Source organism: Salarias fasciatus, chromosome 12 (assembly GCF_902148845.1).
Source record: "Salarias fasciatus chromosome 12, fSalaFa1.1, whole genome shotgun sequence".
NCBI classification, from domain to species: domain Eukaryota; kingdom Metazoa; phylum Chordata; class Actinopteri; order Blenniiformes; family Blenniidae; genus Salarias; species Salarias fasciatus.
Genome location: NC_043756.1, coordinates 7,782,631 through 7,885,915, shown reverse-complemented (window position 1 = coordinate 7,885,915; position 103,285 = coordinate 7,782,631). Strand labels below are relative to the sequence as shown.

Sequence of the window (103,285 nt, the reverse complement as noted above, 5' to 3'; positions counted from 1 at the left end):
GCCCTCCCTCCTGCCACCCATGTTTCTATCAGAGGAACAACACAACTGTAGATTTACAACCTGAGAAATACACAGCCTGTTTGTTAAGGGTGGGTTGTGGGTGACACTATGCCTCTCAGCACAGTAAACATGTTTTCCAGGGGATAACAACAAACAAAGGGCAAGGGTTCACAGTGGGGGATTGTCAGGGGTAACTAGTAACTAGTAACTAGGTAAAGGGTTATGCTGCTTGTTTGAGACACACAGGTAGATGCATACACTCAGGTAGACCCTCAACATTGTAAGACGTGCTTCCAAGCTTGGAATGATGTTCCTGTTTATACATGTTATCAATCTGGCCTTAGTGTATGTTCTTACAATTGAGTGTATTTTGGTTTAATTAAGATTTTTAAAGTTTACCATCATACGGATTTCATAATGCATTTTAATTGTAGCTGAAGTCACAAGGCAGTGGCTGGCAGCCTCGACTCACAGTGAGAATATCTTCAGTTTGAGTCTGATTAGGCTGATTGAATCAGTTAAAGTGTGTGCTGTGTAAAAACAGGGCTATGATTCTTGTTTGTTGTAATCAAGGTAGAATATAAACATTTATGCGGTTTTACATTGATATATGACAGCCACACAGAAGGGTTTGGGGTAATTTTTAATTATTCAATTGTTTGTTAGTGATTACATTTGTTGTGCAACATGTGTGAATGTGCACCGGGTGTTTGTCTAAAGTAATAATTTAATCAAAAAGATAATTAAGTTGATGAAAAAGTGTCATCTGAAGAGAACCTTTGGAAATTGCCCAGGACACAACTTTAGGGAAGCATGTGCAACATGGAGCCTTAGCAGACAACATAAAAATTTCAATTACAACCAGATGTTAACTCATTCCCAAACCACAGATCTTCCTATTTTTAGTTAGCATTTCCCATAGCTGCAACATTGTTGTACTCTTTTATTTTTTTTTAAACAACCACTAGAAACTGTAAGAAGTGAGAGTACGAATAGCAACTGAATTCTTGGACATACTTATAAAAACAATACAATGTTGTCTTACAGTTAACTCAATCAAATCTGCTTGTCCCAGAATTCATATGTGACTTTAGCTGTTTTCTTGTTTGATTTGTAGAGTGGTTATGTTATGTTTCCCTCTAGCAAGTGCCAACGCTAACTTTGTTTATTTTTATTTCATTTGTTTACTGTACCGTATTAGAAAATGAACTATGATTAGATTAAAAACAACAGACCTCTGGGTACATACATGATAAAGGTTTCTAATTATCCTCCAGAGACAAAGCTCATGTCTTTACATTCTTATTTCTTGTTTTGTAATCTTCTGTTATTTCATCAACAGACAGTTTGTTCCCTCCACACTCATTCATCGATCCTTCTCTGTTTTTACATGATAGTGCTGTTGATACTTGAAGCATGTTTACCCCCACAGGTGACGGTCAAATGATCGCATTGCCCCCAAACCTTAATCAGATCAGGACAAACGTCCCTCCATTATCTTCTTTACTGCTTCATCCTGTTCAGGGTCACACGCCCAGACGAAACCCTCCCCTAAAAACTGGACCTTTACTATCAATGTTATCTTAAATCTAAATCTTTACACCTTAAAAAGTTGAGAAATTCCTGATCAAAAGGCGCTTTATCTACCATTACAGTGATAGATTTACACAGAGGACTCTTGAAAAGATAGTGTTTCATAAAGAGGTCAGGTTACTTTGAAGTAAACATCTTTCAGAGAGAGGTTGTAAAATTATTTTACTTTTTGTTTCAGTTAGTTAACAGCAATACCGATAACTACCGAGGACAGTACTTTCCAGGATTGTTCCCTGCAACTTTGTAGAAAATTATTAACAAAAACAAATTGCAGTTGTTAAGTGCTTAGCGACTGTTGTGGTAAACACGATAAAACTAATTTGACTGGTCTACTTTAACCTTCTACATCTACAACAAAGCCTTAATAGGATCTGTTTTTGTTCTCCTTCCACTTGAACACTGTGCCATGTGTGCTTTATAGTTTGCTTTAGGGTCTAACAAGCCCGAACGTATCCCCCACTTTATCAGTATAACGTCACACACATCCCCAGGCACAACAGACCACACCAAGCATGAAAACAAACACTTGAAGCCGAGAGTCGAGGTGTCTCTTCTAGGGAACATACTATCATCTATCAGTGGGCGGATTCGTGGAAGCCTAGAATGAGATTCTGGAAGCCATCGGCTCATTTGCTCAATGTAGCTGATCCAGTTTGAACCAGAATCCCAAAACTGAAAAAAAATTGGTGTAGCAAAGTGAAAACAAAACTTGGGTGCTCGTGGAATTCACCAAACACTTCAAGGGGAATACATTCTATAGCCGTCTGCCTTCCTCTGAGACAGACAGGAGGTTTTCTTTTCATTATCAGTTAAACATCTACAGAAATAACACCTGAATAACACATTCACACACCACTCGGTTGTTTTCCAGCTCAACACTGTGATAATATGCTGATTTTCTCTCCTGCTTGTATATATACTGTGCATACATATGCATACTCACATTCAGGTTACTGTGAGCTTAACATGCAAATGTAGAACATCTAACTGGTAGGTAAACAGCCATAGTTTGCATTTTATTTTACAAGGACAAAGGTGAATAGTTGTCGTAGAAACTCATCGTGTTGCATTCTTATGCAAATTTTCTTTGGTGTATCCTACAGCTAAGATTGAGAGATTTTCACATCTGAGCAAGGGCAAGCAGGGGAAACGACATAGAAACCCTGTCAGTGTACCACACTGAGGTCTTTGTGTATGACTGTTGTCTTAGCACAGCCCTGCATAGAGCAGAAGAGAAGGAGCGTGTGTATGTGACATGTATATCTATTTAGTATGTGAAGGTTCATGGGTTTCAGTGAGAGGAGGGGGCAGCTGAGGAGAGAGACGAGAGAGAGAGAGAGAGAGAGAGAGAGAGAGAGAGAGAGAGAGAGAGAGAGAGAGAGAGAGAGAGAGAGAGAGAGAGAGAGAGAGAGAGAGAGAGTGGGTGGGTGGCGTTAAGTATTGAGTATCATTACCCTTCCCCCTCGCTGTCAGAGCTCTCCCCCTACATGCATGTGTCTTTCTAGATTGTATTTATTGGTTTCTTTTTAATAACCATGACAGATACACGTGAGAATCAGAATGCGTTAATGTCTCCATGACAACCTATGCATATGATTTACAGATTTTTTTCCCTACCCCCTTAATAAAATCCTCATTGTGTCCCCATGTGTGCATGTGTGTGGGTGAAAGAGACTGTGAGGATTACTTATGTGAATCTGGAGCAGCCCGTCTGTAGTTACTAGGCAGATATTGGCCCACCCAACACACTCACACACACACATACGCACACACGCACACACAGGGGCACAGCTTGCCTGTGTCTGGCGTCGGTGTGGTGAGACACTGTTGATAAAGGAGCTAGTGGTGAAAAAGGCAGCTTATCCATTTACATAAGCTGTGTGCAGGGCTTGATAAGCTCTACACTGTGGTTGACTAAAACCATTGCCTGAAAAGTTGAGCCCCCACCCTGCTCTCTGCAGAACCAGTTTGCGTGCTTCCTCCACACAGAGGGTGACAATGCATGCGTTTTAACCTGACCACGGAGACCCAGTTTGCACCCGATAGGCTAGCTGCTTACATTTCGTTGACGCAACAGCATTTGCAGGACTAAAAGAGCTCTCTGGGAAATTCGATAGATACCTAAACCATTTAAACAGAAACAAAAGAGACATGAAGCATTGAAAAGACAGGAAGCGACTGAATGAATGCACCTTCTGACCATTGAGTTTTTCACTTGTGCTGCCGCATAGCTGTGCTTCTCATGAATGTGTTTCTTGTTATATCTGACCAGGGAGGAGTCCCCCAAAACCTTCCCAGCACCCACTCTCTACCATAAATCTCTCTTCTGCTCTTTCCCCCACTTTTCTTCACACACACACACACACACAAGACTCCCCATACATGGATGTTTATTGGATTATCATGGTGTGGGAGTAAATGTGCGTGTCCACGTGGTTCAGCGAAAGCCAAGAGTAAATCAGTGTATATGTATATAACAATATGTTCATGGCGTTGTAAAAAAAAAAAAAACAGTCCTTTTACAAGCTGCTCAGTGTGCATTTGCTTCTTTTAGCTGATATACGAGCCTCTGTGTATGACTGCATGCCTGACAGTGGTAATCTAATCTGAACCTCTGCATGTGAGTGCAGGCGTGTGTGCGTACATGTGTGTGCAGCAGATGTCCTGTGTTCTCTTCTGTTCCTCAGACTGGTTGGTCTTTGTTGCTGCTCCCTCGTGCAGACGGGCCTAGCCACGTGCTTCTCTGACTGCGAGGATAAGCCACGCCTCCGCCGCTATAATCTGTCAATTGCAGCGGCCAAGCCAGGCCCCCTCGCAACACAAAGTCCACCTCCAGGATGATGACGCTGTTTTACTCACGCATACACACCATGCTCCCTATTTGTCTCTTGTTCCCACTCGCAGACCATCTGCAGCTGAGCCGTACACAGCGTGCACAGCGTTGAGCAACACACCTCCACTTCCATATATGTAAAGTGACTCTTTCTCTGGTTTTCCCTCTTTTCCTTTGACACTCCGAAAGATGGAATTTCCTTCCTTTCCCATGTTCTTTCACACTGGAGCTCGCAGGCAGTCCTCCTCATCAGAAACACCCAGAGACAGGAAGAGGGAGTTTAGTGAGGGGGGAAAACAAGGGACGGAGAAATTCAGATGTGCATGATTTAAAGTAGACACACGCTGGTATAAGATACGAGAAATTCCACAGACAACGTCTCGTCACTCATTCTCAAAGGCAGTCAATTATCACTGGGAATCTTGTAGGTAATCAACCTGTATGTAACTCAAATTATCCAAAGTGTCATGCACTTTAAACATATCTCGTGGAATGTGTGTGTCTTATTTTTCAATCCCTCTGGCAAAAACGTGTCTATAGTCTTGAGTCACACCTGGACTAACCTGCTGTCTCCTTTGAGATGTCTGACAAAAACAACCCGGGGCTCCCCTCAGGGCCAGAGCTCCCTGCTGCTTTACATTTAGTGTCAACATTCGTATAGCTGAGGAGACTTGAATGCTATACAAAGTTCACAGGCGGATTGTTGTTGGCAAAAGAAGGCAAGCTCTCTCGTCTACTGCTTGTCCATATGCGACTTGAACTATTATGACACAATAAAAAGTGCACAAATCTTACCTAGTAGTCTTTTAAATTATGATGGAAGTAATTTAATTCATGTTGCCAATTCTTCCACACGATAATCTTTCTGATAAAACTTCTCAGTCCTTATATTTACTTATAGCAAAGGACAGGACAGTGTCTTCAGGCCTCACTTGACACGCTGTTTGCTTCTTGTTCCTCTTTGGCTTGCATTAGTGGCGAGGAGTGGGGCGACAGACAGATTATCTGTTACCGAGCTGCTGTTCCAGTCATGTGGTATATGGAGCCCCTTTGCAGGGTTCAGTCGCCTTTTATGTCGCCAACAGAGGGATGAATCGCCGTGCAAAGCCTGCATGCGGACAGTTACAGATTAATTCAATGTTACAATCTCCTATGTTCATTAACTGCAGACTTACAAAGGTGTCTGCAGGCTTACACGGGCATCCTCTCTCATATTCTAGTGGTATACTGTCTCACAGTGAGTGCTGTGATCGGTAACGTAGATGTGGGATTGTCACTTGGAATCTCATCTTGATATCATCTTATACCATCACAGTGCCTTCACTAATCAGAACAGTTCTCTCTGCATCTTCTCCAGTTTGACCCGACGACCCGAGTGCCATAAACAGAATTTGGACTCTGGACATCCTGCTGAATCAGATATCTCATTGTCAGCACTTGCGGGTTCCAGACACTCGAAACAAGAGACAATAGCAACTGCAAAGAAAAGCTGTTTGGCTTTGGCAGAGAGAAGTTCACATTTTTTTCAAGGGGAAAAACCAACATGAGCGGCTCTTCTCCTGACCACACAAATGCAGATTCCTAATGAATCATCATCATCATTTTAAAAAGGAAATAATCAGGCTTTCAAATTTAAAAAAGATTTGTTGCAAAGACGTGTTGAAACAACAAAGAAATGCTCTTTCAAACACAAATGTCCTCACTTTTCATGCAAAGTTTAACTGGAGTTGAACACCAGTGTTGCATATGCAGAATTTTAACAATGTGTAAAATCCCAGCATGAATACTTCACCTTCACCCCTCTCTCTGTAAAATTAATTTACTGCAAGAGACTGTATATTTATTTTAAAAATATGCACACAAATGCATCTAGTATGTTGTTTGTCTTTTTGCAAATTGCACATTATCATAAGCATAAGTATTTTTAAAAAATGACATAGATAAAGGGAGAAATTAGGTGCTTAAAACTGTCAGTGACCTATGGAGCTGTTTCCAAAGTTTAGGTTTTATTTATTGCCAGAACACTTTCCTCAGCTGCACTTCAGAGAAGCATCGTTGTGCAGGGAGATAAATCTTGCAGTTTGTTTTCACGTCAGTCACTGATCGAGTGGCCTTGAAGACCCGACTCACTTGACTCTCATGTCGCTGCAGCTAACTTTAGCTCTGGAGAGCTGATCTCTTTCTTCCTCTCCCTATGTGCAAAAAGCACAGCCGACGCACACAGACACACAGACGCATGCCCACATGCCTGAGACACTCTGGGCTTCCTCAACATTGTTCTCAATAAACACACAGTGAGGCATGCATTGACACCCCTCCCACCCCACAAGAAAGAAAAAAACAACAAGAAGATAAAGGGATCTTGAAGAGAGCCATGTGGCCTCTTCTTGTTGCTGATCTAAACATGAGTTGAACTTAGAGCAACACCACCCTCTACAGGCTCGCCGGCTGTGAACTTGAGTCCCTGTGTACCTAATTCACCTCTGATCGAACCCCTTCTCATGTGCTTTATGCAACTGACCTTCCTACTTTTGAATTAATAAATTGTTTCTGAAGCCACCCACAATTTATCCCAAAACTCCAACCTTTTAATCTGTATTTTTTTCCAACCAAGAGGTTTTTTGTTTTTTTTCTTTTAATTGGAAATTTCTGCTTTACGTCTACATGTTTGGAGCACTTTTTAATTTATGCATTTCACTGATAGTTAACATCGATAAATGTGCTTGAAACAGATGCTTTGTCTACAATTTATAATTCAGTTCAATTCAAATAAAATCCAGATGAAAAATGAATTTTAATGGTGTGTTCCAGAACAGTCTTATTATTTGTAATTGATCATCCAAGCAATGTAACAGAAGGTATACGTCAGTATGATTTTCACTATGTTTTCCAAACAATGTCATTTGAAGTGAGAGAACATTTCCGAACAAGAGTGTATTCATATAAAATAAAAGTCAATGAAGGTTTCAGTGGTCAATTTAACTACTGAAACTGAACAAGTACACAGGAATGAGGTGTCTGAGACCCTTTCATTGTTCTTCATTATGTACTTCACTTCAGCATCTTTCACTTAAATAGTTCATACTTCATACATCGAACCAGACAGATCTCACATTTACCCTGTCATATATAAACTGTTATAATGAAAAAGCGCATTATCTCTTGATTAAGATGTGGAAATATAATTTGCACTCCTAAAAAGAAAACAAGTTTTCCTGGTTTAATGTTTTGATTTTTGATTTCTGACTTCTCAGACGAAACGCCTCAAAGTATCAAGTCTGTTTGTTTCAAATAAAAACACTGAACACTGTTTAAAAGAAGCCATTGAAAGATTACAAGACGATGAGTGATCTGTATTGAATGTGTTAAGCAGCGTGAGTGTGAAAGATTTACCTGGAGGTCACCAGACAGCAGAGACACTTCTGCTCCCCTCTCTTGGTCTGCCCACTGCGTGAGCTGTTGTGCAAAATGTACAAAAAAAAGTGTCAGTCATAAATCATACTGAAAATATTTTAATGATTTAAAATAAGTTGTCTCCATGATTCTCACCTCGTTAACCCTTCTCTAGATCTGCTGCAGAAGTTCGACACCTCACAATAAAGGAGTGCAGACACTGCAGTTGAAGCTGCCTGCTCTGTCAGATGCCTGTTAATGAAAAATTTGTTGCTGATGTCCCAGAGCAGCAATCCCACACCAGCTATATAAGCCTTTCTGGGAATCCCAGTTTTTTGCAGCACCTCTAAATCGAATTTCTAATTATACTTTGCAAATTCACCTTTCAGAATTCAGATTGAGTTTTAGGCAGATTCCTTCCATTGTACGAACCTTTTATCTGGTTTGAGGTTGTTCAGATTAAATTAGCACATGTTACCTGATGCCTCTGGAAGTCGCCTTTCACCTGGGAAGCTTGCCATTGCTATTAATTTGAAGCCTCCATGCTTTTGTATTTTCCTGAGAGTGAGTGTGACACTGTGGTGCTGTTCGTAAGTAAAGTAGGGGGGTTATCCAGGGTCCGCCGCTGTTTTTAGAAGCAAACTGAGAGACTTTAGCGGATGAAGGAATGAGGATGAAGATTTAGTAATGAATCATTTCACCCACAGAATTGTCTTGAAGAGTCTGGCCTGCAAACCTCAGATAAAAGATCACCAGACTGGAGTAAGGAAAGAAGGAATACAGTGATGAGAACACAGACAACGTCTACGTTCTAAAACATTTAAACTACATCCAAGGGGGAGGTTGAACAAGGACACTTCTCACACTGATGGTTGAGTAGGTGAGAGTCAACACACATAGAAACACACACACACACTCATAAACATTCACAAATGCACACGTAGCCACATAAAGGCAGTCATAACTGTTTTGAATAATTGATTGCCGGTGAAATTGCGCAGCTCTAGGGTTTCCATGCAATCATTGTTCCTGTTTCGGGTCGATGGGTGACGAGGAAAAGTAAACTTGTCGTGCAAGTTACTCATCATGTACCAACCCCTCAGTGCACTTGAACACACACACACGCACGCATGCACGTGCACGTACACACGCACACCTGCATCTCCATCTCAGATGCAGATGATGCCGGGGAGGCACCAGTGAAAGTCTGCAGCTCCATTCGCTTTCATCTCACATGACCTCTGGATGCTTCGCTGACTATTGGAGGAGACGCAGGACCATGAGACGACGATGCCTCGAGACACTCTGATCGTCTCTGATAATGACAGTAAGACCATGCTTATATTCTCATTTTCACACCAGAACATACAGGAGTGCCGACATAAAGCTAAATATTTACTGAGAACAATTTTTTTTTTTAATTTGTCAACATGTTCATCAAAAATATTGATACTGTTGCATACTGGTTATTAAAACATGGTTGAACTGGTTCGTCACTAGAATTTTTCCGTCTGTTCTTTTGGAATATCTTCAGATTTATTGAGTTCTAATATTAAGAACTACGAGCACGCATAAGCAATAAAGACAACTGACTAAACACATGATCGTAACAAAATCAAATCACAAAAGCTGTAACAGCTGACCATGATCAGGCACATTCTTGCCCCGTTCTCACTGGGCTGGATATTTGGGAGCTGGCTTCTGGCCTTTGGCTGTCTTCCCTGGACTCGTGGGCACAGCCACCCCGTCTCCCTTCATTAGGCCATTGTTGTTCTCCTTTGTGCCCCTCTGCTGCATGCGGCCATAATGACCCGTGTGCTGGCCACTCCGGTTACAGTAAGGACACATATCAAAAGGCCGACTACATAAATATCTGTTCATGCTGTCAGGGTCCCCTTTGTTTTCCTCTTTATCCCCCTTTATTGCAGTACAATAGTGCCAGGTACACAATACGATCGGCTCGGCCATGCCAGAGACAGGGGTCAGCAAGGCGGTGAAGATATATCAAAGCTGAGGGGATTTATAATGAAAAGGTTTGGATGTAAAGTAGATAAATGACTGCAAAAACTAAAGCATATATTCATGAATGGGATTGAAAATTACAGCCATGACTCAATTCATGGTAAGGGTTCACAACAGGAATTAAATAACATATGAAGTAACTCTAACTTGCTCAGTTGACAGTTGCTGTGGACGAATAATTCAATTTGTACTTAAAAATCAGACCAGCCTCTGAATTTAGGCACCTTTAAGTCTGAAACATAGTTTATATATCATAGCAAAGCCTCGTGCTGGACAGAATCAGTATAATGATACTAATTTGTCATTTTCATCTCATTTCTTTTCACACCAAACACCATTATATTGTTTTACATTTGGCCAATGTAAAACTTGCCTTTGCCTTTGCCTTTGTTCTCTAGACTGAACGCATGTCAATTGTCAAGCATAGGATTACTAGAAGATAAGAAAAACAAACAAGTTATCTTAATGTGGCAAAACTGAATAGAAAGAAAAAATAGTCAGCTGCAACAAAAGAACACAGTTTGCTTTTTCCGGCTTGAATGTTGACAGTAAAATATCTTCTCCTTCACAGTTGACATTGGACTGGATTTGGCAGGTGAGCCAAGATGCAGTAATGTGTGTTTGACAGAAAAAAAGGCATTTGAGAGTCAATAAATATGACAGGGATCGAGTGTGTATGAGTGTGTGAACTTTTCTTTTTAATTGCAGGTGACCAAGACGAAGAGTTGTCTTTCCAAGAAGGACATGGGAGAGAAAAACACAGAGGAAAAAGAAGGGAAAGTGAGAGAGAGAAAAAGAGTAAGGGAAATGGAAAGCGAAGACGGTCATCTAGAAGGAGGGATGAAGAAGAAAAGCTGCAACCCAGGGCAGAAAAAAGAGAGAGGAGCAAGCGAAAAAGAGCAAAGCACAAACACGAAACAAAAAGCGAAGACAGAGATGAGGAGGGCGAGTCTCAGAAAACAGGTGAAAAACTGACGAAAACAAAGAAAAGTGTAAAAAATGAAAAGCGAAGAAAAAAGGAAGAGGTGGGAGAAGGAGAGGCTAAAGAGAGAAATGAAAAGGAGAGAAAGAAACACGGAAGTGCCAAGAAGGGGGAGAAGAAAGATGAAAAAAGGAAACGGCCAGAGAAAGAGCAAGAGGTGAAGAAAAAAAAGAAAAAAGTGGTTGAAACAAGGTATAGTCATTTCTTTAACCTATTCTGTCAGGAAACATATTGATACATTTAATACAGGCCTCTCTCAATGCTTCAGTTCAGAGCAAGACACAAGCGAAGTCAATGATGATGAAGACGAGGGCAAAGAGGAAGAGGTGAGACCTGAATGTTTGTCGCCTGAAGAACTGGAGAAGCTGAAAGAGGCTGTGGACGAGAGGAAGAAACTCATCCAAAGTCTGAGGGGGAAACCCTGGCCGATGAAAAAGAAACTTGTCACTTTACGGTTTGTTCATTCCTTAATATTAGAAATACAAATCCGCTGAGTTTCAGTCGGAGTTGAAGCTGATAATTATTAAAATATTTGCATTCTAACAGGGAGTCTCAGGAGTTTGTGGAGAAGTATGAAGGAGCCTTGGGGAAAGGGAAAGGAAGGAAGCTCTACGCATACAAAGTCATGATGACAAAGGTGAGGAGTCGTTTATATAACCACCGGAAAAAAATGAATGAAAACATAACCGATCTTTGAATTCATGTCATCAGAAATGGATGAAGTTTCAACGAGACTTTGAAAACTTCAAAACTGCCTGCATCCCCTGGGAGATGAAAATAAAGGAGATTGAAAGTCGGTTTGTTTTGCTGCTCTTCGTCACAGGATGTAAACACAGATTTAAAATGTTCGCAGGTGCCACTCATAGTTTTGCTCCTGCTTCTCTTCACCCCTCAGGTCATTTCGGCTCGTCAGTCGCCTCCTACTTCATCTTCCTGAGGTGGATGTACGGCATCAATATGATTTTGTTTGGTTTGACCTTTGGCCTCGTTATGGTTCCAGAGGTAAGCTGATTTTTTTTTCTATCAAGTTGCATCAGTAGATGTATCTGTTCCACAGTTCTTTCCTGTCTATTTCTCACAGGCTTTAATGGGACGGCCTTATGGAAGCATCCCAAGAAAGACTGTTCCGCGAGCCGAGGAAGGGAGCGCCATGGACTTCGCTGTCCTGTGGGACTTTGGGGTCAGAATAATTATTGTGTACTCATTTTAAATGATGATAATACATCATGGATCTATAATCTGTGACAATATCACACTGAAAACACACCTTCACAGGGTTACGCTCAGTATTCAGTCCTCTTCTATGGTTTCTACAACAACCAGCGTGCCATTGGCTGGCTCAAGTTCCGCATGCCTCTGTCGTACTTTCTGGTCGGTGTGGGAACAGTGGCTTACAGCTATATGGTGGTCATAAGAACGTACGTTCATTAAATTCTGACACAAATAAGGAGAGTGTTTTATCTGGAAAGTAACCCTGACTGTGTATTTACTCTTAATTACAGCATGGCCCGCAATGCCAACGAGTCTGGGGTTGGAGATGACAACAGTTTTAATTTCAGCTGGAAAATGTTCACCAGCTGGGATTACCTGATCGGAAACCCGGAGACTGCAGATAACAAGTTTGCCTCCATCACCACCAGCTTCAAGGTCAGTGCAGACAAGGCTGCATGGTGAGCTGCTGCACTCCTATTGGCCATCCGTCCAAACACAGTAGTCTTGTATTATAATGTATGTGTTCTATGGAAATGATGAAAAATGATGCTGATGCAACTGAATCTTGAATTTTGACCTCTGCTGCAGGAGGCAATCCTGGAGGAGCAGGAGAGTCGGAAGGATGACAACATCCACCTGACTCGTTTCCTGCGAGTGTTGGCCAACTTTCTGGTTTTGTGCTGCCTGGCAGGAAGTGGGTACCTCATTTACTTTGTAGTGCGCCGCTCTCAGAAGTTTGCCCTCGATGGACTGGAGAACCACACCTGGTGGGAAAGAAACGAGGTGAATATTAAAGACAGACATGAGACGGAATGTGTGAGGAGGAAAGTACGTGACTCATTTTGATCACCTGAGGAAAATGCAAGGAGCAATGAGCAACAAATTGGGATTTGGGGCCCCCTTGTGGGGGAGACAGAGATCACAAGAGGTTGTCAAAAATCTGATTTGATAAAAGAAAAACACATTACCTAACTTTCAAGAATCTGCAACAGGAAACAGCCTAATAATTCAGAATGTTCCTATTATTGCATATCTTTTGACAAATTTCAGTTTTTATAAGCCGTTAGAAACTCATCTGGTGAAAAATTAGTATAACTTCAACTTGGAAAAACTCAATTATCTCTTTTAGAGATTATGATTGCAAAGCCTGGTTGTCCAACAGTAACATAAGCAAGCCCTTGATCCATTAAGTTATTTTTTTAAATCTACATGTGTTCTACAGGTGAATATGGTCATGTCGTTACTGGGGATGTTCTGCCCCATGCTGTTCGACGTCATCAGCGCCCTGGAGAACTACCACCCTCGAGTCGCCCTGCAGTGGCAGCTTGGGCGCATCTTTGCTCTCTTCTTGGGAAACCTCTACACCTTCATCATTGCCCTCATGGATGAGATCAATCTTAAAGTGAGAAACCGTATGTGAATGTACTTACAGTAATGAAGCAAGATTAACCTGAAGTGTGTCTCTTTTAGAGAGAAGAGGAGAAGATCATAAAGTTTAACATAACTACGTGGGAATCCAGTCTGTTCAATGGCTCTGTGTCAGAAAACAGCACTGCTCCACCCGTCACTATTCACCCTGCTGATGTGCCCAGAGGGCCCTGCTGGGAGACCATGGTGGGGCAGGTCAGTGTGTGTGTGTGTCTTACATCATGAAATACTCAGTGGAATCACTTTGGTGACCAAATTACATAAAATAGGAGTGCTTTAATCAAAGATCTTATTTAATTTTAGCATAGTCATACTTAATGTCATACTCTACACTTTATTTAATTCTACATTGGCTTCTGGGTATGTGTGAAATGCATAATTCAAACTGCCAATATAATAACTATAAATAACTATGAATGTGGTTTATTGTGGCATCTGGGATTTTAAGTCAGTGGCTTTGAATTTCAGTGTGCCCGTGTTGTGCTGTATTCACTGTGAACTAAGTTACAGACTCTATTGCCATTTCTAAGGGACTATGCAGTTTTTCTTTTGTCATAGCTTAACTCCTCAGTTTTAAAGATGGATTAAATTCATGTGGCGAATCAGGACTTTTGTATACTTAACAATAAACTCCATGAATATAACTCATAACTTAGGACTTGGGACATACGGAGTGTCCTCGGCTCAAGGTTGAGAGGTGGACTTTGTTGCCAGCATCTTGGTGCCAGACCCCCCTGCAGATCTTCACAGAGTCACTGCACAATATTAGGCAGGTGGTTATAATCATGTGGCTGATTGTTTATTATGTGATTTTTCGATCACATGTGACATCTCACCTTACACAGAGCATTAGTAAATAGGAACCAGACATTAGAATGCTCCTTCTGGGTTTGCAACGGTCTCGGTTCATTGAGGTAACAAGTTGAAGGAGGTCCATGACAGTCATTAGCAGGCCTCTGCTGATCCCACATGCAGATACTCTTTTATGTTACTTACATAATTCATATTTTTTTGCAGGAGTTTGTACGGCTGATAATATCTGACACCATGACAACATACATCACGCTGCTCATCGGCGATTTCTTGAGAGCCGTACTTGTTCGTTTTCTTAACTACTGCTGGTGCTGGGACCTTGAGGCTGGATTTGTGAGTCATGTTTTTCTCAAAAATGCATCTGCTACAATTTGTAGACTTTTATATTCAGGAGTTGAAATTTAAGATCAGCTTCAGTAGGAAGAGTCACTGCCATTATTTCTGTATCTTTTATAAAAGCCTTCCTACTCTGAGTTTGATGTAAGCGGGAACGTCTTGGGCCTGATCTTCAATCAAGGAATGATATGGTAAGAAAACGTCAGTACTTGAATGAATTTAAGCATTGGCGTCGGCTAATGAGAACTTTGTTATTCTGAAAGTACTGATGTGTTTTGTCTGATCTCTTACAGGATGGGGGCTTTCTACGCTCCCTGCCTGCCTGCTCTGAATGTCCTCCGCCTGCACGTCTCCATGTACCTGCAGTGTTGGGCAGTGATGTGCTGCAACGTGCCACAAGAAAGGGTCTTCAAAGCCTCGGGCTCCAACAACTTTTACATGGCCATGCTGCTCGTCATTCTGTTCCTGTCGACTCTTCCTGCTATCTACACCATCGTCACCATCCCCCCTTCCTTTGACTGCGGGCCCTTCAGGTGAGCGTGATGATCACTGCTTTTATAAATCCAAATACTTGAGTGTCTGTCACAAGCATCCACCCTTCAACAGTGGCAAGAACCGCATGTTCGATGTGATCCACGAGACGCTGGAGTCGGACTTCCCTGCCTGGTTTAGTAAAGTCTTCAGCTATGCTTCAAACCCCGGGCTGGTGCTGCCGTTCATCCTGCTCATGGTGTGAGTCAACAGCAGATGAGATGTTTTACACAAAGAAATATGCTTTATATTTTGACTATATTGCGGTTATTACTTCTACAGTCACAAACTTGTATTTTCTTTTGTTGTAAACATCTCTTATATTTGCTCTGACAGACTGGCCATTTATTATTTGCAATCCACCTCTAAAAGCTATAAAGAAGCCAATGTGGAACTGAAGAAAAAACTGCAAACAGTAAGTTTTCACATTAATATTTCTGGACCAATAACATATTTGAATATGCACATTTATTTTGCAAATTTCACAGATAGAAAGTACTCTTATTTCATTGGGAGATCAGGAGCACTGAAGCTGTGTCATAATTTATAGATGCTCCAGAAAGACCACCTGAGGCCACAGTAAAGCTGCCACAGTAGTTGTAATAGCAGCATCAATCCTGCAGACAGCAGCGGTGAACCACTTATGCTGTGTAGACTAGCTGGTACCACCTCAGTTAAAACAACAAGCACTTCCGTTTGCATTCAGTAAATATGTTATGATTGCAACTGTTTTAAGCAAAACGAGGAAAACAAGAAGAAGAACAAACGAGCTGCCCTGAAGGCGCAGATGGATCTAGAGGAGGCCCGAAAAGCAGCATCAGGTTCAGCAGAAAAAAAGAACAAAGGTTCTTCAGGAGATCAAGAGGGTGAGACAAAATACACCTGAACACTGGACCGAAACCAAATAAACCAATAGAATAATACACAGGTTTGGAAAAATTGATTGGAAGGTCTTTCCAAAAAAAGTAAAAGAAATGACAATTTCTGAGCACTTGATAAAGTTTCAACTTGCTCACATGATGTATTAATATTCACAGCTGAGTTTATTTAGCTATTTCTTTATTTTTGCTCCGGCAGATGGAGAAGAAAAGCACGGCAGCAGTCAGAGACTGCATCACAGTAAAAATGGACGAAACCCTCCTGATGGCGGAGGCAGGGAGCGCCACCACCTGGAAGCCACCAGGACCCACTTCAACAGCACCAATCACCATCCTGGTTACTTGCCTGGTTTCCCCTGTCAAAATGAGCCCAGGATGTACAGGGTGCCGAGCCTGCAGAGACACTGAGGAAATACATGCAATCTTCTAAAAAGGGTGGCACCCGGTGGTCTTCCGCTACTGTGGATCATAAGTTTCAAGGTTCAGTGTGTCAGAGAGAGAAAATTAGACTGTTAAAAGCTGGAATCAATTCCAGGCATGCATAGGTACCTAATCAGTATCTTACCTTACTTGCAACGATCTGCACTTGCTTCTGATACTTTTATTTCACAGCCACTTCTGAATGTTTCCTTTGACACATTTGGGATTGTTTACAGCAAAATTGCACTGATCCCTGAGGACAAGATGACAAAAATATAGTGACTGTATTTTAACTTAACTTGAAAGAACCTCTTTCTGTACAGAATAGTTTAGTCATGTTGTGAGTTAAAATAAATAAAGCTCCATTGTTTACTCTGTTGACTCTGAAAACCTTAAGCACTGCTGTCGCTTGACCTGTGGCTGGGCCAACGAGTTTTAAACTATTCATTAGACATGGAGGCCATTTAACGAAGCCAGGTTCAGATGAGTCCCTCCTTCATCACTGGATTGGGTTACATGCTGAAATTGAATCTGTTCTGCAGCTTTTTAATACAATGTAAGTTTTAAATAATAAAAGGATGAACTATGTGATTTTTTTCTGGTGATATTAAAATAATTCATTCGAGGTCAAACATTCAGATTTGACTTTCATCATGCCACAGGTGTCTGACTCGGACCATCTGATAAGTACATGATGATATTGTGTGTCACAGAGGCCGATTGTTGTTTGAACCGCTGAACTCTGAACAGCTGCCTGTCATTTGACTCAGCTGTGGGTCAGATATGAGTCCGTCTGTCTGAATCACATAAGACAACATGTCAGGATCTCATAATGCTATATCAGTGGTGGCTGCTGGTCTTCTAAAGAGGGGAAGCTCATTTTTAGCATACATTGTAATATGTGTCTGTTTTTGTATGTAAATTCTATTAGCTTTCTCATGCCTTTTGTACGCCATGTCAAAGTTAGACAGATCCCCAAAGCCCACTTGTGATCAGACAACACATCCCTGAGATGGTTTCAAGGTCACCTTATTCAGGCCCGCCCACTTTCCTAGGGGCGGGACTTCCACTTTGATCGGGTACTGACATAGACAAATGAGAAAATGGTGTGGGGAAAAAACAAAACTCTCTCTTAAAAGCTCTAATGGAACAACTCCGCCTCATCCGAGGCTTTTAACAGAGTGGGAGGATGACATGAGGAAGTGGTCTCAAGTCATGTATGGTGATATTTGTAATGACTTTGTGCTATCGCTGGGTGTGGATGGTTCAGCCATGAGGAACTACAAGAGCACAGAAGCTTACAAATATCTTCACAGTGGGAAAGTCAGCTGTTTTTTTTTTTAAATCAGCAGCAGGGCTATACTTTTTTTTAAGCCAGTGTTAGCCCAAGCCAGGCCAGTACCTCTTCACATTCAGCACGGATGTTGGTGACAGCTGACAGTGACAGACAGCCGTGGAGACCATGAGATGCTCTTCCATCGTGGGGTTCGGACGATCCTGAAAATCTACTGAAGTAAAATCTAGCTCAAAAAAGTACAGTAAAAGTAAAATTACTTTGTTATGACCACCTTTAGCCAGAATTGTTGATGGTTGAGTGACCCATCCAAGTCTGCTTACATGGATTTAGTTAAGTCCCATTGGGACTGTCCCAATTTAGTCCTCGTCTAGTCTTAATTTAGTCCTGGTTTTAGTTAGGGCTGTCACTTTAGTGCACTTTAGTGCATTAATTAGATTAATTAATTACAGTGCAAATTAGTGCACAAAAAAATTAATCTAAGATTAATCATAGCACACTTGAGTGGCAATTCAGTGTGAATGGAACTGTTGTCTTATTTAGAGGCATGTTATACTTGTAGTATTCATTTTAAATTGCTGTATTAAGTTAGTTTTAGTATTCATTTTGAATTTAGTTTGCTTAACTGGCTATTTGAGACTCAGCCTTATTTTATTTCAGAATTTCTTTTATCAATATTTGTACTGCTTTTTTTTAATAGTGCACCAGGCTGAATTGGTTTGCTGGGATGTACTTAAACTTTTTCTTCTTATGAATTTCTTTAATGAAACACACTGAAAGCGTTATGTAAGTAGCCTGATTGGGCTTAGAATTTATTTTGGACAAGATGTCCTGACTTAGCTTTCATTCATCATCAGTAAAAATGTGGATTTCAAATCTTCCATTCTCAGTGTATTCATTTGCTGAGTCATGCACTACAATTCTGTAACGTCCCTGAATTTGAATTCTTCACTTGGGGACCTAAAGCAGATATGCGATTAAAATGTGATTAATTAGATTAATTAATTACAAATCCTGTAGTTAATTAGATTCATTTTTTTGATTGCATGACAGCACTAGTTGCACTACAGTCGGTCGTCGCAAACAGAGCTCCTAATCCAACACCTCAGGGCAACGACTATGACAGGAGCCTCCCCATTTCAACATTAGAGGAACTAGACAACTTCGATGACAGACTTTGTCAGGAAAGCAATTTTCAGAAACATATGATATGTCCTTTAAAACCCTTCAATATATTTACACTGGATTATCCTCATCGTGAGAAGTAACCGGAAAATGTGAAAAAAGTGAGACTTGGTTTTTCTGTAATAAACATTGCTTTTATGTTCTATTTCATGACAGATCACAAAGCTGTCCATGACAGGGGGAAACACTGTTAAAAAAAACTGTGTGGCGGGTTTGCAGTAGGTGTTTGCACCGGAATTGGCCACCCAGCTAAATTGGTGTGGAAGAGGGCAGAAGACTGGGATACAATCACGACCAGTGCGTGAAATTATTTTGTGTAAGTCCTACATGAGGCGCTACATTGGCTACAAATGCATACTCTTTCACCGCCTCCCCACTTATTGTTGCTGATGTTTTTTTGTGTTTTGTCTTGCAGTGTCAGTTCTCAACAACGGGCTTCAGATCAAGACCACTGAGGCCGAGGTGGAGGCTGCCATACAAAATTGGCTCAGGCTGAGCCAAGACAGAGTCGGAGGACGCCGGAGGGAGAGACCAGCTACAACTACAGAGCACTAGAAAGTATGCAGACTTGGACTAGTTTTGACTGCTGCCCAGTAGCGTGCACTAATGTTAATCTTACATAAAAGCTGCATTAATCCAATGAAACTCTAGTGTATGTATACAGTAACTTTTAAAGTACCTTCTATTATAGAAGATATGAATACAGATATGAATAACGGTAAAAGCAACAACAGGACAATAACACATGTCAGGTATGTTTTGACAGCTTATGTGTCTGATAATAGAAGAAACTGAAAAAGCTAAAGCTGCATAGTTTTTCAACTGTCAGATTACAGTCTTGTATACCGAGCAGCACTGTATTCTGACCAAGAAAAAATGATGATGATCACGATGACGTGAATTAAAATTATGTTAATAGTCTTTGTTTCCCTTTTGCAGGTTCTCAGGAGGAACTGCGTCCTATTGTTTTGTTTTTATTTTTGGTTTTGTTTTGTTTTTTGAGGTTCTGCGCTGCCCTTCAGAAACGTTCCCATCCAGGACAGCGTCTTCCCTACTGCACAACAAGCGGATAGCCTGCTATGCTACTCTTTTTTTTTTTTTTTTTTTTTTTTCTGAAGTTTGTTGTGTTTTTTTGGCTGCCTTTACAGCACCTTTTAACTATATTTCATGATTTCTGTTACTGTGCTGTTTGGGCCATCGATGATGTTCAGGTACATTATTTACAGCCAAGAATATTTTACAACTGATGCTGTAAACACATAGTTTTCCTCCATCCAGTGTTTGTTCAGCTTGTTCAAACACATGTGCTGAAATTTCTTTGTTTACTTCATTTTCTCTCGGTTTGAGTTAAACTGTGCTGCATTTTCACAATCAGCGTTATTTACTGGAATCTCACTGGGTGGCCTAAAGGTTTCCTCAAGTTATTCTCATTTGTCATTCTCTCCTCACTTCTCTGTATGTTGTTCATCTTGTACATTTGCCTTGTGCAATTATTAAAATGGTAATGGCAAAAAAAAAGTGTCTCATCTTCAATTGTGGCTTTTCATTACTCGCACACGAAATTGATCAGCGATTTGTTTTTTAAAATTTTTTTTTAAATGTTAGTATTGCATTTCACATTTGACAGTGTAATTTTAAAGGTCCGACCTAAATTAATAAAGGTCACATATGTGATTTTGTAGAAGCTATGAGCACCCTGGCGCGGCAGCGTTTGAACGTCGGCCGGTGGTAATTTCCGATCAAATGCCGACGTCTTGCCAATTAGCAAACGCTGTCCATGCGACGTCTTGGCGATGAAACGAGAAACGTCGGATACAAAGTGCGTGTGCTGTCTGGGGATGTTGTCGTTTGCTATTTAAGTTTTAAATTGTATACATATCTCTATAAAACATGAAACGTAAAGCCCACAGCACCAAATAAGACAGCTTTGTAGAGGCTCTGAGAAAAGTCTCTCATTTTCCCTCATCCCTATTCTTTCCTTCTCTAAGGAGAGGAAAAAAACTTTGAGGCTGGTTGGATTCTGTTTTGTAGCCATTTAATTTTAATATAATATACAGTGTTTCCTTCAAACCTGAAGCCTGAAAATATTAATGTTGAGTGATCATAATGAAATATTTTAATTTGCATCAAATATTGAGAATCGACTTCTCATGTTACAGATGTGTTTAGGTTGGCCTTGCTACGGGGTAGGCAACACTGGCCTGGCACACCAGACTGTTTCTCCATGCTCAGGGGTACATTTCTTTATGTGTGTGTAACACAAAGTCAGTCTGGCATGCCAGGCTAAGGCAACACAGGCATTTGCCCCAAGCTGAAGGGGGCCCTGAGGGACGGCTGACATCAGTCAATTTCAATGACAAATTAAAGGTGCTACACTAGACGCTGCAACGACAGCTTGTCAAAAGTCCAGCGCATGGGGCCCTTTTCCGCGTACTCACCGGTTAGTTGCTAGTAGGGGCCCCGACAGACGGCTGATATCAGCGACGCAACTTGAAACCCCCCGAATACATTACAATGAGACGTCAGGAGCTACCTAATGGGGCACCACTACTACCCGGCTTGCATCGGGCTACAGTCGGCCCTAACGTACTCCGCCCCAAGCTAAGTCGGCGTATTGCCAAGTCGGCCCCATGCCTCAAGTCTCATGCATTGAGCGTGACAGTCACACATTTCGGTCTTTTGCCGCACTTACGCCACACATTGTATTTCTCACGCTGAAAAAAAAAATACTGGTAAATTTGTCCGGTGCGCCGCTGCTAAGGAACTGTCACTCACTGCTTTCAGCCTGGTTTTTCCTCCTGCGAAGTCCACCTGAGCTGACATGAAGTTTGTGCAAAGAAAGAAGGAACCTTATTGGTGCTGAATTGAATTGAATGGTGGGTTGTGTTATATGTATTACAGTGTCAAAATGATTTAAATGAAAGTGCATAATGTGAAATAATGTTAATATTTACATTAAATGCTAAATGATTAAATTAAATATGATGCACTTTATTATGTTTTGCAAAAAACAAAAGACCTTTAAAACTTTAAAACACATTGCTGCCAACTCCTCACTTAGGAACGTTCTAAATGATGTCATCTTCTAATTTGTATAGAGACTCATTTGCATATCTAGGTCAAATTAGATGATGACGTCATTCAAAACGATACATTGTTGCAAACTCCTCAGTCAGGAAGGTTCTAAATGACATCTTCATACAGAAAGAAGGAACCATATTAGTGCAAAGTGAGTCACGTGAAGTGACAGAGCTACAGCCATAGAGTCCTGATCATTCAAAGGCAGCTTTTAAATGGAAGAACAGATATCTATTGTCATACATCTGTTGTGTTTTATTATTCTTTTGCAAATGCAGAAAAGCTAGCTACGGTTACAAATCAAATTTGATTGGTGCCTTGTCTCATGTCATCACACAGCAACATTTGAATAATTTAGATTGATTTGAATTTATTGAAAGTCCTTTATTTGTCCCACAGGGGGGAAATGCAGTGTTCCACCAGCACAGAGAAAATAACTATAAATGGAATAGAAATGTGAAATTTACAAAGCCCAATCATAGAAAAATTTAATATAATTCCAATATATTTATTGATTGATTGATTGATTGATTGATTGAAAAGATGATTGTGCCAAACATCCCTCAACTCTGCTCACTCCTGTCAGTCATCCTGTTTATTGAGCTCCACAACAGGTCACATCTAATATTAACAGCCCTGTGCAATTAGCTGAGCTTCATCTGCTCCATTATAATGTTTTTTTTCTTCTTTTTATTCAGTACAGACATACCTGAAAAGCAGGATCTGTGCTGTGTGAGGGCCATAACTCCACTGACATTAGATTGCAGTGTCAGTCAAACTCACTTCCACTGATGCTGGTGATTAATACATGGAAAGTAAGCATTAAGAATTAATTACTTAGTTATCTGAGATGCAGAGGACACAGTCAGACCTTTTGCTATTATCTTTTACCAAGAGCCAAAAGCTGTCAAACCGTCACCTTAATTAGTGAAGACTGACGAGACCCTACAAAGTAAAAATCCGTGCTGTCTTTCCTCTACTTTGCAAACTGCTCTTCTGTTATCTGCCTCACTCTTTATTTATCAAGGAAATATCAACCCCCTGCTTTTCCCTCTCACTGGAGTTGTGCCATGCTTCATCTCAGTCTCTCTCCATGCTCGTGCCATGGCAGAAAACTGAGCCGTGACAGGACGTCCATTACTGGATATCTCAATGTCTGCTCTGCAGTGATGAACGTCTCGTATTCACTGATGGTAATGATGAGAGGAGTGATCTACTGCAGTGGTACAGGCACTGATTTGACTGCTGGGACTGTTTCCAGTTTTGCTTCAGAGAGCTAAGATTGGTTCGGAGCCCTGGCATTCAAAGTTCAACCCTTCATCACGAATAGTGAGAGAGGAGAGTGAGACTACGGAGTAAGTGTAATAGGCAGTTTGGTGATCAGCTATGATTAAAGGCTGCGCTGGTTTTTCCACATTCAGCCCTTCAAGATGTCGTTCACGTAACCTTCAGGGGTGGGTTTCTCCCTGTTCGCCGCGCAGAGGCGCATCGGCTCCTGTTTCCTCCTGCATTTTTCAAAAGGTCAGATCTAACATTTGACCATAACCACAATGTAGTCCATGAAGCACACTGAACACAGTTCATGCACCAGGATTCACTTTCACCTTTTTCATCATGTCATTATTGTTCTAATCCCAACCGCCTTTTTTTTTAATTATTCAAAGAGTAATGGTTTTAAAATGGCAAAGCTGATTTCTTCTTTTTAGCTAAGCCTTCAGTAGTTGTCAGCTGCTTTGAAGAAAAAAGCACCTCTTTTATTTTTCTTGGCAGTGTTCTGTCTTTGGAGCAAGCCAGAGTTCAATGAGACGATAAAGGCAGAAGGTCATTCTCAAAGGACATATAACACGACTGATAAAGGATTGCTGGATTTTTCTTCACAGAATTTTTTTTCCATGTCTTTAAAAACCTTTATTAAAGTATATTCGTGGTGATAAATTACTTGACATTTGTCATTTTGTTTTTAAGTGAGTCCCTGGATGATACAATTAAATGAATTGCCCTTTTTGGCCATCGTGAGATGTCAGTAGGAATTTTTCTCTACTTTGGTAAGTATGTACAGTAAGGCTGTCAGTATTGTTTTACATCACAATCGGCTTGTCCCACAAAAAGAGACTGTATAGTGTTTAAATATAGTGACGTGTTTCACTTTTCACTCAGGATTACTTAAGCTTTCATCCAATATTAATGTGACCTGCCCTTTATTTCAGCACTTGCTCAGGTGACACCTCATTGCTCTACGAGTAAATAACGTTATCTCTCAGTTTATGGTTTCCCCTTCTAGTTTTAATCTATATATAACTCTAATACATTTTGTTAATCATAATCTATTTAAGGTTAACTCAAAGAATGAAGTGTATAATTGTATTTGTTCTGTTATTTCCTCCAATCAGTGAAAAAATGATAAACATTTTGATTGATGAATCTATTGTGGGAGAGATTCTGTTTTCTCCTCGAGCTCCTGCTTATCATCGAATGGACTGAGTGTCTGTGACGGTCGTCAAGGAGCCCGGTCACTGAACGGCTCAAACAGAGGCACACCTGTTCCTACCTGTGTGTGTGTGTGTGTGTGTGTGTGTGTGTGTGTGTGTGTGTGTGTGTGTGTGTGTGTGTGTGTGTGTGTGTGTGTGTGTGAGAGTGAGGGTTATGTATCCTGGCTTTTTGACGCTGCAGCTTCACCGTGTAACAGCTGCCAGCACGGAGCAACACAATGATGGAGACGAGACAGAAAGTAAACTGAACTACCTGCAGAAAGGGAGTGTACAGTCATCTCACAGGAGCTGGGAAGAATGCCTCCAAAGAGGAAAAAAGATGTTGCCGTAAAGATTGAAGATGGTGAGAAACCTTTTTTATGCAAATATACTACTTACCTGACATTTTAAGATTTTTTTTTTTTAAGGTGTTTGGCAGTGATGGAAATGTTCAGTGTTCTAAATGTGAATGTATATGTTTCTACATTGTTTTAGTTGGGATGGAAGTTGATGCTCAGGTAGACAGTGGAAGTGAAGGTAAGTCGTCTCAAACAACTTCACAAATGCAACATTAGAAGTTTGAAACGTCTGTCTGCATGTTTAAACCCATTTTCTGACAGATTCCTTCTTTTATTCCATGACAGTTTGACTGAATAAATGTCCTTTGGCTGTTTGTGTCACTCCATGACAATAACTTTGTTATCCCTGTGAAGGTTTCAGCTATTTTTCTAAACATCTATATCTGTTTGTCTCAGATGAGGCCAGAAGACGAATGAAAAACAGAAAAGCCAAACCACAGCGCAAAGCCAAAAGGGTCAGTGATGACGAAGAAGATGAAGAAGACGAGGACGAGGCACCGAGGAGAAAAGGACGAAAGAAGAAAGCCAAACCACAAGACAGCGATGAAGACGATGAGGAAGATAAGCGTAGTGTGAAAAGCAAAGGGTCCAAAGCTTCCAGGAGGAAAGCTGCCAAGGAGGAGAGTAGCGAGGAGAGTGATGAAGACCAAGGGAAGAAGAGAAAAGGAGGAAAAAATGTTTCCAAAAAGGAAAAAGAGGAACACAGCAAGGAAAAAGGCAACGGGAAAGGGAAAGGTGGTCAGAATAAAGCAGGGGAGAAGGACAAGAAAAAGAAGAATGGGAAGTTCAGCAGGTGCAGTATTCTCTGAGAGCCGTCTCTCGTCTACCTGCTCGCTCTGGGGATTCTGCTCATGAGGCATATATTCAGGAGGTGAAAGAGGAGACAGGCGGATATACCATAATGGCCTTATCACAGCAGAGAATACACACCACCTTGAATATATGACATTCTTATGTGTGTGTGTGAGACCAGGGTATGTCGGCCTGTCAGATACTCTGTAAACAACACTGCACAGTTTTTGGCTGTTCTGATCAGTTGCGTAATCTGTATTTGTTGATCCATTATTAATGCTGCAAATTTCTCTTGGATGTCTTCCTACTCTGGGACAGCTGGCCGCACTTTAACTTTTGGCCAGTCGGTTTTGGTGATCTTATGACACGACGGACAACTTTTAACTCTGGGACAAAAATTAAGCCCTCAGAACAAACTTCCAAAGATAAAATCTCTCCTTTCTGAGATGGAACTACAATATCCACATGTGCTTACAGGCCTTTGATATGACTCTAGCACTTTTAAATTCAGGCGAACTGAAAAGATTTGCTAAAAATGGTCTTAAGCATTCCAAAGTTAAAAGTTAAAAGCTGTCTGGCATTCCACACAGGTTTCAGTCTTTAAATGCTGCTCTGTCCCAAAGTGTGCGTTTGCATCATTGCACTAACATGTGTACAGGCGCATCTTCAATAATGGTAAAACTATTGAAGAATTGCTTTTTTTTCAGTGCTTAAATCAGTAAGACAGTCTGATTTTAAGAATCATTTAAACATTTGAGACTGATTTTTATCTTATTTATTTATCAACTAAAGTTAAGGTCAAAACAGAAAAAACTGACACATCTGAAATAATAGAAGTGTCAGTGTGAATTAAAGCATCACTAAATTTACCTTTTCCCTTTCACACCATGATAATATTTCGAACTTCTGCTAAATATCTGTCTAAAATGTAAAACTGATTAAACAAAGCTGTTCAGTTTTTATTTTTGTGATGAACCTTAATCTATCAGTGAGACGTTGTCAAAGTCTATACTAGTGATTGTCATTTCCTTTTAGCAGCTCCTCTTCTTCGTCTGACTCTGACGAAGATTCCCTGTCGGAGGGAGAGATCGCTGCTTTGAAAGAGCAGGTAGAGGAGAAGAAGAAACTGATGGCTACGCTGAGGAACAAACCCTGGCGAATGAAGAGGAGACTTGTGCTTCTCAAGTAAAAAAAAAAACATCAATGGCCACTTTTAATCACACCCTTTGCCTTTTTTATCCTTGTGATTTCTGTAACGTTTTGAAGATGCTGCTATTCTGTGTTCTTCATGTAGCTTTAGTTTGACTTTTTTTGTGCATTTCTTTCATTCATCTAATTTTTCTTTCGTCTTCTACCATCACTTATGTTATGTACATGTGATGTTGCCTATTAAAGCTTGTCCAGCTTTGCTTTAGCTGCTTCATGCTGTCATTTTGTATTCAGTCAAACTGACTTTGTAGGAACACAAAGTACTTTTTTAAACAAGAATATTTGTTGAAATCGTCCAAATATCATTATAGTGTTTATGCTGCTGTGATAGAGCTCGAGGTTACATGAAACAAAATTAAATGAATGAATTTTTAGAGCTATATCCAGAAAGGTGATTGACTTGATTCACCAGGTTTGAATTTTGTTATCCCCCTAGCCAGCGATCTAGATTTTTCTTGTGACATACACAATGACAAATGGCCTTAAATCCCTGTAAAACCCACATACAAACACTTGAGTCTGGCTGCAGTTCAGTCCGTTAACCATCTTCCTTAACCCAGCAAACAGTTCTGGCTCCTGTGCTTGGATCCAAGCAGCTAGTTCGTGTGTGTGTGTGTATGTATGTGTGTGTGTGTGTGTTCCTCTACCTACAGCTCAGCATTAATACACTTCAGGAAAGGAAGGGAACACGATCGCTGAGCTGCTCTAAGTTTTTAATGAGCCTGACACTGTTTGATGCATTCTTCTTCTGACCTCTCTCTCGCCAAGTCCTCCTGCCGGTCATTCGAACATCTTTACATATGCAGCGTATCATCAATCAGGAAATCATCCCATACCGGTCGCTTCAACATCCTGTCCACTAATTAATTAATTTGCTGGGTACATTGTGAACGGTGTTGACCTGGACGTTGGACTGGATTTCCTTTCACTGCTTCATTTTTGTGCTTTCTCAAACAGGGAGTCCCAGGAGTTTGTTGAAAAGTTTGAAGGGGCTCTTGGGAAAGGAAAAGGCAAAAAACTGTATGCATTCAAGGTCATGATGACCAAGGTAATTGAATATATCAGTGATGATGCTTAACTCATAGAAACTTCACTGATTTGTGATGTGGAATATACTGTTGAACTAAACTTTTGAAATATTTTAGAAACTGATCAAGTTTAAACGTGACTTTGAGAACTTCAAAACAGCGTGCATACCCTGGGAGAGGAAGATCAAGGAAGTGGAAAGTTGGTACCACCACAAAATCTCCTCAAACAAATTCCGAGCTTTAAATATCTGATATGCACTGCCCCATATTTCTTCATTTCTAGGTCACTTTGGATCGTCTGTGGCGTCCTACTTCATTTTTCTGCGGTGGATGTACGGTCTGAATCTGGTTCTGTTTGGGTTCATGTTTGGCCTGGTGGTGCTTCCAGAGGTATGTCCGTCCTCCAACAGGAAGCAACTGTAGACGAAAACAGGATGATTTTTAAAACGTTTTCCTCTTTTATGTGTAGGCTCTCATGGGTCTTCCTTATGGGTCAATCCCCAGGAAAACTGTTCCCCGACCTGAACAGGACACAGCCATGGACTTCTCAGTGCTATTTGACTTTAATGTGAGGATCTGCACTTCGATGTTTGTTGATGTTTTTTTGATTGCACAATATTTCTAATCTAGCTGCAGTTTGGTTCCATTAAAAATAATAATATGCTATCACGCTATTCTTATCTTGGTACATATTTACAGCTTTTTTTGATAATTTCATAAACTTCCCATTCCATTTCCATTTCGATGTGTCTGTACATTTGCAGCATAAATGTCTCTGAACACATTTCTTTTTGTATCTCCTGAACAGGGATACTGCAAGTACTCCTTTCTGTTCTACGGTTACTACGACAGCGAGCGGCAGATCGGCCTGCTGAAGTTCAGACTCCCTCTGTCATACCTGCTTGTGGGCGTCGGGATTTTTGGATACAGCCTGATGGTTGTCATCCGAACGTAGGAAAGACACACAAACGTGTGTCCATTTTGAAAATTTGATCAGGGCTCTTCACATCTCTCTGCTTGCGCTCTCAGGATGGCTCGTAACTCGAACGAAGGGGGGGACGGGGCGGAGGAGGGGGAGTTCACCTTCAGCTGGAAGATGTTCACCAGCTGGGACTACCTGATAGGAAACCCAGAGACTGCAGACAATAAGTATGCCTCCATTACAACCAGCTTCAAGGTTAGCAGGTGTAAATTAGTGGTTGAAGGGTGAGCCTTGAATGTTGTGTGAAATGTGAAATATATTATTCAACAGGATGCTACTTTCAACAAAAGAAGATATGAAGACATGAATCAGTGTTATTCCTTTACAGGAATCTATTGTGGATGAGCAGGAGAACCAGAAAGATGAGAACATCCATCTTCGACGTTTCCTCAGGGTCCTGGCCAACTTCATGATCCTGTGCTGCCTGGGCGGCAGCGGGTATCTCATCTACTACGTGGTGAAACGCTCTCAGGAGTTTGCTGAGATGGAGAATGATGAGCTCTCATGGTTTGAAAAGAATGAGGCAGGTTCACGCCGTACTCTCTAATGAAAGCGTGATTGTCATAAGAATGATACAGACCAAAAACGAGTTAAATGTGACATTTCTTTTTTGTATTCTGTTACGTATCAGGTGGAGTTTGTGATGTCTTTGCTGGGACTGGTGTGTCCTCCTCTGTTTGAAACCATTGCAGAGTTAGAAGATTATCATCCTCGTATTGCCCTCAAGTGGCAGCTGGGCCGCATCTTCGCCCTCTTCCTTGGAAACCTTTACACCTTCCTTTTCGCTCTGTTTGATGAAGTGACTGCTAAGGTACATTTCTTGGTTGTGGATCATTAAATCTTTATTGACTTTGTATAATTTATTCTTATTGCTAACTGATGAATTTACTCGAAAAATTTGCTTTCTGAGGGAATTTATCATAAAATGTGAATTTATCTGTAAATCAAACTAACATCCACAATTCTGTTGAAGAACTGAGAACTTGTGAATTGTGACTCACAGTTTTGTCTGATCTGATCCAAAATCTTCTGCTCTTTAGCTCGAGAGAGAGAAGTCCATCAAGAATGCCACTGAGTGGGCTTTGAGTCAGTACTATTCCAACTACAGCTCCTTCTACAACACTACAGACGTGCCTCCTCCCAATGTGCACCCAGCTGATGTTGTAAGAGGACCGTGCTGGGAAACTGGAGTGGGAATAGTAAGCAATGACATCTTAAACTGTGGGTACATATATAGTACTGTACCCTACTCTGTTATCAAATGCCTGAATATATTGTTCTGTAATCCTGGTCTTTGATATGTTTTTTTATTGTTTTGTTTTGCTCTCTGCAGGAGTTTGTGAAGTTGATTGTATCTGATGTGCAGGTGTCCTATCTGACCATCCTCATAGGGGACTTTGTGCGAGCTGTGGTCGTCCGCTTCCTCAACTACTGCTGGTGCTGGGACCTGGAGGCTGGATTTGTTAGTATTTGTAGTTGTTTCAGTTGGTCACAGTGACTCCACGTCCAGTGCAGGTGTCTGGCTGAAATAATACACGTCACGACTTTTTATATTGAATATGATTTCATGTAGCTAAAAGCCATTTTCATGTTGAAGCATCGGTTTGACAATTGTTTATGTAGCCACTTTGTCATGCCAGCAGTATGGAGCAGTGTGTGAGTGCAGCACAGTTTGCAATTAATTCATGTCAACCTGATACCACACAATGACATCGAACAAGACAACCGATCCCAAACGGTGGAAGAAACCATACACGGCATTGAGAACTTAATTACAGAGAGAGAGAGGGGGGGGGGGGGGGGGGGGGGGGGGGGGGGCACAGAGAGATGACCAAATGCAGAGTGTATTGACCGGCTGTTGATTAATTCAGGTGAACATGCTAATCATGTTGATATGTTTCTTCTAGCCGTCTTATGGAGAGTTTGACATCAGTGGAAACGTGCTTGGGCTGGTCTTCAATCAAGGAATGATATGGTTAATCACACACGTGCACATACTATTTAGCTTTGAGTTAAACTTCACGGAAAACATTTGTTTGATTTCTTTATATGCAAATGCAACAAATGTGTATAATTAAAAAAGACTGTCAAGCTCTCTTTGTTAAATTAGATCTTTTAATATTTCTCCGCAGGATGGGAGCATTTTACGCTCCAGGGCTCGTGGGTCTGAACGTGCTGCGTCTCCTGACCTCCATGTACTACCAGTGCTGGGCCGTGATGGCCTGCAACGTTCCTCATGAGCGGGTTTTCAAGGCCTCGCGCTCCAACAACTTCTACATGGGCCTGCTGCTGCTTGTGCTCTTCCTGAGCTTGCTTCCCGTCGTCTACACCATCATGACCCTGCCCCCGTCCTTTGACTGCGGACCATTCAGGTCAGTAGAGCATCAAGCTGGACGAGCTGCGAGGTCTGTGATGTTAAATAGTATAATTAGACTTTGACTGTCATGATCGTTTAGTGTTTCAACATAGTGTGGTCGGGCATAATTGACAGTTTATATTCAATTTTTGTATTTAATTACTCTCTTATCAGACTTTAAGGTGTTTTTTTCTTAATGTTTGCTAAATATTTAATGTCTATAGCTTTGTGTGGTATTTACGAAGAATTGTTAAAAATACACAGTTGTGTTGGCAGAGTTATCTCATTTCAGTGTGTTTCTTTCAGTGGTCAGGAGAAAATGTATGACGTGGTTATGGAGACGATTGAACAGGATCTACCAGCTTTCATAGGAAATATTTTCACTTATGCCACCAACCCCGGACTCATCATGCCCGCTGTCCTCCTCATGGTGTGAGTTTGATTTTCATGCCAGGACAAACACTGGATTGTCTCTCCTTAAAAATGGTTTCTGGTTTGATTCTTTCACATTTAGCAAGCGTGGATGCATCCGAGCATTAAAGAACCTGAAAAAGGAGCATAGTTTCTGATCATTGATAACATTTTAAAATTCAAAAATATTAGTTTCCAATGAAGAAAATATCACACATATATTTAATAACTGTGTAACAGTTGCGTTGCTGTCACATTGTGCTTTTTTTGCATGCTGCCACAGAGGGGCACTAATGTCACTCTTTTCTCATCTCTTGCTGGCGACTGTAGCTACACATCAATCAGTAAACTCACAAAGCTGGACCTTAGTTCCTTTTGTTTGGCATTGTTTATTGTACAGCTACCTGCAGTGATGTTTTCTACTGTATAACAGGTTGGCACTGTACTACTTGAACGCAGTATCAAAGGGATACCAGCAGGCAAACACGGATCTTAAAAAGAAGATGCAAATGGTTAGTATATGCCCCACCGGCCCACTATCCCCATCCCACCCCACTGTACCCCCCTTCAAGGTTCAGTCAAGCAAAGTGACCGTCTGGTTTTGTGTCCGGTCACTTCAGGCTCGAGACGAGGAGAAGAACCGCAGGAACAACAAAGACAGCACTAATCAAGTGATGAAAGACTTGGAGGACTTGTTGCCAAACAAGTCTTTGATACCGCCTCCCGCCGAGGAGGAGCCGCCCCCACCTGGTGCGCTCACATTTCCCGTTATTGTTCCGGCGATCGGCCAATTTGCCGTCTAATTGTTCCCCGCCGCCGCATTTCTCCGTTTGTCTCCTCAGATGTCATAGTGGAGAAGTCCAGCAAGTCCACCAAAGCCAAGCCGGGGTCAGCAGGGAGAGGGGTCAATCTGCAGAAGGAGGTGTCACTGGCTGCTCCTAATCCCAGAGGGCCAGTGACCCGTGCGCCGGGGCCGAGAGGGGGGCCTCCGGGGAACACAAGGGGGCCGCCCCCAGGGCCTGGCCGTGGCAGGGGTCGAGGTGCATCTCCAAGAAGATAAAGATGATTGATTGATTCAAGCATCCAGACTTGTCCAATCAAAGAGTTTGCCTCAAACAGCCGGTGTTTTTTAGTACTTTAACATATTTATCATGCAATGCTAATTATAGACTGCTAAATGTGTTGCAGTCTTAACGATACTCAGGCATTTCCATGCAATAGTATTTGCTATTTTGTCACATAAGTTAATTGCAGATTTAAAAAGTATTCAAAATAGCTTTTCAAGAGGGGAACGATTAAGTTATGAACAGCTGCTGCCAGTGAATGTTTGTATTTCAAGGAGTCACGTGCTTAAAAACAGAATTAAGTGTTTTATCTTTCCTGCTGATAAGTAAACTATTAAAATGGACCTGGAATTCAGATACGCAGAAAGGAATTAGCTCGATGAAACTCCTGTGTGTGTAGTATTCTGTTTATTGATATAAGTCAAGAATGAATGATTTCATTTGGAATTCATGTACATAAACTGTCTTTTTATTTTTCTATGACGCCTATTAAAAGGTTTCATTTCCAGCAACGTGTTATTCAAGCTATAAATGGAAAATAAAAGCAGACTTTCTACTCTACAAAACACATAAAATCTCCTGATGTGAATATAATAGTCAAAGACAAATGGAAAGCATCATTATCATTTTAACATCACTGTATAGAGGGTGTTATATTGACATAATACAACTTTAAATGGTGTTTCTTTGAGAGGGAGAGAACATTGGATGATTTTACAGAATTTATGAAAACATCGATGCAACATGATACAACAGGATTGCTCCTAAGTATCTGTGAGCGCTACAACACGACAGAAACAACAATACTATGAGTTTTTCTGTGAGATTTTGATGGTGACTGCCTTGATCTCTGTGTATTCCTGCAGAGCATATTCCCCCCTAAGAAAGAAGAAAAAAAATACAGTTAATTGTTTTGCTGTTTTCTGCCAACACAGGTCAACAACATTAAGAACATTAAGAACTTTAAAGGCATAAAGAGGAGAAGAAAAGGTCGAAATTGTGTGTTGCTCACAGCTCTCTACCATTCCCGGACATCTTGAAGCCACCAAATGGACACTGAGCGCTCATGGCATTGTAGCAGTTCACCCTGTAAAAACAGCAACATTTGATCAAATGAGTTATTAGTTTTTTTTATCAATGACATCTAATAATCGAAGATTTATTAAAACTGAAGAATGCAATCTGTAATAATTCATTGTGCGGAATCTCCAAGAGGATTAATTGCATACCAGACCATGCCAGCCTGCAGAGCGGAGGAGACTGTGAGGGCTTTGTTGATGTCGCTGGTAAACACTCCTGCTGCCAGGCCGTAGTGTGTGGCGTTGGCTCGCTGAATGACTTCGCCGATGCTACGGAAACTCATTATCTGCTGCACTGGACCAAAGATCTGAGAAGAGCACAGGAGGGAAACGTCTATGGCAAGAGTCAATACATCACATGAAGACATCGGACAGATCCAGCGATTCATCTCCAGCAGCTGTGAGTACCTCTTCTTTGGCGATGCGCATGTCGTCAGTGACATTTGAGAAGACAGTCGGCTGGATGAAAAGTCCGTGCTGACCCCATGGTGCCCCTCCACACTCCAGCGTAGCTCCCTCTCTCTTCCCGCTCTCTATCAACTCCATTATCTTGTCAAACTGCTTCTGGTCAATCTGCAGAAAGCGGCATAATCACACAGTCCTCCTTGTCTTTCAGTTTCAGTGAACAAACAAGGAAATCTCACCTGAGGTCCCTGATCCACGCCTGGGAGCAGTGGATTCCCCAGCACTCTGGACTTGGCTTTCTGGACACTGCGGCGAACAAACTCTTCGTAGATTGGTTCCTCCACAAACACTCTGGATCCAGCCAGACAGCACTGGCCCTGGTTGAAGAACAGGCCACTGTGGGCCTGCTCCACCGCATGCTCCACTGCAAAACACACACATGTTACTCCTTTAAACCTATCTCTAATCTTTGATTTGCCAGAGAAATACAGTGAAGTCAAATATTTGCCGACACATCCACTTTTCTCATCAAACTCTTGTAAGGCTTTTGATCTGGCATGACCTCTAAGAAAGAGGAGGATCACAAGTTGGGAGCCACAATGTTGTTTTTGATTTATTAGTTCATTTAATACAATATTTGCGGCATAAATCTATTGTTATTCCATTTCATCCACCATCTTTACTCACATCCATCCTGTTTAGATGAAAGTTGGTGACGAGTGGATACATAGTTTTAACACACATTGTTTCCTTTTTTTAAAACTTTTATTAGTTACTTGAAAGTGTACAAAGTCCGTATGGACAGTACGGTAACACTTTACCTGAAACACCCCTGTATAACACATTATAAGTACATTATAGCACTGTATAGCTATAGTTATAAACACTCATAAATGATCACAATGCTTTATAACATCACGACCTAACCCTAAACCTAACACTAACCCTAACCCTAACCCTATGCTGTATAGTGGGTTATAAAGCATTATGATCATTTATGAGTGTTTATAACTACTTATCATGTGTTATATCGGGTAGCGGAGCCAGAGTGGGGGCAAGGGGGCGGTCGCCCCAGGGCCCACAGGGTCATAGGGCTCTGTTTCATGTGATGTGTTCACATTTACTCGTAAATAAATTCTTATAATAAAATGTGCAGTGTTTGCGAGAAGGTATACACATATGAGTGTGGGCTCCGATTTGCCAATTCTTACATTACGACTGTCCATGAATGCATCAGAGCTGTAAGCCAGCGCTGATTGGCTGTGCGGCATGAACCAGTTTTCTCTTTTGCGCTTGATCTGAACTCTTTGGAGGAAGTTAAACAGTATGCTAAACACTATGCTAGCCGCTAGCGGTACTACCCAAAACCTAACATCGGAGCCACTGGTGAGTCTGAAACCTTCAAAAATATTATCTTCATCAGAATGCTGTGGTCTTAAACACCTGGTTATTTGAATGTGCCTTGTGTTGCTCTCTACTACAACAGAGCGCGGAGTCTATTTTTTTTCTAATACACGTGAATTCCAAAAGATATAGATAGCTGTGTCTATATCTATCTGAATAGATTGTGTAATTTTTGACCAGCTGTGTTCATTTTACATTTAAGTTGTATCAAAGATGGTACAGATTTAGCCCGTGACTTTTTATCTGAATTTTCAGCACCATGGACAGCGAACGCTCTGAGTGACACCTGTCAGGCTGCAATTGTGTGTGTGTGTGCGTGTGTGTGCCTATGTGTATTTGTTCTTCAGAACACGTTTGTGAACTGGTTTGTGACTTTATTCTGCTTTCTGAGGCATATAGGTTTGCTTGACTCAATAAAAGTGAGCATCAGTGTGTTGTTAGATGGTAGCATGAGGTTTGAATGGTAAAATTACTATCGTAAGGGCCCGTCGACAATGCTCCGCCCCCTCTGTACTGAGACCCACGCTCTGCCTCTGGTTATACCGGGTGCTTCAAGTAAAGTGTTACCAAAAGTACATAAGATAATAAAATGCCAGTAATCACACATTTGTTGTAAACAAGGTGAACATGGATAGAAATATCTGTCTTGCGATATTGTTGATACTCACAGTCACAGTCTGCAAAGACGATATTTGGGTTTTTTCCACCAAGTTCCAGAGTAACTCTCTTCAGGTTGCTTTCACCTGCTGCTTTCTGGATGAGTTTCCCCACCTGGTATAAAGTGAAACATTTAACAATAACGTAAAAGCAAAAGACAGTGAAACAAAAGAGATGAGATAGTATATTATAAAGTACTAACAGCTGTAGATCCAGTAAAGGCCACTTTGTCAATGTCCATATGGTGGGAAATGGCACAGGCTGCGGTTTGACCATAACCTGGCACCACGTTCACCACTCCTGGAGGAAAGCCAGCCTGAAGCACAGGCAGATGGAGAGATAACCACAACGCATCATTATTCGACTAACATTTTCTGCAACCACTACAAATTGATCACTTTTCTCCCACGTCCTGTTGGTAAACAAAGAAACTCCATATGACCTCTTTGATGAGTGCAGCCATGTGCAGAGCTGTTATTGGGGTCTGCTCTGCAGGTTTGATGACGACGGTGTTCCCGCAGCACAGAGCCGGAGCGATCTTCCACACAAACATCATCAGTGGGAAGTTCCACTGCAGGACAGAAAGCACAAACTCCAGATGCAAAAACACGGAAATGTTTCCCCAATAAATGGGAAATTGTCTGTGGAGTGGTACATTAATTTTTTCCCACTTTTAGAGATAAAAAAAAAAAAGAATTTTATCAAATAAATAACAAAAAATAAGCAAACCATAAAAATTAATGGGTAAACTTAATCCTGCTCCAGAGGTTATAACATTAGATAAATTATTTAGACAATTCCCCACGTTGTCTTTTTAGTTTCTTTTTTTTTACTCACAGGGATGATCTGGCCACAAACTCCGATGGCTTCATGTCTTGTATAAGTGAAGTACTCTCCATCTAAATGAAAATACAAATAGTTTATCCACTGAAGCCTCTTTACCTTTTCTTCTGCTGATATAATTTATTTTTTTGCTCGATTACTTCCAGTTGAAGCGTAGACACGTTGGTGTGAAGCATTTCCCGCTCACCTACGGGAATAGTTTTTCCATGAATCTTGTCCGCCCAGCCACCGTAGTACCTCAACGTCTTGATTGTGGCCATCAGATCTACAAAATATGCCATGAGAAAGACTTTCCCAGCATCCAGAGCCTCTAGTGTCTAGAAAACAAGAAGACAGTAATTAGTGTAAAAGCATCATCATCTATCATAGACTCATATTGAAATTGTGGATTTCTTTTTTTGCATATTCAGGTGTTTCTCACTGCCAGTAAGAGCTGATCTCTTTCCACTAAGTCAGCAAGTCGGTTTAGGAGGCGACCTCTGTCCGAGGCGTCCATGGAGCGCCATGGTGACCCCATCTGGAAGGCGGCTCTGGCGCACTTTACAGCTTTGTCTATATCTTCCTTTGAGAGGAAAAACAAGAGCAGATAAAAACTCCCAAGACTGTAATATAGATTTCTGACAACACTAAAAGGATCAAATGCTCACTTAAATAGAATTCCAAAGCTCACTTCTATCAGATTTTTAGTGACAGGGTGATATATATACTCACTGAATCAGCCTCCTCCACTTCACACAGCAGCTCCCCTGTGGTGGGATTAAACACAGGAATCTTCCTGCCGCTGCATGACTTGTGCCAATCGTTATCGATGAACAGCTGACCAGAGGAGCATTAAAGATCAATATTACAGAGAAATATTGTCCTGAATTTTATTTTACATCAAGTGGTATCTTCAATGTTGTGTTTAACAAGACAATCTAAAATTGTGTTGCAGATTATTGTCAATACTGCACCTTAAATCAGAAGCATTATGCTTCACTTTTCATGTCATGATAACAAAAATGACCATTGGCAGATGATGCCACATAAAAGACCCACTAACATTGCTATAACGGGTTGATTTGATCACAAACAGACCATATTCTGCCTACTAAGAGTGTATCTGACCATTAGCATGTGATTGAGTGATAACAGGAGTAAAAATCTGTATTTTGTCAGTATCCGATGTTCTCCTGTTAAAAACCAATGAAGTACAATTTTCTCAGAAAGCCAAGTCCATCATACACCAGCAATTAATTTCAATTATAAACATTCACTACTAATTTTGACACCTGATGAACTTACCTTTGTATAAAGAATTGGGGGGTCTTGGACTGGAGTGGGGAAGGGCTTCATCTTCGCTTCATCTCCATGCTGTGATTTGTGATCTCTGTTGGGACCCTGGTGGTCACATTTGTTGTCAGGTTCAGAGTTTGCTTTTTCACATTTTCCGTCTGAAAAAATAATCAAACCAATTCCATGTTAGTCAGTCCAGGACTTTTTGTGCAGAAGCATGTTTATACTTTCTTAAAAGTTGGTTCATGAAACAGAGTGTGGCCTCTTTTCCTTTTTAAGAGTGCATAAGATGCTACTCCAAGTACTGCTCATTGGAATAAACAAACTGTGCCAAATGGGGTACTGGCATAAAGGGTCCTGACTGGCACCCCTAACTTCTGCAGGCTCTGAACAGAATATTGAACGACATATGAGAATAAAGTACAATAACATAATTAAAAAACAAAACAAAACAAAACAAAACAACAACAACAACAACAACAAACAAACAAGTAAAATACTACAAGGCACTAAGCTGGAAAAAGTCAAAGAACTGAATATGCACGAGAAAGAACAATTATTCATATCAGGATGTGTTAACAAAGGTGAAAGATGTAAACATCACCAGGAGCTGACCTGATCCAAAAAAATTAGAAGAAGGCAGAACTGGGGAGCACTAGACGCGCTATTTAGCACTAGATAGGCATAAAAGCTAAAACAAATTTTGATATTTTTGTTTCTGAAGTGACCAGTTATACTTTTTGGAGTACATTAGTGACTCTTACCACTTACATTTCAACTTTTATTTCACTCAAAATAAGAAAAAAAAAAAACCCAGTAAATAAAATTAACCCTTTAATTGTCAGAATAAAGCCTGTATTGCGCGGCTGCGGGGCTGGAACCCGTGCAGGTGTGAAGATGCGTGCTACCTGTGGGTGGCGCTGCGGCTCCCCCGCTGTGCTGTATTTCCACTCCGCTCACCGGCATGTCGCAGCTGCTCTCCTCCTCCTCTGGTCACAGACTCACCGCAGCTGCTTTATATACCTGCAGCTCAGCGCGCGACAGCCGAGAGCGGCATCGTCACGTCACGTCGCGTCGCGAGTCCCCCTCGTTTAGGTTCTCCCAGCACGCGCTCATTTCCCATCCAAACGGAACCAATCCCACTTCACCCCACGTGCCCCCGCCAAGAGAGAGACTGGAGGGAGAATGGTATGAAACATTTGACTTGAGTTTATGTGAAATACATTTAAATACAACCACTTACCTCTGTACAACAACACATCTACGAAGAAGTAAAAGCATTTTAGGTACTCTGAAATTTGGCATAATGAGTTAAAATGCAACACCATTATCGTTTTCCCATTACAATTGGCTTTTTGGCCGAGGTTTTAGGATAAACACATTCTTTGAGAATTGAATGTAATTGATATTTATCTGTCTGTCTGTCTGTCTCAGAGGAGATACAACAAGTATTCCAAAAGAACAAGCAGAAATAAAACACTGTATAGGCAACATGAAACATTTGGTATAAAAAATATAAATTACGCTCTACAGTGAAGCACTACAAATGAGTTCTATGTTCACTTGGAGAGAAAAGCTGCTGAAGTTGTGGTGATTTTATGGAGTTTTTTTCCCCCATCACTGCTGTGCAGCATAGGAAGATGTGCATTTTCAAAGTTCTGAGTAGATTTTAGAACTGCTGTGATATATGGGTGTTGTACCCCTCTCTGGATCAGAGGTTAGAAGTGCTGAAGAGAACCAGAACGAGTGAAGTGTCACTCAGCTTGTTAAGCAGTTCTGGAGCTGCTGCCTCTGACTGCTCCATCTGCTTTTGCCTCAAGGATTGCTATTACACCAAACGCCTGCTTGCTAGCAAAAAGTCCCAGATATGTTTGTCAAACTCAGTTTTCTTGAGTAACATGCAAGTTTTCTGACTATAATTAAGAGTAGTTTGTATCCATCGTAGCTGTGATGCATTTGCTGCCCAATCTATTCAAAAAAACTATAATGCTCCATCAGCACTGGTGGGGGAGCAAGGTGCCGATTCCATTGTAGGAAGTGTGAAAAAAAGGACCAAGTGGAAAAAAAAGTAGTGTATATTAACTTTTTCCCTTTCTCTGTCAGCCTGCAGATCTTATGCATTTGACATGTGTTGAAATGGCAACCAGTTAGTATGAGTTAAAAAAAAAGCATTATGTGGTTGGATTCACTAATAGATCGATCCCACACACCTCTAGTTAAACTGCTATATCATAATAGTATTGGTTGCTACCACACATTGACTTCCATTTACAATAATGCAACTTAAGATTCACTTGCATGTTTTGGGTTGTGGAAGGAAACTGAAATTTCACACAGAAAAACAATGCACACAAGGGTAAAATGTGCAAACTTCACTCAGAAAGACCCCCAACTCAACTCAAACTAAAGGTGCACTTGCTGTAACAACTATATCCAATTGCTGCACCCGTCAAATACCTACAGTGGCTATCATACCCTGCACGGTTGGTAAAGTTTTGTTTTAGAAACAGCAATGCTGAAACAAAGAAGCCTGAAACAAGCTTCTTTTTTAATGTGATAAATTCAACAACAAGCCATTTTGGGATGCTTTCAGTCAAGCACCAGCATCCAGTCAGGTTTTGAAGTGGCTGCGTGTATTACTTCCCTCTTCTGTTTCACCCAAATGCCCAATAGGCAATTCTGTGAGGCGGCAAACATAATTGGGAAGATGTTTGCTTTGATAAGGGGCCTCCTGCTGCTTCACTGTCTCCCTGGAACAATGTGATCACATAACTTTGTCTGGTGTGCCTATTTTAATCTGTCTGGAAATATACACGTCCTTTTGAGAGGAATCCCCAGGGACAACACAACCTCTGTAATTAACCCCGGTTAAATCATGAAAAGATCAGAGGCACTGCATTCGGGGAGTGTTGCAAAACATTGTGAAAACTATCTTCCCATACTAATGCATCCAGCTTTTGTTTATCATGCAGCTGACCTGAAGCGTTTTCAGTGAAGACAAAAAGAGCTTGGGCTAAATTAATAAGTGACATGATCATTTCTAACATTGCATATGGTTAATTAAACTTGTGTTTTTCAAATTTATTGTAAGAAGACACATGCAGCATGTACCTCATGTCCCAGCTCTGAGATTTTTTTTTAAAATTTATGCTCAACCTTTAGCCCTAAACTCGCAAAAATGATTAAATATAAGGAGCACATTCTTCTTGTAGACTCTTCATTGTGTGCTCTGGCTCCACAGAGGCAGTGTGTCTCAGCCAGAGCTAATGACAAGACCGGGCTGCCTCGGTCCGGAGGGGACATGGACCACCAGGTCAAAGGAGCTGTCGCTGGGCCTGACAGCACCGAGTGTCCCGCAGTTTGAGGCTGAGCCGAGTCGACAGTTCGATGGTGAGTGAAAAAGACAGAAGAATGAGGGAAGTGAAAGATGGAGAGATGGGGAGAGGATCAGGGAGAAGACTGTGAGGCTGTCATGAATGGAAAAAAAAGAAAGATGGAGGATAAAGGCCTGAGAGAAAAGGTGGAAAGAGGATAGAGAAGAAAAAATTGAGATTAAAGAAAAGACAAAATACAGTTAATATCAATGACACTAAAGGCGTGACACTTTTAAAAGTGAAAGAAAAGGAAGTTATATCACATTGGACACTTTTCTAAGGTAACTTCCTTACAAGGTCTGATATTAGTGAAACACAAGTTCAGACTTTTTCTTTTCTGTTGGAAAAAGTAATTACAGAATAGAGTACGCAGTGATTATTAATATTTGTGTTTTTATCAAGCCTCAAAACAAACTCACTGCCAAACCTGGAGAAACACACACTCAGCCTAAAACAGATGGACAGCGCCCCCTTGTGGCTGCTTGAATTAACAATCTTTTATAAAGCCACAGCAGGAGACAAAGTTACAGCAAACAGGCTCAAGCTTTTTTGTAACATCAAAACACTTCAGTTTAAAGTTGTTCTGATATAGTTGTACTTACAGTGAAATGAAATTTACACAGTGATTATTTTAGTTTCCACCTGGGAGTGCAGTGTTCAACACTTTCGCTTCACAGCTACAAAGCAAGAGTTTGATGTACTTCTATGAGGCATTTGCTTGTTTACCCTGCGTAATCTTAGATTTTCTGAAAATGTTTTTCATCACAATGCAAAGACTGACTTTTTATGTTAACTGGTGCAATAGTTTGAGTGTGAGTGTAAGTATGAGTGGCTGCCAGCCTCTCTGTTTTTGCCTAGTGATGGACTGATGACCTGCAGGACGGACATGACGCCAGCTGTTCCTGAACCTAGAGTTACAGTTGGGCAGATGTTAAAATTTGCCTTAAATGTGAATGATAACAGATATCTGATGTCCTTTGCTTCTTCGCTGGTGAACAAAGATAAAACCCATTTTTAATTATTTGTATTTTATTGGACAACTTAAAGTTTGCTACTGGATTTTTTTAATTGCTTATTTATTGCCTGGTGTTATTCTGTCATACTTTTAGTATATATACTATGTTAATTTAACTAATGGGTTCCATTTTGGTACCCATTAGTGAGGTTCTTTCTATTTTGGTTCCAAACTGGAAAAGTATAAAAAGAAAAGAAATTCACTGAAATGTAAAATAAAACTGTGAAAAATGGTTTGAGCGAGCCGGTCAGAAAGAAAGAAAGAATTTTTTTCCTAACTTTTAAAAGTAAAACTGTCAGCAAAGAGCCATTTAAAATAAAAGTTTGATCAATTACGAAAATAAACAACGTGCAGCTTTCTTTGTTAGCCCTAACAGAAGCTGGAGAGGAGTGACTAATGTTGTGTGCTGTTCCGGTCTGCGGTCAAATGGGCCGATGCGGTCACTGGCCGGCCTGGCTGGAGTCGTCATGAACCCTGAGCCAAGTTTCTCGCCATGTGCGCCTCTCTATTGTGAGAGGGCAGCAGCTCCCTCTGTAGGGGGCCCCGCTCCCGGACTGGAAGTTACTCTCGTCCACAAGTTCACCAGGATCACAGCTCAGATTTCTGACTGCCGGGTGCTTTGGTCTTTGCTCAGACAGGGCTCTCGACTTTCATACACTTGAATTGCAGAGGACATTATATGGTGAGTTTTTCCATAAAAATCATCATTTATCTTATTAAACCTTTAGCATTCATTCAAAAGACAGTGTGACTGAATATTTTTTCTCTCTCTCAGTATTTGCACTTCCAACATGAGGCTGATCTTGTTTGGGACTCTGCACGCCAAGGACAACCCCTGTGCCTCTCTGTCCAGTGTCACTGTTGCTCTTTGCGTCATCACCGTCCTCCTGATGGCCATCAGGGGCCGAAAAAGCCACAAATCCTTCTTCCACCTCCACCAGGACGCCCAGCTGGATTACACAAACTGCCCCCCTCCTCCTGGCCCCACGCCGTGGCCTCTGGTTGGAAACCTGCTCCAGATGGGAAATCAGATCCATCTTTCTTTGACCCACCTGAGCCTCCAGTATGGTGATGTTTTCAAGGTATTTTTTTTTTTTTTTTTAATATACCATTTTGTTTATTTCGAAAGAACAAACATTTCTATTCTCATTCATGTATCTCCGCATCCCAGGTGCAGTTGGGCTCACTCACTGTTGTGGTTCTGAGTGGATACACCACCATCAAGCAGGCGCTGGTCCGACAGGGCGACGCCTTCGCCGGGCGACCCGACCTTTTCACCTTCTCTGCCGTGGCCAATGGGACCAGCATGACTTTCAGTGAGAAGTACGGGCCGGCGTGGCTGCTCCATAAGAAACTGTGTAAGAACGCCCTCAGGTCGTTTTCCCAGGCTGAACCCCGGGGGTCTGGTGCCAGCTGCCTGCTGGAGGAGCACGTTTCTGCTGAGGCTGCAGAGTTGGTGAGGGTGATCGAGGAACTGGCCGCCAAAGGGGAAAAGGACTGTGATTTGAAGGGCGTAGATCCAGTGATGCCTCTGGTAACCTCGGTGGCAAATGTTGTCTGCGCACTCTGTTTTGGTAAAAGATACAACTACAACGATAAAGAGTTTCTCACCATTGTGCACATCAACAATGAGGTCCTGCGGATCTTTGCAGCAGGCAACCTGGCAGATTTCTTCCCTGTTTTTCGCTATTTTCCAAGTCCTTCTCTGAGGAAGATGGTCCAACACATTCGCCGAATGAATGGATTCATGGAACGCAGCATTGAGGAGCACATTAATACCTTTGATAAGGTAAATGCACCTGGAGAACGAAACTTGATTGAAAGGGAAAGAAAATACAGGCAATGTCGTCAAACCAATACCAGATAAATAAAGATGAATGCTTTTTTTTTTTTCGTTTAAGACATAAAAAGTATGGATCACACATTTGAGTGTTCACTTAATACTAAGTACAGAAGCAATTCCTGATTTAGAAAAATTTTCAGTGCAGAAAAGTAAATGAAATTTAAAATGTTCTCCTGAAAGTAAAAAAGAAAGGATTTGTTCATTACTGTGATTGTTACCAAGCAATCAGTGGTTTTGTGGAATATCAACTCAACCTCCAGTCATCAGCTATGCAGAGATTGAAATATGTAAACAAAATATTTTTAGGCTAGAATACATTGAGAATGTCATTTGTGTGTGTGGTTTTTTTCCTGCAGTGTTTATTCAACTCTTTCACTTCCCACAATTTCCCAAACATTGCAGTGCTGCAGAAATTGCTGTGAGTGTAACAGTTGCCAAAAAATAACAAACAAGCTCCCTCGGTGGGACTTTTGTTCTTGTGCAGAGTGGCTAAACAGTTCGCACGCACTCTAATTAGGAATTAGCATTCCCATGGAAGACACGCGTCGTACCAAAACTGGGTTCCGTCCCTTGTTTTCTTTTTCTACACGTTGTTATATATGCATACTCTATAGGTAACTATTACATCTGTATGTGTGAGGAGTGATGGAGGCTTTGACTTTAGAAGGATGTGGACACTGATGAATTTGTGTGTGTGTGTGTGTGTGTGTGTGTGTGTGTGTGTGTGTGTGTGTGTGTGTGTGTGTGTGTGTGTGTGTGTGTGTGTGTGTGACTGATTGCAGAACTGCATCAGGGACATCACTGACGCTCTGATCGCACTTTGTCAAGACAGAGAAGAAAGTGAAGACACCTCTTCGCTCTCTAACTCACAGATCATCCACACTGTCCTCGACATCTTCGGAGCAGGTTAGATGAAGAGGCCGTTTTACGACACCCATAACTCCTGTGAAGATACCGATTGATCTGTTTTTATTGAGGCTGTCCTTCTGTTCATCTTCTGCAGGATTTGACACCATCATTGCTGGGTTACAGTGGAGCCTGTTGTACCTTATCAAGTTTCCTGACATCCAGGACAGAATACACCAGGAGATAGGTAAACACTTTGCTTCATTGTGGCAAATGATGCTCTGTTAAGCTTTCTGTTTTTATGTATAGGATGTATTATGAAGGTAAATTTGTGTCAAAAGTGGGTTAAAGCACACTAACTGGGACATTTATTGCTAAAGAAGTATGAGTACGCATATTTTTGTTGAAAAAACATTTGCTCTTCTTGACTAATGTATACTAGACATACCCCAGAAACTATGCATGTGCAGGGTTATAGTTGAATGCATAACATGATTAAAACCCGACAACCCGAGTGGTTTTCCTGGACAGACAGACTCCGACAGCCATCAGAGGAAACTCACAAAAGATCAGCCCAATTTGCTGACGGCAGAGGTACTTTTGAAGGGGGCTGACAGAACTGGTGCTGTCTGTTCACGGAGTGAGATCGGATGAGAGGCAGAGAGAGAGAGAGAGAGAGAGAGAGAGGGAGACGACGAGGAAACAGAATGAATCAGAAAGAGGTTAGAGAGTTCCTGAGAAACACAAAGGCAGCGACACGCAAAGCATTGAACACGCGTAGTTTAAGACCCTTCCCTGACCGCGTGCAGAGGGTCACGACCACAGTGATGCAACGTTTGTTGATGAAGATGTCATTGCAATTATCTTTAAAGGACATGATAAACAAAGGCAGTGTGTCTCAGCACTTTAATTTCAGCGTTATACTAGAATCAGAAATGCTTGAATAGTGGAAATCCAATTTCGATGTATTTCTCAGAAGGTTGAAAATTAAAGAAACAATCAAAAAGCAAACGTGATGAATGGGAGGAAGTCAAGTCTGTGTTTTACAAATGAATTCTGTCCATCCATCCATTCATCCATTTATCCATCAATGGAAATATCATGCTTTAGTGGGCAGATATATGACCATTTCTTCTGATGCAGCAGGCTGACACAATCACATCTTAATGAAATCGCCTGTCAGGATTATTTCTGAAACGTTGCATGCAAAGTCCATCCAAGTTGGAAAAATCTTGCTGTTTTATTTAAAAATTTCATCTAATAAGGAATTTGGTGCACTTTGCATCATGTAAGTTGAATGGGTAGAGTTGGTTTATCTGGAGATTGAAGTAGGGGAGACTCTCGGCGAGCGTGAGTGTGCGTCTGAAAAAAGAAACATGTCGCTTTAATTGTTTAATTTCTGCCATGTTCACCAGAAAGTTGGAGTTGTTAACTTATTTGTCTGCTTTGGTATTTATTCCTGCACTTGTCGTTGTGTTTGGTAAACACTGTTGTTGCTGATTTGTTTATATCACTGACGTTGGGATTTGATTTATGTCTGACTATGTAACTATAACAGAAACCTTCAGCGAGGTTACTGTCCGCATTCCCTCCACCCCACTCCTCCCTTTATTTCCTTTGTCTTTCTTCCTGTCTGAGTGTAACCCAAAAAAAAAAAACCCAAAAGCAAACAGTATTCTGCATTCTTTGCGTATTACTCTGAATCTATAAACATGGAACATGTTGCACTTCATTCCAGCCCATACTCACCACAGTTTCAGTCCATTTCAGAAACATTTTGGTGGTAAAAAAAAAAAAAAAAAGTAGTTTCTGTCTTTGTGGTGTTTCAGTTTTATTTTGAAATGATTTTTTTGTTTGTTTTTATTTGCACCAAACCATCTTTGTGTTTTCTTTATTTTATTTTAAAGATGACCACATTGGCGCGGCTAGACTGCCCGGGTTTTCCGATAAGCCCAAGATGCCTTTCACAGAGGCTTTTTTATACGAGGTGTTTCGTCATGCGTCTTATGTCCCTTTCACCATACCTCACTGGTGAGCAGACAAACCTTCACATCCCTGAATTTGTTTTAATAGTGAGTGTAAATAAGTAAAACCCTCCTGTGGTTTTCCCCTCTTCAGCACCACAAGGAACATCAGCCTGAATGGATATTTCATTCCTAAAGACACCTGCATCTTTATCAACCAATACCAAGTCAATCATGACAGGTGAGTGTCCGCGTCATATCAGATTGTTTCCCTGTGATCTCTGAGTCTTGTTTTGTTCTTCATGTTGTTTTTTTTACTTCATCTCAGGGATATCTGGGGCGACCCTGACACATTTCGTCCTGATCGTTTCCTGGGTCACTCTGGACTCCTCAACAAGGAGCTGATTGACAAGGTTCTCATCTTCGGCATGGGAAAGAGACGCTGCCTCGGTGATGAATTTGCTCGCTTGGAGATGTTTGTCTTTCTCACTACGCTGCTTCACGGGCTGCGTATTGGGAATGTTCCAGGCCAGGAGTTGGATCTCAGTGCTGACTTTGGTCTGACCATGAAACCGCATCCATACAGGATCACTGTCTCCTCGAGGTTTTAGAAGCCCTGTAAAACTAAATGTTGCTTGACGTCTCAAAATGAATCTTTGTCACCATATTTGCCTAACCGTTCGAATCTCACAGATATGAAGCACCTATATCCTTCACTTTCACCGATTAGAATTTCTGTTTTAACATTTGATCATAAACTCAAATATACAAATTAATCACAAAAGAAAAAAAGAACAATAACCAGCTTTTCTGTTTCGTAGTGTTCAGAAAGCCAGGGTCATACAAAGTGGCTCTGTGTACGTAAAGAAAAGTACCGTCTGCCTGTCAGTCCCACCGCATTACAGCTGAAAGTGGCTTGAAAACAGTCCCTCATTAAAAGCCTTTATCTGAAGTTATTAGTTACAGTGAAACGCTGAGGGAGGGAGAGCGAGGGTGTTTCAGATTGCCCGTCATCGCTTCAGGCCTCAATCTGTGTTCATGCAGGGTTCATCCCCATTCTCGTCGGCTCTCGTTTTCCCCTTCCCGCTTCAACTTTCGCTCCTGATTCTCATCAGCTATATTACTTTCGCCTTCCTAACCCAATCATGTCTTCGTCCTGGCCTTATCCCTCCATGCTGGCTCCTCCTGGTCTTAATGCTGCTCCAGGGCGAACTCGTCAAATTAACTCATCTGCTCTCAATCCTTTTCACGCTCTCTGACGACTGATGCAAAATATATATTAAGATAGGGAGGCTTATCTTTCTGAGCATCCCCCTCCTCGCCTGTCAGTACTGTGACCTCTCAAACTCCCATTAGAAACAGTCCAAGACATCTTTCACCGAAGTAAAGTGTCAAATCAGGCATTTCTATTTTCATGAGCTAAATGTAAAGAAGCATGTTTGGGCTAAAAAGGAGTTTGAGACAATCACTCAAGGGAACTTTCTACTTCCATGTTTATGACTCTTTTGTCTTTTGCTAAAAATTTTTATCTTCTTTGGGAAATCTACTCTGTACTTGTGTTGCATTCAAGAAAAGTAGGTAATCTCAGTCTTCAGTGGACTGAAACAACTGGAAACCCTCCAGTAAAAACAGTCCGGAATCCCCACAGAGGTTTCCTGAAACAATGGGTCATTTGAGGTTCTCTCCACCCAAAAAAATAGTTTTCATGACTGATCCGGTGTTTTTCCCTTCACTGTGCAGTGAGATGGATCAGCATGTTTAAGGCTTTGCAGAAAGGAAAAGATTCACAGTAACAGTTTATTTCACATTTGCATTAAGTAGTTTGTTGGTGAATCACTGCAGTGTTGTGGAAACCTGAGGCCATGTGGTGTGAACTGAATACACTATGAAAAAACTATTCAGTAAAGTCTGAGAAAAACCTTCAAATGAACTTCATTCATTAATTCTGTTCTTCAAGTGAGTGAAAGTTGTTGAAAGAATTCATATAATTTCAGTCTGACAATCAAACTATTTGTGCACAAACTCACAAACAAATGATTAGCAAATTAAAATGTACTTTTCAGTATTCTCCCCATGAGTTGAGGGATTTGTAAGTTTGTGTGTGCTTGTGTGTCGGCGTTTATCCTCAGTAGCTATGTATTTACACTGCAACAGAAGATATTCGTTTGGTTGAGTTCGTTGGTGTCATCATATCTTTAGTGAGCACAGATGCATGGAAGTGATCATGGGCATGAATTTGTTTTGTGCTGTAGTAACTGTAACATGTATTCAGGCTTACTCTGTCTTATTTATGAGGACAAAGATGTTGATCACCTCTTTGAGGGATTATCTCATTGTCATGTTAGCGTCCATGTTATCCTCTTCTGTTGAAGTGCTTGTGACTGTTTATGATAAAAGTTTGGTTCAATAAGTTGAAGGTTTAGCTATATATCTAAAAAAAAAAGGAGCTTCAGTTTATATGTTTGTGTTTTAAAACAGTGCTTATAACAATGTATTTGCTAGAGCTTGTAATGTAATATGATATTAAATAATAAACAATGCTAACTTCTTATGTGGTCATGGGGGATCTTTATTAAATGTACATCTTGCTGATGTGCTCTCTGGTGACGTGATACTTGTGTTTATGTGATCACATTGCCTTAGTTTGCAAGGTGAGAGGGATTGGCATTAAAATCAGCATAGTTTTGATTGACATGATCATTATACATATCTTAAAATTATACACTGGATTTTAATTCTCTTGCTATGAATGCATTGCAGATGTCATGTATTCACTTTTACCAGTATCTCTACAAACCATTTTTCTATGAATTGTTACAGGGAAGAAAAAAAAACACACAAGACACAAGACGAGATAAAACTAGTCTGGTCCAAGTGAATAAGATCTGTTAGAATATTCTCGATTCTTCCTGATATTATAGATATAAACAACTCATAATCTATACAGTATTTAGTACAGTAATTGGGCAATAATCACAGTCTAGTAGGTATTTTCCTTCTTTTGGTATAACAGAAATGATTCTTCCACAAAATCAGAATTTTTTTTTTCCATAGTGGCCAGTAAAAAGATTTTAAAAATGTTGGGGTTAGCTACTTTCACATGGTTTTCTATCATTCTGACGGGAACTTGTCTGTGGCTGGGAACACTCTTCCCTTCAGTTTATTTATTGCTGAGTATGCTTCTTAGGTTTCATTAATTTTATGCTGTGATGGCGGGCAGATACAGTGATGCCAAAAACTATTCAATCTGAGAATTATTGTTCTCGTCCTGCAAATTGTAAATTCCAATCTAACTTTTCAATTTGTATTTTTCCATTGTGGAAATACCTGACTCCCAGGCTGGAGTCTAAATCCTGACAGAAGTAACACGCTGACCTGCGACCATGTGGCCATCTACTGTAAGTAAAGGCATCATCCCAGTGTGCCGCTGTGAAGTCATGTATACAACCCGTTTACTGCAGCAAATTGGTTTGCGGTGGTTAATTAACAAAACACACCCGGAGGATGAGACCTCAGGCCCCTCATCAACCCTGTTCCCTCTCTGGAGCTCACTGTGTTTTTGTCCCTGGCTTTGTTCTCGTCCGCGGGGCTCACAGTGTGACTTTAAACCACGGCCATCATTAAGAATAACAAATCAGAGTCAACATGTGCCGAGGGGCCTCTGATCTGAAGCAGCCAATAAAAGGTAGCACGCAACGCCGAGGATCATGGCTATGGCATGCGAGAGGACCACTTGCGGAGCTCACACATGCTGAACAATTAAGACTGGGCCAACTGCTGACATACGGCGGTCTACTTTTAGAAACTGTTAAACCGCATCAGCAGTAAAATGCCACCCAGATTCAAAATTTGATGGTGTGACAATTTTACTAAGAGGCAAAAACAGATTAAAACAAGACAGAAACAGTCCAAATTCAGTCTGTATGTTCATTTATGTCATGAATTTATAAAACATGAACATTTAAATATAAATGAACAGAGTTTTACAGGAAATTTAATCAGGTGGATTTCTGTCTTCAAATTCATTAGTTTCACCCGGCAAACGTTAGTACATTCAAAGCTCACCACATCTTTGCTTTTTATCGGAAATAAATGATTTTATGCAACACATCTCTCTACTCACAAAACTGAACAAGACAATCTAAACCAGCATTGCGTGCTAATGCGTGTCCACTCCCAGCCAATTGGACGTGACCCCTCCAGAGCGTAGCAGCAGATCATGCGCCATGGACACGTCATTTCTCAGGCACTAATGGGCCACAGACATGTTGCTTTTTCACTGCAAACAATAGAAGTGCAAACCGAATGACCGACTGACTTCCTATTTTCCTTTTCAGCCGGGGCCTCATATCGTGGGGCCCTCGTTCTACAGATCCGAGCAGGCAGTGCCCATTGAGACGCTGCACGCAATCGACTGACGGCGAGCCGTCAGTGTCCCCATTGTGGTGTCTCCAGGCCTCTCATGTGTCACAACATTTGAATGACTTCATACATGCGCGTTAAACTTGATCAATGCATACAGGAGATCAGAAGTGGTCCAAGTATAGTGTAGTTCAGATGTCTTCCTCCTCCACCGTCTGTCCCAACCTTAGCTTCATGATCACCTTTAAGAAAAAAGCAAATAGAGTTCATTGGATCTGTTTCCTGTGGAGATATGGATGCGTATTAACGATTTGGCATGATCGCACCTCTTTGAGCTGGGCAACCTCTTTGCTGTCCACATTTCTCTGAGCGCTGTTGGTTATGGATTTCACTCTGGTTGCATAACTGGAAGGTTTAAGAAGTATTTTTCAGGAGAGTTTAAATAAAATAAAAGACTATTTTTTTTTCTAGTTTCTCTGTCTGTGATTACATGAGAGATGTTAGAGTCTCATCAAGATTGCACTCTGAAGGTGAGATATTCACGATCATGAGGGTTTTGGCATTTCCTCCTAAAGAGTCCTGCATCACCTGAGAGAAATTAGAAGAACAGTTTACCTGACAAAATATAACCAGGAAGACTTGAGTAACTTGAGAAACAATTTCTCAGAATTAAGTTTTTCGCCCAAAAAAACAATGACCTGTGTGAGCTTGCTGTTCCTATAAGGCACATGGGGAAGTTCAGCAGACAGAGCTGAGATCACGTCTCCCAATGCAGAGAGAGACTTATTGATAGAGTTTGCCTCCTGTTGAGAGGAGGGTGAAAGAATTTCAAGAGAAAATGAGAAAAATCATACTTATAATTCCTTCGCAACAAAAGAGGGTAGAAATTACATCTGTGCTGCGTTCCCACAGAATGACCCATGAGTAAACCTTGAGCTGGTGGTCCTTGGCGCCAGTCTTGGCTGCTCTCTCACTGCCTGCCAGATCCACAAGGCTCAGCTTCCCGGTGCTCACACTCCCATTAGTCAGGTTCCTGCTCTCCACCATGATGCCAACAATGAGATGGGAGCGGGAACTCTCCACATTCATCTCTGCACCAAACGAGAAACAGCAAAACAGCAACATGAGTCGCAACTGTGGTTCATCAAATACAATTAATTCGTTTTTTTGTAGTCATAAAGATGATAAATGTAGAGATTTATTTGGTAAAGTGAGGCCATGACGCTCCGTTTCTTACTGTACGCTGATTCACAGAGTTCACACAATGACGTCCCATTACTGTAACTAACACGATTAATCCAAACCATTTAGCAGGACTCTGTTTGAACTGAGTGACACTGCACGGCACAGAGGACTCACTGGTGGCAGAGATGTGTCGGTTGGCGCAGGCCTGCTGGAACAGGGCGAAGAGCTCCTGAGCGCTGGAGGCCTCCTTTGTCTCTGCTCCTTGGGCGAACACAACGCCCTTTCTGTTCCTCTTGATCTCCACCCGCCTGGCCGGGCTGTGCGTTTGAGTTTGTGCGTGGGCTTCACCGGCCTGGCTCACAAAGAGGTCCTGCAGCCTGTCGTTGTACAGCTCCAGCATATAGGCTGAAACCTAAAGCGGACCGGTGATGAAGACCCAGAGGAGGAAGAGTGAACAGCTGCAGATCAAAGATTTCTAGGAGAAGTGAAGTGTTTCCTTTCCAACATCAGGTTTCATTGACTGCTACCTTGAAGTCAAATTTACAGCTGTTCTCCCTCATCATGTCGAATATAGCGGTGAAAGACCTTGGCATTAGTCCGGGGTTCTTCTGCTCCTTGTCTCCCACCATGGTGAAGGTCTTCCCTGAGCCCGTTTGGCCGTAAGCAAAGATACAGACATTGTAACCATCGATAGCGGACTGGATCAGTCTGATGGAGAAAAAAAAATAACAACTTCCTGAGCTGATGAGATGACAGGATTAAAAAATCCTGAGCTTTAGTCACACGAGAAGCTGCCATCAGGAGTATCGATTCACTCAGAAATAAGCCTCAGTCCTAAATTATCAGAAACAACTTGAAAGATTAACATTTGACACACTTTTACGCATAATGCAACATCTGTGGACATAGACAACCGTCCAGAAAAAGTAAAACAATTCAGACACTGGTTTGGTGGAAATTGCTGTACCCCAGTATTTGGAAAATACCAATTCACTGGTGTAAATGAAAGAACAAAATCTAATTCACTGAGCAGTCTTACATGATGTGTCTGTTGTTCCTGTTATATATTATGACATATTATTTATGTACGCTATGAATACTTATATACAGGTATGTGTCAAGTTCATGTTCTTTTCTCTTTCTCTTCAAACTGGAGTGTGTGTAAGTATAATACTCCTCTCCTGAGACCTGGGCCTGGTGAAACTGAACCCCGCAGTCCTGTTGCAATAAACTTTGTTTTACAAGCACTAATCTGTGTGTGCTCGTGCATATGTGAGTACAGTCATGTCAGTTGTTGCTCATTTAGAAACGGACCTGTTTGTGTCATGGAACAAATCTTCCTGGGAGGCCTCGGCTCCAAACACCTTATCAAACAGGAACTCTCTTGGCCCACGAGGCGTTTCCACTGTGATGGAGAAATCGTCTACTTTGTCCACGACGGACGCGCCTCCCTGTGCAGCTTCAGTCCGGTTCATCGGCCGAATCCGACAAAATACTCTGATCTTACCTGATTAAAGAAAAAGATCATAAATAAAAACACCAGAAACTATTAAAAAGGTTACATTATTCATGAAAACGAACCAATACTTGTGATATGGAGGTATCCTTTATACCTTTCATGTCTTCAACCATATTGTAATATTTTTTCCGCATTGTCCTTTCAGAAGTGTAGTTCTCAATGATTTTCTTTTTGTCTTCTTTTTCTTGTTTTATCTTGAGAAAAGAAAAACATGAATACACGTGTGACAGTGTAGCGCTACAGATGTATGCATGCAGTCATGGTAAGTTTGGAGCTCTCTCAGAATAAAATAGCTCATAAGTACATAATAGACACATAATCTGATGTGTGAAATGGACTTGTGGGATAAAAATTTCACCTGATCCTGCAGGAAGAGCAGCTGCTGACCGACAGTCTTCACACCATCAGCGGTTTGGATGGTCTCTTGTCCCAGGACGTCCTCAAAATCTGAGGATGGACGAGATGAGACATTCCTTTAGGAATGATGCAGTTAAACGGTGGACAGACAGAAGCTGTTGCAGCAAAGCAGCTTGATGGAGCCCTCCTGTAACAAAACACCAGGGTGATCAGATATTGTACCTGTTGGCTGAAACTGACTAAACACTGGATCCAGTCTGGCTCACGGTTTCACAAAGACTTGAAATTACAAATAAGACATTCATTTTTCAGTGAAGGGAACTCCTATTCCTCACTTTCAACTGTAGAGAGCCCTGTTTTCGGAATATTGGCAGCGGTAATAATACTTGGAGACCAAGAACAAAGCACCTATTTACAGCAAGATGCTCCAGAGAAAGCTTGCATTCTTTTTCTTTTGGAATTGCATTTGCATCAAATGCAAACTACGGATGAGTTTGATAAAGCACCCCACTAGTTGACGAACACAAAATTCAATTATTAGTTGATAAAAGTCTTCTAAAACATACAATATCAAGACAGTCATCTTGCCTCAAGAAATCCATGGTTCAGAGTGTGCAGCATGCAGAATTTGCATGCTCTGCCTATCTGTGTGTTTTTCAAGTTAGTACATTTTCTTCCCGTAGTCTAAAAATAAGTTCAGAAACACATATTTGCCTATTATGAAGTCAGGTGACAGAGTGCAGCATGGACACAGAGACAAAGTGTGTAGAGCCTGGCTGCCAATCAGGTACATATATGAGAACAATATGATTTTTAGCTTAGTCAGTTATTTGCAAAATGTATATTGTGCATTTTGATATCCTGATGGTGATATATTGTACAACCCAAGTGAAGACTGATAGCTTCAGACACAAAGTGGTTTTACTATTTCTTAATGGGTAATCTCCAGTTCTGATGTAGTCCAACGCGATCTGAGAGACTTCACACTCCCTCACGGTCTCTGCCAGTAAAGAGAGCCTCGACTCGAGTCCATCAGACCTGTGAAGTGAAAGAAAACATTCACACAAAATTAGAAACAAAGCACTGCTGAAGACAACTCAGTTTTTTAACAGGAAACCAGGCACTGTCTCTGACCCCTCCGGATCAGCTTCTTTCTCTCCACTTTCTTCTTTGGACATTTGCAGATGGTCCAAGTTGTTTCTGGCTTCGGCGAGAGTTACCCGATTATCCTCAATCATCTGCTCCAGAAGAGCTCTTGTCTCTGCCACTGCACAGCAGATTGCATGGGCCTGAAAAACACAAATGCAAATGTGTGGTATACAACAGGGAAAAATGTGTATTTACATACACAGGTGAGGGAAAAAAAGAAGAAGTAATTGGCTTGTTTTCTCAGCAGCACCTTGTGTATGACAGCAGGGAGCAGGACGCTGCATGGAGGCTGGGGGATGGGAGGGATGGGAGTCTTCTCTGCCTCCAGCAGCTCAGTGATCTCCCTCTCCCTCTGGTACAGGCTCTCCTTCAGCTCCTCCAGACGGGCTTTAGCCCCCTGTAGTGGCTGTTCTGAATCACTGCAGGACTGTGGGGGGAAAAGGAGCAGCAGCTAACATCCATCCAAAGCCTTCAGTTATGTATAAATATATAAAAATGAATACCAATCAACCAACCAATCAGATGATCAGGTCTCTGCCAACTATTTACAAATAATCAGTGAAATGAAATGAAATTTTATTAAGTCAAATTAAATCGAAAAAATAAAAATAAGCTATTTAAGAATGCACATAGCTTTGTACTTAATAATGTCTTTGTATTCATGCGTTAGAGGAGACATCAGTCTTTTTAATCTAAACTTTTATAGCAATAAAATCATTTTGAAAATGTCCCTTATTATCAAAATAGTGCAAATTACAAAATTATACAAATGCATGAATCATTAAATCTTTATCTGATTGATGGATAGGATGGATGGATGGATGGATGGATAAAAACACTGAATTAACTGCATGCATGTTCAGGTTAGTAATTGTTGTGGTACTTGAAGGTCTCAACACTTTTTCAGTTGACATCTCACTTTAAAAATTATTTATACCACTGCAATAGACTCATTCTGATTCGTCTAGACATCATGGTTTCGCTTGTTTGTGATGAGTCTGTGACGGCAGCTGTCATGGAACATAACTCCAACCCACCACAGTTAGTTGAGGTGCCGAGGACCCGTGATTTCCTCCTTCCTCTGCGGCTTCTTGCTGCTCCTGGGCCGATACCATCAACATCTCCTGGACTTTTCCTATTTCTTGCCTTGCCATCTGAAGTTCTTGCAAAGCTGTTCAGCGGAACAAAGCATTCAAAGAGTGTCGTGTGAAAATATTTCTGCAACCTTCAGAGTGAAAAACATGCAGCTGAACTCACTGGAGGCCTGGTGGCTGTGCACAGCATCCAGTCTGCTGGAAAACAGCTCCAGCATTTTGCTCTAACAAAAAGACACAGTTGATATGTTGATTACGCAGGACGAACAGAAAGTGTTGCCTTCTCTTCAAATGCTGCATGCCCACAACAGTGTGCTCCAGTTCATGAGACAGCTGCCATGCCAGTGAGAGCTTTGATTTGATGGTAACCTTTTCTCTGTGCCACTGCATGGCCTCCTCTTTACTTCTCCTCCTCTCAGCTCTCTGCTCTTCCAGCAGTTGCTCATTTCGCGATGCAAGCTCCTTTCATGAAGCAGGTGAGGAGAGAAAAGAATCGAACTTTATGGTATGTGGCTAGTGCCGGGTCGATTTGCAGCATGCTTCAGCTGTCTGCTGTAAATAAACACTGAAAATGAGTGACTGACCGTGACTTTCCTCTCCCAGTCACACCTCTTCCTCTCCACCGTGTCCTGGTAGACGCCCAGGATTTTCCGCAGAGTGTTCAATTTGTTTTGGTAATGAGATCTGATTTTATGCACAGTGCATTCCTGACAACCAAGTTTGCATCAGATTTAATGCTTTAGTGCATCAGTTCGTCGGCGGACATGCTGAAAGGCCTCCTCACCTGGTTCACCTGCGCCGTGACCTTAAAGTTCTCCTCCATCTGCTGCACCGTCTCCAGGTGTCTCCTCCTCATTGATTCCATGTCTTCAGTTATCTGAAAAACGCACATTCAGACGAACCGAATGACTTTTATCGCCGAAACGATCAAATGACTTTGAGGAGCACAGCAAAAGCATCAGAGCAGCCATGTGAGAATGAGGCTCAGCACAGTCCAGCGTGTGACAGGGGCCTCATTGTGTGTTTTCATGGTCTCACTCGGAATAACTGAATCACATGTCTGAAGAAACAAACTGCCGACGAAGATTTCAGAAAGATTATCTGATCAACTCTGATCGTGTTATTTTATGGAATCTGTGATTAATCCGGAGCTATAAGATGGCATGATTGGTGGAATTGATTAGTCCCGTCTTCTCACAGTGTAAAAGTTCCAGCTTTCTGAATCAACTGTTTATTTATGTGGCTTTTCTTTCCATGTTTCAGTCTCACTGTAATATTATTTATGGGGTATTTAATAGCCATTCTGTGCTGTTTCACCTGCTCTCCTCGTTTTACCTGAGCGATGCAGAGCTCAGCAGACGCATAGGGGATGTAGATCTTCACATCTGACGACTTCTCAGCTCCTGTTGCTTCTGTTTCATGTTTGCTATGTGACGAGCCTGCAGAAAAAGCCACAAATTACCACTTACCCCAGAGAAACCATTCAGTCAAACCCATAGTTAAGGTAAAAACCACTCCTCCCTGTCTTCACCATCAGAGCTTCTACTTACCTGCAGTGTTGGAGTCACATCACACCAAAACTCCATTATCAGTTTGGCAAACCTTGAATTTTTTATTCTATTATTTACAGTATTTTTCCAAGCATGATTTATACTTGAAAAAATCCCTTTGATTTTACATGTTTTGGACCCACATGCACCTGGTGGCTGTATAATTCCTCATTTTTCAAGTAGCCATTACTTGTAACTTGAGACTTTTATAGGTAATTCTTGATGTGGGTAACACTGAATATGTCTTTACTTATTGCTATTAAAAAACTGATAACTTCCAAAATTCAGCATCCCACTGTTTTTCACTGTTGAACTGATTCTGCTGTGACAGTTACAAGTAAATAAATATGAATACTTCCGCCGCACATGATTCTCACACACCCACACTGACATTCCTCCTCTCTGTTCCATATCTCTTCGTGTTTTTACCACACCTTGGTTGACCTCTTGCACCTCGTGTTTTCCTCTGTCGACACCGATCCAGCGTCTGAACGCGGCCCACCTCTTTGCCCACAGAGGTTTGTGATGAACAACAGCTTGAACAGTGAAGAAATGAAGGTGAACAGTTAAATAAAAAGAGTCTGGTGTGGAAAAGAAGGACGTAGAGATTGTACCGGAGCTGCATATCACAGAGAGATGAATGCGATAGATGATACTGCTTTTTAAAAATTTCATAACCCTCATCAATTAACCAGAGGCTGTAACCTAAATCATTACTACTAAAGATATAACCATAGGACGCTCAGTTCAGATTAATGATATGATTTCTTAAAATTTCTCTTTATTGTCGTTTTCAGAATGAAAAATTCACTTCGATGAAAATTAAAGCAGTCTGCCAGTCGTTTAAAAAAGGGGGAAAAAAAACCAAAAAATATACATCATCACAATACTGTACAGACAGAAAGCTTGGTCATTAGTTCCTGAGTTCAGATGTGGATCCATTAAGTTTGAATTTAAACAAATTATTCAACAAACAAACAGAGAAACGACACAATAAATTCTTCCTAAAAATGAAGACTTGAACTGTTGTTTGTTTAAAATGTTTTTATGGACATTTTTTTCTTTTCATAGACATTTAAAAAAAATAAACAAAACACATTAATGTCATTTAAACCATTTAAAAGTTTATTTGGAAGATTTAAAACATATTTTACATCTTTGTGTTGAGTGAGTGGCATTCAGTTTAATCTTTATTTACATGCTGAATATTACACTCAAACTGTGGCATACTTTTCCTGGTTTATTCTAATTTTTAACGGCAATGCAGTTTATATCCAGTCTGATGTGAGAAATCTGAAATCTTTCAGCGGTCTGCCTCTTGTGCGCTCCCCTCCCACCCCCTCCCCTCCTTGTCTGGCTGTACAGGAATGTGGGCGTGTCGTCATGCTGCGACTTTCCTCCTAGAAACACCTTTCAGCAGAGAAACAGAAATAATGTCAGGAATGACAGGGGAGATAAGACAACATGCAGGTCGTCCACTGCCTGAACTTGAAACCAGGCAGGAGGAAAGCGGCACGACGAGATGTCGGGTTGTCTAACCTGCTGCGTTGTCCTCGTAGGGGTCAAACTGCGAGTTGTGAATTATCGGCCGAGGCCTCTCATCTCTGATCTCCGGTACGCTGCCGGGTAGATCCTCCAGCATCTGTGATGCCACCGGTTTCTCAGTGGCAGGCGGCAACACTGAAGAGTCATGAGGGCAACTGGACGCGATGGTATTCTCCCAGGCAACTGAAATTAAAAAAGAAAAGGAATGAGAGATGCTGTTTAGGTATAAATACAAAAAGGTTCATATGTTTTTACTCTTTCTCTCTTTTTAAAGACTTTTCACATTTGTCAAAATCATCTCAATGCAAAAGTGAGTAACATCACATGAATGAGTGAAACAAATGACAGAAATGCAATAGGAATGGAGAACAGGCTGCATGTGTAGAGCAGCGGTCTCACATTCGTTTTTATTCCAGGGGCTACATACACCCAAATCTGATCTCTGATGGGGTGAACTGGTAACACATGAAAATACTAATAAAAACAAACGATCCACAATGTTTTCCCTTAGTTTCAGTGTAGAAAAAAACCCATCACATACAGTATATTTCAAGATGACAAAACCCTGTTGCTTCTCAGGACTCAGGATGTCTACCTTTAATATCAGTGTTTCACAAAGAGACTCATAAAGTAATGTCTCCATGCTGATGGTGTTTTGCAATTTTCCACCTTTCACTGATTTCTCTGTTTGGAACAGTGTCTCTGACTGTTATTTGGTTCTAGGCTTGAATCCAACCTTTATTCTTTGCTAAGTGTTTCTTCATAAAGTGCGAATAAGTTTAAAAAAAAAACATAAAGAAATGTTCATGTTGTTCATGTTGTTCCTGATCTTGTATAAACCCAGAAACCTCAACACCTTCAAATCGGCACGTCTGAAAAGCTCTGAAGAAAACAAATCAGCACCTATTCCTGCAACAGAAGGTCACATAACAGCAGAGTCAGCTGATGAACTGTCTGCATATGTGCATGTGTAAGTCTGGTTCGGCTGGACTTCACTGGCATTCGAATAGAAATCTCCTCCGAATCCAGCCAAGAACAGTGTGCTGTGTTTGTTCTGAAGCAATGCTGCACAATGGAGGCAGCCAAGCAGCTGAAATATTTAAAACCTCGTCTCACTTCGTCTGCCTGCTTGTACAGAAATCAGCCTCCTCTGTAACAGATCATGTGATATCACACACAAGAGAAGAGAACACACACAGCAAACAATGACGTCTTTCTCACCAGGTAGACAAACATCAATCAGCGTTATAAGTGTGTGTGTGTGTTCGGCGTTTCATACTCACGTTGCTTGCCTGCAGGGGTCACCGTGTGATGCCTCCCTACTTTCTTCCCCAGGAAGGTCAGAGCATAAGACCCATTCTCTGCTCCAGAGGAATTCACATACATTGCGCCGTTAACCGTCTGCTGGTTGTCACCGCTGGTTCTGGTCTTTGTAAATCAACATGTGCAGCTGGTCCCCCCTGAACATGCAGAGAAACCGGGATCAACAACAATGCAATTGAGATTTTTGACATGAATAATTCAAAATATTTTAATCTAACTTATGAACCCTCGTTCAGCCCCTTCAAACTATTTGCAGATGTCAAAGAGCTTACGCAGCAGATTCACTCAGGGAGTGTAATCCCTCTGTCAGCCCGTCCAAACTACTGTAAGCTGCAAGCTTCTCAAGAGGAAAATCTGAAAATCCCAACTTTAAACCTTTTTTCTCCTCATTGCTTGGTGCTGTATCAGAACAAATCCTTCCCCCTCTTTCTCCCAGAATGTCAGTCATTTTACTGAAATGCCACTTTTACAATGAGGCACTGTACCACTGGAATAAAATACATCTATAAATCAGAAAACATATTTGTTTTGAACAGTGTATATAAAATGACAAGCACTGAAATGAAATAAAGATGAATAAAAATTGGATTTGTACCTGATTCCCTGAGTAGATCTGGCCCCTCCAGTGAGCTTCGGAGCAGTTTGTGTGCTGCTATGTGGACCGGGACGGGGACGAGTCGGTCCTGATCTCTAAGGGGAACCAAACTCTCAACAGTCTTTAAATATTAAACCAGCAGCGATGGAGTTTCACCCGGGACTGGCTCAAACGCCTCGTCGCCTGCTTGCAAAGGGTCCTCAGGTTCCCTTTGTGTAAAGTAGAGATTGTAACGAGATGCTGTTTCACATTCACACGCACTTCAGTAGGTCAGCCGTATTTGCTTTGTTTACGCTGGTGATCCTTCAGTTTGCTGAATTGTTGGGGTCAGAGGAATAATATGGATGTGATGGATGCATGAAGAAACAGGATATTTTATTTTTATGCAAGTTTGTAGTAATGAAGATAACATCAAACTCACTGCAGTATTTCTCCTAAAGCTCTGCTCATGGAATAGAATCAACATCATTTTCATTGTGCTTTTATTGCTACTGAATAGAGGTGATGAACTTTGCCTCTTTGTTTTTGGGGAAGAATAGCACAGTGGATTTCCCTTCATATTTAGACCAAGTAGTGACATTTGGATGACATTATGAGCATTTTGTTTAACACTCCTCAATGAAAAATAAATCCACCCATGATGCTAGTTTGATGAAACCACAGTGCAACTCCTTCCTGTCAGTTTCCTTCTCTCTTTTTTGTAACTTTTTTTAAATAAAATTTTTAGGGCACAGAAAAGAAACATGAACAGAATGTAAGAACGAAACAAGGTCACATATACTTTCTCCCTTGTGCCGCTGTAGGGGGAGACTAAACGTCATGATTTCCATTATTCTCATGTGCTTGATTATTTGTATCAGAAGAACATTGAGGAAGCATCTTTTTTGAGCCAACTTTTTGTAATTGCCTTTTTCCCTCCAGCGAGAGTAATTCTAAACTGATACGCATCACATTCACTCAAACCTTCTGGGGCCATGCTGAGAAATAAAGTGGGGAATCATAAACCAGGTACTTATCGTCCAGTTTACCTGTGCTTGACCTCCAGACGTGTTGATTTGTCAACATATATCTCTGTTAAAAAAGGAGGCGTGTGCATGAGTCACTTCAGGGAAACAAGGACTCACAAGACAAAAAGACATTGTGGAAATTCACGCATTTGTCAAACGTTGCACTCTGAAGGTCATGAAGGGAGATGATGAAGTCTGACTGGCTGAGAGTAATGTCGTCATCCGTGAATTGTGTCATTCTTTTGGCCATAAATCTCAGCTGCATGAAGGCATTTACACAATGTGGAGGTGTGTAGCCTGCAGGTAGAGTCAAGCCCTCGATGTGCCGTCATGACAACACGCCACACCTTAGAGTAACTCCTGAGCTCATTGATGGAAAAAAAACAAAAACAAAAAAAAAACTGGATTTTTTTTTTTTTATTCACTCAATGGTGGTCTTTGCTTAGTTTGCAGTATCGGGTCTGTCGCTTGACCTGTGGGGGTAAAGTTACTTCCTGATAGCAAGAGAGACAAGAAAGAGTAAACAGCAGCTGACATGGAAAAAAAAAAAACAGCTCAAGACAAAACACCTCATTGACTAAGCTAGGTGCTGTGAGACACACTCATTGTGGAAAACTCAAAGCTCCAACATGCCTGATTGAAATTAATGGTTCATCATCAACCTCTGAGCCAGTCAGCTAATGACCCATTTATTTGAATAAGGCGTGCTGGAACAGAGTTTAATTGTTCCCCTGAATTGAAAAACATTGCCAAATTAAACAAGTACTCTCTGTGTTGTCCCACAAAGAGCTGTTGCAACAAATGCATGTTTCCATGCGGAGTGATATTCATGTAAAAATAAAACAAATGTCATGCACAGCAAAGAAAACAATATAGATGAATGAGTGAATTAAAATTTTTCTTCTAAATGAATGGGCAGGTTGCCATTTAAATAAAGAACAAAAACATGCAAATACAGAAAATGAAGTTGTATTACATGTAATTTAATGAAACTTCACAAAAACTACAGCTCCCTTTGGTCCTGTAGTTTTCCTGCTGCTCCTTCAAGATGTCTTCTGAGTGGTTTTCCATCAGACTTTTTCTTCTCTTTTGGTACTTAAAGAAAAAAAAAAAGGTTGGCACTTTGTCAACATATGCTTTCAGTACGTAGCGTTTCCTCTCTCAAGCTGCATCCCGGACAAAGTGTTCCTGATCTTTACGCACTCTACGCTTTACGCACGGCGCGCGCTCCGTGCGCTCCGCTGTGCACGCAGAGGTTCAGCCCAGTGACGGCAGAGGGAGGAGGAGTAGGTGGGCTGGACCCGTTACTAGGTGGGGTTTGTGTCTGAGCATAAATACGCTTTCTCTGCCTCTGGAACTCCCCTGAAACTTTACTAAGACAAACCTCCTGCTTCCCAAAAGCCGCTCAGTAAGTACTCTTTATCTTTCTTTCTAAAAAAAAAAAAAAAAAAAAAAGTCTGAGCTCAGTTTTTCAGCTGTGAGTGTGAAGTCTGGGTGGCTGAGTTAAGTCTCCCTCAAGGTGTTGATGCAACTCTATAAAGGTGTGGCTGGAGAAAAGAGTAAATGCAGGTTTTGTCTGTGCGCATTTGCCAAGCGGTCACTGGCTTCGGCTTTATTTACGCAGCCAAGTTGTCACTCATTGTTAAACACATGAATGGAGACCGAACTGATCGTCCGCCTTAAAATAAACTGCACATCCGTGTGTGAGTTGAGTGAGTGTGGGTGTGGTCAGACAGTCTTACACATGCTTGCTATTACAGAAAACCACAGCCTCAGATAAACCCTTTGTAAATATGCCCGGGTTTGTTCGTGCTCTGCTGGAATGGTTGCATAAAAAATAATGCGTTTTTTTTACTGCTGAAATGTTCAATGAAACTTTATTCAGATCACTCACTGAAAGTAAAAACTTTCCTAAAACAATAAACTTAAGTTTTATTTTTGGATATTTTCTGTGTCGCAGCAGACTACTTGAGCTGATAGTGATTAAATATCTTGTCTTCTTCTGCTTCTTCCTACAGACAGACTCTTCAGTCCCATCATGTCTTTCATCAACGCCTTCCTGCAGCAGACCGTCTATCTGGGCATGCCCGATGAGTCAGTATGTAACTGTGGTTGTGTTCCAGTTGCTAAGGCCAACAACCTTGCTTTTCCTTTTTTTCGCTCTTCCTGTGGTATGCTGGGGTGGAAAAACTGATCTGCCCATGTTTGGAGAGCATAACAGAAATTTAGTCTTTCTAATCGAAACAAATGAATGAGCCGGGAAGGAAAGGGACTGAGAGCAGAGCACCACGATAAGATGTTGTAATTTAAGTGAAAGGGAGGCTCTTCTGTAAAGATTATTTGGAAAAAGATAGATGATCACACGTAGTCTTGTGAGCAAATGACTCACAGAAGCAGGAATTTGTGCCCCTCCCTTCACAAACTGTGCTATCTGAACAAAATGCTACTTCTCCTTTCCCAGGTTTCTTAAAGTGAACTAGGGGAACCCTGCATTTTCTCACGTCATTTCAGTTTTGCTCGTCTACTTTCCTGTTATTGCTGCGTTCAAGCCAACAGGGGCGTGTATGGGCAGTTTAAAGAGCGCTGCAGAGAGTTTTTATTAAAGTGCATAGAGCCACATGACAGACTTCCAGGCAGCACACAAAGTGAATACAAAACCTGTGGATTCAGGCAAACTGAGGAGAAAAAAGTGAACGTTTTAGAGCTCTTGCAAGTACGACATTTGCTAAATGCCCATTTTCAACTCCTCTAAAACAATCCTCTGAGCTTGAGTCTGTTATTTACCAAACATGTAGTAATCTGTGATGTCTTTCAGGTCTTGAAGAATGAGGGAACGGTGACTGCAGCCCCCAACTTCAGTGCCAGTGGAGATGCTGGAGTCTTGGATAAGGCCATCAAGACCAAAGGTGAAGTTAAGATGCACATCCGGAGGCACTGAAGCATGCGGAAACTTGTTTCACTTTTGAAGCATGTCTCTCATTTCAATGTGAAACACTGGGTTTTTCCATAAGGGGCTGCCTCACTACCCTCTGCTGGCTGCTGTGTATTATTACTGCCTGCATTCTTGTACTCCACTCAATGGCCCATCACACATACACAATGACGATAATCATACGTATAACTGATTTATTCTGCAGGTGTGGATGAGAACACGATTATTGAAATCCTGGTCAAAAGGAGCAATGAGCAAAGACAACAAATCAAAGAAGCTTACCAGCAGGCCAGTGGCAAGGTAATGAGAATTACTTGAAAGTTAAGAGCATACCAGATACACTTGACATTTAAAAAAAGTTCTGTCACACATTAAAACCGTGCGTTTTCCCCTCTGTAGTCTCTGGAATCAGCTCTGAAAAGTGCTCTGAAGGGAGATCTGGAGGATGTGGTGTTGGCTCTGCTGAAAACACCAAGTCAGTATGATGCCCAGCTCTTGAAATTGGCCATGAAGGTACACACACTACACTTTATTTGAAATGAATGCCAAGAACAGTCTGATTCCTCAGCTGTCTGTGAGCAGAATGCTGAGACACGTCTGTGGTGAATGCGCTTGCCACGCCATCATCTGTTATCTTTGGCATACAATGACACACGCCCACTTCCACATATTCATCCATTGTTTTGGTTTTTGGGAAGGCTGAAGTGTGTGTTTTATTCGATCTGCATTCGTGAAGTGGTGAAATGAATATTTTCTGTGGCGTCCGTGTCTCAGGGTTTGGGAACTGACGAGGAAACCCTGGTGGAGATTCTAGCCTCCAGAAACAACCGGCAGATCGTTGACATAAAGAAGGCTTACAAAGAAGGTGTGTGCCAAAAACGGTTAAGATCTTTATTTTCTAGCTTGTGAGAGCGGGAAATTACCATTTCTGGAACTAAATTAGAAATGAACTCAGATGTTGACGTCTTTCTCCTCTCGGCTAAGAATACAAGAAGGATCTGGAGGAAGACATCCGGGGCGACACCAGCGGAGAATTCAGGACTGCTCTCCTTGAACTCTGCAAGGTAAATGTGTGCGTGCACTGGCTGTTTGTCTTGCATTTAGCGTTTCACTTAGTACTTTGTCGTTGGATTTGGAAAGCACATTTACCAGAATAAATTATTCAGTCACACCTTTAAGTTCTGACACAACATTACTCTCCCTACTGTGACTTTGCTTGTCCGAATCGAACAGTGATTTATAAAAAATAAACAGGCTCACTCCCTCTGTGCACACATGGACATGCATGCTTTGCTGCAGCAAACAGAACTTCACAGGTTGAATATAGTGTCAGGTTTAAAACGTGGGAGTCAACAGAGGGGTTAAGGGAGAGAACATCAGCAGGAAACACCTGGAGGTCCAGAAATGCCTTTTCATATCAGACTTTTTCTTTTCATGAATTTATTTTATGAGAAAGGGAGATATATACAAATGATTAAATACATTTTACTGCAGAATCTTAAATGTAACGGTTACAACTGGCGCTGAATGTGTCTGAGGACTTACTTGATATTTTGAATAAAAATCATCAATGAAGCAAAAGGAGTGTTTTTTTTTTTTCATTAAAAACCTCGATAGATCCCAACAGTTGCTGAAAAAAGATTCAAACAAATTTCTACATGTTGTGATATAAAATAGGTGTGAAATGAGAGGAGACGCTATCCTCCCAAACTTTGGAAAATTCTCTGATTGCTTTAATTGGGTTAATACTAAATTTTGATAAACTGTTGAATAATTTAACATTTGAGTTCATTAAAACTCATCTGTTCTTACTTTGCTTTTTGAGGTTTGATGGCTTTTATCTGTGGAGTCATTCAGCTCAGTTTGCTTTCAGTGCCATGAAGCTGCTGTTTTTCGGTCGCAGGCCAGCAGGACTGAAGGAGTCTCCGAGCAGCTGGTCGACAGCGATGCCAGGGCTCTGTATGAGGCTGGAGAGGGCAGGAAGGGCAAAGACTGCTCTGTCTTCATTGACATCCTGACGTCCAGGAGTGCCCCTCATCTCCGTAAAGGTTGGCTAACTCTCTGTCCCAGAGAGTAAGAATAAACTGAAACAGGTCCTTCCTCTCAGATCTGACTTTTTCCCCCCTCTTATTCCTCATATTTGCTCCTGTAGTGTTTGAAAGGTATTCAAAGTACAGCAAGGTGGATGTGGCCAAAGCTATCGACCTGGAGATGAAGGGGGATATTGAACGTTGTCTCACAGCTATCGGTGAATTCACAAGCCCACACTTTACCTTTACTCCCTGAGTATCAAATCAGTCAGTAATCCTTTTTTTTTTTTTTTTTTTATCATAATTTCAGTGAAGTGTGCTGGAAGCAGGGCTGCCTACTTTGCTGAGAGGCTGCACTTGTCAATGAAGGTACGCAAGCTTTTCAAACAGATGCTGCATTTTGTGGTCTAAAAACTTTACTCTAGCTTCACCGTCTTTCTGCCTGCAGGGTAAAGGTACCCGCAAACCTATCCTGACTCGCATCATGGTGAGCCGCTCTGAAATCGACATGAAGCGCATCAAAGAAGAGTATAAGAAAAACTACGGCAAGACACTCTACCAGGAAATTCTGGTGAGGAATCATGCTTCTAACACAGTGGGTATGCAAGTGACAAAGGCTGAAGAAGGCCACTAAAAGAATTTCTATTTTTCCCTTTAGGATGACACGAAAGGAGACTATGAGAAGATTCTGCTCGCTCTCTGCGGGGAAAATTAGAGAAAACTAGAAGCCGATTACTGAGATCAAAGCTCAAACAGCTGCGATGTCCAGTCACCTGTTGTCTCATGACGCTTGTTGTGCCTTATCTGCTTGTCGAGACCTGACGAGGCTTTTTGTGACTGTCATGACATTTAGAAGAGAACAGCAAACAAGCAAAGATTAGCATGGAGTTGAGCACGGCTTAAGCAGACATTTTCTTCTAAAGTTATTCCTTATTTCTTCCAACATTCCTGCACAGATCTGACAGCAATATGCCCACTGACTTATGCTCTACACAGATTTTGCTTTGCACTCATTAGATTATTTTTTTTGGTGCCAAAGAAGCCGGAACCATCCATCACAGTGCAGCTGCTATGCGGATCACCAAGTACCAGCCATGGAATGGTACCATTACACCTTGAAGGAGCTTTGATATCGTGCAAATAAAAGCCTTTTTTAATGAAGACCAACCTGAGCTGTGTTGCTTTTTCTCTAGTTCGCATCCTGTTAGAAACTAGTACTTCACATGTCAGAGGCCAGATTTACTTTCAAAAATATTTTTAAAAAGCCTGGGTCATAGATCATGCGTCCACATGTAGACGCGAACTTGGCAAAGACCAGGTTAAACAGCAATAAGCAAGAAAGGATGTGAGGAACATGAGAATAAAACAACAATCATTTAGAAACAATGTCAGTTATAAAGGTAAGTAATGACTTCTTAATACAAGTGATTAGATATGGAAACTCAAAGGAGAAGGAAAATAAGACTTCCGAAATGAGAAGAGAAGCAAGTCAATGAATTCAGTCAGCAGGAAAAATAAAAATGAAGTTTTCTGAATGTTGGAATGCATACAAGTTAGGTCCATTTATTCATTTGCACTTCATGAAAACAAAGCTGATGGAAGTAAGAGATCTGATTTAAAAGAACACCAAGGAGGTAAAACTTTTGCAAAGCTTTCACAAAAAAAGTGATATTTACATTAGAGGTCAATTTAAGAGCACATAAAAATGAAATGAATTATATAAAAAAAAAAAAACATTATTTTATGACAAAACATTTTTTTCAACCACAAATTATTTTTGTGTTCAAACAGATGTGAATTATATTATATTACAATGCATTTGGCATAGCATTGTGTTACAGTTTGGGGGTGGGTTTAAGTATTCTTCTTTTGCTTTATTGTTTACTGCTCTCATAGATTGAAATTGTATTTAAAATAGGAATATTGAACAAAATAATACTCTTGCTTGTATGCATTGTGTAGTATTTGTGTTGTTAGCCTGGAAAACTGATAGATTATATTTTATATGTCCATCTGAGACATCTGCCTCTATCACTCCATCTGAAGAGAAACACTGATCAGGCTTGAAACGCTCCTGGGTTGCCATCTGCTGAAGGGGATTTCTGTCACGGGACCTGGCAACCTCCTAGCTCATCCAGCCCACAACTATAAACAAGCGGAGCACCGTGCCTGGTTAGCTAGCGCCGCGCTAATCAACTTTACACTCAGTATGTGCAAAGTTTTCTCTCACAGCAGATACCGAACTGTTGCTTTTTACCATGTGCCTGCAGAAATAGCCCCAGATTACACTGACATGATGCACAAATATGTTTTAGATGTCTTCGTAAACCGCGTTTAGCATGACAGCATGCTAGTCTGCTAACGCTAGCTAGACACTCAGCTGGCAACAAACTTAAAGTGTGAAACCAAAATAATAACGGAGCAAAGTCGCGTTTCTCCTTGATAAGACGTAAAGTGTGAAAACACAGGTGGAACTTTGAGAACTGGACATGTTGAAGATGAGAAGTGGTTTGACTTTGAGGGGGGGCCTCCGTTAGCCGGGTTACCGATCCTGGTAACTGAGCTGAGCACAGAAGCAATAAAACAGAGGACTCAGCCTTTTAAGGCCACTTGCATGAACTGTGGTCGTGTTCACCCTCAGACAGCCCGAAGTTACCAATAAATAACCCTGAATCTCACTCTCTGTCCTTCCCCAGTTCATCTGCAGCACTCATTCATTTGACCATGACCTGACCAATGGACCACTGCAGTGTCTCTTCATCCAGAGGGTCCCATTTGGAGCTGGATCATGAATGACAAACTGGTCTTCTTGGGCCTGCTGTACTTTGTCCAGGGCATCCCCTACGGCCTCCAGTCGTCCCTGCTTCCTGTCTACCTGCGTGGAGCCGGCCACTCTCTCACCCGCATTGGCTTCACCAAGATCCTCTACTTCCCCTGGGTGCTCAAGGTCCTCTGGGCACCTTTGGTGGACCGAGTTGGTACCAAACGTCGCTGGCTGGTGGGCACGGTTTCCGGCCTGGCTCTGACATGCCTCTCCAGCGCTGCCCTGGCTCCAGATGCTCACATCTGGGGGGTAGCCAGCACCCTGTTGGCCATGAACACTCTGGCCTCTGTTCAGGATATTGCTGTGGACGGGGCTGCTGTGGGTCTGTTGAAAGGACGTGGGGAGTTGGGCCTGGGCAACACGGCCCAGGTTGTGGGCTACAAAGCCGGGTCGGTGTTTGCCGGAGGCGGCCTGCTGGCTGTGATCGACGTGGCCGGATGGAGCTGGATGTTCATGTTGCTGACCTTTGTGTATGCAGGCGTAGCACTGTTTGTGTGGGGGGCCCCTGTGCTGGATGATGAGACCGTGAGGGGCCAGCAGGCAGATGGCAGCAGGAGGGGAGGCCCCGGGTCGGATGCGATGAGGCCGTGGAGGATATGGAGAAAGCTCCTCTCGGTGCCTGGCACCCCTTGGACAGTCCTGTATGTGCTCACATACAAACTAGGTAAGTCTGGTCCATTTTCAGGGAATTGAAGTCATGAATTAAACTAATACTAAAGACTAATGTTATGTACCTTTTGTAAAATCTCAGCCACTTAGGTCTGAAATTCAAGCTTATGTTTTGGGATCAGTTTTGATCATGAGACTTTGTGGATGGTTCCAGTAATTTATGTTTCTCTATGATCAGCAGTGACTTTCTCTGCTGAATGTTTGAGCCACAACCAACTTAAAGCTTTTGACTTTTAAAGGATTTAACAAATAATCTGAAAAGTGTCTCTTGATCAGGTTGATGTTTGCTTATTGACAGCATCAACCAATCTACAATGTCTACAGTTTCTGACTCTTCTGCTTTGAAAATGTTGAATTTTTCTCTTATTTTGGGAAGTCTGACTCTTCAAGTGTCAGACTCTTTGCTGCTCACAACTGTCCTTGACAAAGCACTTATAATATTCTACACATAAGACTTATTGTTGAGTCATTTTATCATACTTTAATATTACTTATTTATTTACAAAGTACACCTTTGACCTTCAACACAAAGCAGCAAAGAGGTTTCATTAATAGCGGTTTGACAGTGATAAACACCATGAAAGGACAGAAAAACCCACATTAAGATCAGGAACCGCCAGCTGATTCTTTGTTTAAAAATTTTTTCCACAAACTAATACAAAAAGAGAAATTCTCACAAGCAATGAAAAGTTATTTCTTCTGAATGAATGACTTTTGTCCCACTTAAAACTTCTTCGGTTGTCTCTGTTTTTAAGACAAGTCCCACAGATCACCACTAGATGTCTCTGTTGGTGTTTCCAGGAGCTCCCAACAGGAACGAGTGTGTGTTGCAGAAGTTTAGGAAGCAATTGTTGCAAACCAATTCATAGCAGATCCTTTGCCCACTTCAGGAAATATGGACTCCTGAGCAAAAAGAAAAGTTGTCTTTAATGTCACAGTTTCACAAGTACAAACTCAGAGCACTTGAACCAGAATGTGATCGTTTGAATGCACAGTGAGTTTATGCACGCGTCTTTTTGTCTGTGAATGAGTTTGTTCCAATAAGAGGCGAACATTTTAAAGTAGTTTTGGAAGAGTTGAGCCTGTGTGTGTGGGAGAGAGAGTTGATATGACCAGAGTTTGGTGTTTGGTAGCAGAAGGGGATTATGTAAGGATTAGAGTGTCTTTGTGTCTGTAGCGTTCAGAAACTGAAATGGAAGACGGTGCATCCTGCTGATGTGCGCTTATGTGTATGTGTGTATGTGGGTGGTGGGAATATAATTGTCTTCTCAGATTTGCATAGCTTTTTACTTGTGTACGTGCACGAATGTATATGCCTTTGTTTTTGAATTGTGTGTATCCATATATGTGTGTTTTGGAGAGTGTTAAGGGTGGCTCAGTAATCGGATAAGCCCCAGCAGACAACACTACTAGACAAAATATGAAGGTTGGCTGGACCCCCCCTAATCTGTCTAGGGAGCAGCCCCCCCCCAGCCCATCACTCTCTCTGTCACACGAGCACAGACACACACACACACACACACACTCACGATTGGCTGATGTCCATGATTGCAACAGTAATCACTCTTAGTGTGTTTAGTGCCATATTACTGCTGTGCAGATACATTAACAGCTTTGTCGATTTGCTAAAATCATTCTGTATTAGCAATTTCAGCGTTTCCCACTTTGGTAACGGGGGAAAAAAAAGGTTGTGTAATATTTTAGATTAGGCCTGGATGTGAAAGCATAATTGCCAATGTGAGACAGTATTGTTTTTGTTCAAGGGGTATGTGGGTATGTTTGTGTGAGACCGGTAATCTGGCTGTCTGAACCCCCCACTTCTCACACTCGCACTCAGACCCCCTCTCCCTCGTCTATCCCTAATGAACTCGGGAGTTTGCGCTGCGTCCAACGCTGTGGCCAATCACCGAGAGCCTCGTGTCTGAACTGTGACCCCTGTGCCATCTGAGGCCACAGGCATGATGGGAGAACTGTCTGGGTAGACTCGGAGGGACGGACAGAGGGCGCGAGGGGGAGGGAAGCCGCTCGGAGAAAAGAGAAAGGCCAGATAAGAGGAAAACAATAGAAGCTTCCAGTTGAAAATAAGCATACACTTTGAATACAGACCTTTTACTTCTTTTTTTTTCATACAGTATTCTGTATCAAACTCACCCTGGACTTCAACAAAACTTCTTTTCTGATTTCATAAAAATCTAACAGGTATGTTTTCTATGAATGATGCATATAACAGCACCCTAGAGCGAATGCTTCTGAAAACAAACAAATCAGGTTATAACTTGATAGAAAGCAGTAAAAAAAAACTGGACAAAGTCTGCCAAACTTAGTGGAACATGTCCATCACTGTGATGAACTGCATGGTTACTCTGCTTGGGGCACCTTTGGTAAATTAAGGCTAATTGACTTAATACATCCATGAATTCCCTTGGAACTGGTTACTTCAAATTAAAAATAGCAAAGACAAGTGAAGTAAGGTCAGAGAAAACATTAAAGTGCTAAAAAAGTTAATTTTTCATCTTCCACATTTGTCACAAAACTTATGACTGAGTATAGAAGCTCTCAGACTTAAGAAGACCAGCAGCAGGCTGGATGTCTTAACTGTTAGTAAATGAAAGAATATGGAGAAACACAGCTCACCGATCAGCTGGGATCATTGATTATAGATCCAGATTGATGAGAATCACTCTGTTGAATGACTATTTTCCTTGCAGAGTAGGTGAAATTGTATTTATTGACTGAACAGTAACATCATGCTATATCTTTGGATGCAAGCTTAAACATTAAGACAAAACAAGGATTGAGTTATCAGGATAAAGATTCAACTCACATCAGCTGCCTGTTGTTGTAACTGTTGGAAATGGCTCTCACAAAGCTGTGACCTACATCCCATAGATCACCTATGGGATTCCACTCAGAGAAAAAATACCAGCTCACTGATACTGTCGGGTGGATGAATTTAAGCTCTGCTGGCTCAATCATGGAGGAACCCCTCAATTCCCAGTTCTGCAAGATAAATAATATTAAGGGAACTCCAGAGAATTGTTTCCTTTATATGACTCGGATGCCTGGATTTATTTTTGTTTTATAGCTGTGCTTTTGCACTAATTGTACAAATTATGTGCTTCTGATCATTTTTTTCCAACATAGCTTCAACTTTTAATTTCTGGTTGTATTACTGAGAAGCTTGTGTGTGATTACTGTGTTTATTCCAGAAGTCCTGCACACCACCACAGTGGACAGAAAGCTCCACTGCTCTGCTTTTTGAAATCCTAAATGGTTTTCAAGTTATGGTTATAAGAATTGTTAATTAAATTTAAATAGCAAAACAACTTCTGCAGGACCTACTCTTACACATACACTGATTCATCACAGAGCGCAAACATCAACAAATGAACAATCTCACCTTCGCACAAGCAGTTTACAGTTTACAGTCACTAATCAGCCTGAAATGCATATTTTCGGACTGTGGGAGGAAATCAGAAGTGCAGACTACACACAGAAAGGCCCTCAAGACTGGACTTGAACCAGTGACCTTCTCTTTGTAAGGTGAAAGTCCTCACTAATTGTGTAACAGAGGTGTGATGATTGGATCGGTAGTATTGGATCGGGCCGATGGTAGCACTTTTTCAATTGATCTTCAACCAGCAAGTTCAGCCTTTTTATTTTTAAACACCTGCAGGTGATTTGATTTTTTTTTTATCCTTGAAATTTATTTAATTTTTCACACCTTTTATCGTAACATCAATTTTGTAAGTATTTTTTTCCTATTTGTTAGATGTAGCTCAACCAATTTTATTATGGAGGAGTCTGCACAATGACAGTAAAGCCTTTCTTCAATATTACTCCCACACTTCAGCAAAATTCTTAAAGCATTTTTAGAGAATTTGGCTTGCTACTGAGTCAGTAAGTTTTGTACGTTTGACAAGAAAAGTGAGTTTGATGGTGAGAAGTGGTCAAGCCCGATGGTGACGGTCTCTGAGGAACAAACCAGGTGTACGAAAGGACGGATGGATGAACAGGAAAAGTGAAGCTTTGTTCCAACAACCCCCCGTCAACCTTTCCCTCTGAAGAGGCACGAAAAAGGGTTAATTTTTAGAAGAGAAATGTGATGAAGCTAAATGTTCTAAACGACCCTGTGAGGGGAAAGAAACAGACATAACCAATGACTCTTCAACAGTTTCAACAAAGCTTGAACACTGTAATGTTTGCCGGGGGAGAGTTTATTACGGGACGGTTGTGTTAGACCGCTTTAATTTTAGTTAACAGTATTGGAGATGAACGAGGGGTGAGAATGGGGGGTATTTTCCTGAGGGAGAAAGCGGAGCTGCAGGGAGGGAGGCTGAAGAAGGGGATGAATTAATGAACAAACACCACATGGTGCCCTGAGAGAGACAGAGAGCAAAATAAAAATGGGAATAAACACATTTATCCACACACATACATGGAGGTGCAGTATTTTTAGATGTTTTTTTTAAAGGTGCAATTATGTGTTTTTACCTCATAAATCTCATTAATGAGCAAAATCTAAATGTAAACCTTCGTCTGCTCTATTGACAAAATAATTCAGTGTCATTTTGCTCTCATTGGAGGAAAATAGCGGATAAAACTGGCCTGATTTGTTTGGAGAACTTGTATAATGAAAATGAAGGGAACTGTGAATTTGCTAAATATTAAATACATAGTAGAATTGTCAGAAAATACGCAGTGAACCCAGTAACCGAGCAGATTCGTGTTGAGTGGAGAGGTGTTCCTTGTTGTTCAGGATACGTTGCTCATGACCAAGGATGGCGGCGTAGAACTCATTGACTTCCTCGTCGATCAGCAGGGGCTCCTCCTGTGTTTATGAGTGTGTGCAAGTAGACTAATATGCATGGTATATTGTGAAATTGTGTTAACTCCGGGTCCTGTTTACCCCCTGGTCCTGAACCGAAGGAGCTGAGAGGTGTGTGTGTGTGTGCGTTCACATGCTGTGCCTACACATGTCATATGCATGAAGCAGTCTCTGTTTACTGCGCTGTCGGTAGGCAGCGGTCGCGGTAATGCCGTCGGAGTGGCTGACTGCGTGTCCTCGGTGATCTCTCTGGCTCTGCCAGCTCTTTTGTCTAAGCTGCTGCACGGACATCAGGATTTCACCCCACTGTCCTCGTCGACCTCTCACCCTCGTCTCAACCTTATCCTACTGTGATCCCACTCAATGCCAGCACCCAACCCCCTCCGACTGCACACCACCTCTAATCACCGTGGATGGAGGATGTTATATGTGTTCAGAGCTACCGGACTGAAAGCCATATCTGGCTGCTGAAACAGCGTGAAACTGAGCAGGCTGACATTAAAATCAACAGTTAAAATCAAGATTAAGGCCAGCTTCCTCAAGACTGTGCAGGCTTTACTCCTCTGGGTCTTTTGCTTTGTGGATAATGGCTGTTAAAATGTGTGTTTCTGCAGCGTTAGATGTTTGCACCATTCAAATATTGACCCTTTCCAATAACTCCTGATCCCATAAAATCCACTGAGTAAAAGTGATGTGAAAGCCCTTCTGGTTCTTATCAATCAAAAATTAACTTCTGTTACTTCTGTTACTTCACTACTTAATGAACATATGTTATCAGAATTTTTCTGTTTTAGATCGATTACACACTGATGACTGCAGAAAAAATAATTTAAGCTTCCACTTTTTTTGTGTCACAGATGTATAATCCAGTTATGTTGTAAATTACTGGGTCAAAACTTTGTTGTTATGTTTAGTTGAACGTAGAAATTGTTCATTTTTGACATCTCCGTTTAACGTGTTATTGTTCTGGACTGCTATTATACTGCATCAGCTCAGCAGGACGATGCTCGTTTGTCTTATTTCTCCACCTGACAACATGTCTGGGGTGCTATTTGTTGTTGTGAGTGTTGCGATTGATCGAGTTTGCCATCAAGCATCTTTTTCAATGAGGACGGATAAAAACAACCCCGTCTGTCTCCTTTCTGTCACTTTTCGTCTTCACTGTTAAGCCACTTCGTCTTCCTTCGCTCTCTGTAAAAACAATGTTCTTTGAGTCTGCCAGTCCTTCTCTGTTTCCTCTTCACTGACCTCTAACGAAGAGTCTCTGTTCATCTGCTCCTCCTCCTCTCTTCCTCCTCCTCCTCCTCCTCCTCTTCATCCCCCCTACTACTGCTTCTTCTTCTCTGTCGCTTGCTGTTTTCCTCTGTGGCTGCTGTCCTCTCTCTACAGTCATGTTTAACTCACATAGTCTTATTTATGACTTTATCATTGTTCATTTGCCTGTCCTCATCTCCTTTTATTTTCATCCCTTTTCACTTACTGCGCTGTCTCTTTTTTCTTCTTAACACTTCCTCTTAGTCCTTCCCTTCTCCTTCTATCTTCCCACCACATGTCTTTTCTCTTACGCTCCCCCTCCTTAACTATTTTTTTCTTTCCCACCCTTTTCTCTTTGCCTCCACTCCGTTTAATCTTTGCGGATGTCTAATGAAATCCCTGCTGAAATGGACAATTGTTGCTTTGAGAATATTTATAGAAGGGAATAATCAGCCTGGTTGTGTTAGTCTGCGTGCTCGCCCCCCCACTCTTTAAAGAAATAATTAGTTGAAGGACTGAAAGCTCTGAGCTTTGAGCTAAACAACAGACAGACAGGCACGGGAGTGCAGAACCATGGGTAAACAACCCTGGCATCATGGGTACTGCTGCTGCCAATGTTTACTTTATAATGACTAATATGGTTACTGCGCAGTTGATGCAACTCAAAACAGTTGAGCGCAGAGGATGACAGATTAAAATGTGAATAATGCAGAGATCAGTGGAGCACCCACTGAGCTCGTGGAGGGAAGCCATTGTAATGTTAAACATAATAACAATATATTATGAATTTGCTGTGGAGGGCCTGACCACTGAAAAAAAAAATTGAGGCTACGTTGTATTCACATCTAAATCCTGTTTTACTGTTCGTTCCTATAACCTCTCAGCCAGATACTGAGAATCAATACAAACCGTTTCTTATTTGCTCTCATGGCTGCTTCAAGGATATGCCGCTGCTCGATTTTCACGTGTCTATAGATGGAAAATAAAACCAAAGCATTATCGCCATTTTTATTCATTCATGGTGTGAAATATTTCAAGGATCAACGATTGGATCCAAAATCTATTGTGTTAAAACACTTCAGCTATAGCAATTATTTTCAACTTTGACTGGAAAATGTGAGAAAATATTGAAGAATGTCCCTTATGATTTTCCTCTGGCAGATTCAGTGTATTCATGTAGCTTTTTTTTTTCCTAAGAGAAGGAGTTCGTAAGATTTCCATTTCTGTCTCACATTTGACAGAGTAAAGAATCAAATCCTCACATTTGTGATGTTTATTTTTTTTAAATAAAAAAAAAATCAATCTTACTAAGTTTAAATTATAAGCAATTCAGTCTATTCAGATTTGTAATAAATGCATTGTGTATCTGCATGTAGCCTCCTCCATCGTATCTCAATGAGATTGAATTCATACATGGCAGATAGATTACACTTAATAACGCTTTTCCACTGCTTGAGCAGTCCCTAAAGTGCCATTGACACACACATTCACACTCCAGTGCAGGCATCTGCCCTGCAGGGCGCTCGGTCCATCCACTGGGACCAGTTTGAGGTTCAGTGTCTTGCTCAAGGACACTCCGACATGTGGACAGGGCGATGACGTGGGAAGTTCAGTTCAATTTTATTCATATAGTCCCAAAACCGTCTCATCTTTCCCATCTTTACAAAGCAAATCCCAACTATTCCACATGAACAAAAAATAATGATTAGACTGCACATTTTATCTTTGCGAAAAGAAACAAGATGATTGGCAAAATTAATTTCCATAACAAGCTTAACCGTATTTGTTCCTGTCTGTTTAAACCACGTGCGAACTGCCAACGTTGAAACGCGACTGACAGATGAGAGACGAGTGTTTCCTACGCAGAGAATCCACTTTTCCCACCCCATGTTCCTGCTCGCTCGTCACACCACCGGTACCGCCGTGACACTCTAATTCTGCCGCTCGCTTTGCCTATCACTGGGAGCTTCTCGGCTTTCTCTTATTATTTTTTTTTTCTTATTTCAGTCTGTTTCATCTGTCTTTTTTTCCTTCCCTCTCTATTTTTGTTTGTCTCCTGGCTGACTGAGTGAGTGAGTCGTCGGTTGTGTTGCGTCGTCTTTGACAGCAGTCTGGGAGCCAAGCTGTCACTCACACGGCTCCTTGGTCCCACTGTCTTTCTGAAGTCAGTCTCCATTAATATAATAATGGCGTATAGTCGGCGCCACTGAATATTTTACTGTAATGTTCAGCAGAACATTACCCCCACACTCAACACCACACAGAGAAAGTCTTACTGTCTGACAGAAACTTTTCATTTTGACTGAAAGGTCTTTGTGAGGTCTGTTTCATCTGCAGAAGTTTTTGTGTTTTTGTTGTGTTTTCCTTTTTGTGCTTTAGGAAAAGTGCTAGGCCCCCGTTTGATAAAGTGACTGAGGGTATTCTTTTTCTTGTCAGGCATCTATTATTGACACTTTCCAGGAATAGGCCTAGGTGTGCTGCGTGTCGGCGTGCTGCATTTGATTCTGCAGTCGTCATCTCCCGGAAAACGGCGCCGTTCACTCTCGCAGGCTAAACAGTTTGAAGCGGCGCCCTGATCGGAGTCGACTGTGATTGCGTTAGGCGTGTGTGTTCAGTTGCACATGTTTACTGAGGGTGAAAAGTAGCAGTGCTTAGTCAGAAACAACCTGCACGTAATACACCTTGTGGTCATTGTTGTTACTCTGTAGAGCCTAATTCAGTCATTTATGGAAGCCATTCCTCTCCGTAGATTCTTTCCTCTTTGGTCATGCCTGTTTCCTGTCTCTGTGTCTACAGGTGAGCAGGGTGCAGTGACCATGTTTCCTCTTTTCCTGCTGGATCATCACATGACCGCCAGGGAGCTCGGATTCTGGAACGGAGTCATCGCCATGGGCTTCTCCATCTGCGGGTCATCTCTCGGAGGCCTGCTGCTCGCTCAGTTCAGGTACCAGTCATCCTCACAATCATTCGGCCGGCTGTGTCTGCGTGACACCGCCCCAAAATGCATTTCAGGGCTGAACTTCTCCAGGCTTGTAGAGGCCAAGTTGAAACGGAAGAAAAAAAAAAAAAAAACCCTTGAAAATATGTAAAATACCTTTAAAAATCATATTAAATTTATTATAAAAATTTTAAACAGTTATTCAATACCCATGAAGGCTGGATGTGATTTATTTTACTGATTATCTTTTCATCTACATTCATGATCAGAAAATAATCACAAAAAGATGCAAATTGCATCATTGTGTACCAGCTAAACTCTGGAGAGAAACTGTGAGGTATGGCTGACGATGTGCAGTCCACTGCACCACTGGACCACATGGATCCTCCTGCCCGACACACTGCTCACCCATCATCATCCTCACAATGTTTGTTTTTCTCCCTCGAAGCCTTTTTTGTTGGGATGTACACAGACTCGTGTTTTCATGCAGATTTCTCCTTTATCTCCTCCTTGACATTTTGTGCCATTGTTCAAGTTTTGTTGTTATTGCTCTTCGTAATCTTATGTGTGTGTATGTGTGTGTGTGTTTGACAGTGTGTGTATAGTAATTTAAGTAAACATAGCCTTGTTTGAGAGTTGAGGGACCCCCTGTGCAGTGTGTGGTGTGGGAACAGCATGAGCAACAAATTACACACACACACACACACACACACACACACACACACACACACACACATGCACAATATAAATACTCAAACACAGTCCCAGTCGCACACACCCCTTAGGGTTTGATCGCAGCCATAACCTGCACCGAGTTGAACTTAATTGTCAGATTTACTCAGATATGGAGATGCAAGACTTCTGATCACACTTTTGCATTGGACCAGCAGTGGTTATTTTCTTTTTTCAGATATCATGAAGCTTTGAAATAAAATGATTCAGTTTAATCCCATTTTATAAACCTGTGAGTCAGGAAGATTGTTTTAACTTGTAGTAAAACTATGCATCGTTATGTTTTGTTCTATATTTAACAGTCTCTTGGTAATATTTTAGAAATGCTTGTGAGCATTGATGCATGTAAATGCCATAATTTTGTTGTGTTTGAAAAGAAATCTATACTTTAATTTAAATTAATCTATAGCTCTTTTGAAATGATGGACAGCATTTTCAGGGGAACAAAAAGGGAATTCATGTAAATCAAAGGAAGGGTTCCCCGTTGGTCATTTTCTCTATCTTATTCCAGTTGTGGTGAGATTGTTTAATAATCCGACTGTATGTAGCAGTTCAATGTTTATCCCTTTAGCACACTGACAATATGCCATGCGGATCCTGACTGTCATTGCGTAAGGCTTCCTGTTTCCCTTTACTGGGCTCACGTTATAACGCCGCCTTGCCTATGGCCAGTGTGATGTAATGGCAACTATTTATAACAACAATGCCTTTACAGTTTTCCCCAAGCTGTTTGTGGTGTTGACCCCAAGTTCAGTTTTCAAGACGACCATGTGCCTCTGTATTTTGTGACCACAAATAGTGTTGATGTCTTTACAGAGTAAACATTGTTTAACGATTTCATCAGTCGTCTGCACGTTTAAAACTAATGCTTTTCTTGCAACTTACCTCTTTTTAAAGTAGTGGTATAAAGTTAGGAATCCAGAGGTTTAAGGACAGTGGAAAACAGCTCAGTGGAAATAAGATAACAGATTTTGATACTTAATCCAAAGTGTTAGGATCAATATTTTTCATTGAATTGTGGTTGACTGATTTTTTTTGAGTTAACGAACCTCAATATAGCGTTGATCACGTGACTGAAGAAGCACTGTAGAACTGTGAAAAGTGATACAGAAAACAATGGAAGTGTGACAATTTCATATTTCTGTGTCCCTGTTCACAACTGAGATTGTAAATGACTCATTACAACAACAATAATATTAAATAGGTGCAACATCAAAGTCTGTCATTTACCTGAATAGCAAAAATTCCTTATTTATTTTGCTCATGTCTTCAGCTTTGTGAATTAGGCTTAAACACAATAGAGATTTTTCACAGGATATTCAGAATGAAACAGCTTTGTGTGCCTGTCTTTGGTGATAATTTGGTGTTTTTAACAGTTTATTTCTTCTCCCCTGAAACAATCTGAAACTAAGTAAACATCATCTGCCGTATCAATGACAGTAATTTTCAACAATTTGTGCGACTTTGTGTGAAGCAGCTTTGTTGAGCCAGTGTGGGTGAAAGTGCGTCTGAAGGATCAGTTCGGTGAAGATACTCCACAATAATTTTCACAGCCTTTGTTGAAATCTAATTTGCAGCGTCTGGGACATTTGTGATAGGTACAAATTTTCTTTCATCACTAAAAATATGAATGATTTCTCACACTGTGTATTACTTTTTTTTTTTTTTAAATTACTTTGAAAACCTGATGATTGATTTCATTGTGAGGAATAAGCCAAATGATGTGATGATCAGGGCTCAAACTCCATGACAGCAGCAGCGTCTTAAAAGGTTATGGCTGCTTTATTTCGTTGTCTCTACCTTTTGGTGCCAAATTAACACTTCTCATTCTGTGCCACTTTGAAGCACGCACGCACACACGCACACACACGCAGGACGGATTGTCCTTTCGGCTGTTGTCCCACCTCTAAAAGCTCAGTTGGAAGGTTTATCCTCCCTCCCATCAGAAACGGCTGAGTGGGCAGTGAGTGACCCCCCTATACAACCACTCCTGGCAACCTGAGAGCACAGCTATTCTTATCTGGGCCTGGCCCGTGTGAGGTGGCAGCCAGGCAGGTTCGTTTTCTCACACGCACACACACACACATACACACACACACACACACACACACACGCATCTCTTGAGAGTGCGTGATATGAAAGGCCGTCATTGAGTCGGGGAGGTAAAGGACCGGCAGAGAGCCGAATGTCTTTAGCATGTGAATGATACAGGATTGGTTTTCCAGCGGAGAGGTAAAGAAAGCCTGGGTGGAGAGAGGAGACGGGGGGGAAGTAAAGATGCAGGAAAGATTGGAGGAAGGAGAAGAAAGAGTAGGATGCCACGCAGAAATAAAACTGTATAGTCAGAACATCTGGTATCAGGTCAGGTGAAGCAAGAACTAAGTCCATCATCGACCTGAGATCTAAAGAGCTCCGCTAACAAATATACTTATGAGGATTCTTATGAACATGGCGTTATTGGGACTTTTCATTCCTGATCGCATAGTTCTGATGATCATCAGACCCTGAATTGTATGTGATCGATTGGAGAACTATCCAAGGTACCCTTAGTTAGTTGGAATCAGTTCCAGCACCCTAAAACACTGAACCCTTATCGAATATTATAAAATAAAATAAAAAGAGGGTTGATATGATAAAAGAAAATATGAAAATTAGGATCTAAAATCAATTCTGAAGCACACTGAGACAGTGCAGGCACTTTTAAAATGCTGTACTGTATGTAACCTTTCTGGTCACCTAGTCTGCTATAAATAGACTTTCCAGATATCAGAATTAATGGCAGCAAAAAAAAAAAAATCAGCCAATGAATAATCTGTTAAAAAATGTATTAGGTGTGTATTTCTACAAAATGTTTTGTGATTTACTGTTAATTCAGCTGTATTCAGAAACAAATACACAACATAATCAGAAATCCTGATAGACTGGAAAAGATTCAGATGAACCGAGATGAAATATAAATCTTAAAAGTAACGTTTCCTGTTCAGATACATCTGTTTCTTACCGTAGCAAACCATGATCAATAACTGTAAACTTCTTCACTTATGTGAATACATATTGTTATTATTAGGGTGGAATGTGCAGCTCTAATCATGATGAAGGTTTGTATTACAGGCAGCTCTTTGTGAAAGTCTCTACCCTCGAAGTAACTCTTAGTTTCAAACGGCTCCCTCACTCCTGGTATATGAAGTAAAGTCATAAAATTGTTTAGGTGTTGGATTTTTCTGAAATATTGCAATAGTGGCATACTGTAGTGGGGTCAAACTGACCTCAGCTTTACTCCTACAGCCACAGAAATTTAACCAAAAAAAACCTGTTTATGAGTGTGGACCTCAGCAGGGTTTGGTGACGCCACGTTAACGAACTGACGGACGTCCTGAAAACCCCTCCGACCTCAGGCACCGACTCTCACAGGCGCATCAGAATACTTATAATAAGTTGGTTTTACTCAGCGCACTTAGCCAAGTAAATCAGATATCCTGCTTTGTGTGACAGGCCTCTTCTACCTCTCAACCTTTTTTACACATTAATAATTACATGCAAAAAAAAAAAAAAAAAAAAACCATAAACAAACACACAGAGTCCTTTGAGTGGCAGGCGTCCTCTGAGTGATTGGCATTGTTAATCCCTGATGTCACACAACAGTGTGAGTGCATGTGTGTATATGTGCGGGTGTGTTTGTATGTATGGTAACAGTGATTAATTATCCTCTTCATGCTGGGGATCTCCTTAGGTTATTGATTACGTCATGAACCAAACCCACAGGGGGATGATTTTCATGCACTAACAGGGAATCAATTAGTGTCTGGAGACTTGTTTACTTATTGCCCGTGCACGCATGTAGCTGTCTGAGCGCATGCTTGTGTGTGTGTGTGTGTACGTGCAATTATGTGTTTCATGAAAAGAAACACAGAATGTCTCTCATATTTAATGACAATAGCCTGGAGTCACTGTCATCAAGAATAACACCGACTCCGGAACTCAGAAGTTTTGCAAACCTCTCTCTCTAACCTGTGTTGGATGGCCTTTCCACAGCATCGGCGCCTTGATGCGGCGCGTGTTTGTCATGCGAACCGTCAGTATGGTTTTCCAGAGTTCTCTGCTCACCGTGCTGGAACCATCGCCGCTCATGAAAGGTGAGAATCCTCCTGAAACGGAGTCACACGACGAGGTGGCAGCCACTGATTTAACTGGAAAACATATCAGATTGTTATCAGTTTATGTATGGGGAAACAAGAAGCAGACAAAAATAGAACTTCCACCGAAAAAAAGCACTCGAAGGCTCAGTGACCCTGTTCATCTTCCAGGTTGAATGAGTGTGCAGATCTGTAGCTTTACATAGTTAAATGATCCTGATCCCCCTACATGTACAGTCCTCATGTGACCTTCCAGCTCTTTGAATAAACACACAGAACACACACGCGTTAACAAGCAGGTACACAGAAATACACAGCTTCGGGTCAGGGGATTAGAGAGCGCGCAGATAACGATATCGTTTTGGAAGAAGACCAGAGAAATAATACTGGCGGAACCTTTGGTGCAATTGGCTGCATTTGCAATTAACATTATTTAAAATATAATGTGACTTGGTGACTTAAGTCTACAGTAATCACAAATCCTCTGTGATTGTCAGCAGCACTTTAGCCCGGAGGCATTTGTGTGTTTATTCATTTGATGAATGTTATATAATGTGTTGGTCTTTAATTCAGGATAAAACGATATATTTATTCAGTCTGTGAACATGAAATAGTACTGTTGAGTAATATTCAGTGATCCATGATATGATTGGCCGTGTCCTGACGGGCAAAATTGATCGAAAAATAAAATATAAATGTGCTAAAAATGTGAAATTCCGTTGATATACCGGATCAAAAAAACAAAACATCAAATGCTCAATGCTTCTCTACAAAAAGTAGGCCAGCTAACTTAATATGACAAGTTTTACATAAAGTTGAAGTTATTTTTCTTATTATTCCCAGTGAATGCTTTAAGAAGAGTTTTATGTGTGCGTCTGCTCGTGGGACATCGTGACGAGTCGACATAAAAATATGTTAATTTAGGAGTCGGAGGGACTGAATGTTTTCTGTCATTAGGTGTAAAACATGCAAACCTTGGTGTCGGCGTCAGCAATCCGAAAAGATTGTCTTATTTGCAAAAATGGCCACGTTATGCATCCGTAGCAATATTTGTGCAGCTTAATTAACATAATATAACAATTAACATAATTAACAAGGTCACTGCATCCTACTAGGGATACTCCGACATGATATCAGTTATATCGGACCAATACTTTATCAGTGTAATATTGGTGCATCTTTACGATCTGCAAGCTATAAAAGTTCTGAACCGGTGGTCTTGGTTTAAATGTTTGAGCCAGACGTTCAGTATTTATACAGCATCCTCTCAGCGCGTGAAGCCGAGGACATTGACAGACAGGAGAGATCTCTCTCCAGAGAGCCATTCAGTAGTTAATGTCTGAATGACACATCCGATTGTGTTGCACAGCCTGTCTCAAAGCTTTCGGGATTCACATCCACGCCATTCATCTCCGCCGGAGTCCTCTGTTTCTCTATCAAACATCTCCGACTGGAAGCTGAGGCCTCTCCCTCCTCCATTTTAAACCCAGAACAAAGATTTCAGGAAAACTCAACAAAAAAAAAAAAAAAAAGAATAGGAAAAAACCCAAAACAGAAAAACAGTCAGTTTCTCATTTTTCAATATTACATGATAACCCTCCGCTTCCCGCTCTTCCGGTCTGATCAGTCGCCGTATCTGCACGACTCCGCCAGCCTCGTGTCGCTGACTGAACAGTCTTATTCGGCAAAAACTCTGGCGGCTTGAGTGAATAATTCAGTGTTAGTGGGAGCAGAGACAGATAGGCTCTGTGGTTCCTCTAACGCTGCTCTGCCACTTCCCCTCAGAGGATACACTACATGTGTTTTGGGGACGAGGATGTGTGTGTGTGTGTGTGTGTGTGTGTGTGTGTGTGTGAGGGGGGTAACATTTCATCAGCTTACCGTTTCTCGCTGCTTTGTCTCCCTGCTTTGACTCCCACATAGAGAAGTGCGGCGGAGCAGGCGAGCGTGTAAAACTGATAGTTTTCTGCCTTCTTTCAGAAAAATAATAACTGCTGGGTTTTCTGCGGCTTTATTGTGCCTGAATTCAGATCTGTTGTGTCGGGTTTGGTTCCTTTGGCCTCTTCAGGTATGGCCGTCCTGAGCATGAGCGTCCAGCACTTCCTGGGTGGCCTGATCACCACGCTCACCTTCACCACCATGATGCACTGCACTCAGAGGGCCGAGGAAAGCATTCAGGTACAAAGGACTCCTCTCATTATGTTATGTAACTATTTTTTTTTTCTTCTTTCCTACGGCAATATTTTTCGTATTAATTGTGCCGTTCTTTAATGGGAGGTCATCTCCTGTGGATTCACACACAGACCCCGGCGTTTCTTCTCTCTCGCAGGTTTCCTCTCCTCTGTCTTGGTTTAATTGTGCTGTTTCATAACGTTAGGTCATTTCCTTCGGTAGTCAAAAGAAGGCCCGGTCGGGACATCCTCCACACTCGGTGCCACGCCTCGCCCCACCTGTACTTGTCAGTTCTCATCAGCTGTTTCCACCTGGAACATCTCAACAGTCTATAAGCAGACCCAGTTTCTATTCATCGTCCCCTCCTCCCCGCTGTTCCCCCCCCCCTCTCGATGGCATTGTCCCTCCCACCACCTCACTCTGTTTCTTTGTCATACTGTATTTCTTTAAACGCTTTATTTTTCACCCTGACTTTTTCCTCTCCTCTCTGGTTTTCTCTTCTTTGACATAACTCTTTTTGTCCCCCGTCGTAACTGGGCCACCGTTGCCTGGAGGTGATCGTTGTTCACACAGCCATTCAGACGTCACTCAGTCAGTCTCTGAAGGTGACAAATTATCATTTAAATTGCTGTCAGTCTTAAAGTGCAGAAGGGAGGAAAAAAAAAAAAAACACAGGCAGAGATATCAGGATCCAGTTATGGATTGAAATAAATAACGGAGGATAACAATCACAACGTGTGATGATGAGGACAACGGTTAAATCAAGAGGTTCTCATGACACATATACTGCCTGCTTTTTAGTGTGTTGCGGTGTGTGAGTCCGTATGTGCGTGAGCGCGCACAGCAGAGAGAGAGAGAGCACTCCACGGTGCTTGTTGTGTGTGTGTGTGTATGTGTGTGTGTGTGTGTCATTGAAGGCAGCGCTATCCAGTAACAGAAAGCCAATAGTGTGAGTGCTTGTTAACGATCCCCAGGAGAAAGAAACCGAATCTGTTAAACAAGTTGCTCAGAATAAAGACACTCCACTTAGCCGTGGTCGCACAGGCTCTGAGAGCTCCCTGCCCCGGCCTGCGGACCGCGGCTGCACCTCATACCTCCCATCCCTCGCCTCTCATCAGCCGCAGATCGTTTACTTTAAGTCTTTATTCAGAAGTTGGAATTCTTCTTTGTTCAAATTGCAGGAGAGACTTAGTCTCACCGGTGTTTTATGTAATCCAACATTTCAAAAAATGTAGGATAAGAAATTAAATTAGACAACAGAAAAAAAAGCTGTGCTCGGAAAACGCCTTTATTTTTATGTTCTTATGTACGTGACGCTCCAATACTGAATAAAACTACATGAACAGGACTTGTTCGCTCGCTGGTCTAGGTGTCACTAGAGTCCCGTCTTTCTCTGGTACCTGCTGAATGCGGAGTGTTCAGGGAGGGAGGAGGCCTGGAAAGATTAGGTAATCTCAGTCCTCCTCTTTCTCGGCCTCACTCACTCCGTCTTGAAAGCCTCCAGGCTGAGATCAGATACTCTTCTTCATTTGGCTTCTTTCCATCTTCTCAGGCCATGATCTCACGCTTTTTCTTTCAAGGATCCAGTCTTTGTATGTTTTTTCCACTTCAGCCTTTGCTTTTTTGCACTTTGGGGCTTTTCCCTCAACAAGTCACACATTTTTTTCTTTCATTCTCTATGAGATAACTGTTCGTAATAATGCTTGAGAGCAATCAGTGCTTCAGTTGTGCTCAAGGACAGGATGAGGAGTCACCAGTTTTTCTCTCATTATCCTTTCAGTTTTTCAATCTACTGCGGTTTTTTCTCAGTGTTTGTCTTTCATTGCTTCCTTTCCCCTCATGTTTCCTCCTCTCACCTCCCCCTCTTTTAATTTCTCCTTTCGATCTCTTTCCTAATCATTCCTCGCCTTCCGTTTCCCCTCACCTTTCCTCGACCTTTCAGGCGACCCACTACAGTTTCCTGGCGACTCTGGAGGTGCTGGGGAAGCTGACGTTCAGCGCTCTGGCCGGCGGCGTGGTGGACTGGTTCGGCTTCCAGGTTGCCTTCCTCTTCTTCCTCACCCTCTCCGCCGCGACGGCCCTGCATGTGTGGACGGCGACCTTCACCGGTGCTCTCAGGGAACACCAGCTCAAAGAGCAGCCCAAATGAGACCGGCGTGTCAAATCCTGAGCTAAAGCAGGCGCTAAAGGGAATACATAGAATTTGACTTCTGGCATTGATACACACGGAAAGTTTCCAACTTCAGAACATAATTTCAGTACGTTAGATCTTGAATAAGTTGACTTTCAGCCATTTTTAAGGAGAATCAGCCATGCTGTTAAGTACTTTGGTGCGGTGCGCTTTAGTTTTTTAATCAAACTGCACGGTCATTTCACTGGCACAACTGGCCTTACTTTTTATTTCTGTTTGTTGTTTGAAATCACAGGAAAAGTCTTAAACTGCATCACAGCCTGGAGAAACTTGCAGTGTTGTTCAGTAAGGATGATCAGCATGCTCTATGAAGAGGTTTAGTGTGGGAGAGGGCATGTAGTGACAGTCGGAACTAAAGGGAATTTTTTATTTTAAATCATCTGAGCCATTTTATTGTTGTTACAAGCCAGCAATAAGAGCTATAGCCAAAAGCAATATCACTACTCTGCTTGTTCTATCATACTGTACTGTACATGAAAACTGCTCTTCATTCTCCTGAGTTGTGTGGTTTACAGTGGTTTAATGATGAATTCTCTACTACCTCGTATCAGCTCTGTATGGTACGACGCGCAGATGGCAAAAGTACCGTCACAGCAGCAGCAGGGTAGAGTTCGCACTCATTCATGACCAACAGTGTCGACGCATCCGCCGTTTCCTCAGACGAAGCAAGTCCGCACTTACCGCACTTACAAACGCAGTTCATTTCACGAACGCAAACCTTTTATTCTATTTATACAGCCACTTATTGAATATTTAGATCTGCTTCCCTTGGTAATTGAACAGGTTAGCCTTGACCTTTTAGCTGACCTCTCGTAGGAAACCTCAGCCTTACTCACTGCATGGTGCCATCTCGTCTCAGTTTTTGAGTCTCACTCATCAATAGTTAACTGAAAAAACTTGAATGACCAACGTCACTGGGAAATTGCGGCTCATGATAGCATTGTATTACTTTTGCGTTTCATATTTAAGAATATGCATAATGCACAAATATATGTACTATAAATGACACTGTAACTCTCCTCTGTACTGTATCCTATAGATCATTTTCTCCTGGCGTGAAGTATTAATGAAACAGCAATGTAGAATGTTTTTTTTTTCTTCAAGGCTCTGTAAGAATTAGAGTTATATCCATGTAGCTGAATGTATTTATAGGAACTGAAGTCTTATAATTGATCATTGATGGGCAACAGGCAGAAAAGGCAGGTCTGCAGATACAGCAGAATAAAAGAGCAGATCATCGACCGACGCGCCACATCAACGAAGGTTTCCTCCCGTAGCCACGTCCTCCGTCATGTCCTGACCTGAACAGTGCGCCATGCAAAGCACATCTCTCGTCTCTCAGCTACGGTCTTGCCTGAAATTTGCACAAAAATAAACGCTGCTGAGTGAATTCTGGTCCCTGTTTTTGTTGGTGTGTGTTCATCCACGACGTAGTGGTAAAAATTTAGATTTTTTTTTTTTATTTTTTTTATGTGTATTGAATTTTAAAAAAATGAAGTTTGGAATTTTAATGAATTTACTTTTATGAATACAAAGAAACCCAAACGGAGAGTGAATAACACAAATTCCAAGGTTTCGGCCAACATATAAAATCAAGGGATTTCTCATGGCCTGATACATTCTGTGTGGAGTTTGCATGTTCTTTCCTGCGTGTAGTATGTACATTTGTACTGGGTTTCCCCCAAGGAAAAAAAACATGCATGTGAGGTTAATCTGTAATTCTAAAATAACCCATAAGTGTGAATATGAGTTTGTGCAGCCAAATTGATCACCTGTCCGGTGTGTGTCCTGCCCCCTACAGTCAGCTGGGATCGGCTCCAGTGCCTTGTGACCCCGAGTTCAGAAGATGGGTGATTTCGCTGCTCTGGCAGTTTTTTGGAATTATAGGGCTATTATTATTAATTATAGGCATTATTCAAAACGCGAGTTTTCAGATTTCACTGTTCTTGAACGTCCCGGTCCCGCGGGGTCGTGGTGGATGCCTCCATCTTGGAAAATCCACATCGCTTTACAGCAGCTCTGAACACAATCCCGGCTCTCTGCAGCGATCTGGCTGAGGGCTAAAGGAGAGAATAGGGCTCCGTGTCACAGGATCCACCACCCTTACAGCTCTAATGACACAACAAATGCTGTGAAGGAGGATTAGGCCAGCTTACACGGCCCCTCAATACACCTCCACTTTACATTCCTCACCCAGCCTCATGTTTGTTTGTGTAGCAGGATGGAGGCCGAGAGTTTGAAGAGAGGCTTACATTTTATCCAGTCCTCACCTTCAGAGGAGAGCAGACGTCAAGAGCAGCGGGGTTATTTAGTTTCATTTGAAAAGTTACTTGAAACTCCCAGCAGCCCTTTTCCAACATCTAACATGAGACAATACAGGGTCAAAGTTATTATAACATTTAATAAAAATGACATTTCAAACTTGATTATTTAAACTTCAACACATTTCCTTGCAAAGTGTTAACCGTCCCTTTGTTTTTCTCATTATAGAGTAAATGGATTTTATAGCACTTTCCCACTGCTTCAGCAGCTCTCAATGTTCTTTAAATTGTTAATTACATTCACCCACTTATACACTAAAATACCAACGGTGATATCTGCCATGCAAGGTACTCAAGTCTTTTATTGCAATGTGGGGTTTAGTGACTTGGACATTTTGGCATTTAGAGTTGTGGAAGTGTGTTGAAACCTGCAACCTTACGATTTAAAGATGGTTCACTTTAGGAACTGACCCAAATTAATACATTATACACTTAATCTTTTTATTTCATGAAAGTCTAAAACCCTCCATCTGGACATTCAATCTAATGTTCAAGGCGGTAAAATAAATAATTAAGGGGCTTTTTACATTTTTTTCCAGTGACTCTATGACAGTAAATCTGCAGGATGGGAATGTGTGAAGTGAGTAATAGTGTAGTTTTTTTTTTTTTTTTTTTTTTACCTGTTCCTGTAAGAAAACACAACAGCTCCACTTGTCAGATTTATTTTGGCTGTTACTTTGAAAATCTATAGATGCCTCACTTTTTTTTTTCCTTTCATAGGTTGGAAGGAAACTGAAACAGTCAAATATTATTTTTGCACCATAAACAATCTCTTGATTACTTTCTGCCTAACCACTGAGCTCCCATTTAACTCTTTAACATTTTTTAATTTTGAAAGAAGTTCCACTTAGATTTGCGGTTTTAAAAGAGAAATGTGTTAGCTGTTATATTTTGCAGGCTGTTGAACAGAAAGTCAGGCGAGGCAGGTCAGTAGTCTGGATCCGACAGTCCTGATCAGAGTGAGGCCTCCCACTGAGGTTGCCAGATTGGTAGAAACCCCCTGTGGAGAGAGTGCGTGCCTCGGGTCCACCCTCACTGCCACAGGTACCACTGTACTGTTAGATTGGTGGATTTCATGTGCGTCCTGCCGTGCATGTGGACCCCTAACTTTGTGGACGAACAGTTATGGAAATTATGTAAGACTCGTTGTCATATGTTAGAAGCGGTGGCTCAATTTTTCAGGCATGTGCAGTAAACATACAGTTTACCTGAAGCCTAAAATAAATGAGTGCAGATCTGGCAATCACCACGTGTGCCGTTCCTCTGAAATGCCCTCATGGCATCGCGTTCGTCTGTGTTAGACTTCTCGGCTCTTATCAGCAGAGTCAGATTGCCCGCATGGAAAAGTAAGGCTGTGTAGTTTTTTTTTTTTTTTTTTTTTTTTTTTGTGAGGGGCTGTACTTTTTCATTCATTAACAATCAGGCTGGGGCACAAGTCTGGTCACATCATCAACTTTATACTCCGTATCACAAAAGAGGCGAGGCGAAAGGATAGGCCTCATTCAGCCGGTGCCAGGGCTCATCCACCAGTCACAAGACTCGCCACACCGGACACTGAAAAACCCTGAAAAATAAGGCAGATTAGAGAGAGAGAGGGAGGGAGAACTGACATTTACCTCTGGGGAGAGACGCACGGAGGGAGGAGAGAGGATGGGAGGGAAGCAGTGAATGCAACATGTTTTAATCACAGCAAACAAAGGTGTTGTATCGCTTCTTTCCCCCCTTTGTCTCCGAGCGCCTGGAGGGGGGAGTGAGGTGTTGGCTTTTTGCGCTGCTTTTGTCCTGTCGCTGGCAGAATGGCCTTCTGGGAAACCTGAGCGAGCAGCGAGAACAGCGATCGGCAGCATCAAGTGTCAACGTGTTTCCTCCACCGGTGTTTACTTTTTGTTTGTTTGCAGAATGAGAGACATGGACACCTCGCTCTCCTCCACTGTCATCTCTTGTTCTTCCCACCGCTTCGTCCTTTGTTTTCCTCCTCTGCCCCATTCATCATACGCTCACATGAAGGTTTGTTTTAGTTTCTGATTCTTGGATGCTTTTTTTCCTGGAAAAACACAAATCCTTTACTCTAATAAGTGTTTTTTCTATGTCTTATAACATAATCCAAATCCAATTCCTTCACATTTACCAGAGGGGGTGTTGGGGTGCAGTAAGTCAGAGCTCAGAATACAAAAAAACATACAAACAAAAACCAGAAAAAACTTGATGCCTAAATTATATGAACCAGAAAGACTGAGAAAGCTCACCTGAAAAGAACAATTTGAGCAAAAATATATTCGCCGCCCAGGAGAAAAACTAAACATTACTGCTTGACCAGTCCTCAAAGTTGTTAGTAACATTCACCCATTGACACACACATTCACACACCAGTGGAGTCCATCCATCAGGGGAACTTTGAGGCTCGGTGTCTTTCTCTCAAGGACACCATGACATGTGGACGGATAGGGAATCAAACCTACAACCTCCTGACTGAGAGACAAGCCACTCTATCAACCATTAAATTACTGACGCACATTTGTTGAGTTGTTCAAATTTGAATCCGCCACCACTTGATTGAAGACTTTTCCAAAGAGGAACTAAGGAAGTTCCAAAAAGAAGAAAAACAAGAATGTCTTGACAGATTGAGATTTCATAGCATTATCGCTGTCTAATCTAAAATTAAATACCTGCATGTAAACTATGGTTAAGGAACATAATACACCTCTAAACCTCACCTTGTAAACAACTGATTTTTGAACAGATAATCATCAAAGCTGTCATTCAACCAAAATAACAATGTGTGATACACCTTTTGTTGATGACACAGCAATAATACTCTGAATCACAAGGGGTGAAAGGTAAAAAGCACACAAAAAAAAAAAAAAAAAAAGCGAAGTAGGGCAGACAGAGATTAACTGAAATTAGATATTCAGTGACTGAGATGACAAGAATAAGGAACAAATTACTTGTGATGTCCCTGGAAGGTTCTCTGCTTATCATCTTACCTGCAAACAGGCACACAGTGCAGCCGTTTACTGCTGCATGGTATCTACTAAACTGTTTCATAGACGGAGACGTTCTCGCTTTGTTTGATTCTCACAGTTAGTTAATTGTTTAAATCATCACATCATGTTAATAATACATTTCCTGATTTTCTGTAATGCGATTCTGATTGACTGATTGATTGGCGTCATTTAGAACCAATGAGCAGGAGGCCAGTCAGCTGGAAGCTGGGTGTAAAGAGACACGAATCTGTGCATCAAAATCTGAGCGCTGCGTTTCATGTTACAGTTGTACAACACTCCCAGCGCCGAGGTTTGGTTTGGCATTAAAGATTACCTTTAGGCTGCACTCTGGGATCGGCGGGCCTGAAATGAAAACAAATTTAAGCTTCTCTTGACTGGCGGTGCTGATCCTTTGAAGGCCATGTGAGGACAAAGCTCAACAAATGGACTTTTAGTCACCTAATTGATGTTTTAAACAGCATCAAATAACTGGAGAGGAAGAAGAAAAGAAATCAAAGGCAGCAGTGATCAGGATTTAATGGAGAAACTATTAGAGAGAGGCAGCCTTAGTGCAAGAGGGACAGGGCTGTTTGGAAAAACTCAACGATTACGCTGTAACTGTAGCCCGCAGAGAGTTGGTGCGTGTGTGTGCGTGCGTGTGTGTGTGTGTGTTTTTTCCATTGCAGACAGGCTAATAGCTTTACCCGTGGCAACACACGAGTGAAGTCAGTCAGCCTTTATTGAGGTTTTAAGATTCTAAAATAAAGAACAACAGAAGATCTCAGAGCAAAACACGGCGTACGTGCAAATGAGTCAATTCATTACAATTACTTTTTTTTTTTCTTCCTTTCTTCATGAGATTGTGTTTCCCTGCGATTTGATTTGCTTTAACCTAAATTGTGTGCATATGCAGCGCTCCCTTCACAATTATAAGACCGGGTGTCTCATAATTGTGTTTTCAAAAAAATTTTCTTTTTGGGAATTACCAGTTTTTGAATACTGTTCACACACACACACATAATCCCCTTCTCTTAATTTAGAAACAGTCATTTTTCCATTTTGATGAGAGCCTGAGTGGGATTTTCAATTAGTTTCCTCTGAAATGCTATGAGTTCACCTTATAAACAGCCTCCAAGCAATAACTACAAGCCCGGCCCCACTGAATAACTTAATGTAAGAATAAATTGTATGATCTGCACTCATTTCATTAATAATACACAACTAATTTTCATACAGGATCTCTACTCCCTGCCAACATAATCAGTTGCCTATTTTTAGGCACAGGGTTTTAATTGGCATGAATATTCCAATGAGAGACAATGAAGTGCGCGTTGAAGACGGCAGCGTAAACAGAGAAGCGCTTCTCTCGGAAAACGGGTAAAAGCGCCATTGAGAGCGTCGTACACATCACAGCACCGAAAACCAACATCTGGACGCTACAACTTCAAGTCTGAGAGAGCAGGGTACGCCAGGACCTGTCTTGTTTTTAACCAGCGGTGGAAAGTATGCTGAAAGTTCAGAATCAAGATTTGTGTTCAATAAGAAGTAAAGGTATCCTCTGTTGTTAATCTGATAAGCCAGCGGAAATGGAAGCGCACACAAGAAACATCTGAAGTCCTCTGAGATGACTTGTGGATAAAGTTAGATTTAGATTTGATAGATTTAGTCTTTCCTCATTCTTGCTTTGCCTAAATTGAGTCTACTGATCGCAGTGATTTCCCTTGAAATATCCCGATGACTGACTGCTAATGTGCGACTCCACGGAACTGACTGAAATAAATGAATGAATATTAATCCGGACCACATGTGTGCGCGTCTGAAGTGATCGGAGCTGCTCTGTGGCGAAACATGCTCAGTTATCCGCTCGCTTAGTGACGGGCTGGGATGTGACAAGCTGCCAGCTCATATGGTGTCGAGCCTGAGTCACTTAGCTCCGGTCTGCCTCTGTCTCCAGGCTCAGGCCCTCCGACGGAAAACCCTCCCACAGCCCCTCACTCTGAGCCCCGCCACGCTCACCCCTTCCACTCCCCCCGGCCTCATTTGCACCATTAGGGCCAAGACAGGAGAAGCCTCGTTCTTGTGCACACACCCCACTTCCCGACTCTTTCCTGTCATCGGTTCTCTGACGCTTTCCCAGCATCCCTCCATCTCGCCGGCCTCACACAAGGGCAACCTGTCGGGACTCGTTCTTGACGGAGGAATTAGCAGCGCAAAGTGATGGTCTTTAGCTCCTTCATCTATCTATCTATCAGCGTGTGGTCATGGAGCAACACAATGCAATGAAATGCATCACCTCAGCTCTAATTTCCTCTTTTATGCGGCTTATAGATGTTCATTTAGCAGAGGACGTGTGTGTCTGTTATCAAAGTGCAGTGAGAGATTCTCGCTGACAGTCTCAACCAAAAGTGAGCATTTTTATCCTTGTACAAGCTGAATTGATGGCAGAGGTGTTATATTGGATCACAAAGCCTTGTTCAAGTGCTCCCAATGAAGCAGGGGTTTGGCAAGGGTGTATATTTATCTTTCTTTTACTGCTTTTCTGTCTTGTTGCTCGTTCTTAACAGCTGGGAAGAGGGAGGTCTTTAAACAGCCCATTGAGGAGTCGCTGTTGTTGGCAGACTCGATCATATCAGATTCCAGGCCTATATCATTTACAGTGTCTCTCAGGGAAATCTCTCTCTCTGACAAAGTTTGGCTGTGAACAAACTCTGTTGTTTCTTCGAGTGCAGTCACAGAACTCTGATTCATCCCGCAACACAATACCGGTGGTACAGTACACTGTCACGGGGAAATAGACTCTGGAAAATTCATTGTTTTTCTGAAATGTATTAAAATAAAGTTTGATTTACTGTGATATAATCACAAATTAAAAGAATGAAAAACACAGTATCGATTCAGAAAACTCAAATTAAACATCGCACTACTGTAGAAAACATGGGATACTATGATAAATGTGAATAAAGCAACCTTTATCTTTAAGATATCTATTATTATATTTTAAGAAAAACAAATTATAGCAAAGTAACAGCTGAGTTATTGAATCACCAGTTATAGAAAATGAGAAAGGCAGTTTTATAAACCAGCTCACTACCGTTCAAACAATGTGCCGTGCACAGTTTTGTGCCAATCACTAATCAACAGCAAGCTCCAAGTACTTTTAAATACTGTTTGTATAACAGTGTTGACTGTATGTGACGGATATGTTGAATAAAATGTAAAACGATAGAGTGATGGGGTGAAGAGCGGGCGAAGGGAAGAAAAATGGAGGCACTAAAGGACAGAGGGGGACATGCAGGACCATTAATACACTGTTTGACATCATCTGGGATTCAGCCTCAGGCCAGAGCTACTAATGGGGGTCTCTCTGTCTTGCTCTCCCTTTCCCCTATCTCTCTCACACACACACACAACAATCATATTCAAAATGCACATTACATGTACAGTTATGGATTCATGCACGCTTCAGTGCCCTGAGCTATACAAGCAGACACATGTGAATACACATGTGCGCAACTGTGCACACTCACAACTGAGCCGCCATGTCCGATCCAATAAGGCTTTCATGCAGAGTTTAAAATGACAAAAAAGCGAAATCTTCATGCTTTATTTCGCTCCCCCAAACTGTCTCCATCTTGATCGCGGCGCCGAAGCTTTACTGTACACAATATTTGGCAGGGCTGAAATCGCGCCAGTAATGCGGCGTGCTGCTATGCATCCTATTTTCCTGTTGCGTCACGGGGAAACTAATCTTGTATTATATTCATGTAACTGTTGATGCGTCATCTGCGGGACAAAAGACAAACAGTTTACCCCCCCCCACCCGTCTCTCTCTGTACCTTGAAAGCCACACCACTTGTGCTCCTCTGCAGTCTTTGAGGGAAAAAGGCTTACAGTGCCACGCTGCCGAGAAAAGCCAACTCATCCCCACCAGCATTTGTTGTGCTCTGCTTAATCTAATTCAACTGCTAAAACCACTGTGACAGCAGCTCCTTGCTTCGAGCACTAAATTATAGTCTTAGAGGGAAACGGCAGCTAAAATAAAGATGAGAGAATGAGCGAAGTGGAGGCAGAGCGACGGAGAAGGTAATGCATTCAAGATGAAATGAGATGAATATGGGATGGAGAGAGAAAGAGAGGCAGGGATACAGTCAAGCAGGGGTGTATCTGGTGGGACCATCAGGGAGACAGTCCACGGACCGATGTAGACAGCTGGACATGGAGTTTTTAATCTGTCTAAATAGGATCTGCCCAGTGCAGGCTTTTCTCCCAAACAGCGGGCCCAACACTGAGGTTGTGACAGCCAGACGACACCGCCGAGCCACAACACTCAGAGATGACACCGCTGCTGCGTGTGTGTGTCTGTGTGTGTGTTTGTGTGTGTTTAAAGGGAAGCAACGTGTGTGAGCGTCTACACTAGGAATAAGATGCAGAAAGTCAAACAGTGTCACTGAGACGTGCCATTATTTTCTTTTACGCTTTCCAGCCGGATGCAATGAAAATGAGGATTTCCCAGGAAAAAAGCATGAGCAGAGGACTGAGTTTGCATGTTCTTCCCGTGCATGCATGGTTTTCTTCAGATACTCTAGTTTCCTCCCAAAGTTCAACAACTTGCCTTTGAAATGAATAGAATAGCAACATATTTGTTTTTTTGCATCGGAATTCAGGAACTGTTGCAGTCTACACATAGATGAGTCATTTATTTTTTTTTTTAGGCAAAAATTTCAGTAGGTGTTTTAATTGTCACACCCCAAGGAAGAGTTGATCTTTGTTCCTCTTCAGGTACAATCCACACTGATGGAGAAGTTGTAAACCTAAAGGTTTCTCTGTATGTCATTTTGAAGGTCTGGATTCAAAAAGAATGAAAAAAGAAAAAAAGAAAAAAAATCTTACCTTTAGATTTTTCATTTGAAGTTTTATTATTTCAAATTGGATTTAGCATTTCAGCTACATGGTCCACCTGATTTAAAACGACAATATAACTTTTGTTGGTTTATGCATCTGAAAATGATTGGATTATCAGAACGACCGTTGAGACAAATGATTATAAAAACAAAGAAAAACACATCTAAAAGTCAATACTTTTACCACAACAAAATATTCTCTTTCATATGTGCAACAGTAGTCACAGTACTGTCTTTCAAAGGTTTAATGATATAATTTCATTGTGTGAATCTGCTGTCTGTGTTGAGTTTATGTTGATAATAATATTCATTTCAATTCCCTTCAGCTTTATTTAAATAGTGCCAAGTACAACACAGTCGTTTCAAGGCTCTTTTACAGAGAGAAACCCAACAGTTCCACATAACTAAAGGATAGGACAGACACAACGAATATACTGCATAAATATATGTGATCTTAATTTAACATTAAGGACACAACTTGTGCAGCAAACTCATCACTGCAAGTGAATTGTCAATGTATTTTCTTCCCAGCCTTCCCAGCTCTTGTTTTACGTTTCATGTATGAAGTTTCACATGAGACTTTTGGAAAGAAAAAAAAATCATTAGACACCTATTTCAGTGTATTCCAAGTGCTGCTTGGGATTTGTGTGTGTGTGTGTGTGTGTGTGTGTGTGTGTGTGTGTGTGTGTGTGTGTGTGTGTGTGGCTGAATGGCCCATCGTTGGCTGGGTGTGTCAGCCTGACCTACTGTCAACGCTTTCAGACAGGCTTGCAGCCTCTCAGGGCCCCGGGACCCGGAGATGGTGATGGGAACACTGTTTAATTGGGGTAATCGGCGAGCTTTTAGGGACCTGCTTATTAAGAGAAACCCCTCACACACACTCACGCCTCTGCCAAGACAGACAGACAAGCAAAGTGACAGCTCTGCCTCACCATGCGATGCTTTCGCCCACATCCCTGCGTCAAAGACCCCGAATCAGCGGGCGGGGATGCAGTGCATGGTCATGGATGCGTGTGCCCATGTGTGCATCCGTATAACGGCGACATCTCGGTAACGCTAACAATGTTTAACAGTAAATGTGTCGGTGATACTGAGCTTTTGCCCTCGGATGAAACGGGTCAAAAGGTGCGGCGGTCGGGACAATGACTGAGCTCCAGGATATTTTCCACAAAATTGAACTTTCAGAGGAAAATGAATTAAAGCCTTTTTGTGTTTAAATAGAAATATCCACCAGTGATGGAAAAAAGGGCTTCCAAACAGGTCTGCAAAAAAACGTAGAAATATGAATCAAGAGCTTTTATTTAAGTAAAAGTAAAAAAGTGAAGATTCTGAATGTTTTCAATATACAAGAAAAGGCATTTCTTCACAAGTTGTTTGCTATGCCTTTGCACAACTTAAAAAAAAAAAACATGATGAATTGGGTCACAGATGGGGAATGCCTCATTCTGAATCTGTTCCATTGTTGAGTAGCCACCAGTCCTTTTATTACAGACACTGCATTCAATCGATACTTTCTCACTATGGACAGCTCTCCATCTTCTGTCTGGCTCTCTGGTTAAGTCTAATATACTGTTTTTTGTCTCTTTCTGTCCAGCATCCATGAAATATCACATCATCAGATGTGAAACTGAAATACATTCTTTCCTTCACTGGAATTGGCTGTGTGTGATTTTGGCGTGACTTATGCAATATTCCTGCAAATTTTCACTTGGCATGATTTTTGTGCTTATTTATAAAAGTAAAAATGATATTATCTCAAAGGTTCAGAACTTTAATGTTCATATTGACATGAAGATGAGATATTAATCATGTTTATATCATGTTTCCGTTGTTTCCCCATTCATTAACATAGCATCATGAATAAATCTGTCCAACAAATGAAATGCACTGATAGTTTATCCTTACTTAGAAGGGCTTACTGAGCATGCTCGGTGTGATTCCAGCTCATTCAGAACAGCAAACAACAGTTTAATTCATTGTCTGAGTCAACAATGACTGAGATTGTTTTATCTTGTCTCATCCTGCATTAACACTGCTGTAAGGGAGAGGGGTGCGAGGATTACACACTGTCTGACTTGGGCCCCAAACTACACACACACACACACACACACACACACACACACACACACACACACACACACACACACACACACACATACACACCCTCATAGACCTCGCAGCATTTCCCAGCCCCCCAATACACATTTTTTGTCTCTCACATGCAGTATTTTTCTGTCACAGTATCAACTATGTTCCTTCTGTCTGATCTATCATACATTATTGACATAAACTTTTTTTTTTTCTAAAAACGAAACCGCATCCACATTGTTCTTGCATTACTTTATGAAAAAATGGTTGGCAGTTTTAAGTAGAGTTTCAGATGAATATATCTACATCCTACGTTCAACTTCAGATTTGTATTGATTTTCCCACATTTGAGTGTTGATGTGTTTCCTTCCTCCATTTTTAACACGTCTTAAACTTCAGGCTCAAACTGATTTCAGAGGCGATATGGGAATCCTGTTACGATCCTTGCTTCCTGTCCTTGCTCGCTCATCCTTAACTAAAAGGTCTTTTATTTTACGTTGTTTTTTTTGTTTCGTTGTTTTTCCGCCGCCCTTAACGTGTCGGGGTGTCGCCGCGGCCTGACGGAGGGTCAATACATATTGTTTATGAAAAACAAAAGGATGATGACGTGATGTCATGTCTAGACTCCATGCAAATGAATGAGGTCCGCGAAAAAAAAAAAAAAAAAAAACTTCTACAAGCTTGCTTACAGTATTTACAAAGCCGTGTGACGACGACACACACACACACACACATACACACACACACACACACACACACACACACACATATCCAATAAACCACACACACACACGCACACACAGTGTGGTAGACAAAGTGGGAATGATTATGGTAATGATAATAATCATGGCTGTCATCATCATCTCCTCCACCATGTTAAAAATTAATCTGAGTTAACGGTAATCCACGTCTCCTCATTAGATTACTGGTGTGGGGAGGGGAGACTCACAGGCCATCTGTACATCATTAACAGAGTCTCGGTGACAGCTCTCTCCTCCACAATCCACTTCCTCCGTCCCTCGATCCCCCTGGCCTCCTCTCCACCCCTCCATCTTTGTGTTCATCCCTCCTTCCCTCTACCTCTGTCACTCAAACTCCTCTTTCGCCCAGCGTTCCTCCTTCATTATTCAGCGTGTCGGGCTGGATGTACGTCACGCTCGCAGGCCAGACCTGGTGACGGCGAGGGATTGAGAATCACGCCGGAGTGAGGCTGTGCAGTCCGTCTCCTGG

At 41.5% G+C, this 103,285-nt stretch overlaps 7 protein-coding genes across 8 annotated transcripts; 5 read left to right on the top strand and 2 right to left on the bottom strand.

Annotated features, from left to right (window-relative positions):
- The first annotated feature begins 9,109 nt into the window (after positions 1 to 9,109).
- On the top strand, positions 9,110 to 16,429 carry tmc1 (transmembrane channel-like 1). The gene is made up of 20 exons (XM_030104150.1): positions 9,110 to 9,146; positions 10,413 to 10,436; positions 10,550 to 11,015; positions 11,092 to 11,277; positions 11,370 to 11,460; positions 11,535 to 11,616; positions 11,719 to 11,825; positions 11,905 to 12,003; positions 12,099 to 12,241; positions 12,326 to 12,470; positions 12,624 to 12,818; positions 13,258 to 13,437; positions 13,506 to 13,658; positions 14,481 to 14,609; positions 14,736 to 14,803; positions 14,906 to 15,145; positions 15,219 to 15,344; positions 15,480 to 15,558; positions 15,880 to 16,009; positions 16,221 to 16,429. Exons 1-20 carry the CDS (start codon positions 9,110 to 9,112, stop codon positions 16,427 to 16,429), a joined length of 2,889 nt encoding a protein of 962 aa, XP_029960010.1.
- Positions 16,430 to 24,784: 8,355 nt separating this feature from the next.
- On the top strand, positions 24,785 to 32,663 carry tmc2b (transmembrane channel-like 2b). The gene is made up of 20 exons (XM_030104147.1): positions 24,785 to 24,830; positions 24,962 to 25,003; positions 25,222 to 25,618; positions 26,656 to 26,802; positions 27,784 to 27,874; positions 27,972 to 28,053; positions 28,138 to 28,244; positions 28,324 to 28,422; positions 28,663 to 28,805; positions 28,884 to 29,031; positions 29,165 to 29,359; positions 29,468 to 29,647; positions 29,877 to 30,035; positions 30,170 to 30,298; positions 30,744 to 30,811; positions 30,969 to 31,208; positions 31,499 to 31,624; positions 32,037 to 32,115; positions 32,224 to 32,353; positions 32,446 to 32,663. Exons 1-20 carry the CDS (start codon positions 24,785 to 24,787, stop codon positions 32,661 to 32,663), a joined length of 2,826 nt encoding a protein of 941 aa, XP_029960007.1.
- A 763-nt stretch (positions 32,664 to 33,426) lies between these two features.
- On the bottom strand, positions 33,427 to 38,478 carry LOC115397939 (retinal dehydrogenase 1). The gene is made up of 13 exons (XM_030104484.1): positions 38,340 to 38,478; positions 37,767 to 37,871; positions 37,477 to 37,617; positions 37,243 to 37,372; positions 37,050 to 37,111; positions 36,655 to 36,783; positions 36,415 to 36,528; positions 36,224 to 36,326; positions 34,391 to 34,575; positions 34,155 to 34,319; positions 33,897 to 34,054; positions 33,680 to 33,754; positions 33,427 to 33,546 (listed from the first exon to the last, which is right to left on the bottom strand). The coding sequence occupies exons 1-13, from the start codon at positions 38,388 to 38,390 to the stop codon at positions 33,474 to 33,476; spliced, it is 1,491 nt and encodes a 496-aa protein (XP_029960344.1). The 5' UTR covers positions 38,391 to 38,478; the 3' UTR covers positions 33,427 to 33,473.
- A 5,032-nt stretch (positions 38,479 to 43,510) lies between these two features.
- cyp1d1 (cytochrome P450, family 1, subfamily D, polypeptide 1) lies at positions 43,511 to 47,983 on the top strand. Its single transcript, XM_030104443.1, has 7 exons — positions 43,511 to 43,801; positions 43,891 to 44,508; positions 45,345 to 45,468; positions 45,566 to 45,655; positions 47,316 to 47,439; positions 47,527 to 47,613; positions 47,701 to 47,983. Exons 1-7 carry the CDS (start codon positions 43,511 to 43,513, stop codon positions 47,981 to 47,983), a joined length of 1,617 nt encoding a protein of 538 aa, XP_029960303.1.
- A 3,601-nt stretch (positions 47,984 to 51,584) lies between these two features.
- Positions 51,585 to 55,941, bottom strand: kifl (kinesin family-like). Its single transcript, XM_030104471.1, has 12 exons — positions 55,930 to 55,941; positions 55,721 to 55,833; positions 54,797 to 54,885; positions 54,533 to 54,632; positions 54,234 to 54,426; positions 53,447 to 53,627; positions 53,094 to 53,331; positions 52,665 to 52,825; positions 52,433 to 52,537; positions 52,225 to 52,322; positions 52,061 to 52,139; positions 51,585 to 51,976 (listed from the first exon to the last, which is right to left on the bottom strand). Exons 4-12 carry the CDS (start codon positions 54,570 to 54,572, stop codon positions 51,926 to 51,928), a joined length of 1,146 nt encoding a protein of 381 aa, XP_029960331.1. The 5' UTR covers positions 54,573 to 54,632; positions 54,797 to 54,885; positions 55,721 to 55,833; positions 55,930 to 55,941; the 3' UTR covers positions 51,585 to 51,925.
- An 8,396-nt stretch (positions 55,942 to 64,337) lies between these two features.
- Positions 64,338 to 69,187, top strand: anxa1a (annexin A1a). Its single transcript, XM_030104463.1, has 12 exons — positions 64,338 to 64,466; positions 65,077 to 65,156; positions 65,874 to 65,964; positions 66,196 to 66,290; positions 66,390 to 66,503; positions 66,765 to 66,855; positions 66,975 to 67,054; positions 67,894 to 68,038; positions 68,143 to 68,238; positions 68,331 to 68,389; positions 68,469 to 68,591; positions 68,679 to 69,187. Exons 2-12 carry the CDS (start codon positions 65,097 to 65,099, stop codon positions 68,733 to 68,735), a joined length of 1,011 nt encoding a protein of 336 aa, XP_029960323.1. The 5' UTR covers positions 64,338 to 64,466; positions 65,077 to 65,096; the 3' UTR covers positions 68,736 to 69,187.
- Positions 69,188 to 70,149: 962 nt separating this feature from the next.
- On the top strand, positions 70,150 to 91,151 carry mfsd3 (major facilitator superfamily domain containing 3). Of its 2 annotated transcripts, XM_030104456.1 has the most exons (6): positions 70,150 to 70,227; positions 70,717 to 71,508; positions 80,392 to 80,539; positions 85,298 to 85,398; positions 87,467 to 87,576; positions 89,513 to 89,719. In XM_030104456.1, the coding sequence occupies exons 2-6, from the start codon at positions 70,809 to 70,811 to the stop codon at positions 89,717 to 89,719; spliced, it is 1,266 nt and encodes a 421-aa protein (XP_029960316.1). In that variant the 5' UTR covers positions 70,150 to 70,227; positions 70,717 to 70,808. The 2 variants fall into 2 exon arrangements, with proteins under 2 accessions (XP_029960316.1, XP_029960317.1); XM_030104457.1 differs by lacking the exon at positions 70,150 to 70,227 and having other exon boundaries at positions 70,809 to 71,508; positions 89,513 to 91,151.
- The last annotated feature ends 12,134 nt before the right edge of the window (positions 91,152 to 103,285 follow it).

Coding starts and splice junctions, on each gene's coding strand:
- tmc1 (XM_030104150.1), top strand. CDS start 9,110: ATGCCTCGAGACACTCTGATCGTCTCTGATAATGACA. Junction 11,617..11,718: donor GAAAATAAAGGAGATTGAAA/GTCGGTTTGTTT, acceptor TTCACCCCTCAG/GTCATTTCGGCTCGTCAGTC. Junction 16,010..16,220: donor TTCTTCAGGAGATCAAGAGG/GTGAGACAAAAT, acceptor TTGCTCCGGCAG/ATGGAGAAGAAAAGCACGGC.
- tmc2b (XM_030104147.1), top strand. CDS start 24,785: ATGCCTCCAAAGAGGAAAAAAGATGTTGCCGTAAAGATTGAAGATG. Junction 29,648..29,876: donor TTGATGAAGTGACTGCTAAG/GTACATTTCTTG, acceptor TCTGCTCTTTAG/CTCGAGAGAGAGAAGTCCAT. Junction 32,354..32,445: donor GGAGGAGCCGCCCCCACCTG/GTGCGCTCACAT, acceptor TTGTCTCCTCAG/ATGTCATAGTGGAGAAGTCC.
- LOC115397939 (XM_030104484.1), bottom strand. CDS start 38,390: ATGAAGCCCTTCCCCACTCCAGTCCAAGACCCCCCAATTCTTTATACA. Junction 34,320..34,390: donor GCGTGGATCAGGGACCTCAG/GTGAGATTTCCT, acceptor CGCTTTCTGCAG/ATTGACCAGAAGCAGTTTGA. Junction 34,055..34,154: donor TGCGCATCGCCAAAGAAGAG/GTACTCACAGCT, acceptor TGCTCTTCTCAG/ATCTTTGGTCCAGTGCAGCA.
- cyp1d1 (XM_030104443.1), top strand. CDS start 43,511: ATGAGGCTGATCTTGTTTGGGACTCTGCACGCCAAGGACAACCCCTGT. Junction 44,509..45,344: donor ACATTAATACCTTTGATAAG/GTAAATGCACCT, acceptor GACTGATTGCAG/AACTGCATCAGGGACATCAC. Junction 47,614..47,700: donor TACCAAGTCAATCATGACAG/GTGAGTGTCCGC, acceptor ACTTCATCTCAG/GGATATCTGGGGCGACCCTG.
- kifl (XM_030104471.1), bottom strand. CDS start 54,572: ATGCGGAAAAAATATTACAATATGGTTGAAGACATGAAAG. Junction 53,628..54,233: donor TTGTTCCATGACACAAACAG/GTCCGTTTCTAA, acceptor TTTCTCCATCAG/ACTGATCCAGTCCGCTATCG. Junction 51,977..52,060: donor AGGTTGCCCAGCTCAAAGAG/GTGCGATCATGC, acceptor TTTTTCTTAAAG/GTGATCATGAAGCTAAGGTT.
- anxa1a (XM_030104463.1), top strand. CDS start 65,097: ATGTCTTTCATCAACGCCTTCCTGCAGCAGACCGTCTATCTGGGCATG. Junction 66,291..66,389: donor ACCAGCAGGCCAGTGGCAAG/GTAATGAGAATT, acceptor TCCCCTCTGTAG/TCTCTGGAATCAGCTCTGAA. Junction 68,239..68,330: donor ACGTTGTCTCACAGCTATCG/GTGAATTCACAA, acceptor TCATAATTTCAG/TGAAGTGTGCTGGAAGCAGG.
- mfsd3 (XM_030104457.1), top strand. CDS start 70,809: ATGAATGACAAACTGGTCTTCTTGGGCCTGCTGTACTTTGTCCAGGGC. Junction 80,540..85,297: donor CTGCTGCTCGCTCAGTTCAG/GTACCAGTCATC, acceptor GCCTTTCCACAG/CATCGGCGCCTTGATGCGGC. Junction 85,399..87,466: donor ACCATCGCCGCTCATGAAAG/GTGAGAATCCTC, acceptor TGGCCTCTTCAG/GTATGGCCGTCCTGAGCATG.